At 40.3% G+C, this 144,179-nt stretch overlaps 4 protein-coding genes across 11 annotated transcripts; 3 read left to right on the forward strand and 1 right to left on the reverse strand.

Annotated features, from left to right (window-relative positions):
• Positions 1-2,899: 2,899 nt before the first annotated feature.
• On the forward strand, positions 2,900-20,064 carry Poli (DNA polymerase iota). 2 transcript variants are annotated; one of them, XM_041639256.1, is made up of 10 exons: positions 2,900-3,002; positions 4,306-4,431; positions 6,444-6,608; positions 8,333-8,485; positions 10,467-10,703; positions 12,872-13,050; positions 14,806-14,897; positions 17,018-17,145; positions 17,532-17,737; positions 18,846-20,064. In XM_041639256.1, the coding sequence occupies exons 1-10, from the start codon at positions 2,903-2,905 to the stop codon at positions 19,659-19,661; spliced, it is 2,202 nt and encodes a 733-aa protein (XP_041495190.1). In that variant the 5' UTR covers positions 2,900-2,902; the 3' UTR covers positions 19,662-20,064. The 2 variants fall into 2 exon arrangements, with proteins under 2 accessions (XP_041495190.1, XP_041495188.1); XM_041639254.1 differs by lacking the exon at positions 2,900-3,002 and adding an exon at positions 3,267-3,283.
• Positions 20,065-29,479: 9,415 nt separating this feature from the next.
• Stard6 (StAR related lipid transfer domain containing 6) lies at positions 29,480-48,255 on the reverse strand. 3 transcript variants are annotated; one of them, XM_041639337.1, is made up of 6 exons: positions 48,166-48,255; positions 47,919-47,968; positions 40,464-40,590; positions 36,161-36,278; positions 33,485-33,578; positions 29,480-29,686 (listed from the first exon to the last, which is right to left on the reverse strand). In XM_041639337.1, exons 1-6 carry the CDS (start codon positions 48,253-48,255, stop codon positions 29,485-29,487), a joined length of 681 nt encoding a protein of 226 aa, XP_041495271.1. In that variant the 3' UTR covers positions 29,480-29,484. The 3 variants fall into 3 exon arrangements, with proteins under 3 accessions (XP_041495271.1, XP_041495270.1, XP_041495272.1); XM_041639336.1 differs by having other exon boundaries at positions 47,919-48,001; XM_041639338.1 differs by lacking the exons at positions 40,464-40,590; positions 47,919-47,968.
• A 4,088-nt stretch (positions 48,256-52,343) lies between these two features.
• On the forward strand, positions 52,344-71,095 carry CUNH18orf54 (chromosome unknown C18orf54 homolog). 5 transcript variants are annotated; one of them, XM_041639115.1, is made up of 10 exons: positions 52,344-52,530; positions 52,703-52,989; positions 54,845-55,164; positions 56,271-56,500; positions 56,742-56,743; positions 57,315-57,482; positions 60,517-60,619; positions 66,344-66,475; positions 68,387-68,457; positions 69,696-71,095. In XM_041639115.1, exons 3-10 carry the CDS (start codon positions 54,882-54,884, stop codon positions 69,766-69,768), a joined length of 1,062 nt encoding a protein of 353 aa, XP_041495049.1. In that variant the 5' UTR covers positions 52,344-52,530; positions 52,703-52,989; positions 54,845-54,881; the 3' UTR covers positions 69,769-71,095. The 5 variants fall into 5 exon arrangements, with proteins under 5 accessions (XP_041495049.1, XP_041495045.1, XP_041495047.1 ...); XM_041639111.1 differs by having other exon boundaries at positions 56,271-57,059; positions 57,332-57,482; XM_041639113.1 differs by lacking the exon at positions 56,742-56,743 and having other exon boundaries at positions 56,271-56,576; positions 57,332-57,482.
• Positions 71,096-86,070: 14,975 nt separating this feature from the next.
• Positions 86,071-99,214, forward strand: LOC121438828. The gene is made up of 9 exons (XM_041639295.1): positions 86,071-86,197; positions 87,001-87,219; positions 88,334-88,540; positions 90,581-90,814; positions 92,116-92,269; positions 93,250-93,359; positions 94,464-94,577; positions 95,857-96,003; positions 96,712-99,214. The coding sequence occupies exons 1-9, from the start codon at positions 86,114-86,116 to the stop codon at positions 96,844-96,846; spliced, it is 1,404 nt and encodes a 467-aa protein (XP_041495229.1). The 5' UTR covers positions 86,071-86,113; the 3' UTR covers positions 96,847-99,214.
• Positions 99,215-144,179: the final 44,965 nt, after the last annotated feature.

Raw genomic sequence — 144,179 nt, forward strand, 5'->3', positions numbered from 1 at the left:
CTTGGGTAGTTGACTAGGTTTCCAATACCAGGTGTAATTTCTATTTTGTTGAGTGGGTCTTAAGTTCAATTAGAGAGCTGTTGGTTACAGCTCTGGTATGTGTGCTACCATACCCTTAGGGATATCATAAATGCTTGGGTATTGTTTTATTTTGAAGGCAGTATAGCTGGGTAATACTATTGTATAGTTCCTCCACTTGGAAACTTTCATGGAACATTATGCTTCTTAAGAAGGGATTTTGATCGTATGTAGATTTTTTGAGAATTGCTCCAGAGGTCTAAGAATTAAATATGCAAAGGTGATTTGGAAAGAAATGTATTGGAAGAAACACACACACACACACACACACACACACACACACACACACTGTGTTGTTTGCTACCCTGTATGGATACATCAGCACTTTTTAAATGGGTTTTTTTTCACGACCCTCACTTCATATTTGATGAGAAACAGAATCACAGATGAGCAAGGTGACCCATGCCTGTAATCTCAGAAGTTCTCAGGTTAAGGAAAGAGGATTGAGAGTTCAAGGTCAATCTGAGCTAGGTAATAGAGCAGAGAGGTGGGAGGAGAGTAGAAGGAACAAGAATCATATAAAAATACATGTTTACACATATATACTAATTATTCACATCACAACTTTGCTGTAAAAGAGACAAAATAACTTATTCTGAGCCAAATGTAAGTGACCACACATTGTGTTGAAATTTCCTTCAAGTTAGAACATTCTATCCCTGAGGCAGCTTGACAACTCTCTTGAGTCATCAACCCTGTTGGGGTGGAATACGGGTGATGTAGTTGTCTTTGAGCTTTCCGTGCTCCTGTAGGTAAGTCCTCAGCCACAGTTCTGAAAGAAAAACTCAATAAACTCATTAGCTCACCAAGGTGAACTTTGACGGTGTAGCGGCTTTGTTCGGTCAGTTTCCTGTCCAGGGTGAGTAGCCTTGTGTCCCCGTCTCCCCAGGAACTATTACACAACACTAAGAACATGGATTTTAAATTAGCCCAAATGACCCGTTGCAAAATAAAAGTGGTTGTTTGAACTTTTTTTAGCTGAAGGAAAGGGACAGTTATAACCAAGACAGTTAACAAAACACATTCATGTTAGTATCAGGTGACCAGGATAGTGAGTCCAGCAAATCTTTCCAGGAGTTTTCAGATTTTACAGCCTTGATAGAGGTTTAATGATTTGCTAAATTTAATATGTATTCAAGCTAAGACACAAAGACTAAAGGCAAATGGCTATTTAGGATCCCCAAACAGCCTGAGGTTCTTTTGTCTTTTGATGGTGCAGAGTAGGTTTTCACAAACTCTGGGAAGAAGGAACTTCCATCAGGCAAGTCCGTGTGTCATTCCCTTGATTAATGATTGATGTGGGAGGACCCATGGGGGGAGGCATGGAGGCAGTGCTGCCCCTGAGGAGGTGGTTCTGGGTGGTTTGAGAAAGCAGGCAGAGTGTAAGTCAGATAAACCCTTTCCTCCCTGTGTAGCTTTTGGTCATGGTGTTTATCAATGTAATAGGAAGCAAACTGTGGCATTTCCTTTCTACAATCAGTAGGTTCTACTGGACCAGAATAGGGAGAAATGTATTGGAAGATGCACACATACACAAATATCAACATACAGGCACATATGCGCCCCATGAGAAGGCACCACTGAGCTCCGAATGTGCCAGGAGCTTTAGAGACATCAGAGCATTAAACTGTGTTGCTTTATCTCCATTTATGGAATCGAGAGTGTGTTTACCCGTTTTGTTTTACAGTGCAGTTTCTAAGCAGTTACACGATATACTGTTACACTGTCAGCAAAATCAGACTCTGGAATGGTGACTTTAACCCAAAGCAAGTGTGTCAAAACCCTAGTCATACCTGTTCATACCCTGTTCATACATAAACCATTCAAGGGTTTAAATGCATCAGAGCCTCTTTAAATAAAACAAACAAACAAAAAAAACTCAACAAACATTCACATCCATCCTTGTTAATCATGTCCTTTACCTGGTTACTGTTAGGAATATTTCCTAACGCGAGCTCCCTGCCGACGCAAAAATTCCCAATCAAGCCAAATTAAGAAATATCCAGGTTTAATGGGAGTTCTGCGCTTTCGATGGCCCGGAAGAGGAAACCGGCAGGAAGGTAAAGGGACCCCGTGTTCCTCTTTTGGGAGATCACTTAAATACCCTGGGGAAAAGTGGTCCTGACCCCACCCCCAGGGAGGGGTCAGGTCCTAGGCTGCTGGGATTTGGAGTCCAGACCAGGCCTGGGGGCTGCGGTAGATGCTAGGGGTTGCGGCCTACGCTCCCAACTTGACAGTTATCTCGATCTTAATATAACTTATACCCTTTCCCCAATCCCATAAACACAAATCACTCAAGTTTAGGGGTTACCCGTTTGCCAACAAATCATCAGACAGAGAATATACTTTAAAAATTAAAAATTTTGGTATGAGCCCAACACTGAAGACTTCAGGGAGAACTGAATCAATAAAAGAAAAAGAATGGAGATAAAGAAATGTTTCGGAAGTGGGAATACTTGCTGCTCTTCCACAGAACCCAGGATCCCAGAAACAAGGGGCTCATAACCACCGGTTAACTCCAGTTCTAGGGGCTCCAACGCTCTTTTCCGGGCACTTGCCCTCACAAAACATATGGTCTCACATACGCGTTAATAAAAAAATTAAAAATCTTAGTGAGAAGAGGTGCGGAGAAAGGAAAAGAAAAGGTCGTTTGGGTTCTCCCTCGCCCACTTTAACCACCTCAACCGCGATGCAGCGCTCCGCCCTTTCTCCTGCTCTCTGCCACTCAGGCCGTTCCGCTCGAGTGCGCAGGCGTGAGGCCGGAGGCTGGGCCCTGGTTTCCTAGGAGACCTAGGAGCTGCTCTGCGGTTGGCCCCTGCTGAAGATGGGGGTGGAGGCCGAGGAGGAAGGCGGTCCCGCGGAGGAAGAGGACGCTGCTCGCGCCATGGAGCCCTTGGACGCGGGGGCGGCGGGCAGCTCGCGGGGTGTGCGCCTCCCCGGTGATGGCGGGAAAGGAAGGGAAGGCTGGAGGGGAAGGGCGGGCGCCCGGGGCGGTCGTTGGGGCGCGGCCTCCCGGTCCCGCTCGGGCCTGGCGAGTACGGGCACTCCGCGCCGGCTCCTGCACGCTTGGGCGACCCTGCATTCCTGCACACATGGGTGGGGTGCACCTGTTCTCCCGAGGGGACCCCTGATGCTTCCGGCGGCTCCAAGTCGGAGACTAGGAGGACCTTGTCCATTTAGGCGTAGAGACCTGGCCTCAGTCCAGGTAGGAAAGGCTGGCCCCTGATCTAGCAAAACGGTCTGGAGTCCCTTGGGGACCCACTTCCACCCCAGCCTGCGGTTCGGCCTTGTGGCGCCAAGTCCAGCGCTGGATTTCCGTTCTCTGACACCCCCATGCCCCCATCCCCAGAGAACAGAGAAGTTGTGGCGCACATGTTATATCTCTAATATCAATATCTCTAATATCTCCTTCGTACATTTATCAAAATGTCAAAATTAAAGTCAGTACACAACTAGTGCCCATTTACAGAAGGACACACTATATTCAGAATTTGTCAGTTTTCCTACAAAGGTGCTTTTCCTAGCCCCCGGTTGCATTTAGGCTGCTTTGTTCGTAACTGAAGAGAATCGCCCCTGTTGCCTCCTTTACTACCCATAACATAAACTACTATTTAGTCACTGGCCCTGGGGCTTCAGGTGCAGCCCTGACCCTAGATTTTTAAAATAAGATGCTTAGTTTTTCAACTCAGTGACTAATTATTTGTTGTCTGTTACGCCTCAGGCACTGTTCTAGGCACAGGGGACTTCAGAACAGGAAATCTTACTCTCATGGGAACTAAATTTAGTGTCCTGGAACCCACAGGTTATGTTGTGCCGGTTTGATTTTTTTTTTTAACACGCCTCTTTAAGTAATTCTCCAGTTGGTTGAAAATAACATTGCTACAATGTCTTTTCCTCTACTGCTTAAAACTTTCTAAAAAAAAACAAAAACTTAAAGATAGTTCTAGCCCCTCTTTATTGATCATGAATTTCCCCCTCCAAGTAACGACTCTGAGGGGGGAAAACTGTAGTACCTGGAGACATGATAGTTAAACAGGACTGAAGGACGTTTTGTTGATGGTGTTTCGTGTCTGTATGATTTATAGATAACAAAAGAATTGGCATTTGACCCATCATAAAATCCAAGGGTGAAAGAAACCACTGTACCTTCTTTCCCAGCTAAAACGTGTTAAGAATGTGTTAGTTGCGCACCCTGAATGTATTTGTTTCCCTCTGTGTATTGTGCAGCGGTTTTCGATCAAGGGGTGCCAACACGGATCTCCTCAGCCAGAGTCATAGTACACATGGATCTGGATTGCTTCTATGCCCAAGTAGAAATGATCTCCAATCCAGAATTAAAGGACAAACCTTTAGGTAATTCACATTGATCGTATCTTTGTTGAGTGATGATAAAATTAGCTCAAGTATGATTTATTTTTCTGATTTATTAACCATCTTAAGACAGTTCTTGGAGTCCATTTTTGCGAACTTTGTTGGCAGCCATATTGGCTTTGCTACCAAGAATGAATGTACCAAGTCTCGGCCCTTTAATAAGCCTGACATTAGCATAGGTAGCACATATTCTGGTTTCTACCAGAATCAGCTCTTAGTAGACGTAGTAGCTCACTTCTGTAGGCATGTACCTTAAGTAAGGAAACAGCATTCTCTCATGCATATAGGGAGGATATAAGCATAAAGGATATAAGCAAAAAGGAGCAAGCAGTTTCCTTGCTCCTTTCATCTTGTGCCTGGTTCAGTTTTTTTAAGTTACCATCCATCCCATGGATTCCCTGAAGAACAAAGGGATGACTGGGTTTTAGTTCTCTAAGACAAGGCTAAGTCTTTAAACTTTCCCAAGTCAAGGATTTAAGTTAGGGGATCAGTTCTTTTTTTTTTCCTTCTGTAATCATTTCTAGTGAGCACAAGATGCCTAGTAGTTCCTTTGTTCTAAGAGGTATTGTGATTAAGTTGTAGATACAGTGGAGGAGTGTCAGTACTCTGTCAGCTTTTATTTATAAATGGCCAAGACATGCTGTGGGGAGTCCTTTTAGCTAAGGAGTTCGCCAGTCCAGCCTCTTTCATATAGCTCACTGAGACTGTCAGGCATTGTCAGATAGATGAAAAACATATCTGCAAAACTAATTTTGATTTGTCTTAAAATGTCAGATTTAAAAATTGGAAGAAAGAATGGATATAGATTTATTTCTTTTCGATATGTTCATTCTACTTATTACAGATGGATATGACTTACAGCAGCATGAAACAATCAACTTGTGTAAAAAGAGAAAAGCAAATAATTTTAGCAATCTTAAATACCTGGCAGTTTTTAACAGTGTATTCTCTAGGTGGTCATACTGTCAATTTTAAAAGGAAACCTAAAGTAATTCCTCATGGCAAAACTACAAATTTTTAGGAGCTATCTATAGTTCATTGCTCAGGTACTTAATGGGACAAGATCTCTCATGATGGCTGTAGTTTGGCTCTCAGAATATTCCTTATATTCATTGGCAGTTTGCTCAGAAGATAAATGAGTTTTTCTAGCAGCAACCAGTATTTAATTGTTATTTGTTATTTTCATTGGGCTTATTGTTTGGTAAGCATACCCAAGAATATTATATGACACTATAAATCAATTGGGCTTTGAGTTGTCTGGAAAGAATCCTTGAATGATTTAATTTATGTGTTATTTCTGAAAATTCCTTAGAGTATATTGATGTAACAATAATTCAGATTTGAGAAACACAGCTTCCCTTTTGTGTATGAGTAACTGCCCACATTCCTAAATGTAATTTCTGCTACAGTTATTGTTTTCTTAATATAATTTCTTTCTTCTCCAATTAGAAAAAAACTAAAGATAAAAGTTAAGATATGTGAGAACAAGATTGGTATTTTATGATTTGTAAGTGAGAGATAGCTCTGTGTTACAGTCCTGGCTGTCCTTGAACTCACAGAGATTCACCTGCCTCTGCCTCCTGAGTACTGGGATTCAAGGCATGCGCACCACCACTACCCAGCGAGTTTGTTTTTCTTAGCTCATATGTCTTTTTGTTCTTGTCAAAACCCATCACGAGCCGGGCAGGGTGGTACAATTCTGTAACCCTAGCACTTGCAAAGGGAGGCAGAGGACGATTTCAAGTTAAAGGGCAGCTTGGGTTACATGGGGAGTTCAGGCCACTGTGGAGGTGGGGAAGTGGCAAAGCCCCAAAAGCTGGAACGTAGTGGTGGGTGGTGGAGTGCTTGACCAGCATGCATGTGTGCACAAGGCTGTGGCTTGAGCCTCATTGCTGCTGACCACTACAGCAGCAGACAGTTCCCACCTACACCGTCACAGCGCGGAACTAGGAAACCGTAGTTTAAAGACCTCGGGTGATGCTTGTTTTTCATAGGTGTTCAGCAGAAATACTTGGTGGTTACTTGCAACTATGAAGCCAGGAAACTTGGAGTTAAGAAGCTTATGAGTGTCAGAGATGCAAAAGAAAAGTGTCCCCAGCTGGTCCTCGTGAACGGAGAAGATTTGAGCCGCTACAGAGAGATGTCATATAAGGTCACAGGTACAAATTAGTCACTGAATATTTTAGCATGTAGGGTGATTATTCTTTATACAAATATTGCTAATAAAGTGGCCATATAGCTAGTTCCTTTTTTCCTAACGCTTTAAAAAGGCCTTTTTCACTGCAAAAATCAACTTTAGGCCTGTCAACTGGAGTTCCATCCCTGGCACCCACGTGGCAGAAGGAGAGACCTGATTTCGACAAGTTGCCCTCTGACCTCCACACATATTATAGCATGTGCCCCTCTGCCCCTGCCAAATGAATAAAAGTAATAAAAAATTGTAATTATATCAAAAGGTAGCTTCATGTGCCCTCAAGCAATTAAATTTAATACAAAACTTTAATTATGTAAGAAGGTGGCTTTCACTGTTATTGTTGTGGAGAAAATGAATAGTTGAGTATAATTTAAATTTGGTCATGAATACGATTTATGTAAGTAACAGAAATTATGTAAATGGAGTTTTAAAATCTAAAATGAAAATAAATACTGTGAAGAAAGATATTTTGTATATGTGAAGTTTATGTGTGTGTATGTGTGTGTACATGTACGTGTGAGTATGTGCCAAAGGTCAACATTAGTGTCTTCTGTTGTCCAAACTTTAAAAAATATATTTGGCATATATGTATGCCAAGGAACTACTGTACTTTTCACCATCTAGATAGAAAAAGTTGTAATTGCTGATTAGTTTTAAGTCTCATTTCAGAATTTATAGTCCTTTTGAATTCTGACCTTTGGGTCAGGTCAGTTTAAAAACATTTTAATGGCTAAATCTTTCCTTGATGCTCGGCATTTGAATCCTGGAAGGTTCTGCCACTTCAGCACCTTCATCCTGAGGATAGGATTCATCAAACTACTTCGTTGTAGTGTATTTTCAAAATAAGTTTCAAATGTTATTTTTTGCCTATTGCAAATGCTTGTGAAAAATATAGCTAAAATACCTGGTTATACTTTTCTAAGATTAAATTTATTCCTTGACATCCACTTAAAGATTTTAACTACCTCTGAGCATGGATATTTTTTTTTTTTTCGAGACAGGGTTTCTCTGTGGCTTTGGAGCCTGTCCTGGAACTAGCTCTGTAGACCAGGCTGGTCTCGAACTCACAGAGATCCGCCTGTCTCTGCCTCCTGAGTGCTGGGACTAAAGGCGTGCGCCACCATCGCCCGGCTGCATGGATTTTTTTTTTAAAGTATGCTACAGATTTAAAAAAAAGTTACAGATATGGAAGATTGAATTAGATGTATTACTGTGAGTATCTTGGGAATATTATTTCTGTTTTTTTTTTTCTTTGAATATTGCCTCTACCTAAAAGTCTGTTAACTGAGGATGTTGTCAAAGGCTGTGGAGCAGGACTGGTAAGATGGCTTAGCAGTTAAGAACACTGGATGCTTGTTCTAGAGGATTTGGGTTCAATTCTTGGCATCCAAATGGGGGCTCACAACCATCTATAACTCTAGTCCTACAAGATCCAATGCCAGCCTCTGGCCTCTGCAGGTACCAGGCATAAACATGGTACACAAATTTACATTTGGGCAAAACATACATATATATATAAAGTAAAAATTTAAGTAAAAAATTAAAAGGATGTAAAACTGTTTTACATATGTACCACACATATGGAATACACATTTTTATATGCTGTATTTGGTATTTTAATCTTTAATAGTGAATTCTATGCTAGTTGTAACTTAATTATATCTCTTCTCCAATATTATTTCAATTTAGAATTGTTGGAGGAATTTAGTCCAGTCGTTGAGAGACTTGGATTTGATGAAAATTTTGTGGATCTAACGGAAACGGTTGAGAAAAGACTCCAGCAGCTTCCAAGAGATGAGATTCCGTCCGTGACTGTGTCAGGCCATGTTTACAATAACCAGGGTAAGTGCTTCCCACTCGCGTCAGTGACCGGTGGTAAGTACACATATCCCATAGTCGGAGAGGTTGCTGATCGAGTGTGGCTTTTTTGGAGGCAGATGCATGCTTAGTGCGGTAGAGTCATGTTTAGTGTCTAAGGCGGCCAAAATGAGGTCTTGCTGGTCCTCGTTGAGGATTGAGGATCGTTCAGTGTTATGTAGGGATGTGCTGCAAGTAGCTTCTGTGTCTCTGAGGGAGTTATCGTCCCATTCTTTCCCATCTGTGTCTAAGAACCCTACCTCTGTAGGTCATCCTAAGTTACAGAAGTTGGCTTATTATCTTTTTGTTTTTTTAATCATTTTTAATTCTCCTGAATTTTGAGATAGGTTAAATGTGCTGTTGATGTATATTTTCCTTGATCCCTCCTGTTCCTCTGAGGCACCAAGAGTCCCCTGTTGGATCCTAGATGAATCTTGTCCTGGTTTTTCTCTAGTCACAGACCAATCTTGCCATGTGCGGGTGACTTCTCTAGGCTTCAGGTTAATCAGTTCCAGTGACCATTAGCAGCTGCTAGCAGGACCCATCTTCTCATTCCAAGGTGTGGAGGACCGATGCTTTTCCTGGGACACTCGCATCTGCAAATAAGTTGCAGTGATACCCGTGAACATCTGCCTGGGCTTCTGGACACCCATGGCCACGGGAGAATTCATGTGGCAGACAAGCTCTTCGTGTAAGAGTGGCCTGCCCTAGCTGGTCCTGCTTCTCAGCATACACCTTTGTTATGCCTGTGTGGAGCACCCGTACAGTCCCAGAGGAGAAATGGGTAGAAGCACTGTTTCGAGGAGACCAGAAGTTTCTCCTGTGTCTGTTGTACCTGTGTTCTTTGGTCAGTCACCAAGGTGGAAAGCAAGAAAGATTCCAGATAGATCTTTGTGCAGCCCCCCCACCCCCCTGGTTTCATTCAAAAGAATCAGGACATTTTTACTCAACAATGAAACAAAAACATTTCCAGAATATTTGATTTCAGTCAATATTTTAAAATCAAAATGGCTTTTTTTTTACAATTTGATTTTTTTAAAAACGATTTTGTTTTTATTTTACATACCATTTCCAGTCCCCTCTCTGTACAGCTTTTAAAGCTGACACAGACCTTATTGTTGAGAACAAATGCATCAGTGTGTAGAGAGCTAGATTTTATATTTCATATGAAAGGTGCCTAAGTCGTCGTGGCCTTTTCTTTTTCTATGTAAGTTCTTTATTGAAACGGATCTCACTATGTAGCCTGCTGGCCTGGAACTGCTTTGTTGACCAGGATAGCTCTGAACTCAGAGATCAGCTTGCCTCTGCCTCCCAAGTGCCTGGCTCTACATAGTTTTAAAACCAGTTTCTTTCAAACGAGTTTATCAGTTGGCAGAATCATAATGTGGGCAGTCTTGTCTGTCACAGAAAAGCCAGTTTTCATTGTGGCACGTTTATTTTATCTTGCCTCTGTGGACTCTGTGCTTGCTCTGAGCTAGGCTGACTGGTGAGCCATTTGGGAGTTGCAGGCTCTGTTACACTTCCTAAGGGTAAAGATGGGTCCATAAAACTCTATCATTCCACACCAAAGAAAATGTATTTCTTTATATTCTCCACAGTGCCCTAAGCAGATCTCCTAAGCTATGAGCCAGTCAGAAATGGTTTCATTAAGGTGTTTAGGTAGTGTATGAATACATTCTTATTTCTACTTATTTATTGGTAAATGTGAAGCTTTATGCATGCCACCTCAACTGGAACTTCTTAGGAGCTGTGTTTTCAGAGTCTGTTAGTGATTAAGCACTTCGAGCATGTGCTCATTATCATAGACCCTAGGTATTTGATCACTTTATAGAAAGCTATGAAGAACTAAAGAAACAGGTGGGAGTGTGGTGGGGGAGGGGTGGACACAAACAAAATCCTGGGCTCATTTAAAACTTTTTGTGGAAAAGAGAATGACCGTTTTATGGTAATAACATTGTCCTTATAGCTGTAAACCTGCATAACATCACCCACGTGAGACTGGCGGTGGGATCACAGATTGCGGCAGAGATGCGTGAAGCCATGTATAGCCAGCTGGAGCTCACTGGCTGCGCTGGAGTGGCTCCCAATAAGCTACTGGCCAAGTTAGTTTCCGGTGTGTTTAAACCAAATCAGCAAACAGTCTTATTGCCTGAAAGCTGTCAAGATCTCATTCACAGTTTGAACCACATAAAGGAAATACCCGGTAAGATGAAAGCACTTGAGGATTGTGTATCGGCGTTGCTATAATTTCTTTAAGTATGCATTTAGTTCCTAGAGGCACACACTTGACTTTTGGAGAAAACAAAACAAAGCAAAACAAAAACAAAAAACTGGGAAAATATGTGTGAAGATATATGCGAAAGTACTTTTCCACACACAGTTCTGAGTGGTACCCTGGAGCCATAGGGTTCTGCCTACACTTACAGTCTCTCTACACATTTCACAGGGAACGGAGTTTATTGTTTACAACGTCACTTTGTAGTAGGTCTTTCTCATCAGACTTTCTTTGGACCACCAGTCCCCAAATAATGACATGGAGACTTATTATTAATTATCAAAGCTCAGCCTTAGCTTAGGCTTGTTTCCAACCAGCTCTTATAACTTAGATTAACCTGTTTCTGTTAATGAACATTCTCTTGGTAATGGTTCTTTACCTCTCCATTCTGTACATCTGACTCCCCGGCATCTCCACAAGCCGAGATTCATCTCCAGTGCCTCTCTCTGCCCGGAAGTCCTGCCTATCTGCTGCCTAGCTATTGGCTGTTTAGCTTTTTATTAAACCAATCACAGTGACATATCGTCACACAGTATAAAAAAATATCCCACAATATCTCTTTGTGGACCTTGTTTAAAATATTAATGCCGCAGTGAATTTCCCAAAGCTTCTAGGCTAAGCTTTTCATTTAAACAGTATTTTGGTGTGTGCGTGTGTACCGAGAGGGGAACCTCGAGTATGTTTGCCATCACTTCATATTTTTGAGACAGTGTCTCTCACTGAACCTGAGCTTGTGGATTGGTGAGATCCTGCTGTCCACCTTCCAACTTCTGGGGTCGTGGGTCTGCACCAGAGCTCCTGACATTTTCTGTGGACGTTGTGGTGTGAACCGAGGTCCTAGTGTTTGAGCAGCAAGCGCTTTACTGACTGAACGGTCTTCCGGTCCCTGAGGTCCTCATTTAAAGACAAGTGACCTATGGTAGTCATGGACAGGTAGCCTACCAAATGTTATAAGGATGTTAAAGGTCATTCTTGTAGGGATTTAGAAATGTGGGAAAATGAGACGACAGAAAATGTCATCAATTAAATGGTGCAACTTCCCTTTTTAGACAAATGTTGGTGTGATTTAATTTGTTTTCTGTCTTGGCTTACTTTCTTCAGTACAGTATAACTGGAAGCTTTGAGTCTTTGTTTTGAAGAACTGTGTTAGATTGTAATCATTTGAGATCTCTATACTCAGATAAAACATTCTTGCTTGGATTGAGTTTTTAGTTAATGTATTGTGTAGCCTAGGCTGGCCTGGAACTTGCTGCAGCCGAGGTTGGAGGATGGCCTTGAATTACTGACCCTCCCACCCCACATCCTGAGTTCTACAACCAGCTTCAGGCAGTGCTGGAGATAAAACCCAGGCCTTCCTGGAAACTAGCTAAGCACTCTGCCAGCTGAGCCTCCTCCCCTGCCTCATGCGTGTTTTCCACAGTCTCTTACCTTTGTGTTGACTGTAACCGTCAGTCTTTAACTGCTGGAAAGTGAGCTGTCCCTCTGTTGTAACAATCCCCCCACATGCCTGCTTCCTGCAGCTTTCTGCTGTGACTGTGCAGGGAGGCCTGGTAACTGCAGGAGTATTATTTTCAGATGACGTGTAGAAAAAACATTTCATAGCTTAGTTCTCTTATGCATAAAATATGACTAATTTAATGGAGTTTGGTTAGCAGCAAAGGTTTTGCTTGGTTCTTTTCTCCTTTCAGTTTGTTCTGGATGGCAAATCCTACTAAGCATGATTGTGTGTTTGTGTGTGGTGTGCGTTTAGGAAGGTGCTTGGCACTTCTGATTGCTGCAGTGCAGGCTTCTTTGCATATGTGAATTATAACTTATTTTTGAGTTTTCCACACTATCACATCACAGGTTATCAAAAGTATGTTTTATCCAGACAGGACACACTGGCTGTCTCTTAGACAGTACTTGATATTAGAAGGGCTTCAAAGAAGTTTGTGGGACTCACGAGTCCTAGGTGGAAGAAAATCAATATATTTTGTAATGGGGTTTGATCTTAGTAAAGTAGTAAGAACTTATATGGTGGAAACATTTTTAGTGATTAGAGTAGCTTTCTTTTCAGAAGCAGCGCTGTTGTAACACGACACATTTCGGTTGTTCAGGTATTGGCTATAAAACTGCCAAACGTCTTGAAGTGCTGGGAATCAATAGTGTGCATGATCTCCAGACCTTTCCAATCAAAACGTTAGAGATGGAATTAGGAATCTCAGCTGCTCAGCGCATCCAGAAGCTCAGTTTTGGAGAGGACAGTTCCCCTGTCACACCCTCAGGACCCCCTCAGGTATGTGAGAGTGGGGACCTCAGGTATGTGAGCGTGGCTTTCATTATGGGGTACTGGCTGTGGTGCCATTTAAGATAAAGATGTCTGCAGGCTGCAGTATTCACTGCTCTCATTTGCGTTGCTGCTTGTGCGCGATCGCTTCCCCATAAGAAGGCGAATTATATAGCTTTGGAGCCTGTCCTGGAAATCACTCTGTAAACCAGGCTGGCCTCGAACTCATAGAGCTCCACCTGCTTCTGCCTTCCTAGTGCTGGGATTAAAGGTGTGCGCCACCACCACCTGGTGCCTGTTAGTAGTTTTAAATCAAGTTATCTATTTTCTTTTTACTAGTGTCCTCAAATCCAGACACGCACACACACACACACACACAAACATATGAAGAAACATTTTACTCTTTTAAACCATCTCTGTTTTCAGAACAGTCCAGTGATTTGGGAAATGGGGAAGGTTAAATTATTCAATTAGTGTGGGTTTTTTTTCTCTCATATGTGCCAGGTACTTTAGAACATGATCCCATTTTAAAAAATATATTTATTTATTTATTTATTATGTGTAGTGATAAGAGTGGCGGGGCTGCGTCCCGGCACCCGGCCGCCCACATGGCTAGCTTATGCCCCAAAATAACAACACACAAATTGTATTCATTTAAACACTGCTTGGCCCATTTCTATCTAGCCTCTTCTTGGCTAACTCTCACATATTAATTTAGCCCATTTCTAATCATCTGTGTTGCACCCCAAGGTGCGCTTACCGGGAAGATTCTAGCCTACATCCATCCTGGGTTGGAGCTGAATCGCGTCTGTCTGGCCTGGCGAGGGGAGCATGGCGTCTCTCCTGAGGCGTCTGCTCCCGAGAGGAGAGCTATCAAGTCTCTGAGCTCACTTCCTCTTCCTCCCAGCATTCTGTTCTGTTTACTCCACCCACCTATGTTCTAAGCTATGAGCCCAAGCAGTTTGTTTATTACTTAGCCAATAAAATCAACAGATTGATATATGACACTCCCACATCAATTATGTATACAATAGTCTGTTTGCATGTATGTCTGCAGGCCAGAAGAGGGCACCAGACCTCATTACAGATGGTTGTGAGCCACCATGTGGTTGCTGGGAATTGAACTCAGGACCTTTGGAAGAGCAGGCAATGCTCTTAACCACTAAGCCGTCTCTCCAGCCCCCATGCTCCACATATTTAGTGCATTTAATTTTCATCATAAACCTCAGAGATAGACTGCCATTTATTTATATCATCCTGCCTGCCTGCCTGCCTTGCTTTTTCTTTTCCTCCTTAAGGCCTCGGTACTGTACCTTCCAAAGGTTAAATAACTTACCCAGTATAGACTCAGATTAAAGTTTTAGGGCCATAGGAGCCTTGCCATAGACATATAAAGAGACTGGAGGGAGTTGGCCCTTGTACCTTTAAGTTTCCTGACTTGTGCACAATAACTGCACACACCAAGAGTTAATGAAGGGGGCTGGAGAGACGGCTCAGAGGTCCAGAGTTCAATTCCCCGCAACCATATGGTGGCTCACAACTTTCTGTAATGCAATCTGGCGCCCTCTTCTGACCTGTAGGCATACTTGCAGGAATAACTCTGTATACATCATAAATAAATAAATCTTTTAAAAGAGTTAATGGAAAAGAACCACATATTGAGCTATGCATTAAGATAAGGTGTTAAGGATGTGTTGAGTATTTATTTGGCACAAGCACTGTGTTTGAGTTTCTATTAATGTATACTCATTTGTCCTTTGGCAGTCCTTTAGTGAAGAAGATACATTTAAAAAGTGTTCCTCAGAAGCTGAAGCTAAAACCAAGATTGAAGAACTACTCTCCAGCCTTTTGAACAGGTATTTTTCATTTGGCCTGCCATCCTTTATATTCATCCTGTATGCTCCACATGGCAAAGTCTACTTCACCTTCTGTGTTAGGTTTTACAGGTAAACTGTGTTCGGGAAGGTGGTTTGTCATTAGCTTTCTCTCATCAGCTATTCGGAATTACAATTACCTACTTCCTTTAGTCTTCACTCAACAACATGAAGGTCATGTTGATCTTAAGCCAAAGTACTTACCTGAATGGTTTCTTAGGTGTTTCTAAATTCCTAGGTTTGCAGTCTTGAGGTGAGAAGGACATTTAAAACCTCCCTGTAACTATTCACAGCCTCTGCTCCTATCACTTGCTTTTCAGTTGAAAGAGAAAAATGCAGGAAAGAGTAATTCTGCCACAGCTCTAACTGTCCTTATGTAGGGATGGGCCTCAGGTTCATGATGGCTCAGAACAGGAAGACGCTGAATCGGCAGTGCTAGAGAAAGCAGAAGAAACCTCCCTCCCCCTGTCTCAGACTGCTGGACCGCTCGAGTCAAAGGAAGGGGTGGCTAAATGTGGGGGTGCCTGGAAGACTCAATCTTGATGTGTGTTCAGAGACTCTGGCCTGAGAGTTAACAGTAATGTGTCAACTGGGATCTAAGTATACAGGAAAAAAAAAGAAAAGAAAAAGAAAGGTAATGTAAGCTGAGGAAGAAATGTTTCCCGGCTCTTCTTGTTATCTTTGAAATGCACGCTTCTCTTTTCTCACAAGGGAGTATTAATCTCCCATTATATCATGTCGATAGAAGTCTCTAAAATTGGTTTAGAACATGTGTGCTTCTGGAATGATCCAACAAAAAGTAGTTGTATGCAGATGAAAGCAGGCGATCTGAAGTGGCCTTCCGATTTGCTGTCACACGCAGCTCGCCTCATGTCTGGAGCAGAGCCATGCAGCTCACTGTTGGCTGTGCATGACTCAGCTCCAGGGGTGTGACTCATTCTTTTCTGGGGAGAGTGCTGCCGAAACTGGGTCATCACTTCACCTCAGCTTACACGGACTCTGAAGTGTGTGGCTGTGCAGAACGGCCCTGCATAGAAAAACCACAGGAAGTATGTGCTGTATATCAATTCTCAGCCTTGCAAACTCAGTCATAAAGAGCGGGTACTCCAGACCTCTGAGACACCAGGTGTTTAGCATCTGTCCATGCCTCTGCTTGCCAGTGCCACCCAACACCACACTGCAGCACCTTGTTTTTTGTGATGGAGGTATAATAGAATTTAATTTATCTTAATTATAGCCATTCTCAGTGAGGTAAGATGAAATGGCAAAGGAGTTTTAATTTACTTTTCCCTTATTGCCAAGGCTATTGAAGCTTTTTTTTCTTAAGAAGAAATATTTAATTTTGCTTCTTGTCTTAAGGGAGGGAAACAGTCCTCCCAAGTGTGGAGACATGGAGACCGGAGTAGGAGGTGGCCCATTCTGTCGGTTGCAGTTAGGGAGCAGAGATGATATATCTATTAGTGAGGTTGTTTTCTTGATGTTTTGGTTTTTAAGTTCTTTATATATTTTGGTTATTTGTCCTCTATTGGATCTATAGCTGGCAAACATTCTTATTGATTTAATGTGTTTGTTTTAAACTAGTTTTGGTCTATAAAATAATAGTTCACTCCATTTCTGACAGCACTTAATTCTGAGTGACTCTCCCATTTTAAACGCTTTTCTGCGTTGACTTTGAGATACTTATTTGGGTGTTCTTGAACATCTATTGCTTATTATGTACCATTTCCTATGGTACTTACAGTTACTAAAGTTGCTGGTACTCAAGCCTGGTGTTCCTGGCTCACAGGGAGACACAGCTGATACCTGCTTGCCAGTGAACATAGTATCTCTGGGGCTTAAGGAAGCAGCTTGCATTTGCTTTGAAGAAAAGAAAGACAGTACTCCTCTCAAGGCATGCAGTGCACAGCTTAAACTTCCTTTCTCTTGAAGATTTTCTCCAGATTTCACAGAGAGGATTTCTTCTTGAATGTCTGCTGGAAGTTGCTTAAAGACTTCTCGGTCAACACCCAAGTGCGGCCCAACACTTCAATAAAGAAGAGTTCCATCATCTTAAAGACATGTTAATACATGCTATAATTCTGGTTTTCCATTTATATTTTTAGAGTGTGCCATGATGGAAGGAAGCCCCATACTATAAGATTAGTCATCCGTCGGTATTCTCCGAAACACTGTAACCGTGAGAGTCGTCAGTGCCCGATTCCATCCCATGTCATTCAGAAGCTGGGGACAGGTATGGGCTAGTTTTCTAAGACTGTGATTGGCATACTGACCGCTTCAAAAAGTAAGCTTTGAATTTGAAACACACTATATAAAAGTATTTTCATGTGATTTTCAAAAATTACTTTAATTTTACCAGGCATTAACTTTAAAAAACATTTTAATAGATAATAAAAGTAAATTCTCAGTTATTCACTCAGTAAATCCTTAACTAAAAATATATCCCAACTTCAAAGGGTACAAAACTAAACTGTGTAGAATACATTTAGTAAATATTGTCAAATTTCCAATGACCCCAATTTAGATTTTAGTTTCTTAATATAAGTCATGTAAATATTGTTATGATTTGAATTCATATTAGGAGGCAGTTGCTTATTATATCCTTCAACATCTACTTAGGAAATTATGATGCGGTGACTCCTCTGGTTGACATCCTTATGAAACTCTTCCGAAACATGGTGAACGTGAAGCTGCCGTTTCACCTGACTCTTCTCAGTGTGTGCTTCTGCAACCTGAAAGCACTGAGTGCCGCTAAGAAGGGGCCCATGGATTTCTATTTAACATCGTCCCTGTCAACCACGGCCCACTCCGGCAAGCGCAGTTTGGTGAGTATACTCTTACTTCACCGCTGGGGCTCAAAACGCCCTGCACATTTGTATTTAGTGCAATTGGGAGATTTTTTTGTGGTGTCACTGTTTGGACGATCTACCTGTTTGTAGTTCCTATTACAGGATGGCCGCTGGCCTGAAATATATCGTAATCTAAGAGGCAGGGTAAGCATCAGAATAAAAGAGACAAGCAGTCTGGCGCTTCTGTTCGGGAAGTGTCAACACATTTTCTAGAGGAATATAAGAATATTGTGAATTGTCTTATAGATATAAACATATCTGGAAATTAATTACTATTGCGTTAAGTTTGGGATAGTATAATAATTGTTCAGCTGTAATTGAGTGTGTGGACATTTTATGGTGCAAAATATTGGAAGGGAAATTCAAATGCAAAAAATGAGGGTTGGAGAGATAGCTCCGAGGTTTAAGCAGGGGCTGCTCCCCAGTTCAAGTCCCAGCCTACATAGTGACTCATAATCACCTGTAGCATGAGATTTGGTGCCCTCTTCTGGCCTGCAGGGATACATGCAGGCAGAAAATGTATGCATAATAAACAAAACCATTTGCACGCCACACACGCGTGTACACACACACACACACACACACCTCGGAGCTATCTCTCTAGCCTTCAAATATATTATTTTTTTAAGCATAACAGTACACTTATATAAAACTTAAATACTCTCAAGTTTGCACAATTTTTCTTAAAATTTTTGCATTTGAATTTCCCTTCCAGTTTTATGCATCATAAGATGTCCACACACTCAATTACAGCTGAACAATTATTATACTATCCCAGTATTAACGCAATAGTATCATTGTATCATTTAGTTTATAGAATTGGCTGTTGAACCACATGATTGTTGAGGTCCTTTCCTTATGCATATTTTGTCTCCTACTCAGTGCTAACTAGCAAGGAAAATATGAGTACCATGATAAATGACACAGTCGTGTAACTAACTGCTACCTGGCACTGGCAACAAAAGACTGAAGGTGTTGAGCAGGTTGAAATTGCTTGTGAGTTGCTAGCTGCAGGGATGCATCAGCATCAGTGATATTTCAGGTGTGTAGACTCCTAAATTCTGCTGTTCTCCTTGTGTTCCAGAAAGTTAAAGACACCCACAACGACGACGTTTACAAGGAAAAAGAAGCAAACTGGGAGCGTCTACCAAGTAGAAGAATTGAGAGTTCAAGAGCCGGGAAGTCTCCATCAGATGCTCCGTGTGTTTCTAAAGACAGAGACACGAGTGACTTTCCCCTCCCGGCACTTCCTGAGGGTGTTGACCATGAAGTCTTTAAGCAACTTCCAGCAGACATTCAAGAAGAAATCCTCTCTGTGAAATCTGGAGAAAATCTTCAAGAGAAAGGAAGTTTAAGCTGTGCACTGCATGCCTCGAGAGGAGTACTGTCTTTCTTTTCTTCAAAGCAAATGCAAGCTGCTTCCTTAAGCCCCAGAGATACTATGTTCACTGGCAAGCAGGTATCAGCTGTGTCTCCCTGTGAGCCAGGAACATCAGGCTTGAGTACCAGCACCTCCCACCCACCCTGTGGAAAGGATTGTTCCTATTATATAGATAATCGCTTAAAAGATGAACGCATGAGCCAAGGACCTAGAGAGTCTCAAGGATTCCACTTTTCCAATACAAATCCCACTGTTTCAGTTTTTCATTCATTTCCAAATTTGCAGAGTGAACAACTTTTCTCCAAACACTGCCCAGCAGACAGCCCCAGGCAGACAGTTGCCACCACCTCTCATCAAGGACTAGGAGAGAACAGAGAGCAAGATTCCGCTGATGACAGAATGTCTTTCCCGCCTGACATTGATCCTCAGGTTTTCTATGAGCTACCAGAAGAGGTCCAAAGGGAACTGATGGAGGAGTGGAAGACAGCAGGAGCCAATTTCCAATCTGTACACAAATAAGCGTGCTCAGGAAGAGGCCCAGGAAGCAAGGGAGGCATCGTTCTCAGATTAGCTTTCCATAAGCTCTTCTTAATTAAACACTAATGTTCGATGATGCAGAAATCCTAGTATAAGATGTTCCAGACAAAGCAGGAATGGGTGCAGGAAGTAAGTTCTAGTAGGGGAAAAATATCCATAATGTGATAAAAATGCTATCTTCCTGTTATTTCTACAGCTGTTTTATACCATTTTCAAATAAAAAGAATATCATGGTCAACAGTAGACTATTACCGTAGGTTGTGGGACAGATGCTTTACGCCTGCAAGCAAACTACACTCATCACAGCATCTCAATGCTATAGGAAAGAACAGGATTTAGTTTTTTGTTTTTTGTTTTTGTGTGTGTTAACTGTGCTGTGTCTCAAAGTCAGTCCATAACATCCAAATAGTAAATAATTGTGTCAGTTTCAAAAGGCAAATCTTTGGCCAGATTACTACATATAATTTAAAAGTTGGCTTGATTTTTGATTTTGAAATAATGTCCTACTGTATAACCCAGACCAGCCTCAATTTTGTAATCCTTCTGCCTCAGACCCTGGGTTTTTGAGACTACATCTGTGTGCACAAATCAACTTTTGAAGAATTTACTTTGTGTGTTCAGTGTGTGTGTATGTGTGTGTGTGTTTGTATGCATATGTGTTTGTGTGTGTGTCTGTGTGTGAGTTCATGAAAGCCAGAAAGGGGCATGTAATCCCTTTAGGTTGGAGTTGCATGTTTCTTTGTGAGCTACCAACTATTGGAACTGGAGTCTGAACGCTAGTCCTCTGATAGAGCTGTAGACACTCTTAACCACTAAGCCATCTCTCCATCCCCATCATTGGCTTTTAAAATAGCAATTACTGATTTTTCACAGTTAGAGCATACCACAGTGCATTTACTAAATACTGAATGAATGAACATTGTGGCCTGTTAACCTTAGGGATTGTAGGTGAGAGAGGATTATATGTTGTAGAGCAGTGGTTCTCAATTTACCTAATACTGTGACCTTTATTATGGTCCCTCATGCTGTGGTGACCCCAACCATAAAATTATTTTTGTTGCTACTTCATAACTAATTTTGCTAATTTATAAATTATATTGTAAATATCTGTGTTTTTCAGTGGTCTAGCTAACCCCTGTGAAAGTCTCTTAACACACAAAGGGGCTGCAATGGTCCACATGTTGAGAACATCTGTGTGGAGGATAGTGGAAAGGGGTAGCCATCCACATGTTGAGAGCCTCTGTGCGGAGGATAGGAAAGGGGTAGCCAGCCACATGTTGAGAGCCTTTGTGCGGAGGATAGGAAAGGGGTAGCCAGCCACATGTTGAGAGCCTTTGTGCGGAGGATAGGAAAGGGGTAGCCAGCCACATGTTGAGAGCCTCTGTGTGGAGGATAGTGGCAGAAGGAACATTATTTGCAATTATTAAGGTAAACATGGACATTAGGGATGCAAGGCGGTGGGCCTGTTAACACTATTAACAAAGTCTATTGTTGTTTTCATATCCTGTATATTTGGACATGATACTAGATACATCAAAAACAAAGAGATTATTACTAAGTTATGGGTATTCTTTTTCTCCCATGATTATTTTACTTATCTTTTTCCTGGCCAAATTAAAAACTAGATTTATGATTGAGGATCCTAAATTTTAAGGCTGTTTCTGGAATACCAAAGTGTCTGTCAGCACTGTTTTAGAGGAGTCCTTTTAAAGGTTATAATTTTTACAAATACAGTCTAGAACAGTGGTTCTCAGCCTGTGGGTCTCAGTCTCTACCTAATCTCTCTTCATCTCCTAAATTCAGGCAAGTACTAATTTGCCCGGTAGTCTGAGATTAGCTAAAACTATTTACCTATCTGTACTCAAGAATCCGAAGTTGTTCCCCAGCAACTATTCAGAACAAATACAGTCTTAGCTCATCGAAGGAGTAGCATTTCACTTTTTGCCAATTTATTTTTTATTTGTTGCTTTTTTTTTTTACTAGATTATTAAGTAGTATGTAGGTGTCTTTCGGCATGTATGTGTATGTACCATGTGCAAACCTCGGACCTGTGGGGTTCAGAATAGGGTGCCAGATCCTCTGGAGCTGGAGGTAAAGGTAGTCGGCTGCAAGAGCAACAAGAGTAGTTAGTGGCCCAGACATCGCTCCAGCCCACCATTTTATTTTGATTTGGTATGTGGGGTAGGTAGTTGACGAACATGCAAGGTCTAGAGGGATATGATTCCATACGATGGGGAGGTATGGAGATGGGGGCAGGAAGCTGAGAGACCTCATCTTCAAATGTAAACAGAATCACAAGTGAGGTGAGGCTATGAACTCTAAAAGCCTGTTTCCAGTGACATAATTCCAGCAGCAAGGCCTTGCCTCCTTAACATTCTCAAACAGTGGCACAAGCAGGTGTCTAAGTGTTCAAATGCCTGAGCCCATCAGAGGCATTTCTAACTCAAACCACCACAGTCGGGATCCCTGTGCACATCTTAACCCTAGCTTCTAACATCCTGCAGAGACAGGATGCTTGCTGCAGCTTGCTGCCTTCTTGCCTAGCTAAGAAGTTCAGAAGGTCAAGGAGAGACTCTGCCTCAAAGGAATGGGCAGAGAGTATTAGAAGCACCTGATGCCCTCTTGTGGCCTCCTTGCACAGATAACACACACCTTGAACACACATGCCCATGTATTCACAGACATGCACATAAAATCTTAAATGTATTGTGTGCCGGGCGGTGGTGGAGCACGCCTTTAATCCCAGCACTCGGGAGGCAGAGGCAGGCGGATCTCTGTGAGTTCGAGGCCAGCCTGGCCTACAAGAGCCGCCTCTGTCTCCTGAATCCTGGGATTAAAGGTGTGTGCCACCACTCCGTGGCTTGTATGGGGTCTGGAGAAATGTGAGCCAGCTACCCAAGAAGAGAGATGCTAGCAAGCCACTGACAGAACAGGATGCCAGAACACCTAAGGTAAACTCCTTGGCAATGTGGCAGTACACAAATTATTAAAAATGGGTTAATTTATAAGTGAGAACTAGCCACTAATAAGCGTAAGCCATCAGCCAAGCAATTATAACTAATATTAGCCTCTGAGTGATTATTTCATAAGCGACTGCAGGAACCGACAGGTGGGAAAGAAACCGGTCCAGCGAGACCAGGTGAGACAGAAAAAAAGACATTTGGTTACAGACCACAGTTGAGAACGAATAGTTTTTATTTTAAATTATGGGGGCTATTACTTGGTCATATCTCATGGGACAATTGTGTGAGTCCCATATCTGGGCATCTTGTTTTGTTAGCAGGTACAATTCGCTGCACAACTACACTCCAGACTGGCCGTTTGAGTAGGGCACATGGGCCATTAGTGGTTAGGCCTCAAATAATTATATAGGGCATAAGTTACTGTAGTTGGGTGCCAAGTAGACGTGGCCTGATTGATAGGGTAAGGAAAAGCTCTTCTATACCTTCCCCTTAGCCCTTTGTACTTTTAATGTCTTATAATTTTTTTTTTGAGACAGGGTCTCTACATAGCCCTCACTGTCCTGAAACTTTGTATATAGAGAAGACTGGCTTAGAACTCAAGAGATCTTCCTGCTGCTTCTTCCTGAGTGCTGGGATTACAGGTGTCCACCATCATGATCAGTTAATTTCTGTTATTTCCTTAATGTCAGCATACAAATTAAAGGCTTTCCTCTTGACATAATAGTCTGCCTTGTTTCCACTTGTTCCCTAACCCACTCTCTCCTTTGTGCTACCCCCAAGCTGACTCCCTTCTTCTCCTAGTGAGTTCACCCATTTTCTTACTGTGTGCGCTCCGTTACCCTCTTTATCTTCACACTCTCCCACGTTTATAAAGATTTCTCCCATCTCTTCCCCATTTGGCAACATATACGCAAATATGCACACAAACATATTTATATTTTTAAATGTAGTTTGGGTACACAAAGGAAATGTGATATTTGTCTGAACTTTGTTCATTTTGCTTAATGACTTCCAGGTACATCAATTTTCTTGTAAATGGCATGATTTTGTTGTTCTTTATGACTGTATAAAATTCTGTTGTGCATAGGTACCACATTGCTTTTTGTATTCATCCGTTGCTGGACATACAGGCTGGGGGTCCATTTCCTGGCTCTTGTGAGTGTAGAGCAGCAAGAAAGGGGGATGGACAGCTGTCTCTGTGGTCTGTTGACAGAGAGCTGTCCAGGATACACCTACAGGCAGTGTTGCTGGATTATACGGCAGTTTTATCTTTTGCTGTTTTGGAGAAGCTCCCTACTGATCTCCATAGTGGCTATAACCCTTTAATTCCCAACAGCAATGTGTAGGGCTCCGCTCCACCACACATGTGTCACGATACCTCCAACTTTGGTCTAAATTTTAGAAATGTTTTTTTTCTTTTAGGAATTATTAGCTACACGTTCATCATTTTTGCCTTTGTTGTGCTCAGGTATAGTCTATTCCATTCCTTCTGGGCTTTTTTTTTTTTTTAATGAAGTCTTGTTAAACTTTGTCAAATGACTTTTTAAAAAAATCAATTAAGATATGGATATGGTTTCTACCCTTAACTCAATTTATGTGCTAAATTGAATCTATGGATTTATATACAGTAAAGCAACATTCTTAGAACAAAACCATGATCCCATTACTGTGTTTTTGAATCCAGGTTGTGATGATTTTATTGAAAGTTGTTGTATTAATTTCACATTAGAAATTTATAGATCTGTAGTTTCTTTCTTTGTTGTGCCATCGTCCTGTTTAGGTATCAGGGTAGAGCTGGCTTCGTATTGACTTGCTGGTATTCCTTTCTTTTTTTGTCCTGTGAAACAGTTTGAGGAGCTTTTGTGTTAGATTTTTCAAAGATTTGATAGAATTCACCATTTGGTGCTGGCCCTTTCTTTGTTGGGAGAGTTTTTAATTATTGCTTCCATCACGTGTCCTTTATTTTAGATTTATTAAAAGGAAGAAAATTCAGCAAGTGCCTGATTTATCGAAACAAAACCCAGTAGTTTCATAATAGCAAAGACAACATACTTGAGATGTTCATTAGAACAGTCTGTCTGGTTGGTAGAATGTAGACGGCCAGCTTGCTTTTTGGGAGGAGTTATGCGGGGAATGGCGATGCTGGTGACTGAGCCGAGGGCTTCTTGCATGGCAAATACGCACTCTACCACTTAACGAGGTACAGCTCCAGGCCTCAGGTCATTTGATTTGATGATTACACTTTACCTTCGTAATGAAAAGAATTTGGAGGCACATACTTGCAGTATCCCTGTTTACTGAGATACGTGTTTTGGCCTTGGTGTTCGACTAAGTTCGGTATTTAGTTTTGGATGGTTGAGTGATCCTACTTCAGCATCGTTAGTGGTATCCTAGGAAACTGTGCGTGCAATTGTCATGTAATCACTGAAGCTTCCCACGATGTCTTCTCAATTATCCCAGCCTCATTGGCAAACGATGATGTCCATTCGGTACTTTAGTACATGTGATTAATATTTGGTGAGTATTTACTTCTCATTAGATTCCACTACATAGAAACAATTTTTTGTTGCAAAATATTGAAATGATGAATGTAAAATAATTTTATGTAAAAATAAGAGCTTTCAAAGAATTAGAATTGATAGGTAATATCAAAATATTCAGAAAATGCATTATATGGTTCATTTTATAACGGGAACAAAGTTTTTTTCATGGATATGTGAAAGTAATCGCACAAAGGTTGGTATCTAGAAATGCTGGGCTGCCCCAAGAAAATAAAGAAAATATATTTAGGCTTCTCAGTAACAAGGGTTTGAGGAAATTGTTAGTAAAAGTTGTAATAATGTTAAGGAAGCTGCTGGAAAACAGACCAAACCTTTGGTTTGGGCCTAAGCTATCTACAAGCAATATGTGAAGCCCGCCCCCTGGTGGTGTTTAACTGCATAGGATTAATGAATCAAATTTTTGTTTGCTTTTTTAAGATAGATGCTCCTTTCCCCAGCTTTATTGTTAGTGTCGGCTGTCGTCTTTGTCGTTCTCATAGTCGTCTTCTCCTTCTCCTCCTCCTTCTTTCACTTTTTTGTTGATTTTTTTTTCCATATGCTGTATTCTGGTTATAGCTTCCCTTCCCTTATCTCCTCCCAGATCTTCCCCACCCAACCTTAAACTGTGGCTTCCAGTCCACATGGAGTCACACGACTGACGTTGTGTGGGCATCACTAATTTGGCAATAGTGAAAGGCTTCTGAATGTGCAATCACCGAAAATCCCAGCTCAGACAGGAAAAGCATCCGAGGTGTCTCTGCCTGGGATGGCCTGTGAAGACTTCACCACGGCCTTGCTCTGAAGACAGCGCAGCAGAGTGTAATGCTCACATTGATTTCCTCATTCAGCTCTGTGCTGTTTCATCTGGACTCTCTGAAGGTTCTAGTTTTCTTGTGGTTTTGTTCCATTGGGCTCACACAGAACACAAGGAATTACTCACTTTTCATACAAGATTTGCTCTATGTAGACGTGTGTGTGTGTGTGTTTAGAGAGTTTCAGGAGCTGCATATTCTCAAGTATTTGTAGGAAATGCTTTGCAGATATCTTTAAGTTTACTTGGTCTATTATGGCATTTAATTCAGCGAATCCCCCATTTTGTGTGTCCTCAGAATAACAAAAGGATCCTGTATTTCATCCAGTATACTAGTATATATGCCTTTTGACTGCAGAATTGAGACCACTGAAGAGTTGTTGGAAAATGTGTATCATTGCCTCTGATTTTGGTGATGTTGTAGTATTTGGTGTTTCCTATTCCTCCCTTCTTTAACTATTATTGAAGAGTGGTTTGTTCATCCCCATTGGTATGTTTGTCTTCCTTTTCAGTCTGAAGATTTAGTCTGATGTACCTGGTTGGAGGCTGAGAGGTCCCAGTGGTGGCTTCTTCAGTGGACCAGCCTTGAGCTGACAAAGGGTGAGGGTGGTTTTGGGAACGAGAGCTCGTGGAATAGTGCACTCCCTTCTAACCATCTGAAGGGAGAAATGGAGACTGTGTGCTCAGGAAGGTCGAGCCCCATCACTGCCCAGGCCAGCATAGCAGGAAGACTCGGCCCTGCCTGCTGCTTCAATGAGGACAGCATTCCAGAGAGCCCTGTCAATCAGTCTAGTGAGCCCAGGATCCCACCGATGCTCCACATCCCTCATCTCCTGGAGCGTTAGAAATAACCTGGTACCCCTGGATAGTGCAAGTTTCTCTGGAAGACCAAGGGTGAGCAAAAAATATCAAATAATTCAAACATTCAATGATCTAACAGCAAGTGAACAAATCCCAAAACAAAAGCCCAAGTTACAAGAAAAACCAGCAAATGAATTTTAAATTTAAAAAAAAGAAAATAAATTCTTGGAAGAGTACTGAGTATCCAGACAGCTGGATGAAATAAGGGTGTTGGCCCTAATTGGACTTCAGGCCACTCTTATAAGAAGGATTTTGTACCTGGTAGTGTAAACTTAGTCAACCAACTGTGATTGGTGATATTATGGACCCAAGAAGAAAACTTACTGCTGCCAATTTCCTAAACGAATAGAATTTTCAACTACATTCAAAATAACTATAGTTATTTCTACAGACAAATGTAGCTCTTGATCCCCATCAAAGAAGCTTCTGTTTCAGTAGAGCGCAACTATGACAGATATTTATAGCTTGTCAAAGTGCAGAGAACTGGCTGTGGGATGCCCACCTCCAACTAAGACATCGAAACTCACACCTAAGCTTTAGGAAATTAGTCAGAAGAAGGGCTGGAAAGATTCTATGAATCAGAAGGCCTGCATGTGTTCTAGGAGCTAATGTCTCCCATTATGACAGAGAGCTGTAGTCACAAAATCTTAATAATATCATCACCTAAACAAGACCTCCACAATTAGTTAACATCCCATAGTTGTGGGGGAAATCTCACAAAAGATTTATATCATCACCTTTAGATGAAGAGTACTATGCAATTAATAGTTACTAAGAGATGGAGAATCAGTGTTCTCTAGAGACAGGCACCCTGATAGGTTATCCAACCCCATGTGGTCACCCCTAAACACATGTATGTATGAGCAACACCAAATGCTCTCACCAATTGTATTTACATATATATATATCATTATACATATATAATATACATAATCAACAATAGTAATTGAAAATAAAAGGCACTTGGGAGACATGGGAGGAATTGGAAGGGGAATGTGGAAATAGAAATTATGTTAATGTTGTACTTATGTTTGGAATTATCAAAAATAAATATTTTAAAAACTCAAAAAAAAAAAACAAAGAAATAAGGGTGTTGGCGTTTTCTGAATGTGTGCCAACACTTGATTCTATTGTTACTTTTAAGGTTTTCTGCCATGCTGGGAAGTGTGCTGACACCTCAGTTTTAATGTTACTTGAATTTACCTGGTGGCTAATGTTGTGGAATATATATTTTTTTGAGTTTTTTTTCAATCACATATCTTTCTCAGTGTTTTTAGCTGCTTTTAACTGAATTGCTTTTATAGTCCCTATTTGGAAAGCTTCCTGTCTATTTTAGGGGAGGGTTCTTTGTCAGATGGGCCCTTTAAGAAGGTAGCATTGCCAGGCAGTGGTGGCGCACACCTTTAATCCCAGCACTTGGGAGGCAGAGGCAGGCGGATCTCTGTGAGTTCGAGGCCAGCCTGGTCTACAAGAACTAGTTCCAGGACAGGCTCCAAAGCTACAGAGAAACCTTGTCTCGGAAAAACAAAAAGCAGCATCACTGTTATCTGTAATTAGCATAGGAGCCGGGTCAGTGAAGCTCTTTCTCTACCCTGACACTTGCTGATACATTCTTGGAAGTGGCCAATGATTCACGTATGTATGTCCCGTTTGCAGTGGGAGCGTGAGCTTGTCCCTCCAGGTAGCACAGATGACAGCACAGGACTAAGGACATGGAAATAGAATGGTTCTAGCTCTGTGGCTCTCAACCTTGTTGATCCCCCAGTAGAAACAGAGGCTCAGATAAGCATCACTAGTCATGTACTGGAACGAAACACTTCCTGTTTTCCGGTGCCAACGACGGAATCCAGGGGCAGCCAGGATCATTAAGTGTTAGGCAATTAATCTGCCCTTAAGATGCACTCTGAGCTCCCTAGTGGGCTTCTCTTCTATTCTTATGTTCAAACCTCCATAATTTTCAATTAAGCAGTAAGTGGAGGAAAAGTAATTTAAAATATAGCTTCCATTTATTTTTGAGATAAGGTCTTTCTGTGTAGCTCAGGCTGGTCTCATTGTGCTAGCCCATCTCAGTCTCTCCAGTGCCAGGGTTACAGGTGTTTGCCACCATTCCCAGATGAATACTTAATTTCTAATTAATGCTGGCTGCTGACTGTATTTGTTGGTTTTTTTTTTTTGCTTGGTTTTGTTTTTGTTATTCCAAGACAGGGTTTCTCTGTGTAAGAGTTCTGGCTGTCCTGGAACTCACTCTGTAGACCAGTAGACCAGGTTAACCTCCAACTCAGAGATCTGCCTGCCTCTGTCTCTTGAGTGTGGGATTAAAGGTGTGTGCCCCCATTGCCCAGCCTGTGTGTTTGTTTATGATCTGAATATGGAGTAGATTCAGGTGGGCAAAGTGTATTAATAGCACATTATTTAATGTCATGTGAGATGAAAAACTGTATTTAATGGGGTTTTCTTGTAAAATGAAGTTCTTATTTTGACAAAATGTTTCAAGAACTCTGTACAAAACTGGTGTCTAGAGACGTACAACAGATGCGTGCGTGTTGACTTACAAGCAACCTGCAGTAACAAACTACACATGCCAGCAGTTCATGCGGTGGGAAATCTCTTCGGTTTAATGGCAGATGGCTTTATTTACTGATGGGTGTAACTGATGGGTGCCCATTGTGATGTCCGCGTATGGATGGAACTTTATGTGCCTTTATCCCATCTTTTGCATTGAGGAAGAAGCTCACTAAGTTGGAGGGCATAGATTTTTCAATTATCGATGGAAGCAGTTTTCCTCTCATTTCTGTCTGGACAAAAATCACTAGCTTTGAATACGCTGGGTTTCTGTAAACAAACAGAGTTACAAAAGATAAAGCATTCATACTTGATCTTAGGAAGTGACAAGTTTAGAGAGAGCAGAAGTCTCAAGTTTATTCTCTTTGATTCTTTTTATCGTGCATATGACAAGACAGTTAACCCAAAGGGGGAAGGGACAGGGACCTGAGGTCACATCCTTATAAAATAAAAGTTCTATTGAAATATTAAGTAGTCAGAATGTATATTAAAACCTTAGCTGTAGTTACACTTTCTTTTGCTATTTATTCAATCCTCAAAATGCACGCCTTTTCTTTTCTCTGAACATCTGTTCTACTCCTGTTTATGTAGCATTTTTAAACTGTATGTAGCACTTTTATACATGTAAATTGTTTACTTAATAAGAAATACAATATCTGCCTCTATTAAAAATAAAAAACAGTGAAATGAAAATTATATACATTCGTTCCTGCATATATGTGTAGTTTTTCACTGAGATATATTTATATTTTCCCTTGTATTAAACATAGATTATTTTCTCATATAATATAATCTGAATACAGTTTCCCCTCCCTCTCCTCCTCCCAGTCATCCCTACTTTCCCTCCCCTCCAGATCTACTCCCTTTCTGTCTCTCATTAGGAAAGAACAGGTTTCTAGAAGATAACAACAGAACATAACAAAATAAAATATAACAAGATAAAATGAAAACCATCATATACAAGTTGGCCAAGCCAACATCATGTTTATAGTTATATAATTACTTTTATTAATTTCCCTGTTCTCTGGGACAGTTTGACCTTGCATCTCAGCCTGGCCTTGAACTCACCATGGCAATTCTCTCGCTTTCACTGCCCCAGTTCTAGGGCTACAGGCTTAAATGCCCACGCCCAGCTACAAACATGCAGTTTAATCCTTATATACTATGGTCACAGTAAACACATTTGAAAACTCTTAATTCATACTGTTTTATAAAAAAAAATAAGGTGATTTGAAAAATTCCAAGCTATACAACTATTCCATTAGCAAATTACCCTGTGAGAGGAAATATTCTAGATGCAAATTCAAGGGGAAAAGTGGTGCTCAAAAGGCGTTAACCAGCACAACAGGGAAGGCTTTATGATAAGAGCAGCGCGATGGTGGACTCAAGTGGTTAAGGAATATAGGTTCTATCGGATTAATTTATACAAGCTACAGATCTATGTAAATATAGCAATATTTAGGATATTTTAGAATGTTCACCTTTTATTTATGTAAAATTCTATGTCAACTTAAAAATATGGAGGCAGAATTTCACAGTACTATTTTAAGACCGCAGTCAGCGATCATAGGAGTTATCACCACATCTACATCCACATCTCTTTACGAAGAGTAGATGATTTCTGTTAGCCCGGAGCTCGACTGGAGTTTACCATGGGATCACACACATCTGCTGTTTGTGAGAGTGATTCAGAATGGACAGTGTTGGACAAGTGTTCTGCACAGCTTGATTCCAAATGCCCTATTTACAACATCAGACTGCATAGGAAGAAGAGACGAAGAACCACAGTTTCTTTCTCCGTTCTGTGAGAAGGCGACTAAGATTATCCCATGGGATGGGGGCCAAGTCTGACCCTACACGTTAGCTAGACTACCAGAGATCCTGCCAAATGTCAGTTCTTCTCACTGGGAGCAGCAGTTTATTAATTCTGTTCTGCTAGGAGCATAAGATATTGGTCACAAATTTAAAACTGACCAAGAAGTGGAAGGCCCCATGTTATTGTTCCTGTTCTGACTATGTGCGGTATTAACTCTGTCCACTTACATTTAAAATAGATTTTCAGTAGAAAAAGCATTGAGGAATACAGTACTAAAACTAAAAACACATTGCCTCTTATTATGAATTTATATTTTGTCATCAAATTTTTGTGTTCACTTTATATGTATATGTCAATATTGTGATTTATTAATAACAGAATAATTTAAAAATAATGGATTCGTGAGGTGGATTTGTACGCATGTATATACTCCAATTTAATGCAATGTGTGCTTTTATTAAATCTATTTTAGATTACCATTTTGTCCTTTGGTTGACCACCTGTCATCAGTACCTCATTCCTGATTTTGGCAGTTTTTATATGAATATTCCTGCTGGGTATTTCATTCTGTAGAAATATTTAAGCAGGTGATTCGTGTAAATAATTTACTCAAGGTAAAATATTTATGACTCATAAATGTATATTGTAATTTCATGGAATTTTATTTTTTAATTTAAATTTTAATGTTGTTTTAGAATTGTTCATGAAAATACAGTAGTACTGTAGCTACATCATTTCTACCTCTCCCTATCCAGCTCTTCCAATATCCTTCTCCCCACCCCTATCAAATTTGTGACCTCTTCCTCAATTATTGTTTTATCCTCACACACACACACACACACACACACGCACACACAGACTAAGTCTTCCTCAATTATTGTTTTATACACACACACACATACACATATGCACACACACAGACTAAGTCTTCCTCAATTATTGTTTTATACACACACACACACACACATACACATATGCACACACACAGACTAAGTCTTCCTCAATTATTGTTTTATACACACACACGCACACGCACACACACAGTGTTGTAATAATAGGAGTGGAGGGGCTGTGTCCCCAGCACTCCGGCCGCCTGGCTAGCTCATGCCCTGAAATAACAACACACAAATTGTATTCATTTAAACACTGCTTGGCCCATTTCTATCTAGCCTCTTCTAGGCTAATTCTCATATATTAATTTAGCCCATTTCTAATCATCTATGTAGCACCGGTCTTACCGGGAAGATTCTAGCCTATGTCCATCCTGGGTCGGAGCTTCATCGCGTGCATCTTCCCGCGAGCGGGGAGCATGGTGTCTCTGCTCCAGAGAGCAGCTGTCGAGTCTGAGCTCACTTCCTCTTCCTCCCAGCATTCTGTTCTGTTTACTCCACCCACCTATGTTTTAACCTATGAGGGCCAGCCAAGCAGTTTGTTTATTACTTAACCAATGAAATCAACAGATTGATATATGACACTCCCACATCAACACAGACTAAGTCTTCCTCAATTATTGTTTTATACACACACACAGACTAAGTCTTCCTCAATTATTGTTTTATACACACACACACAGACTAAGTCTTCCTCGATTATTGTTTTATATACACACACAGACTAAGTCTTCCTCGATTATTATTTTATATACACACACAGACTGTCTTCCTCAATTATTGTTTTATACATACACACACACACACACACACACACACACCCAACTAAGTCCACTTAGTGCTGCTCATATATTCATATCTTTAAAAGATTCCTTAGTTGATGCTGAAGAAATATAAACATCATGGAAGGTTAATCTGTGGGAAAATATTTGTGTATTTTGTTATGCCCAGAGACTGAAAATACATTTTATAGTAAATTACCTGTTCTTATGTTTAAGACAAAAATATAAAAAGTTATTTTTTAAAGATTTATTCATTTATTATGTACACAACATTCTGCCTCGATGTACGCCCGCACACCAGAGGAGGGTACCAGATCTCAGTACAGATGGTTGTGAGCCACCATGTGGTTGCTGGGAATTGAACTCAGGACCTCTGGAAGAGCAGTCAGTGCTCTTATCCTCTGAGCCATCTCTCCAGCCCTAAAAAGTTATTTTTAAAGTTGCTTTTAGGGGCAGTTTTTTTTCCCTCCCAACACCGTATGTTGGTACAAATTTCTATTGATGAGCTAGGAATCCTGAAGTAAATCCTAAGATGAAAAGAAAAGGCCTGCTAAAGTAAACACATATAAATAACACTTACTCTTTGAGAGGTGAACACACATAGCCAGAAGGATGATTATAACCACGGATATAATGCGGAGATGGAGGATATCCTGGGAAGTCCACACTGTTAGCTGTGATTAAAGAAACTGAAATGAGACCCAATTCACAGAGACAAAGTGTAATATTAAAAGTGTAATTTTAAAGTCTATGATAGCATTTGACTTCATTGCTAACACTAGTTTTATAGTGTCCATGTATTAGTAGTGCTGGTATCCCTAAAGATTCTGGTATGTTTTATACAAGAAAGCTCTTTAAAAGCATCATTTAGTTCCTTTCTGAGGTTTGAAACAAAAGAACAAAGCATAAAAGAGATGGTTTTATTGGGGCTCATTGATTTTTGTTAATACTTTTATTTTCCATGAAACATCTGAAGTACTCAGACACTTCAAATGCTTTCTTCTGTTAATCCCATGTACTAATTTCAAGTAATGAAAACTTAGTAGAATTTGCCTTAGTAATTAATTATACAGAGAATATGCGTGTTGTAGTGAAAAGAGGGAAGTGATTCAAAATAAATTTACGGTGATTACTTATTTTTAAATAGTTTAAAAACATATAACTTTTGCTACGGCCAGAGCACAGGAATTGTCCTGATTTGTTTTCACAAGTCTGCGCACAATGCAAAGCGCAGCTCAGGGCAGAGGAGTGGGTGCGTGGCCAATGAATTCCCATGTATGGATCTCTCTCTGAACAGAGCCCATTGTACTGGGATGACGGAATGCCAGAGGGACACAAAATATTTTCCACTTAAAACATGGAGCTATGCTTGTCGTTCTTCTCTTTTGTGAAATCTGCTATCGTTTTCCAAACAGTATGAGTCTTTGGTGAGGCAGGTACTGAGGTGAGCATTTATTTTGAAGACCTGAAAGACTAGAGCTGTAAGTTCAGGAGCTTATTATCCAGGTAAATCAATATTTTTTATGCTCAATATCTGGAAACTTGAGTTGTAACCTTAGTGAGACTCTGCAGACAAAATATGTAGCCCCAAGCAAGGGACAGAGAAAAGCCTTAAAGGACTACGAAGAAAGCTGGCCAGACACTGAACATGTATTCAGCGGAAATGTCTTGCGAAACGTGCGCTTTGCTGCGACACAAACTGAATGGATATTCCTAGTCACTAGTTTACACTCATACACTGCTTTGTCTATTATTTTTCAAAACAGGGTCTATGTGTAGTCTCTATATGGCTTCATATTCACTTTACACACAAGGGTAGCCTCAAATTCATACAGCTTCACCTGCCTCTGCCTCCTAAGTGCGGAGGTTAAAAGCATGCTCCACCATGCGTTTTTAAAATTATCTTCTTACTCTGCTATGCTGGGATGGAGCCTGGGGCCTCATGTGGCTATGACAGCACCATGACACTGAGCTAAAACTGTAGCTGTTATTTTACCTGCCCTCTAACTATTAATAGAGGCTAGAAACGACTTATTTTCAAGACATGGAAAATTACAGACCTAAGTCTAGAAAAGGCAAATTTTCATATAATAGGTAGGGAAAACATTTTATCTGCTAAACTTTGAAACCAATGATTAAACTATGTATACTTTGAGGACCTCCATCTTTAATGATCTGCTATAAGATCTGAAAAGCAGGCTTTGAGTCAGAGGGATGAGAAGTTTTGTTTGTGAAACAGACTACTGGAGTCATCCCATTTTAAGTGCTGGGAAGTGATAGCACAGATTCACTGTCTGTCTATTACTAAGGATCTTACAGGAGAGGAAACGTCCTTACAGAAATTACAGGATTAAATCAAATTCAAGAGGAAAACTGGGATCTTTGCTGCTACTCCGCCAAAGTTTGTTCTCTCTCTCTCTCTTCTCTCCCCTCTCTCTCCCTCCTCTCTCTCTCCTCTCTTTCTCTTCTCTCTCTTCTCTCTCCCTCCTCTCTCTCTCTCCCTACCATCCCCCCCTCTAAGTCAGGGTTTCTCTGTGTAGCTTTGGAACCTGTCCTGGAACTCACTCAGTAGAACAGGCTGGCTGTGAACTCACGGAGATCTGCCTGCCTTGGTCTCCTGAGTGCTGGGTTTAAAGGCATGTTCCACCACTGTCTGGCTAAGTAACTTTCATCATATATGATCTTAAGCTTGCAGAGTCCACACCCTTGTGTTGTGAAAAGGTTTTGTGCCAGTAACACAAGTTAGCAAATAATGATACATTTATATTTCATAGTCACATTATTGCAGAGCAGACTAGGGTTATGTTAAAACTTGCATCCCCTAGAAGAGACATAGGCACATTTAAGGAAAGACCCACCCAAAAATATTCAGTATTATCCTATTTTATACTCAGTAGTGTAACAATTATTATATATGCCCATTTTAAACAAGTATAAAATTATATATAAAAAAGCTAATTTTGTTTCATAGGATTAAAAATGCATACATTGAAATTTTAGCTACAGTCTCTGTCTGTATTGATTCCTCAGTTCACACTGCAAAAGCCCAGGAACAACTTATCTAAGCAGCACCTCTTGGGTTAGGTAAAATAGCTCACCTGTGTACACAACACAAGCGTTTTGGTTGCACCAAATAAATAAACAAACATAAAAAGATTGGAACTACAGTTTCTTTTAAACCATTAGTACCAACAAAGGCAAAACATTTTTAATGACACACAGTAATTCTAAAACATGGGCAAATGTTTCAACTTACTACTGATAATGTCGATATTCCCTTCATAGTGCTTGATGCAGACTACGTCGACAAAGTCTCTAGGGGAAATTGAGCCCATGGCAAAACTTTGTGTCATGGCATGGCATATAAATGTGTCCTGCAACAAATCAAACAATAAAGACGGCAAAAGTTGCTTAATGTTAGTGTAACGTTAGTGGTTTGTTGTTCCCCAAGAACTTCATCATGTATGTTTAGTCTGCCTTTAGGAAAAAAAAGGTTTAAGATGAAGTGTTAAGGCGGTCTCACCATATCAGCCTGCAATTTTACTGTTAGAGAACACTGAGTCAAGGGCTGGAGAGATGGCTCAGCCGTTAAAGGCTAGGCTCACAACCAAAAATATAAGAGAACACTGAGTCACAATTACATGTGCACAACATTCCACAAGGAATCCAAAGAACATTTGTTCTATTTGTAGATGAGAAGACATGGCCCAAAGATGAAATACTATGTATGGCTAGAAAGCTGTTCAGAATTAGAGCCAAGGTTTTTTGTTCTGATCTTTCTTTTCTTTGCTTTTCTTTCTTTCTTTCTTCCTTCCTTCCTTTCTTTCTTTCTTTCTTTCTCTTTCCTCCCTCCCTCCCTCCCTCCCTCCCTCTCTTCCTCGATCCCTCTCCTCTCCCTCCTTCCTTCCTTTTTCTTTTCCATCCCCCCCCCTTTTTTTTATTGAGACAGGGTTTCACTGTGGAGCTCTGGCTGTCCTGGAACTCACTAAGTAGACCAGTGGCCTCAAACTCACAGAGATTCACCTGCCTCTGCCTCCCAAGTGCTGGGATTAAAGGCATGCACCACTACTACCCGACTGGTCTTCTGATTTCTGTACAGCACTATTTTGTCCCTCTGTGGGGTTGGTAAATATTCTGAAACATACATTGATTTGGCACATTATGGAATAAGACCTAAAATTTATGATCAGTGTTTGAAACCACTGGTGAAACTGGATTTAGGATGGCTTAGCTGCAAATCCCTCCAACTCTTGGCCTGCATATGAGACCCCCCAAAGTCCTACAGCCAGCTCACTGAAAGGACCCACAGTCACTACTTATCCCCTCCAGTGATTTCAGCTCCCTGTTGGCCTGGATTGCTCATGCCAGGAAGGGAGTTCATGAGAGAGCAATGTAAAGATACACCAAAATCCAACTTGGCGAACCAATGAATTTTATTAGGGGTGCTTACAGGAATATGACTGGGAGTTACTTACTCAAAGACAGCTGCACTACAAAGCCCACCCTAGCATGGGGAACAGTGTGGCACAATTAATAAAAACCCAGAGACAGATATTGGGGTTCAACGTGAAGGTCAGAAAAGCAAAACAGCCAGCCACTGTCTCTTACCTCAGTCTGAAATGGTGATCCTGCCTGCTGGAAACATTAGAATGAGACTGCATCTGAGAGCTGTTTCCTCCCATCTTATCCTCTCTAGTGGTGGGATGAACGGCATGTACCACTACCACCCGGTTTCTATGGCAAACTAGTGTGGCTACTGGGATTAAAGGTGTGTGTCACCACTGCCTGGTCTGTAAGGCTGACCAGTGCGGCTGTTTTTCTCTGATCTTCAGGCAAGCTTTATTTATTAAAATACAAGTAAAATATCACTGTAGAACAGTTCAAAAAAGCCAGAAACCTGGAGCTCACTGCACTTCCTGCAGGCAGTTCAGGGTCTGAGAGTGTCCATTCCAGGCAGCTCAGACAGCCTGTTTCTTTTAGGCAGCTGGGCAGTTCTCTGCTTCTTTCTGGCTGCTTGGCTTCTCTGAGTGACTCTCAGCAGTCTACTACTCACATACTCATGAAGAGGAAGGAGCCTAGGAAACTTGGTCAGTTTCAGGGACTTCCTGAAGCTATTTTGAGTTGCTTACTTCCTGTCTTAACGAAGCTTCCTTTAAGGACGGAATGCTTCACTTGCCAGAAAGAAGCACTTTAAACATATAGTTCTATAGTTACTAAAACATGTTTAGTTCTCACATATGATAGAACTCATTTTGGTTCTTCCTCCTTCAGTACATCCTACTGACTCGATCTCTAGGCTGGGTCTTCTATCCTTTGTGTTTCCCTTGCTCCATATTGCTATTGCCCTAGCATAAAACACTGTAAAATCCTATTTAGATTGCTCTGATAGCTTCCTGACTGTTCTAATTTCGTCTTTCCCCCTCAGTTGTGATGGAAAGTTTTATTGGGCATCTTCATCTAATTTACCATCTGTGGTCTTTGATAACCTACTCTCTGGACTTTAATAATTCCACTGAAATGCCAGCTATTATCCTCACAGACCGACATTTGCGTGTGACTCAGTCTTTCTCACTGCTTTGAATACACTTTTTTTTCTGTGTTTTTAGTGCTTTAACTACAATACTACATGGAGTGTTTCTTTTTTGGATCTGTTTGGTGTTCCATAAGCCTCTTGTATCTGGATAGCCACGCTTTCCTTAGATTTAGAAATTTTTCTTCTATGATATCAATTGAAAATATTTTCTAGGTCTTTGGCATGGAATTCTTCTACTGTGCCCATAATTTGAAAGAGATTTTAAATGTCCCATTCACACTCAAATGTCATTTCTTAGCTGAATGATTCATTTTTTCCACCTTATCCTCAAGCTTTGTTATTCTATCTTCTGAAGGATAATTCTATTGGTTAGTTTTTTTTTTTTAGTGTTTTTAATTTGACTTGAGTTTTCATTTTCACTTCATAGCTTTATGGGTTTTCTTTAATGTTTCTATATCCTTATTGAAGTTTGTTTCCATTATCCTTAATCGACATTGTTATTTTATTAACCTGTTTGCTTTGTTTTCTTGGAATTCATTGGAGAGTTATTTCTTGTCTTCAAATTCATTCGGGCATTTGTGTCCTTATTTCTTTGAATGGTTTATATAATTTTAAAAATTTTGAAATTTTGTTTATGTTGTTCTCATTAGGGACTATTACTATAGTACTGATGATATTCAGACAAGATATTTTATTTTGTTTTTCACATTGCTTGCCTATTTACACTGGAATTTTAACAAATTTTAGAATATGGGACACTTCCTGAGTTTGTATGTCATGCTTGCACAGAAGCCATAGCAGTTTCTCTGTATGACTTTAATATAGGTGCTGCCATAAGATGTTCCTTCATTAGTTTATACTTTGTCTTGAGTCTTTCAGAAATGTGTTGATTTGCTTTTGTGGTGTGTGTGTGTGTGTGTGTGTGTGTAGGGTAGAAGACAACTTTAATTGAAGCAAGATGTCTTTGTTGTTTGCTACTGTATACAACAGGCTAGCTGGTCCATGAATTCTGAGAATTCTTCTGCTTTCACATCTCATCTCCCCGTGGGAGTGCAGGGGTTACAGTTGCTACTCTGACCTTTTTTTAAATTTATGTTTTTTAACATACGTTCTTCATGCTAACTCACCAGTCCTGGTCTTTGATTTTCAACAGTACCTACTGTTTTTTTTTATATCAGTCCCTAGGGTGAAGATCCACTTTATACCTGTTTTCTAGAGTCATATTCATAGATTAAATTCTGCCAAGACACTTGTAGTTGTATCACTGATGAAAGGAGAATCTCCAGTTCCAGGCCAGTATAGGCAGTGTAGGCATTGGAAACATGTGGGTTTCTTAAAAACCAAAACACTGCAACAAACCCCAAAAACTATGGCTGGAGAGATGGCTCAGAGGATAAGAGCACACCTTGTTCTTTTAGGGGACGAGGCTGTGGTGTCTAGTATCCACACGAGAGAGCTCACAGCCAGCAGTAACTGCAGCTCCATGGGACTCTAGGCCTCTGGCCTCTGAGCACCTGCACTCAGATGTATGTACCATGCTCTCTCCCCACCCTCATCAACAAGATATGTTTAAATTTGTTTCCTTATAATAGAAGGGAATAGCTAAGTTTAATTCCCTTATAACAAAAAGTACATATCAACAAGAGACTGGAAGATTGGAAATGTGATAGTTATTTACAAACAGTACAAAGCTAATTGGAATTAAAGTCCCGACTAATAAAAATAGCTATTTTAAGCCTTTTATAACACTCCAGCTAGGTGTAGTGGTTCATGCTTATAATTCTATCACTCGAAAACTAGAGGTGGAGAGCAGCCTGGGCAAGTAGGACAGATCTGATCTCAAAGTAGTGGAATATGTGTTCAGTGATGCCGTGTTTGCTTGGCATGCAAGTGGCCCTGGGTTCAGTCCCCCACACTGTAATTAAAAACAGCTAATTCAAATCTATAAGACATATATTTAATAATTCACACTAGTTAGAAATAAGGTAATAAAGTAGACATTATTCACTATTAAATAGTACATTACCGAATCAATCTTGTGTATCACATTGTATCCTTTCAATGATTTATCCCAAGTAATTCTGTTTTCAGGTTGGTAGAGGAAATTGGAGACCTTAGCTGTTGACTCTCGAATTACACCTTCAATACGATATCTATGTCATCAAAGTAAAGAAAAATTTAAGAAATTGACTTTAATTTGGAGATAGAGTGCAACTGGGATTAAAGAGCAAACCACAGTAAGGAAACTGTGAAACTGAGTATCTGCTGTCTAAAACACCCAGGACCAAAAACGCTTGTTATTTTGATTCCTTTTTAAATTTATTATATTTTCTATGTAATAGATAAATATAATTTATTAGTATTTATATTATTTTTGGGTATTTGCATATCTATAATGAGATATCTTGGGGATGAGCTCTGTCTCAGAACAAAATTCATTTGTACTTTAGCTTCTTTACATTATGTATTCTAAAGGGAACTTTATATAATAATTTAAATAATTTCATTTAATACAGTGTATTGAATGTGAATTAGCATAGTTTATTTAAATAAGCATTGCAGCCATTATTTCAATGTTTACTTTTCTAGCCTGGCCTGATGGCGCAGGCCTGTCATTTCAGCTACTTGGGAGGCTGAGCAGGCAGGAGGATCATAATGTATCATTTTTGTCTAGGAAACAAGGTGACTTCAAGATCAGACCGGGTAACTTAGTGAGACCCTATCTCAAAATGTACAAAGAGTTAGGGGATATGGCTCAGTGGTAGAGAACTTTCCCAGTGTGGGTTAGGATGCTGGATTCAAATCCACTGTAGCAGAAGGTTGCCAGCTGAAAGTACAATCAGAGTAATATGGCCACGCCCTTAACGCTTTTACTCATTTCTTTCAAAGAAGAAGAACAGATGTTTTAAGGTGAAACCTTTAAGTTTCTAAAGAATTAAAATTTATTCAGAGAGCGTGAAGAGAACGAAAATGTCATTACTAGAGAGGAGAGTAGTCACGTGTGTGGAAAATTGCTACCCTCAACTTTTGTTTTGTATTCACGGAGGCCTGGCCGAGCTACGGACCCTGGCTTTTATGGAGCTCAGAAAGTCTCGAAGTTAAGCTTCCCTCAGCCTCCCGAATGCCAAAGCTACAATTACAGGCATGTGCCACTGTATCTGGCTGGCTTCCACCATTTGCTCAGACAGGAATTCTTTAGATGACTTCCTTGTATACTTGACTTTTTCTTTAACAGCTTAGGTGTTTCCTAATTTCCTCTCTGAGGTATTCTGAAATTCCTTAATGTAAGGTTTACTTCCTCCATGTCAAAAATATTTATTTTTTATTGTTTATTTTATTTTATCTTATTTTTTGGTTTTTCGAGACAGGGTTTCTTTGCATAGCTCTGGCTGTCTGCTTTGTAGACCAGGCTGGCCTTGAACTCACAGAGATCTGCCTGTCTGTGCTTCCCAAGTGCTGGGATTAAAGATGTGCAAGACCACTGCCTGACCTTTCAATATTTTTTTTTAAGATTTATTTATCCATGTACTTTATGTATATGGGTGTTTTGTTTGCGTGTTCATATGCACACCAGGAACTGAACTCAGGACCTCTGGAAGAGCAGCCAGTGCTCTTAACCGGTGAGCCATCCCTCTAGAGGCTACTATTTGAGAGAAAGAGAGTGAGAGAGATTGAGGGGAAAGGGAGGGAGGGAGGGAGGGAGAGAGAGAGAGAGAGAGAGAGAGAGAGAGAGAGAGAAAGAGAAAGAGCACTCAGTTTTAAGCCCGGGAAAAATAACCCCAAAAAATCACCATGTAATGCAACAATGTCAGACACTAAACAGTTAAAATTTATGCACAAATTTTGTTCACACACGGCCACAGTTGTCCTTTACTTCACTAATGTCCCTCAGTAAACTCTAATGGTAGTGACAAGCTATACCTAACAATGTCCCTCAGTAAACTCTAATGATAGTGACAAGCTATACCTAACAATGTCCCTCAGTAAACTCTAATGATAGTGACAAGCTATACCTAACAACACCTAATTAGCCCTTTCATAAAGTAGTCCTTTACTGATGACTAACAGTAGCTGGTCACCAAGTGCAAACTGTTTAATTGCACTTCTGCGGATCTACTTTCTCCCCATCTGTACTGCATCTTGCTGGACAGCGAGACTTTTCATCCACGGTCCCACTGGAAAGCATGGTCAGTATGGACACACGAGAAAGCACAGGAATATGGAGAGTAGAGGGGAACACAGTGCCAAAGCTCTTTTTGGGAGACTTGGAAGTCTGTTTTACAATTATTTATGATAGTATTATTAGATGATATTGAACTGTTGTCATTACTGATTCTTTTTCTTATGATATATAGATAACAGAGTTTAAATGTTACTTTTCAAATTATCTTATTAATACTATGTTGAATGAATTTTTAGAATTTTTATAATGTGTGTGTGCCTGTATGAGTGTATGTACACCATATGTATGCAGATGCCCACGGAGGCAGAGAACATGAAATTCCTTGGAACTGAGTAAAAGGCATGTGTGAACTACCGATGTGGGTGCTCGAAACTGTGTGTTGATCCTCTGGTGTTCTTAATGACTGTGGCATCTCGCCCACAGTCATTTATTATGGTTTAGGAAATAAACCATAATAAACGCTATTCTAAATTTGGGCTTTTCATTTTGGTCACAGCAACTTTAGCCATTACTTTTGTTGTTATACCATTTTTATACTCGTTTAAATATGACTGATGTTAGTTATAAGATATATAAATAACTCGGGTGTCTTCCCCAGGGATTTAAGAAAGGATTAAATATATTGATAATAATCATCAGCATAGATGTATTGATAGTGATCATAGCATAGATGTATTGATAGCTATCATCAGCATAGATGTATTGATAGCGATCATAGCATAGATGTATTGATAGTGATCATAGCATAGATGTATTGATAGCGATCATCAGCATAGATGTATTGATAGCGATCATAGCATAGATGTATTGCTAGTGATCATCACTATAAGGTATTGATAGCGATCATCACTATAAGGTATTAATAGCAATAATCACCATAACAGTATGAAGTAACTGATAGGAGAAGAACACAGCATGTTCCCTTGGTAATGGTAAATACGCATTAATGTTAAAGCAGAAAAGGTAGACTCTAGTACATGCCTTCCCTGGATAATGTGCTCCAATTATTCCATACATGCATGGGAAAGATTTAGGTTCAGAAGGAATGATGATTAAGGTAATTACAGGCAACCTCTGAAGCTAAGTCCTGGTTTCTGAAAGTTCTCATTTCGCTGTTACAATGTAGGTGTCTTGGGGATAGTCATCTGGAGGCGGGAAATAATGGTGTTTATATTGTGGAATATGTGGGGAGTAAATTAAAATTATTTGGTGGAATGCCTACCATAACATTAGGGCATTAGAGGAATGTATAGTTGGGGACAGAAAGAGAAAGATGCACCTTCCTTCTGATGCATAAAACCAAGTGTTCAAAACTAATCACTAAAGGTTCTTTTGGGGGCAGTAAATTATTAACAAAAAGCAAAATGCTAATAAAATATATAGATTACCTCTATTTTTGTTTCATTTAGCTTCGTTTTTCAAGACAGGGTTTATCTGTGTAACAGTCCTGGGTGCCTAGAACTTATTTTGTAGACCAGGTTGGCCTTGAACTCACAGAGATCTGCCTGCCTCTGCTTCTTGAGTGATGGGATTAAAGACGTGCATAACCACCACTGGGCTAAATTACTTTAATAATGTGCTTATATTTAACTTTCTGTTTGGTAATCAATATAACTAAAGCACATATATTCACTAAATAAATATACCCTAAGTCTTTGTAACAGGCAGTGTCCTGGTATAGGGATACCACAAAAAATAAGGGTGACTTATTTCTAGGCACACTCTTATTCAAGTTCCTGTTCACACCACTTCATATTTTAATAAGACACACAGGATGAGGTAAAAAAAATAAATTCCATATAGTGCCACCTATGTAGGTTACAATAGCAGAATAATTAGTTAAAGAGGGACTGTGTACATGTAGGACATTTGGCCTAGTGGGCAGGAAGGTCGTTCTGAAGATGAGAACCAAGAACCTGCCAATCAAAGCTGACATTAGCTTTGGAGATAGATATATATATATATATATATATATATATATATATATATATATTGGTTTTTATATATATATCACCAATATATATATATATTGGTTTTTTTCGAGACAGGGTTTCTCTGTGGTTTTGGAGCCTGTCCTGGAACTAACTCTTGTAGACCAGGCTGGTCTCGAACTCACAGAGATCCGCCTGCCTCTGCCTCCCGAGTGCTGGGATTAAAGGCGTGTGCCACCACCGCAAGGGATCAAGAGGATGAAGTGACAGGAAGTGAGGGCCCGGGAGTGACTTGGAGGTCAGGACAAAATGTTTGGATCTTACTTTAGCCAGGAAATAAATCATTTAAAGGGTTTTAATAAAGGTGAGTCTCAAAATCCAAATTATATTTTAAGACCCGGCTTAAGCACTTGGTGGACAATGAGATATTCAAGAACAAGCCATTCACATACTCCACTGAGAGGTGGAGGTGGCAGCAGGGTAATCGCAAGAGCTAACAAAAGCCAACTAGCCAAGTCTCTGTGTGTTTGGATATACACAGGGCTTCGACATGGATCCAAACATGACACCAATGACCCTTCTCTCGCCCTTCTTTAGAACACCTTCTTATTGAAAACAGAACCAGTAAGCCAGCTTGTGTTTGTGACCACAGAGGAAAGCGCTGTAAGGAACCAGAATTCAGCAGCGCTGCAGCTGGCTGGGAAGCCAGAACAGGTGGACCTATCTCAGGGAAGAGGCAAAGGAGGGGCACGAATCTGTAACTGACAATCAATTCTCACCACCTTCCTCTCCTACTGCAGTCCATGGCAGACAGGGATCTGACCCAGGCACCATGGGAACACCAACTGCAGGAGACTAGAAAGTCACCAGCAAATGTGAATGGCTCAGCAATCCAGGGCCACTGCTCCAAAGAAAAACACAGAAAATTCAGCAGCTGAGTTGCTTGCTGGGAAAGAATAAAACTGACCAACTCTTAGCCAAATTGACCAAAGGAGTAATGCAATCCAAATTAATAAGATTAATCAAAGTGTCCACCTGAAAAAAAGACAGCCTTTTAAATAAATGGTGCTGGAGAAGCAGAATATTAGCCAGCAGACGGTGAAATTGGGTCTGTATCTTTCACCTTGCACAAAAATCAATTCAAATTAGATAAAGATTTTTTAAACCTTAATGGAAGGCCTGAAACTCTGAAAGCGGGAAAGGAAACATTTCAGGATGCAGGTCTAGGAAATAAACTTTAAAATAAAAGCCTGGCAGCACAGTAAGTAGCCATAGCATCGACACACCTTGAAACAGCTACCGCAACAATTAAACACCCAAACCTTCCCTATCAACAAGTGGGCCGACAAACTGAGCAGACATCTTTCCCGAGAAGAAACAACTGCAGTACGAAGGTGAGTTATGGAACAAAGCAGTGTTTGGGCACCATGCAGCCACCAGCTGCTCCCAACACTGTGAGAACAGAGCTAGTCTTCCACCAGTCCTCTGAAATCCTCCAACTCCTCCCACCCCTCCTTCCCTGCAAGGGTTATTTCTTAGGTGCAGTTCAGTAGTTCTACAAGCAGGACAATACTGCCACCTACTGTTCGAACTTTTCCTATCCCCTCCTTTTCCCCCTATTGGTTCCTTGTTCTTTTTCTGTACTCTTTATTATTGTTTCTTCTCCTGAAGTCCAGAGGCTGGCCTGGTTTATGGTATCTGGGTACATATTCCCTATGCCATTTTTCCTTTTCTGCAATCATTCCCACTCCTATGTGCGGTCCTCTCCCCAACTTCCCACCTAACAACCTAGAACCTATCTCTAGTCTCGGGATTAATGCCCACCCCCCCCCCCCTTTCTTTCTCTTTCCGTTTGTACTAAAACATTAGTATATGCAATACTACCAGGCTATCTTGACTCCTCAAATTAATCAGTATTTGGCAAGGGTTGTTTTGCTAGTCTATTTTCATAGTGAGTTAGCTACTAGCAGAAAATTCTGCAAATAGGAAAAGAGAAGGCTATCCAAACACAAGAGGCACACAGAACACCAAACAGACTAAACGAGAAAAGAAACTCCCTAAATCATTATCACTAAATTTACAAAATAAAAAAAAGTATATCAAAGCTGTGACAGAGAAAGGCCAAGTCACATACGAAGGCAGGCCATCAGAACAATCAGTCCAGACTAAGAAGAGATGGGGCTGATGTCTTTAAGACTCTAAAAGGTCTCGATTGCCAACCTAGTCTAATATACCCAGCCAAACTATCTGAGTCTATCATCGAATGACAAAAGCAGGCTAAAGGAATGGTGCTACCCACAGTAGTCTAGGTCTTCATATGAGAGTTAATCAAGGCAACCCCTGCCCCAGATATACCACAGACCAACCTGTTCTAGAAAATCCTTATTTAGAGTCTTTTCCTAAGGGATGCTATATTGTGTCAGGTTGACCTTTAATAAAATAGGTTTGACTTCCCTGATATGCCTAGGGTTGAGTACAATCCCCCTCCCCCATCCTCAGTTTATTTTTGAAAATTCTAAAAAAAAAAAAAGGAAAAAGAAAAAGAAAGAAAGAAAGGAAGGAAGGAAGGAAGTTTGTTCATTCTACTATTAAGGTCATCTGACGTGAATAAGAGAAATTCATGCCATCCTTATCTACTAATAAAAAATGGCATGCAGGAAGCTAAAGCAGGTAAAGCTGAGTTAGTGAGATCTATTCTTTAAAAACAAAAACCAGCAACGCCAACAACCTCACAAAAATCACACCGACAGCCAGAGTACAAGTATAGTTTTCAAAGAAATGTTTTCTAAAAATTTGGTCATGGTTTTCTCAATAACACAGTGATCTGAGGGAAGAGGTGTTATACCAAGAACTCTAAATGAACACCTAAAAAAAAAAAAGACATGACATTCCCTTTGAGTGCACTTGTGTTTGAAGCAGTCTGATAGCACTCTATAGAAAAACAATCTGCACTTAAGAATGAGAAAAAAATTGATGGTTTTTTTTTTCTTTTTGGGGGGGTTTGAGAGTAAAGTGAAGGATTCCAAATATCATAAAAATGCTTCTGCTGGCAAGAAATGTCAGTGCGCCTTTGCACGCCTTTTCCGTCCTAATGAATTAGGAGTTTCTGGCATCAGGGATGAATCTCAGGGCCTTGTTACGTGAGTGAAGGCCTCAACACTGACCAGCAAGGATTTGCTCTGTAACTGTGTTCATGTCAGAAAATTGTTGCACAACGCACGACTGCTCTATTTTATGAGAATCACATGACTTCATGCATCACTTCCCGGAGACCAGAAAGTAGTTTGTTCTAGTTAATGAGTGCTGTTGACTTTCAGATGTGGCAATGCCACTGAATTGAAAACTGCAAATTGGAAAATGTACTCACAGATTTCCGAGGAACTTTCTAGAGGTCTTGCTGGAAACAGTTACCTTTTTCTCAAAGGGGAATAAAATCCAGAAATAAATTAACTGTCACATACAGAAAACAAAACAAACCGAAAACAAAACAACCCAAAAACAAAACAAAAGTGAAACTATCTTTGTCTGGCTTACAAAAGAACATATTATTTTAAAATGTCTTTACAATAAACAATCATAAAAAAATAAACTCTTGAGAAATACTTTTCTCTTACTGAAGATTTAACCACTTTCCAGTCAGATATATCTTGATTGTAAGCTAAAACCTCTTCAGCAGAGTTTTGGGCAATTGCCTTAAAGTCCATCTACCTGTGAAAATTTAAAAACAAATGGTCGGTAAAATATAATCATATAAACAAGAAAAATGCTGTGGTGCAGAAATGTCTGAACTCATGGGATGAAGCTGCTCTTCTTCCCCTGTCTCTCAACTGCTCTGAAATGTCTGAACTCATGGAATGAAGCTTCTCTTCTTCCCCATCTCTCAACTGCTCTGCTCTTTTACTCTTTAATGTGATTTTTAAAACGGCATCTGTCTTTTAGCCATGCACAATAATTTCTTGATCACTTGCATCCACAAACCTTTCTTCAAATGAGAAAATATGTTAATGTGTAAAAAACCAGACTTTAGAATCAGGGACCCAGGTGAGATCTGCCTCTGTCCTCTGTGAAATATGATATATAATATTTCTAATTCCTCGTTTCCTTCTTGATGTAAAATTAATATATATATGTAACATCCTGTAGAGTCAATGCATTAAAGGAATAAATGCCCAGAGCATGGCATGGTATAGTCATTCAATGAACCATTATTTCCAAAAAGCTTCCTTTTGGGGCTGGAGAGAAGACTCAGAGGTTAAGAGCACTGGCTGCTCTTCCAGAGGTCCTGAGTTCAATTCCCAGCCACCACAACCATTTGTAATGAGATCTGGTACCCTCTTCTGGCCTGAAGGCACACATGCAGGCAGAACTCTGTATACATAATAAATAAACCTTAAAAAACAGCTTCCTTTTTTCCTTATGATGTTTTGCACTCTGCTCATCATGTGTTTGTGGTATTAACATTGGTAAAGTGAGTGGCAGGGACTATATATGATTTCTGCTTCAGGCATACACCAATCAGCTATCTTCTTGTCCGCTTACTTAGTCACCACCTCCAGGATATTCCTCAAATACAACCAAGAAACTTCCTTTCTCAAGGTCCTTGCATTTACTGTTCTCTCTCCTTGTGAAATTCATGAGAGATTATGCTTCATTGAACCCTTTGCTTAAATGTCAACTATTCAGACAAGATCATATTCAAAGCAATTCAGTTTAAACACATTTAATAAATCTCTCCTTGCTGGTAAGTACTGCAAATGACTGTTTTCATTCCACCACAGCCCCAGACTGAAATTGGGTAGTGATTAGGTCAGGAGAGCAGGGACTTAATAGATAAGATTAGTGTGTCTTTCTAAGTGACTTCAGACAGCTCATTTGTCCCCTCTGCCCTGAGGACACAGCCATGAAGTGGTAATCTGTATTCCAGAAGAGTGCTCTGACCAGAAACCAAACGTGAGGGCACTCTGCTCAGACAGAAAGCCTCCACGACTGTGAGAAACCAACATTTGCTATTCATAAAGTACTTGGTCTACGGTAATAGGTAGTAGTTTCCTTAAAGGGACTAAGTACAGCAGCAAGCACAGCCAAAACAATTATGGCACTGTGTCTGCCGTGACCATCTTTAGGCGGCTGGGATGTCATTGGTCCTTTAACCCATCAATCAGTTTTCAGTTGGGGAAGCCTGAGAGATGTTACCGAGAACACGGCAACATATCTGGATTGAAAGCCCAACTCTGACACAGAAGCTGGTAAAATATTTAGGCTCTGAATTTCAACTTCCTACATTTATAGAAAGGAGATACTAATACTCATGAGGCCCATAGGGATAAGAGAGTTATTTTATGCAGACTTGTTTGAAGCAGTGAGGAGTTTTGCTCACGGTGCTCAAATCAGGTTAGTTTCTTACAATGAATAGTTCCAGCCATCACTAAAACGTCCCTCAGATAACTGTCTCTCCAGCACATTGCTACACCTTCACACGCAAGTATCACAACATCTGCAAGATCCTTAGCTCTTGTCTAACACTTTGGGCTGGGTCACAGATCTGTGTTCTATTGCTTAGTTTCCTAGAAAGGCAGAATCACTAGGAGATATTTTTTTTTATATTAGAAAAACCATTTTATACTCTTGGTTTCCTTACCTTTCTGAACAATTCTAGTCCAGAACTTTAGTGCCCATTGAAATTATTCTCCAAGTCTTGGTGGAGAGCTCCATATTTGTTAGCCTGCAAGGGGATAAGGAGGAGGTAGAATTATTTTGATTCACGACTTAGGTCAACATATTTTATAAACTCTTCTGCATCTCCATAGAGTCCTTCATTAGCTCTTTATATCTTGATTAAAAACACAGTCCTCAGTGGAAGTGATAGTTCTTCCTTCTCTATCACTGCGAGCAAACACGCTGGCCAAGGTTACTTATAAGAGAAAGCGTTTAGCTTGGAGTTCATGGTCTCAGAGGGTCCGAGTACATCACGACAGAGCAAAGGCATGGTAGCGAGAACAGCTGAGAGCTCACATCTTTATTGTCAAGTGGGAGGCAGACACACACACACATGCTGAAAATGGCACAAGCCTTTTGAAGTCTCAAAATCCACTCCCCAGGGACACACCTCTTCCACCAAGGCCACACCTCCTAATATTTCCCAAATAGTTTACCAACTGGAGACCAAGAATTCAAACAGCTGAGCATATGGGCCATTCTAATCAAACCACTATCAAGTTGTTTGAAAAGCAATCTTTTTCTTTCCCCCTTCAGTGTGAAGATTGAACCTATCACCTTAAGAAAGTGTTCTGCCACCCAGCTTCATCCTGCAGGGGGAGCTCCTTCAGCCAATAGCCTTTAAGATACCAGCCCACTTGGGCGTGTTCTCCTGTACTACAAATGCAGATAAAAAGTTTGTGTAGTCACTTGCTGTCTCTTTCTGCTGCTGGATTCGGTTCCTGTCTCTGCTAGAGCGAGTGTTGATCTGTGAGTCTACCCCTAAATAAAGAACCCCTTATTATGGAGTGTGGGACTACTTTATTGTGTTCTTCTACAACATCCCAAAGACGAGAAACTCAAAGCAATAGCTAAAAAGAACTTTTGAAAAGGACAGGTTAAAAAGATACCTAGATGAAATTTAGGTTTTTAAAGAATCTAGTTTTACTAAGGCCATGCAAAAACATCGTTTGGCTGGTCTCAATATGGGCTTTCCTAGCATATAAAACACAGGTTTTTACTTCTCAGCGACTTATGTAATACTGGTCTAGACATTTCACAATTATTGGCATTTATCACTAGCTTTACGTTTTTCCATAGGCGGTATCATTATTTTAAAACCATTGCACATTTCCACAATAGATGTGTGTTTAATGGATCATTGAACTGTATTTTATGGCGTCTGAAAATTTCATTTGCTAAGAGAAACTGGAAGGTAAAGTTTAGAAGGTCAGAGATGGTACAAAGGTGCAGGACAAATTGTAGTTCTATTACCTGACGATGTAACACTGAATGAACTAGACCCTATTAGGATAGAAGTCAAGGAAGGATGTCTTCAGCCATAGGGTCAGTGGAAAACCACCTTAGACTAGTGTTGAGATAGCATCTTTTTTTTTTTGATAGAGCGAGCACTCGGTTGCAACTTGATTCTTCCCACCTCATATCCTGTCCCGGCCTGACAGACAGGTTCACACAAGTTAGTGATCTTTACGTTTGTATAGTTTCCCTCTTTCTGTAATGCCCGACCGGGTCCCTAATCCATTTTGGGTCACTGCCATTCTTCCTGAGAACCAAGTTCCCCAAAGAGTTTGTTAAATCCCATCACAGGTCCATCTGACTTCTTCCCTCAGTCCTAAAATCTAGATGGAAGCCCAGGTGGGTCAGAGTCCTGGAGCCCTGAGGAAGGACGAAGGACTTGGTGGGCTGACTCTGTACCTATGTTGGGAACGGGATTCTCTGAAGTCGCACAAAGCTCACTGGAAAGACTTGGGCTTTGAGGATCTGGGTCTCAGAAAAGGGACCCGCAACTTAGGGCACCTCCACATCTCCTACAGCCCAGATCCCTCCCACAGCCCAGGAAGAAGAGCAGTGGCCGGGATGTGGAGGGCATGGAACCTGGATGTTGTCTAGAACCTTCCCATCCAACTCGGAGAGAAGACAAAGGAGAAACCTCACCTCCCCGGAGGGACGCCGACCTAACGCCCCTCAACGCCCTTTGACCTCTGAACTCTCCGCGGGGCTCTCGAGCCCCCTCCCCCCCCCCCCCCCCCCCGCAACCTCCGCGAGCCCAGCGCGACGCAAGCGCCCGGCGGGCGGGCCGGCGCCATGTTGGGTCGGTTTGAACGCGAGCGCGGGCGTCGAGCCGGCCTGTGGCCGCCGAGGGGGATAGCGGTCCCGAGGAGGGCGGTGTCCGGCTCAGGGATGCTTTGTCGCGGCGGCGTCCGGTTTGCAGAAGGCCTGGACTTTCGACCGAGGGTCTGGAAGTCGCTTTAAAGAGCATCCTGGTGAGCTGACGCATCCTTCCTCGGCGGGACGGAGGGAAGCGGAGGAGCCGCCCCAGGAAGGGGCATCCCGGGGTGCGGGGTTCGCGGGTTCGGGGCGGGGGCCCGAGGTTTCGGCGGCTGCAGGGCGGCTGCAGGGCGAATGTGCTCACGGATGTGTCACCGCCATCCACAGGGTCGCTGCTGCCTTCCCGCCAACCCCGATGGGCCGTGGCCCGATCCATGGACGCTCCCTCTGCAGACTGAGCCGGCCTCTGCGTCCCGGCATCAGAAGTCTCGGCCGCTCCGGTCTTCCGGGCGTTGTTCTTAACTCCCAGAGCGATCGTCTCCCTTGCACCCTTTGGCACAGCCGTCTGTGTTTTGAATCAAGGGAGTTGACATTTCTTGCCCTGAGTTGGCCTCGTTCGACACGATGGGTTTCGTTTTGGAGAATTCAAACCGAAGCGCTCGCGAAGGGGAATGGTAAGATAGATGGGGTTTACTTAAAATATGCATGCTTCGAAACAGTCCCGTGGTTAAAATGGGAGGGACAGTATCATAAACAGTATGTTGATAATTGTTGGAAGCTCAGGGATTTCTTAAACTATTCTACCTTTTTCACAGACTTGAAAACTTTCCATAAGAATTGCTGGTTTCCTTTTGTGTCATGTAAATGGAGTTAACCCTTGGCCACTCAGGGAGAACTAAATCCAACAGCTTTTCCCTGTGAAGAGTTTGCTTGTTTTTTAAGGTTTTGTGTAGAATTGGCAGCCTGATTTGTATTCTGAAAAGACATAAACGGTACCTAAGCGGATTTAGTTGAGCTAATTTAAAGATTCGTAAGAAGATAAAGAAAGCATAAAATCGACCTTGCCTAGTACTACTTTAAAGAAAAACCTACAGCAGGCTGCTGAGCAACTAAGAATGTTGTTGCTAACCCATAATACCTCCTCCCGCAGCCCCTGAGTGCTAGGAATACAGGCAGGAGCTACTGCAGCCCTCTGGTTTTTATTTAATTAGAAAAGTTGCAGATCTCTGTGAGTTCGAGGCCAACCTGGTCTACAAGAGCGAGTTCCAGGACAGGCTCCAAAGCTACAGAGAAACCCTGTCTCAAAAAAAAAAAAAAAAAAAAAAAAAAAAACCCAACAAACAAAAATAAAGAAAAAAGAAAAAAAAAGTTGTTATATTTTAAAGTCGAATTTGTCATTGATAGTATTACACTAAACAAAATATTTCCAAAAATTTCGCCAGAATTAAATTATTGACCTTACAGCATCATAGCACGTGTCCTGTGTGTAAATTCTTAGTATAGAGAACACTTCAGCTCTCAGTGACTATTGTACTCTGAGTTAATACCTGTCTGGTCTGTTCTTGTTTAAAGAGTTCTCTCAATTTTACTGGAAAAACAAAGCTGAATACATTAAGTGAATTTCAAAATCAGTTAAACTTGCTTAAGAAAGGGGAATTGAATCTACTTAAGAATTGAAAATACAGGAGGTGGAGAAACGCACTGGTTAAGAGCACTGGCTACTCTTCCCCACGACCTAGGTTCAATTCCTGGCACCCACATGCAGACTCATAGATATCTGTGACTGTAGTTCCAGAGGATCTGCAGCCCTTTCTGGCTTTCCTGAGCAACAGGCAAACATGTGCACAGACATACACGTAGGCAGAAAACCTGTACACAAAATAAGATTTAAAAGAATTAAAAGTACTGGGGATATGAAGGTCAAGAGGCGATTCTTATTTTTAAAAAGGCTTATAGCTAGCTCATTCTGAAATAAGATTTGTCAATTAAATTTGTTAATTTAAGTATTTTGTTCTCTATAGCTACTTTTTGGGGGAGAGAGTTAGCTAAAGTTTTATATTGTTGCTTGTCTTTCCTGTTCCTTGTTTCTAATGCTTTATCCGATGGCTTAAAAATTGACTACCTTCTGCCTGTAATGGAGGCAGTAGGCTTATAAGTTTTAACAAAATACTGTCTCTTGGCTAATGATAGGAATTGTGATGTCATAGAACGTATGACCAAATGAAAAAAGGATTGTTCATTAGCAGCTTTTAGGACTTTTAAAAAGTGAGTATCTTTTCCTTGGTATTCTGAGTTTATGCTGAAATAGTTTTTGTATATATATTTCCAAGCCCATAGTAGGTATTCAGTTTTTTTCTAAATCATTCATGAAATGGCTAATAGTAAAGGTAATGGGAAACATTCAGAGCTTAAATAAGAACATTTATTGTTGACAACTAATTTTATTAATGAAAAAATTAATGTTTACTTATTTAATAGTTTTTATGGCTTATAATCTTGGCACTGTAAGAGTTTGTTTTTGTATTGCAGTATTTAATGGAAACAAAGAACTTATTTTGAGAAAACCATGGCAAAATCAACCCCAAAACACAGACTTTGTTCTCAGGAGTCTTCAGTTTCCTCTCTCCTGGCCAGCTGCAGCCTGAGTGGCGGTAGTTCCTCCAACTCTGGTGGCTCTTTTCAGTATAAGGACAAATTGTACAGCTCGGCTTCTGAGGCGTTACAGGCCTACATTGATGATTTTGATCTACGCAGAGAATATCCTGGAGCGAACCCTGGTGGAGTAAAGACTGGTGGAGCGTCTCGTAACATGCTGCGGTTTTCCAGCTATGTGCATAAACCGACCAACGGTATGCTGTATTCTTAGGCTTTCTTGCATTCGTTTATATCCGGTGATTAGCATATTTGAGTAATGTGTCTTATAAAGTTGGATTTCTTTTTGTTATTTTGGAATAAAAATAACTTTTATTTTGCCTAAGTCTTTATACTTTCTGAAACACATTGTATACTTGTCATGATTCCAGGAGTTTTTCCCTAAGATCTTTTGACCTTGGAGAGGACAATAGTAAATATAATTACCAATAGTAAGTGACTGATCTTAAACTCTTAAGCCACTTTTCTGTGGCATGATGGAAAGAATATTGCTATTGCCTTAACAAGCTAATGCCTAAATAATCCCAATCATTCTGAGTTTATATTTGCTCAGTTTTAGCTGGTCAGATAGGAATATTATTTTTTATTGTCTATATTCTGTGGATCAATAGTCACAGTATACTCAATAAAGCTTTCATGAAGACAAGTTGGAAAAATGAGATGTTGATAAGAACTGTACTGAACACTTCCAGAAATGCACAGAGTGGGAAGGATGTGGGTGATGTATTCCTGAAGAGACCTAGAACGGTATTCTCTGTGTGGCCATGCCATTGCAAGGTGCCTATGTGGTAGCCAGTTTTCGGTAATCAGCCTTAGTGATGTGTTAATTAAAAGGAATGTCCTCATTGAGAAAGTTGAAGAAATAGTAACTTAGAGAACACACACAAATTCGGGTGATTGGTGATACACATAGGAATTAAATACTGAACAGGTCTGAAAAAGCACATTTTATAATTACCAGGTTATATATTTATGTTTAATATTTCTATTCAAAACTAGTAATAAAGGGAAAACACCAAAAAGATTCCTAATTTTTTAATTCTCATTTCCTGTTAAGTGTTGCATATGATAAAGAAAATAAGTAGGGCTGGAGAGATGGCTTAGCGGTTAAGAGCATTGCCTGCTCTTCCAGAGGTCCTGAGTTCAATACCCAGCAACCACATGGTGGCTCACAACCATCTGTAATGAGATCTTATGCCCTCTCTGGCTTGCAGGCAGACACACAGACAAAATACTGTATACATAACATATAAATAAATATTTTAAAAAGAGAAAATAAGTAGAATTATCCTTTATTTTTCAGCTTTTGAAAACCTTGATCACAAACAGCACTTAAACTCCTTGGCCTATAGAAGGGAGACAATTGCTGATATGGACACCATCAGCCTGACAACTGATGATTTGTTAAGACTGCCAGCGGACGGCTCTTTTTCCTTCACTTGTGTTGCCCCTGGTCATCGGCCAAGCAAGAGAAACAAGAAATACATTGGTAGACCGGATTCGTCGGACGTTAAAAAGAAGCCAAGTTTTTATGTAGCCTCTACTCCCAAGAGCAAGGATAATGTACTTACTCCTGATATACATACAGATGTAAATGGAAAGAAATGTGGTAGGCCCAGAACCCCCAAACCTATGACTAGAAATAATAAATGTGTTTTGGAGTCACCTTTTTCCTTTCCTAAGGAATCGTCTTTCAAGGACAGTTCAAAGTACGGTCCTGAAAAGAACTATCCAAGATGGCTCACAAGCCAGAAATCTGATCTTAATGTCTCAGGGGTAACTAGTATTCCTGATTTTAAGTATCCAATTTGGCTCCACAGTCAAGACTTGCTACCTGATGGAAATAGTCAGAGGGTTTCTAAGTTACTTAATGAAGATGCATATTCCCCCAGGCATAGTCACCAGACACAAAGAACTCCTCCGCCTACAGATAAAGTAGATGGCTTTGAATATTCTTTTCTACCTCCAAACTTTACAAATTCCTTCAGTGAGAATAAAGGATTAGTTAATGAATATAAATATGATCCCGAAAATAGCCAGTGTCAGTGTGAGAATCCACTTCTCCCAGGACAATCCCCAAAGCCGTTCTGTGGTAATATTTTGTTTTTAGTCTTTTATTTTAAAACAAATGGCATGTTAAAATTTAATGTATTCTGTAGAAGCTTTATGTTGTAATAGCGTATTTTTATGATGTGAATGATTAGCACTTTAAAGCTATAGATGGTCTCTGTTTTCTTTGTTTAAAGTATCCCACTTTGTCCTAATTTGCTGTCGTAGTAGTGCACATTCCAAATATTCTACTTCCTGTTCAGTATTTTTTGAGACTTCAATTTTTTTTTTCTTAAAGAGTGTTTTTAAAATTAGGTGACAAAATCGAATTGCTTATCCTGAAGGCTAAGAAGACTCTCAGGCAGCCTCCTGACGACTTACCAAAGCCTGTGGCGAAGGATGACAGCCCTTGCTCCTTAGATAAACTTGAAGCAGAACGATCATGGGAAAATGTCCCTGTTACTTTGTAAGTGACGTTGTTAGTGTACCAAATGGAAAAGTGCTATGGCAACATCAGATTTGCTTTCCATATAACTTAATAATTAACGGTGGAATGATCTAACTTTTGTATTGCTTAAGTTGTAGTTGTCATTTGTTAGCATAAGATGGTGTAATGTTTTGTATACTTAGGTAAAATACATGCTATATATGTTCATTTCATTTTGGTGTCGATTTTATATATATATATAAAACATGTAACTAATATATATATATAACATATATATGTGTTCATAACTGTGTGCCTACATATAATGGAACTTGACAAAATTTATTTTGCATTTGGAGTAGCGTTATTGAATTCTTATCGCTTTTACGTCTTCCTGACACCTGTTACTCATTTCTTGTTTACATTTTGATTTTCTCTTTTAAGTCATTGCTTTCCTGAGATGACAGTACATTTTTAGAGATGGTCTGTTGTAGTTCATAGGGTTCTTTTCATTTGTATTCTCTGCTTTCCTATGATACTCTTTTGGAATAACTCGAAAAGCGCCTGCACACCTAAGATGAGCATGGTGTTGTTCAGCGCTTCCTTCTGTAAGGATGTTTATTCCTTAGTGTATTTACTCCATCTGAACTCAAAGAAACACAGTTTTGCTAAGCTGTATCTGTTCTGATTTTTAGGCTCTAATAGTTGATTGTCTTGCAGAATCCCCTGGATCCTTTTTCCTTTTTGGAGACAGTGTCATGCTCTGTAGCCTAAACTGGCCTTCAAGTCTCAGTCCTCCCCTGTCAGCCCGCCAAGTGGGTTCTCCTCCATTGTTTCTGAGTTGAATACTTCACTTTGGGATGCCAATGCTGACTCTCATCCTTCTCATCTCTTACTTTTCTTCTTTGATACCAGTGTAAGCTCTTTAAATTTTGAAGATGGAGAAATGATAGTTACGTAGGGTTGTGGAGAGATTCAGTTGATTTGAAAATGGAAGTACTGAGGCTAGTTTCTGACCAAGGGTGTTGCTCATAAAGCTACTTTCTCCTTCTAGTTTTATTTCTCAAGTAATTTCAGCATTATCTTTTAAAAAGGGAATTGATGACTAGCTTATGTAATGTTAACTTCTTTTTTTTTTATTGCCTAGTCAGTCTTTGTGTTAGTAAAGAATAGATATAATAAATACTAGAGCTAATTAAGAGCAGAATTTTCGAATGCATTTACTATATATGTTTTGCATTTAGATTCTAAAACTTGTATTTTGTACAAGTAATATCAATGATTTGACCCAATAACTTGCACCTAGCATGTCATATTTGGAGAGTTAGCCTACAAGTACACTTATAGAAAAAGAAAAGATATATTGCTGGGAAGAATAAATAGATCTCAGTTGAAGACTGGTAAAGTATTCCAGGATGAAAGAGAATGGAATGGGAAGCAATACAGTTAGTGTTCTAAAAGCAGAAAATAGATGCCGGAGAGATGGTCAGTTGGTAAAGTGCTTGCGCAGGACCTCGGGGTGGCTCTTCAGCACCTGTGTAAGAAGCTGGGTGTGCTGGTGTGCACTTGGAATCCCAGGGCCTGGGGCAGGCAAGACGATCTCTGGCTGACCTGGAAAACCGTGGTTGAAAATAAGATAGTAATAGCAGAAGGCATAGAGATTGATCTGGCCCAGTCTGTCCACACATGCACACCATGTACACCATGCACACCATGCACACCATGCACACACACCCACAGCCTCCCCAACACAAAATAAAAGGTAGAGTATAGTCAAAATCAGCTAATTATACTTTAAACAATTTGTTGTAAAAATTTTAAATATAAAAATAGGATGTGTAGTGGGCCACTCTGTGGTCTGTATCTTCAAAGGATATATGAAACTACACTGTGGAGTGGCGAGCGAAGACCACTTGGACTGAGAAAAAGCGTATAGCAAAGTGTAAGTGAGATATGTCAACAAAAAGTGCTTCCTACTAAGGAAATGATTATTAGCATGCAATGTTCAAATTTTATAAGAAGATTACTGGATATTGTATTTTTAAGTTAGAAATTTAACTTTATAATGATATATAAAAAGTGGGATAATTTCAGAATTTAAAATTGGGAACATTCTTACTTTTGCCATGAGTACTCCTTTACTACTCAGAACATGAAGAAGTGGCTACTAAATATCTGAGGCACATGGAGAATTAGTTCTTTTACAGTACCTCTGTGGAATAAGGACAATAAATCTAGGTACTCAGGATTAAACAGGCAAATTACCGAAAGTCATAGGAGGTGGGACTGGGATTGGAATTTTCAGTTTGGGATTTAGATTTTAAAATTAAGCTTTTTCTCAGTTTTCCCTGTGTGGTTAGCAGTTCTGGAGGGTGGGTTTGTCTTGTCTGGAAGTAGGAGGACATAAAACTGCCACTGACGTAGAGACTGCACATCTTTGAGTTTTCTGGTTATCATTAGATAAATAACTTTTTGTATGGATGGATGGCATGGGGATTAAACCCAGACTCTCCCTCAGTATTTACTTGGCAAAAGGTACTTGTCAAACAGACGAATTTCTGAAGCTGTTTGTAGCCTGGAGAGTCCATGGGAAGCTGTTCCGTAGCCGGGAGAGTCAGTTGAGGAATAGTGGTTTACTGTATGTGTGTATTGTCTGTAATGCTGGAAAGTGAAGCAAGGGGATACAGGAGGGCTGAATTCTGGTACTGGTTTAAGGACAAGATGGAGGAATTATTGCATAACTATAATATGAATCATATCCATGACATTTATTTTTTTGGTCACAACAGTTTGAACAAATTGTTAAGTGTGTGTGTTCATGTATGCGATTATAGTGTTGTAGAAGCTGGAAGAGGGTGTTAAATCTCCTGGAGCTGGAGTGCCAAGTGGTTGTGAGCCACAAGATGTGGGTGCTGGGAAAATGGGGTCCTCTGCAGCCATAGCAAATGCTGTTAGGTACTGGGCTGTTTCTGCAACCTCTCTTGTTTTTAAGTGAAAAATTTAAATGATAGAAGGCCTGCTTTTTAAACCTGGGGAACTTAACTACTGCTTGTATCCTTTAAATCCTGTTTAGCAAGTCTCCTGTCCCCGTGAAAGCTGATGACAGTCCTCAGCAAAGTTCCAGGACACAGTGTATTAGTGAGATTCTTGAGGACGACTTAAGTGATGGGAAGCAGGTGAGTAAAGTTAATGCTTATAGTGGAAGAAAGTCTTTGGTTAATTTGTGCATACTCATTTTTGTGCATACTCCTCATTCTGTGCATCCTCCTCATTTCTGTGCATCCTCATTTCTGTTTTTTAGTATTTTAAAACAATAGCAAAAAGTTCCCAAATTCATTTCTCCCCAACATACCCACAAACCATGACCACTTTCATGATTTTTAATATTCTAAAGTACAAGAAACTAGAGTCAAATTTTACATGCAGTTTGAATTGTCATTACATTGTCTCCCCTTTCCACCCCAAAACATAAAGGAGACCGTTCTAGAGGAAATGATCTTTCTTTGTAAACCAGTTCTCTTATAGTATGCCTACCATAATAATTTAAATTATTGCGTTATTTTCAAAGTCACTTTATATGATTTACAAATACAAATTTACACGTATGCATTTAAGAAATGATACAGAATTTGACTTAAAAGTATAAGTTTGACCAACATGCTCAAGGATTATCAGTATGAGTCAGTGTAGCTCCAACAAACGAAATAATGGTTAAGAAGTGGCTACATGGCCAGGAGATTTATGAAGTAGAAAATGCAGTGAGATTCTAGAGAAGGAGTAGAGCGCTCACGCGGAGATCATAACAATCTGCAGTATAGTAGTGAGTTGTTAGAGTGAGCCAGCAATTGCTAGATTTGAGATGTGTCTTGAAGGAATTCAGATAGTTTACACCAACTGCTAGGGTGATGGCATTACTTAGTAAAGGATGGCTGGTGGAAACAAGTGTTCGGGGAATGGGTAAGGTTAGGGCAGGTCTAGACGTGTCCTTCTAGCCACACTCTGGTCTCTTCGATTGGTATCTGTTTTTCCACAGCTGTGACCTTTTTTTCTCCTTCTAATTCTGGGTCTCATGAATTTCCTTAGCCTTCCTGGAGGAAATGCTTCAGTTTCCAGGAAGTTCCCCATCCCTTAGCAGTAGCTCTAAGTAGTGAGGAGACACCACTATAGCACCAACAATAGTAACCCATCAACGATAGAGAAATACAGGTTAAGTTGACTAAAGCCCATATTATGTCACTGATAACCAGCCTACATAGGGTGTGCTATTACTTAGAGTAGTTGTGGAGGCAGAAAATGAGGGAAGGGAAAAGGGAGAAGCAAGGCGAAATAAAGGACAGGAAAAGTAAATAGAGGAGTAGGGAAGAGTGTTTTGGAAGCAGAGAGAAAGGACCAAGAAATTAATGAAAATAAATTTCCAGTAATGAAGAATTTCATAACTAACATTAGACAAATGTAATGGTAGAATAACAACAATAAAAATATTAAACGCTTTTCTTAAAAAAAAAGATAAAGTCAAAATAGTACTAAATACATAAAGGGGAAACAAGGCAAAAACTGTCTCTGAAAAAATACATAAATAAGATTAGATTAGTATATTAAGGAGAGTAAAAAATAGAAACAAAGTAAAAGTAATAGCTAATGAATCTGCAAAGAGAAAGGGAAACAGCGAAAGAGGAAAGGAAAGAAGAAAAGGGAAAATAAGGTTGCACTTGGAATGGCTTTCTGGTGGTCAGATGTTGGAGACTCTCAGCTCTGTATGTGGATAGAGTCAGCTGAACTTCTGGGCTCTTAGCGTCTTTCCTGTGATCGGTGCTGGTGCTGAGCTATGTGGTTCAAGGGTGGGTTGTCTACTAGAGATATCTTGTAACTTCCTTGTGTTGGACCTCTGCTGCCTGTACTTAGATCTGCCGTCTATGTGTTAGATTTGCCCACCTTTCAGCTACTCCCAGTTCTTCTTCAAAGTGAAGCTTGCAGGAACCTAGCAAATATTTTTGGAGTATAGACAGAAGGCAGCTTCTACACTGAGTTTGTGTAGGCCGATGCCTTAAACTCTTAAACATAACCATTCTGTTAGTGGTATAAGACTGGGTATTAGTTTGCTGGAGCTTCAGAGTTCATGGACTCTACAGTGAATTTCATTGCTTCAGACCTCAGATTCTGAACTATCAGACTCCATTGTTTTTCTCAGTTGATAAAACTACAAAGGGTGAGTCTCCTTCTCCCTGTACCATTTATTACCTGAGCTGAACCAACTGATGTCTGCATTTTATTTATCTGTCTATCATCTATCTATCTATCTATCTATCTATCTATCTATCTATCTATCTATCTATCTATCTACATACCTACCTTAGCTGTCTATCTATCATCTATATATCTGTTTGTCTGTCTGTCTGTCTATTTACCTACCTACCTACCTACCTACCTACTTACCTATCTGTGTGGTTTATCAGCATCAGGGCCTCTTATTGTCAATAAAATTCTCCCTACATCTATTTCAGCACCAAATTGAATTTAGATTCCCAGTTCTCAGGCGTTAGGGTATCTTAATTTAAACAAATAGGTACTGTGGTAGTTTGAATGCTAATGTCTCCTATATTTTTATATCTTTGAATACTTGGTCCTCAGTTGGTAGAACTGTTTGGGAAGGAATAGAAGGTGTGGACTTGTTGAGGAAGTATGGCATTTCCACTCTTGGGACTTGGGTTTTGAGGTTTCGAGAGGCTTCTGCCATTTCCAGTGTGTTTCCTCTCTTCCTCCGACTTGTAAATCAAGATGTGAGTTCTCAGCATAGGTTCTAACTCTCTGAAACTGTAAACCCAGACAATTGTTTTCTTTCATAAATTGCCTTGGTCATGGTGTTCTATCACAGTGCAAAAATAAGTGAGACTAATGCCCTGCCGAGATGCCAGTGTAGCAGTGTAGCAGGGCTCTCCGTTGCTAGTGTCCTGCTGGAGAAGTCACAACAGAAGGTAACAAAAGCTTCAGCCATTTCTGAAGCGTGAGAGAGCTGTGATCTTATCTTGTGGCTGAGACTGCTTGTCCATGCTCACTAGACTGCCTCACTCCCCTGCTGCTAAGGCTTCTGTTTCCCACTCTTTACAGAGAGCTCTTAGGTTTGGCTTGCTTCTTTCCACCGAGTTGGGTTCTCCTTCTGTTTCTTTGCACTGCTTAGCTGTCCTGTCTTATTTTCACAATTTCCGTAGACCAGTCTTTGTTCTTTTTGGGACAGAGTCTATTTTTTTTTTTTTTTTTTGTTTTGTTTTGTTTTGTTTTCTTATTCTGGTACTGCTCTGTAACCAGCTCACTGGGAGGCTGTTTTCAGTCTGTTACTTAGAAGATGTTTACATAGTTTTATGAATGTATGAAACATTACTGAATCAGAGGAACAACAATGATGTCCTCAGAGACATTCTCTATTAGACTTCAGTGGTAAGTCTCAGATTATTGAATGATAAGTACTGATTTTCAGCCTAACTGAATCCTTACACTGCTTTGTAGTAAAGCATAATTGAATTAAAATTGGCTATGATAATTAACTTTTAAGTATATAGTTCAATGACGCTTTAGATACTTGATATTATTACAGCCTTCACCAACAACTGTGTCCAGAACCTTTTCGTCTTCCCAAACTGAATCTCATTACCATTTAAGCACTAACTTCTTATTCTTCTCCCCCACCTCCTGATAGAAGGAATATATCTTGTTTTCTCTGTGAAGTAGCCACTTTAGGAAGCTCCTAAGAAATGTCATGAGCCAGCAACACTCAGAAGGTAAAAGTAGGGTTGTGAGTGTAAGGTATAAATTCCCAAATAGATGGGTAAATTAAATATCCTTCCAGGCTGTCTTCAAAGAATCAACCACCCTGTATAGTTAAGTACTGAATACAATGAAAGTTAGTACATTTGATTATTAGGTTGTAAAGAGGTAAAAAGTCAGCATCTCTACATGAAAACCTACACACATGCATGCACACACATGTACACTCACATATGTAATTGAAAATTTGTTTTAAATCTCATGTCTATGTAAGAGGAAAGGTAGTGTTTCTGAATTTATCTTGTTTTATTTTACATGATTTCCAGTTTTATTCATTTTCTAGCAAATGTAATTTTCTGTTTCGTTATGCCTGCATAGATTTCCGTTGTGTTTATGTACCACAATTTCTCTATACATCAGCTGTTGCTGGACATCAAGCTTGGCTCCATTTCCTGGCCATTATGAGTAGTGCAGAAGGTTTCTCGGGCATGTTGATGTAGTTCTTTGGGTACCTAACCAAGAGTAGTAGCCAGCTTATATGGTAGTTCTTTTCTTAGTTATTGAGGACCAATTATTCCATTTACATAGTGACTGCAAAAATTGTACATTTTCACAAGCCAGTGAGTAAGGCTTTCTTTTTCCCTTATCCTGACCAGTGAAAACATACTTGAAAGTGTGTGGAGGAACTGTTATTTGAAATCTAGGCCTCACTCAGTTGATAACTAATTATTTTTAGGCATTTGAAAAGAACATTTTGCCTTGCCTGGATCCTGAAGACATTTTTGTTTAAAAGCTATGGTTTTAAGAAGTTAAATAAATGTGTGATACTAATTTGAAAGTATCAAGGATGAGGAGGAGTATGCAAACCTGCTTACTGCTATTTCTAAGTGATTTCCCCTGGAGACCAGGTGTGGAGAGGGGTGAGTTAGTAGCACTGATTTGTAAAAACATTTTCTTTGATCAGTCTTTTCCAGTGGAGTGACTCTGGGTATGTCAATGACATTCCAATCTCTCTCTCTCTCTCTCTCTCTCTCTCTCTCTCACACACACACACACGCACACGCACACGCACACACAGACTTTTTTCTTTGAGAATATATATACACACACACACACACATATATATATATATATATATATATATATATATATTAAAATGATCTTCTCTGTCCCCATTTTCACCCTCTAAGTTTTCCCACGTGCCTCCAACATGCCCCTCTCTCAGCTTCGTGTCTTGTTTTCTTTTGCTGTTACTGTTTTTTTTAAAAAATAAGACTAAATTAGTTAGTGTTGCTCATATGTGATGCGGTGTGGCATCATCCACAGAAGCAAAGAAACCTGCCAATGGCCACATCCTCAAAAAAGAAAGATTCTTCCTCTCCCAGCAGCTCTCAATCACTAGTCATGCCTCAGAAAAGGATGGGACTTGGAGATAATTTGTCATCAACCTGGGATGTTGGCTGGTTTGTCTTCTGTAGCTCTTGTCCATGTAACCAGAGCTCTTGTGAGTTCCAGAGGACCACCACAGCAGTCCTCCCTGCCCTTCAGCTCTTTCTTTTTCCTCTTCTGTGGCGTTTCCTTAGCCATGTGCCACTAATATAGATGACTGAATTATGGCTGAGAATTCACTCTTGTGTTCTCCTCACTTGAAGTGGTTTTGCATCTCTTCATTGACTGCTGTCTACTACAACAAGAAGCCGCCCTGACCAAGACCGAGAGCAGCTCACATCTATGGTTATAAATATAAATGTTTAGAAAGTAGTTGAAATAGCTTGATCATTATAACATTAGTAAAGTTCTGCCTTCGACCTGTGAACTCATGTAGCTATGGACTGCTGATGAGACATCGTAGTATTCCTTCTGTGAAGCAGCAGTTTTCCAGTCCAGTCAGACAGCACTACCCTGCAGCAGTCACGCGCTGTTACACCAACAGGCACATCTCTTCTGGAAGGTTGGCATTGCGACACGCAGTGTCCAGTGCTAGGCAAGACCACAGGTGTAACAGATTTGATTTTTTAAAACTCCAGTTTTAGTACATTGTCTGTATTTTTGCTTTAATTCTTTGCTGGGTAATATTATACAATGTACCTTTTTCCTTCTATACTTGAATAGTTTAATTTTATCATCTTCTTTAAATTTAGAGCTCTACCCTATCTGGAGGCAAACATCATGGTCCTGTTGAAGCCTTGAAACAAATGTTATTTAACCTTCAAGCAGTACAAGAAAGTTTTAATCAGAATAAAAATATGGAGCCAAAAGAAGAGATTGAACAAGTAAGCATGAACTTATGAATTGAGATGCATGATTTTATTTAAAATAGTATTAGTTAATTTCTTCTATCAAGTGTCAGGATACATGACATAAACATGATTTATTTTGACTTGTAGTTTCAGAGCTTTCAGTTTGTAATCTTTGACTTCACTGATTCTGGACCCATGATGAGACAGAACATCAAGGCAGCAATAGCGGTGGTGTCAGGGAGTAGGCTGGGGAATGGCTGTGCATCTCATGATCCTCCTAAGGGATAAAGTGAGGAAGGGACTGGAGACTAAGTGTAACCTTTGAAGGCAGGCCCCCGTGAGCAACTTCCTTCAGTTAAGTCCAGGCTCTTAGTTTCTACAACCTCCCCCAAATAGTGCTACCAGTTGAGGGTCAACACTTGAGCTGTAGGAGCATTTTGTATTCACATTTAAAGCAGATTTCACCGGGTTGTTTTAGGTCTACCTCTAGTTCTGTGTAACACAGTCTATTCTGGAGAACTCTGTTAGAATTATGCAGTTTTTAGAAACTGTTTTACCCACAACTAATATTATTAGACTTCTAAAGTGGTCTTCTCTTTTTTTTGCTTCTGAGCTATTTTTTCTGCTTATTTTATTACAAATCCAGCATCTTATTTAGAGATACTGCTGCTACAGTTATTGTATGAAAGGCATCGATGCCATCTCTAAAACCATGCAGAATTAATCTGACTTCTTCCAAACACAAAAACTTCTTTCAGGGCTGTGAAGCCTAAAAAACGTTTTCAGTGTTAGACTTCTTCACCTTCGTACTTCAGAAAAGCAAATTTATTTTTGTTGCTATGTGTTCATTCACACTTCCGAGTACAACACTTTTTTAATTTGTGTATTTCCTAGAAACTTTGAAAAATTTGTTTCTGCTTCATACGATTCTGTAGGGGATGAATTTTCAAAATACAGGACCATAGACGTTATATTCTCCCATATCTACCGGCAGTGAATTCTGACTGCCACTTACTAGCAAGTGGGACATGAATATAAACCAATTAACTGCTTTACTTTACGTTTTATGTTCTTTTTTGTGACAAACAAAATTTTGATATTTCTGATGCCATATATATTAAGTAGGTATGGATTATAGAAGAGCTGAATCAAGCCGATTGGTGCATATCACCTTCTATAGGTATTTTTTTATGGTAAGAGCATTTAAAATCTCTTTGAAAATTTCAAGCCCATTAATCATTATTGACTATGGCCACCATAATTATATAGTAGCTATCTTGCACTCACCCCTCCAGAGTGTAATTTTATATACTTACCAGCATCTCATTTGTTATTGCTCAGCCGGCCTCTAATTTACTGTGTGATCCAGTGGCTGGAAAAATTGCTCATTGACTGAGAAGGCTTGCTCTTCCAGAAGGCCCACATCTGGTTTCTGGCACCCATGTTGGATGACTCACAACTGTCTGTACCATTAACCCCAGTCCTTTAACAGGTGTACCTTTTAGATCCATATGTGAGTGAGATTACGCATTGCTTGATTCTCCTGTGCCTGGCTTGTTCTCCTGGTCAGTCTTATTGCCGTTCATTACCGTCACTGAGCATGACAAGTGAGTCCGCTCAGTATCCCAGTTTGTTTGTTTAAATTACAGTATTCATTTTTTCCTCCTGACACCCTAATTACAGCGTTAAAGTACAGGGTAACCCGTCCTTCACTTACTCTCTTAAACATCATTGACACATAACCTTTTATGTGAAGATGCAATTTCAAGCAAAAGTAAGGTTCTTTAATGGACATATGTTTAGAAGCATATTTTAGAAGAATTGGACAATAAGTAGTTGTAGCTTTAGCATGAAGGAAAAATGAAAGTATTAATTGCTTTCCAAAAATCGTTTGGTATAACTAATTATTCCATATATTTTCAATATCTTGTTTTTTAATAATAGGTATCAGAGGATGATTTCTCTAAACTACAATTGAAGGAAAATATGCTTCCGATTACTAGATCTCTTCAAAAGTAAGTATTCTTTACTAAGATGGACACAAATCCATTTTAGTCACCTATGTGACAAGAATCAGGGTGGAATTCAGTTGCACGGTAGGCATGTCTAAACTTCTTGTAGCACATACATTTTTTTAAATTTATTTTAAAATGTGATTTCTGTGTGTGTGTAGGCCAGAGGTCAACACTGAGTGTCTTCTTCCTTATTCATAGAATCCACTTTATTTTATTACTTTTTTTTGGAACACTGCTTTCTCTTTAATCTGTGTGTCGCTTTCTATTTAAATAATCCAAAGGACTAAAAAGACACTCATTTAAAATATAACGCACATGCGTTATTCTTTTTTCTTTTTCTTTCTTTCTTTCTTTCTTTCTTTCTTTTTTCTTTTGAGACAGGGTTTCTCTGAAGCTTTGGAGCCTGTCATGGAACTAGCTCTTGTTCCAGGCTGGCCTCGAACTCACAGAGATCCACCTGCCTCTGCCTCCCGAGAGCTGGGATTAAAGGTGTGCTCCCGGCTTCAGATTCTCTTTTCATCCTAAAATAAAAGCAGCAATTTGAGATGTGCAGTACTGTTGTGGATACACTGTAATGATAATTTGTTATGAAATGAGTTATCTAATCATAATTGTTTTGTGAAGGGTAAGAGATAAAGATTGATGTCCATTCTTCTACATGTAGCTTTTGAGTTTGACCAGTACTGTTTGCTGAGGATGCAGTCTTTTAATGTGTATTTTAAAAAAATCTAGGTTGTTAGTGTGTGCATTATTCAGCTGTACTGGAGAAGTTGCTGGTATTCCTTCTTAGCAAAAAATGAGTGATATTTTTAAAATTAAAGCTATCGTTATGATAAATATTAAATGAATTATATGCCTTGTCTCCCAGATGATGTCTCCATGATATAGCATGGCAGAAGAAAAAACATTATTACGGAGTTGTTGGAAAAATTATATGAAAAATGTTTTATTAAATAGGATACATGTGATACTGTTTTTATTAGGTCCTGGCAGATTTGCTAAAATTTGAATATCAGATATTTCAAGAAAATGTTTATAGAACATTAAATTATTTTCGTTCTCACTTGTTCAGATGTCAGAGTTTATAAGAAACAGTTATTAAAGTTTTGTTTTTCTGTAACTTCATTTCTTACAGTAGTTCTGAAGTCAATAAATATATAATCACTTTCTTGCTTTCTACATTGGCTAGTCAGTTCTCACTATTGGTTTATAATGTATTTTTTGTTTTTCTAATAAAGGGCCTTACAACACTTATCACGCCTGAGAGACCTGGTCGATGACACCAGTGGGAAACAATCACCAAAAATGTGAAGCGGGAAATAAAGCTTTAACCACAGTAAACAGTCATCATACAACTCAATATGTACTTTTACTTACATTAGCAAAGTAAATATAAGCCATATATTTTTCTATGGCTACATCAAGTGTATTTCTAAAAATCTAAACTTGGAAATATTTATAGGCCTAATTTCATACAGAACTTGAAAAAACACTAAGGTATGTCCTGAAGTGATAACTTGGGTCTTCTGACCAGAAAATATTTAATACTCAAAAGTGGACAATTTCCTTTCCTGCCATTCATCTGGACCCAGCTCTTATTGACATTCTCATCATTTGTCATTTAGCCCTTTGTTTGATGTTAAGGAGCTCTTTAACCTCTACCCTAATATTATATTTGTGTGTATACTAAATATATTTAGCAGTTTAAGGAATACCTTAAATTGTTGTATCATATGGGTTTTTTTCACTTCTAAACTTTCATAAATTTAATATTTAAGATGTTATATTTGTAAGTGACATTGATTTCTAATAGCTGGTGACTCCATGCTAATGGAATGTTTTTTGATTGTGATACCACAGTAACTTCCTATTTAAGTAATTCTTCTGATTCTTTGTAGATAATCTTGATAATACTTAACAGTTCACACATCATTTTAGGGTATATTTGAGAATTTAATATTTGTTATGTGATTATTGTCTAGCTTTTAGTTTTGGATTAATTCCAATCTATTAAAAGCTGTAATTTTATGACAAATGTAAAACTAAACAAGAAATGAGTGTGGAAAATCCAGAAATGATTGTAATGGAAAGCTCTTTTCTAGAGTTGTCCAAATTTGTCTCTAGATGGAACTGAACAGAGCTGTGTTTTTCAGTTTCTACTAGTGAGTATTAATGTTTATAAGTAGGAAACAACAGCATCAATGAGGCATAACTAATGCATTTAAAGTGATAAAATTAAAGAATGCGTATGTATATGGTCAAGTACTACAAGTTAACATTTACCAAACGACTGTCTCTTTAATAAATAAATTTATTGTTATATAGAATTTTTAAGCGCATATGGCTAAAGCTAGTAAGGCACCATTTAACATCAGATGCTATAGAGTAGACCCTGTCTTTTGTGTTCCCTAGCCAAGGAAGTTTCCCACCTATTTATCTGATTGACTAGTTTGAGAAACTTTTACCAGTAGAGTTGTTAGCACTAAGAAGATCACTTTGCTGCAGACATTATATTTTGTTACAAATTCTACTGCTTAGAAAATGGCTGATGTAACCAACTATACAATTACTTTGTAGATTAAGTTATGCCTGAGTTCCTTGCTCGTGCTCTCTCTCCTTCTGCTCCTGATTTCTTGTTACTAATATCTTTTATTTATTTATTTATCTATTAAAGATTTCTGTCTCCCCGTTACTGCCTCCCATTTCCCTCCCCCTCCCCCAATCAACTCCCCCTCTCTCATCAGCCTGAAGAGCAGTCAGGGTTCCCTGCCCTGTGGGGAGCCCAAGGACCTCCCACCTCCTTCCAGGTCTAGTAAGGTGGACATTGAGCCTATAATTCGTGATCCTAGAGAAGCTAAATAAGAAGGTGAACCCAAAGAAAAACATATAGGCATCCTCCTGGATATTAACCTTCATCAGGCAATGAAAGGAGACAGAGACAGAGACCCACATTGGAGCACCGGACTGAAACCCCAAGGTCCAAATCAGGAGCAGAAGGAGAGAGAGCACGAGCAAGGAACTCAGGACCACGAGGGGTGCACCCACACACTGAGACAATGGGGACGTTCTATCGGGAACTCACCCTGGCCAGCTGGACTGGGTCTGTATGCCTGGCTTTTAAAATGAAGATTGTAACAGGGTTATGTCAGGAAGGCCTGGGAGAGTCATTTCACTGTAGACAGTTTCTAAAGAGAGATCCAAGGTATAAGTTACAATTACGTATTAATTGATCTCCGATGGCCCCTGCACACATACGGCATTCACTCATGCTGTCAGACACAATGAAAAATACCCATCTTCCTCATGACAGTTATTTTTCCTGTGCTTTCAATATAATTTAATTTTATTTCTATTCCACCCTTCACAGTATATTACAAAACCTATTTGGTGGAACAAGTGCTGCCAAGCACAGGGTTGACACTTGGGGTTTTAAATTCTCAGTTTGGACAATCACATGTTATGGAGCCACCATTACCCTAAGTATCATGGGATTTCCCCCTTCAAAGTCTTCTGTACATCCTATTATCACCTCCACCCTTGCAAAGCCATCTTAAAGTGAGGTAGATCATGCCCACTTCAGCCTTATTTCCTTTTAATATTCCTACTGATCTTTAAATAGAATCAGAAGTTTTCTAACTATTATAGCTAGACATAGCAATTCTGCTTGCTTGAGCTCTAAACACTTGGGGGATTTAAAGGTTTTTGATATTTTGCATTTTACTCGATAAGCAACCCATTTTTCAAATGTAGAACTAAAGGAAAGTCTATTTTTCATATCTGGCTGTCTTAGTTGCTCTGTCCAGCTGTGATAGGGTGTCCAAGGCTGGGTAATTCCTCAAGTCCTTTTCTAGTTCTGGAGGGTGAAAGGTCATCAAAATGCCATCATCTCTAGCTGTCTTTCTGTTGAGGGCTGCTTTGCTGCCAAGATGGTGCCTGGCCACATTCTCCAGAGAAGAGGAATGCTGTGTCTGCATGTAGCAAATGATAGAGCCCAAAAGGAACCAAGTTGCTTATGTCAAGCAAGCCCTGTGATAAGGATGTTCGTCTATCCATTCATGAAGGCAAGTCCTTGGGACTTAAATACATTTTGTAAGGCCCTGTCTGCTAATACTGTTGAGTTGGAAGTTTGTAGTTCATGGACATGGGGGGACTCAAACAGAACAAAACACTGCTTTGAGCCTGGCTTGGTGACAACTATCAGTTTGGGTCTATATAATATAAAAATAAATTTGTATATGGGGATTTTAATAATTTCTAAAGTTTTAAATGAAAGATATGCAGGAACTCTCACTTGGTAAGCTAGAGCTGAAGAGAGACAAACTCAGAAAAAGACAGGCACAAGCCAATTAAGACTGTACTGAAGTGCCTGGAGTCCACTAGGTGGCAGATGGAGGTTACTGTCTTGGCGACATCAGATCTCTTCTTCTGTCACTAGGCAATAGCCAGTCTCCAGGGTGCAGAACAGTTGTTGATGTGTCTTCGTTTGCTTTTCTGTGGCTGTAATAAATAGTTTGATGAAGGAAGGTTTGTATCAGCTCAGAGTTAGTGATGGCATTCCATCACCGACAGTCAAGGCAGTAGGAAGTTGTAGCAGCTGGTCACATTGCGTCCCAGGATCAGAAGTTGAGAGCCATGAATGTATGCCGCCGCTGCTGAGCTGTCTTATTTCATTCAGTCTAGCATTCTCTGCTTAAAGTGGCGATGAGTCTTTGTGAATAAATTAAGGTAATCTCCCCCAGGCATGCTCAGAGATCCATTTCTCGGATTCTCCATCCTGTTGAGTTGACCATACCGACCACCACCGTGAGTGGGCATTCAGAGAACCACAGAGAGTGAGCTGGAGCTGGCTAGAGTTGGGGTGAGACTTGTAGCCTGGCACTGGAAGTCATTCAGACAGCCTGTTCTGGGGTAGAGACTGGAACAGAGTGCTATCCCATGTCTTTTTTTTTTTTTTTTAAGATGAAAAGGTCCAAATCAGGAGCAGGAGAGAGAGCACGAGCAAGGAACTCAGGACCGCAAGGGGTGCACCCACACACTGAGACAATGGAGATGTTCTATCGGGAACTCACCAAGGCCAGCTGGCCTGGGTCTGAAAAAGCATGGGATAAAACCGGACTCGCTGAACATAGCGGACAATGAGGACTACTGAGAACTCAAGAACAATGGCAATGGGTTTCTGATCCTACTGCATGTACTGGCTTTGTGGGAGCCTAGGCAGTTTGGATGCTCAATTTACTAGACCTGGATGGAGGTGGGGGTTCCTTGGACTTCCCACAGGGCGGGGAACCCTGATTGCTCTTCGGGCTGAGGAGGTGGGGGAAATGGGAGGCGGTGGCGGGGAAGAGACAGAAATCTTTAATAAATAAATAAATTTAAAAAAAAAGAAAAAAAAAGAAAGTATCCCATGTCTTAATACAACACTTCCTCTACTGATAGTGTAGTTGCCAGAAATCATTAGGAAAAGCCCCTTCAGGATAAAGGCTCAGAAGGCCTTTAAAATGTTCACTAGGATACTTATTGCTCAGGTTCTAGTGGGGCATTGCTGGGAGGAAACAAAATGTCTTAGCTTTCCACTCCTTTCTCCCTTGGTTTGCAACATAATACCCAAGAATAAGTACCAAGAATAAAATTCTCATGCTACCTTAGAAGAATTAAAGAACCGTGAGGAGTTTGCACTAGTGTTTTTAACACTCAAGAATCCAATAACTTTATAAAAGAAAGTAATTTATGACATAGAAATCTGGACCAGTGCAAGAATTGGAGTTTTTGGTGTTTCCATGTTCTTGTCTTCTTATTCAAGTAATTGAAAATACGGTTCATGCAGTTTTGCAAATGGAGCAAGATAATTTGATTTGGAGATAATGATAGTGCAGATTAAAGGAGGACGTGCCCAAGGATTGGTAACAAGCCACGTGAGTGAATACTCGAGAGCCCTTGTTACCATTTACGGCTGCTTTTATGGACTCGAGGAAGAGATGCTTAATAAGGGACATAGTTTGGGTGGTTCTCTGTTTCGATTAGGTTATGTAGTTATTTCTGCACTATGTATGTCCCTTATAATGCGTCTGATTTTCATCATATGCATGCCCAGTTATGCGTAGGCATATGGTGGTAAACAGAGGATCTTCCTTAAAAGGTTACTGATGGAAACAGTTTTTCTTTTTACTGCTCATGTACTGGCAAACAGCTGAAGTTGAATTGACCCTTCTGATCTACACATACCTGGATACCTGAGGAGTACACTTGAATGCTCTAAATCGGATTATTTCCAGAAGTGGCAAAACTACCCTTGTTCAAAGATGGCCGTGTGTGTAGCCTGATAAAGATCAGAGGTTGAGAGGGTTCCAAAGTTGCTAAGTGCATTGCAAGGGAAGGAACTAGGCTTCTAAGTGTATACAAGAGTAGGGTTGTGCATAACCCAAAATCAAATGGGAGTCCCAAGTACAAAATTATCTCTCCTGCTTGTGTATCTCAGAGTTACTTGAGTGTTTTCCTTAAAACATCAGGTCCAAAGACAGAGCCTCCCTTCTATTTAGGTGGCCATTTAACTTTTCTGTAAATATTTCTAGAAATAGAAAATTATCTGTTATTGGAATTCTTTGTTTCGTTTTCTTCAGTTAAGCGATGATTTGCTTTTCTATGCCGTCTATAGATCATTTCCAATTTTACCTTTCAAGATGAATCTCATATATATATTTCAGTCTTTCTAATACAAGTAATGTTCAGGTTAAGCATTTAGTATCTAAATTTTTTCATGGACTGAAGTTTTGTTATTTTTTTTTCAGAAAGCTGCCTGTCTTTTCAGTGTTGTGGGTTTTGTTTGAAATGCGACACCAGAAAGCTAAGATGAGGTGAAATGACTCTGCATTTGATTCTTGAATAGTTTGTTACTCTGCCAGACGGGGGATTTCTGGGGAGCGAGGGAAGGAGAGGGTGAGAGGGGGCAACAAATAAGAAGGCATGTGAGATCCCAGCTAACTTGGCCACATAGCTAGACCCTGTCTTTAAAAGGGAAAGATGATGTAAGATCAAACAGTTAAGTCACCTGGGAAAACAGTCATCCAGAATGAGAGGCATGAGTTTATCCAGGAAACAAAACTTGGGTTTTCCATAAAGGAATTGGGTAAAAGTACACATCATAAAAAGACCTGGACAACATCCAATACAAATACAGTGGTTTTTAAAAAGGGTATGGTCTGAGCTTTATGGGAAGGAGTCTTGACTTCACAATCAGGCAGATTTCTGTTGTGGCTATGTTATTTACAAGCCCTTAGTTGTATATGAGTGAACTTGATCTTTCTTTTGGTGATGTGGCATGAACCCAGTACCTTATTAGTGCTAGGCAGATTCTGGGCTCCTGAGCGATTCCCTGGCTCTCCCACTCCTTGTAGTTTTAAGAGTTAAATGAGAGACAGTATGGCTGACACCTGTGTTCTCAGTAAATACTAGCTGCTATGCTGTGATTTAATTAAGGGAAGCACTAGTAAGTCAAGGCTACTTCTGCCTTGTGTTTCCCTGATGTATTCTACCAAGAACACATAACATAACAAAGATCAGATGCTCTTGCATCTCTTCTCCATTTTTAATATTTCCTATCATAGTGAAAGACAGGTTTCTAACGCGGAAACCCCTCTGTGACATGGCAACAGTATTTCCTCATCTCTGCAAACCAGAGCATTTTCTCGCACTCCTTTGCTCTGTGAGCCAGACTTAGTCCTACTCTTTTTGCAGATTGCAGATACGCTCTCCTCCAGACCTTCGTTCTATTCTCTTGAACTTACTCTGAGTTTGCTGCCGCTAGGTATCTGCTCAGGGCCCACCCTGACCAAATAACCTTTTTGCGGTTGTCATTTGTCCTTTATTCTTTTATTTTTCTTATTTTGATATTGATGACAGAGACTTGATCTCATTCATTGATCTGTCTCCACCAGGTAGAATAGTGCTTAACAGTAAAATGCCCCCATGAATATTTATTTACTGAATAGCAGAGGCAGAAAAGGTGGCTTGAGGGTCTAGTTGAGACCTCTGTGTATTCTGTCCATGTTGTATTGTGCAGGTCAAGAAAGATTGGAATTTTTGGTGTATATTACTATGAGTGTTGACTTTTTGTTAGTCACTGTGCTAACTTGTGCTTGTAGTAAGTACATTTTCTTTCAGTCTACGAGCTGGTTTCTTATAAATGATAACCATGGCAGTTAATTTTCTCTCAATAGTTGGATGTTTGCAATCCTTTTATTTTTTTTAGGGACAAAACAGACCTTTTGGTGGGCTTTAAGTAGCCCATCAGAAAAGAGTAGTTTTTATTAATGATTTATTTTTAGTGTCCAAGGCAGGGTTTATTCTGTGTAGCCCTGTCTGTCCTGGATCTTTCTCTGTAGACCAGCTAGCCTTGAATTCAGAGGTCTGCCTGCCTCTGCCTCCCAAATGCTGGGATTCAAAATGTGTGCCACCATGCCCAGTTAAATAATCTTTTTCAAATGATTGAGTAAAGTAGGAAACGGAAACAATCTGAATTGTTCAGCCAATGACTGGATAATGAAAATATGGTACATGTGCACAGTAGGAATATTATTCTGTGATGAAGAAAAGACAGTGGCATGATTGACAGGTAAGTAGATGGAGCTAGGAAAAGTTGAATGAGGTAACCCAGACCCGGAAAGGTAAATGCTGACTGAATCTTCTCATCTCAGCTCCACATCTTCAGATGTGAGTTTATTCCATGGAGTAACTGCAGCAACCAGGAAAGTAAAAAGGGATAGAGACGTGAGAGGAATAGCAGGATACAGAGCTTGGAAGGGGCTGGAGGTAGAAAAGGGAAGGAGGAAAATGGTATGATTACATTTTAACTAAGCAGGAAACAACTCCAAGTGGGGTGTTGGGGAATGAGGTCAATACAAAAGGGAAAGGAGGGAGGGGGACAAATAACAGCAAGATCATTAAAGTCTTAGGAAGTCATTTATTTACCAAAAATTATATGCAATGCATATAAGTATGTGTGTGTGTGTGTGTGTGTGTGTGTGTGTGTGTGTGTGTGCGTGTATTATAGGAAACTGTTTGCCACTTGGGCTGTCAATGCTCCCACAAGAACCATAATTAGTCTAACAAAAATTCCAGTACAGATATGGGACACCTCCATTTGAGTTAGTGGTCAGGGGAGTCCAAGAGACTACCAAAACAATGTAGGCCCTCGATTGCCTCCCAAAGGCTGATGGCGAGTTCCTTTTGCTCAAGAGCCTACATGCTTAGGACACAGGACTCGGATGGTTCAAGCTGGGTCTAACCCGAAAGCCTCCTCCTTGTAGCCTAATTCAGTAGTACCAGAAAGTGCCGCGCAAGCTGCCAAGGAGGGAAGCGAACAATAGTCCTCTTTAGCCATGATGCTTACAAACCACAAAATGGACCAGTATGACAAAATATCCCCCAAATACAATAGTGAAACTCATGTCAGTGACCAACAGCTTTTCTGTTATACTTAAGGCCCACTCAATAGATGGGAAAGCTTGCCTTGTACTAGAAGCCCAGCCCACATTCCAGGCCTAGGGAGACCATGGATTTTAGAAAAGAATCTACCACTGCCTCTTCCTTATAGATTAATGCCAATTCATAATTTATGTCTAATATTTTTATCCTTATACCACAGATAACTTTAGGTCTTACCCCTCATCAAAGAAGCCTCTTTACAGCAAGCAGAGACCATGACAGAAAAACCACAATTAGACATGATACAGAAATCAATGGGTCATGGGTAATTCAACCCAAAGTAGTACCCCCACAACACAGCTCCAGCACCTATATACAGTTCAGGGAACTCTGTGCAAGAAGGGGCAGAGAGATTGTGAGAGCCAGAAGTGTGCTGTAAGACTGTCTCTCAGAAACAGCTGCCTCATCAATTCCTGAGCAATGACACTAGCAAAAGACATCTAGAGAGGATCCCATGAGAATTTCCCCTTCCACATTAGCATTAGTCTCTTTAGGCAACAAATGGTAATTGAGAGATGGAGAGTTCTCGCCCAGAAATAATCCCCTTAATTGGCTACCTACAACATACACATAACAAACAGACTCAGTTAGTTGTTAAACACACACATGCACACAACATATATGTGCATGTATATAATAAAAAGGCCACGGATTTCACATCTGTCTTCTGTGATGATTGAGCACTGCCTTTCCAACCCCACATAGTTGCAACAGAAACCGTGTATTATCCTGTGGTCATGTGTTGCGCTGAACACTGCAGATGGTGGCTGTGGCTAACTCCAGTCTTAATAAACCTCAAGTTCTCTTTCTTCCCTGTTGTATGCGATCACTCAGATAATGCGTCCTTATGGGGGTAGAGGTAGAACATCTGTTCTCTCTAGGGCTTCTCAGTTCACTCACTGTTCTCTTCCTCATGCTTATTGTGCTCACAGAAAAATATGTAATTTAGATTTGTCATTAATAATAGCTACTCTTCTATTTGTTTTAATGCAGCATGCATTGTGTTTTATGTTAGTGCTGTGGGTAACGATGTTTGGCATGTTTTTTCTTGAGTAACGTTTTGAATGTATGGTCATTAATAGGTTCAGTTTATTCCATTTAACTTCAAGGTAAGTAATAGAGTCCAGATTGTCAGAAGCTGGCTATGGGAGCTATGGAAGGAAGAGGGGAGATATGTATGAACCAGTAATTTGTTCACTTAGGCCTACTGAGTGCCATTGCCGTGGTGTCTGCTCTGTGTAATCAGACCTGACAATTATACAAAACAAAAAAAAAATCAAAAACCAAAAAACAAAACATGACGCATTGTCAACCGAAATAAGCACTTAAGGTGAAACAGGCAAAGAGTTCCAAGAATGAACTTCAGGAGCACTTAGTCTAACCCAGGGTAATAGATCAGTAGTGTAGGTGTTTGGAAAGATGGAAGCAGGAAACTGGCATTTGGAACATTTGACAGGGAGGTGGGAAAGAAGAGGAATCCTCCTGGAGAAAGGCCTTACAATATTGGGGGGAACAAGGGTTCCCAGAAGACATTTAGGTACAGTTGTTGGTAGAGTGCCTGCCTAGCATACACCGAACCCTGGGTTTCATCCCTAATGAATCCTGGCGTGGTGGTACCTGCTGGTAATCTTACCACTTGGGAGGCTGAAGCAGTAGGATCGGAAATTTGGCATCTTCATTGACAGCATAGCAGGAAATATGAGGTAAGTTACATATGGGTTACATATGACCTTCTCTCTCAATATTTTCCTCCCTCCCTTCCTTCCCTTTCTCCCCCCACTTAACACACACAAACACTTGAAAAAAAATAGAAAAAATGGAAAAAAACCAAAATTAAACAATTTTTCTTCTGAAAGTCTGTGTAGAACATATATAAGAAGGTTTGTCTAAAAATCTTCAACTTACAGATGGAAGGAATTGAATCTATGAGAGCTTAACACTTGAAAGGATCCAAAGTCGGTTAGGTCGGTGAAGCTTCGTGTAGAAACACTGAAGTGTGAGAAACCTAAGTGGGTTGTTTTCCCGCCAAAGGGAAGGAAACAAGATTAATTTGACATAATCCAGTGGGAATCTTGAAAGAACGGGAATGTCGAGAAGGTAGCAGTTTGGTATTTTTCAAAGCATTGTCCTTAACCCCAGTTGTAGAGCTGTGTCTATTATATTCCGTGTTGTTTTGCAGTAACAAAACAACAGTCTGGAAAATTTATAAAGAAGGCAAGTTTACACGGATTGTGATTCTGGTGACTGGAGAGGCCAGGCAGCATAGCAGGAAAGTGGCAAGGGACTCACTTCATGTGCAGAAGGGGCTCAGTGAAAAACAAAGAGCTAAGGCAGCTGGACTTTTTTTTTTTTGGTTTTTCGAGACAGGGTTTCTCTGTGGCTTTGGAGCTCGTCCTGGAACTAGCTCTGTAGACCAGGCTGGTCTCGAACTCACAGAGATCCGCCTGCCTCTGCCTCCCGAGTGCTGGGATTAAAGGCGTGCGCCACCATCGCCCGGCTGGACTTGGTTTTTGACAATTCATACTCAGCAGAAGAAATTCACTCAGGGAGAGCTGACACAGTGCTCTCGACACTAATCCGTTCTTCAGGGTTAGAGACCCTCTGACCTAGTTACTTTTCAATAAGCATCACATCTTAGGTGGGGACCACCACAGCATCCCCACACTGGAAGACACATGCCCACCTCATGAACGCTTGCTGGATAATCCATATTCACACACGGTAAGCCATTTATTCTAGCTTTAATAATTCATACACACGAGGAAACTGACTTAGCAAGTGTGTAGAGGGTAGAGCTGAATCAGTGAACTATTTTTATATTAGCTTCAAAAGGCTGCCCTGACATTCTTCCATTGAATTCACGAGTTGGTTCTCATCCAATGCTTGCTAGTCCCTCATAAGAGCAAGGGCATTTCTCAAAGGAGTATTGGTGGGTGTGAGAATATGCATTGATCTCTTTCTCACAATAAGGTAAATCCAATGTATGTCATTGACTTTCTTTGTGGCCAGTAAGGTGCCTATTCTGTCTTGGTATGAGACATACTTTAAAATGTTCACTTTCCCTTGTGCATTTGTTAGCCAGAGTGAATCATTGCCTTGCCATATATTTGAGGTACATGTCTGTGTCCCTTCATGACCTCGTAACTGTTAACATTGTCAGGACATGATGTCCATTTATGCCTCCGACAGCTTCTCGTCCTCTTAGAGCCAAGCCACACATAAGAAAGATTTGCATAGTGAGAGCGTTAATGAATCTTGTTACTGGTAGACATTTCACGCCTAACATTTCCTCGTCAGCCTCGTCACAGTTACCCAGCTACTGTGACTAATTGCTCCAGAGTTCATATTCTCCACCGCTCCAGTATAAACTTGGCAGGCTAAGGCAGTACAATTAAGGACTTCTGATTGGTCCGTGTCTGTACCCTTCAGGTTGTTAAATATTAGGGGGAAAAATCAGGTTATGAGTAAATAAAGTATTTCCTGTTGGGTTTAGTAAGGCTGATAACAGAAGTGGGAATGACTTATTACTAGGCTTTAGAAGCATAGCTCTTTCTTTTCTGTCAGGATGGCATATGGAAGGATCTATGCGGCCCAGTTTTTCAAAGGAAAAGATTATTCTCTTGTTACTTGATAAGGGAAATATACAGAAATCTTGTAAACACATCCCACCCAGCCCATGATCTCTCCCTATCAAGATCTACACATGCACACTCAAAACCCATGTAATGAGTGTATATATATATATATCATATATATATATCATATATATATATATATTGCATTTATTGTGAGTATTGCCTACTCCTTGAAATGCAGTCCGTAGCAAATCCCAGTGGGATCTAAGCGGTAGGATGGTTGTAAATATGTTTTTGGTCGATGATAAAATGGACTGGCCAAGCATGTAACAGACAGTACAAAGCTTCTCCTCTCACAGATGCAGGAATTGGAGATGGATGTTTTTCACTGACTGATGTATTTACACAGATTCAGATTCATCCACCTAGGCTTCTGCCGCAGATGCCTCTCCAGGCATCTCTGCATCCATCTGCTAAAAGAGTAAGGTAGCTCCCTGGGGAATTTCCTCATTAAAAATAGAGTCTTGCACAAAGTGTGACACAAGAAATTGAGACAGGACCGCTCTCCTCCCCTATGTTGAGGACGGTCCTCGTTGGTTTGGAGGTCCTGCTGCATCTTTTTGACATTATGAAGAGGTTCTTCTCTGATTTTGTTTGAAAAGATTTATATATACAGTATATATAATATATTTATATTATACAATTACATTATATATTACTATATAGTATATAATCATATAAAATGGTATAATATAAAATAATAAAATATAATATATTCTATGTAATTATATATTATATAACAGAATATATAAATTATGTATAAAATTTTTCACATAACATTTTTATTGATTTTTCTGGAGTTTTGCATCATGTACACTGATCACAATCCCTTTCCATATTTTTCAGGTCTGCTGGCCCTTGTGACTGCCAACCCCCCCCCCCCCACCACCACCAGGCAAAAGAAGTAAAAGATTAAAAAACAAAAAAGGAAAAAAGTCCATTTTATGTTATCTGGAGCATCGTCAAATTCTTAGTGGCCTGCCCCTTGAGACAGAGCTGAGTCTTTCCTCCCCACAGCTCCGCCAGAAGCCTTCAGTGGTAGAGAGCTACTCTTCGGCATCTGTCTCACTTTTGAAGGATTTTCTTTGGTGGCTTCCTGTCTTGGCTGTTACTTTTGTGGCGGACTGGTTGGGATGGGGATTCTCACAAGGGCCTTCCAAGTCTCCCTTTCTCAACTGCATCTGTACTCATCAATATCATGGCAAAGTAGTCTCCTTGCTCTTTGAAATTAGCCAGAACACACATCATGGGCTACCACTTGGTTTCTGTCCTTCTGGTGCAGCCTCCAGAGGCTGCCCAGACAACGGGTGGCAACATGGCCTTAGGTGGCAGTGCAGGCCACACACATCAATGGCCCCCAGGGGCATCACAGCCTATGGATAGCGAAGTGGCTTCAGGCTGCAGCTCAGACTACAGATAACTATCTGCATGGCCTTTGGTGATAACACAGGCCACAGACATCAACACAGACCCCAGCTGCAGCAGGTCCATGAACGCAGACATGGCCCTGGGTGGATATATCTCTATCTCTGTATCTATCTCTATATCTACATATATATGTATACACACACACACACACACACACACACACACACACACACACACACTGTTTTTTAGCTTTGCAGATATCCATCACTGACTTTATGAGTTTCTTAGGCTCTTCCTCGCTTGCTTTCTGGGAAATAGTAACTTTTCTTATCCCCGTACTTCTCCTTTAGTGGGCCACGTGGTAATATTGTGCAGTCCATCACCTGACTTAAGAGTCCCATTTTATGTTTTTAATTGACATAGGACAATTTGATACATTTACGAGAGATGTTGCTTGCATTGTGTTTCATGTAAACAATGTGTAGTGGTTGATTAAGACGATTGGCATAGGCCATCACCCTGTGACATCATTTCCTTGTTCTGAGAAAAATAAAATAAATCCTATTACTTAGAGTGTCCAGTTCTTTGTTGTCGGTCATGGATATCTTGTGCCATAGAACATTGTAAGTTATCTTCTCTAACCACACCCCTCTTCCCGTCAACTGCATTCTCCCTGCCTTCTCAGGCTCTAGGAAGCACCACCGAAATGGAAACTCTTACATTATCAGCCTTTAGCCCCTACTTATAGGTGTGAACATGCAGCATTTTTTAATTATGCTTGCATCGAGTGGGTTTTCTATCTGACAGTGTAAGTGAATTCAGCAAATTTGTTTGGTTATTGTACTTATACTTGGAGATACAACGACTTCAACAACTAATAGAAATATTTATCAACAATTTTTTCTCAGTTTGAGTTCCTGTTTGTCTTTGGCTATAACACGTATACGCATGGTTGTTACACCTGACATTAGGTACCTTCAAAGAAATAGAAATGGATTCACAAGTTTTCTATTTATACTGCTTGGTGATATGGCTTTATTAGAGAGTCTGCTTAATTTGTAGTGTTGCCTCATTTCTTCCCAGCCTGCTAACCATTTCTAGTTTAACAAAAGCAGCTACACCTCTGGAGGGGAATGTGAATGGTTGGCACCCACACTTCCATAGTGGAGTCTCTAGTCTGCACCATAGAATTATGTTCACCTGCCTCACAGCGATGTCAACAGTATTTCTGACTTCAGATGCCCTTCTTCAATTTATCTTGAATTGTTGTTGTTTTTTGAGATGAGGTGTCACGCTATGTATCCCTATCTGGCCTGCAACTTGCCATGTGTAGACGTGTAGGAGGCCAGTCGTGACCTTGCAATGATTCAACTGCTTCTGTGGGACTCCTGTGTCCCTATTGGATCCAGGCTGTCATCAGTTGTTTAATGTATGCAAAATAATGATGCCCTCCTGTAAACACAAGTTCTGGGGAGCAATGGCAAGAAGGCTGCCTGGCAGTGGGCTACCTGGCTTGTTTTTGCTCTGCCAGTGACCAACTCTGTTAGCTTGGAAAAAATAACTTGGCCTCTTTGAACCTTCATTTTTTTAAAAAAAAATTGTAAAGATCAAAGGGACCTTATCTAGCTATGGTGGTTGGTTGAGTTTATCAGTAAGTTCTAGTATAGCCTGGTTGATAATTTGCTTGTCCTGCTGTTTAGATAAATGGAAAAAAAAACCCACAGACTCTAAATAATGCTGGTGTCGGAGAGCAATGTCTTCTCATAGTCAAGAGAGAAGAAGAACACACAAATCATGTAAAATTTGCTCTGATGATATGAATATTACCATTGTCTGTTAAACAGTAATACAATTGTGTAAACTATTTTTCAGTGATTCTAAAAGTTTACTTAAACACCTCCTTTTACAGAGATGTCAAATTTGTAAATCACACTCCTTGGGTTTGAAAATTCAAGTAGGTAAGTTTCAAAGTTGACTCTTCATCAATTAAGTATAGAAGTATAAGCAGCCTGATTGAGGCTTATATAGGTCCATATAGGGTTTGCATTCTTATTACCTGGTCTATTGTAGAGCTGTTTGGAGACAAGCTAGAACTGTGGGATCTACTGTAACTGACTGAGCGTGTCTCTCAGCCGTCTATGCTGGGACTTGAGAGCTCAGCTCCAAACAACATTTTACTGGGCACATGCCTCAGGCACCCATTCTTTCTTATATCTCCAAGGACTCTGCACAGACTTCTAATACTCAGAGCACAAAGCTTGACACGTTCTGTTGTAAATATTTTCTTTTTCTATGCTGTGTTTAAAGCTACTGAGGATTCCCTCTGCCCTCAACTTCTTAATGTTATATAGCCTAGAATAAAACATTTGGTCCTATTTACAGAAAGAATAAAGGCAGGAAGATGGGTAGAAAACAGGATCTGGTGATGCTTTCTTGGATTACAGTTTCTGATTTTGGAGTTAGTCATGTATTACTCATAACCAATAAAAGTGATTCAAAGTGAATTTTAGAAAATTTAACTTAAGTATATTGTATATATGCAAATATCACAGTGAAATCCATTATTTATATAATTAATATTTGCTAATAAAACTACAAAAAACTTGTTACAAGATTATTTCATAAACATTAGAAGAACATTTCACATGATTTAGACACACAGCTGATTTGCATAAGAAAATACTTTACTGTATTACATGTCTATCATCAAATCCCAGGAGAAGTGATATCATGGGAGAATCCTAGGTGCTTAGCCCTAGCACTGAAACTGGCTCTTACTTTTGGTAGTTTCTGCATCTCTCTGTGGCTTGATTTCCCATTTTAAAAAATGAGACCTAGAGACACTGACACTATTACTGTAAAAATGAACTCAGACACTATTAAATACCCAGCATCTGACGCAGGCGCTAGGAGGAAGTAAAGCCCGTCTGTGATTGTCGTTATCAGCATGTGTCATCAGTTGTCAAGGAACTGGGAACACTGCAAGTAGTTTTGCATCTCTTCCAAGAGCATTTTTTTCTTTAAAGCAATACTATAATTTGGGAGACTGCTTCCTTATTTCTCTTAGCTATCAGCTCTATATAAGTATTTCCTTCCTTAAGACTTCTCATTCCTCCTTCTTTGGGATATCCATTTTCTTCCTTTCCTTTTCAGTGAATTGCTTGCTCCTTTAAATGGACAACTTAGCATTTGAAATGCAAGAAGATGGAACACAGAAGGCTTCATCCACAGGAAAGATCAGTACTCCTACCAAAGCGGTAAGGTGGGGGTTTGCATGCCGGGGTTATGTGCCCTGACTTGTGAGAAGCTCAGAGAGAATCCTTCTTTAGACCAGTGCTCCCAATAGACCCCTTCCTCATTGCTGCTCTGTCTTTCCTTATAAACCCCTAACTGCTGCTTCTTTAATGGCCAATTCTCTTTGAATTATTGCTCATAATATCAACAAATGCTCTTGACTTGTTGGGTTTTATCACTAGGTTAAAATAAATTTGCCTCTTAACTGGGGCTTCCCACAGGCAATATTTTCATACATGCTGATCAAGGAGCTTAAAACAAATCAAAGGGAAGATTTTTTTTTTGTTGGGTTGATTATTCATTGGTTTTTATATTGCCCCTTTTCTCTGCTAATCTAAGAGTCAGTTTAGACACCTGTTCTGCTTTCTATTTAAAAGGACCAAGCAAACTGCAGGCTGCATCCACATCTACTAGTCATGGCAAGTAGGAATAGTATTTTAAAACTAGTAGAACAGCAAATATTATTTAAGAAAACTTTGTTTGAATGATGATGGTGATGTGTGTGTGTGTGTGTTTTCTAAGACTTAAGTGTCTTACACTAGATAAGTTTAGGAATATATTTCTTAATGTGGATGTGGTTAAAAAAAGGTCAAGCAGGACTAAATGTTTCGTGTCTGATCATTTCCTGACTCAGCATCAATGGGTGAGACATAAACTTCAGAGTACACTGTTGAGGTTAGCAGAAATTAAAAATCCAAGTCCAAGAAGGAGACAATGCCTCTGTTTTGTCACATGTGGAGGATGATGGCTTCAAACTTTCTCCTAGGAGAAGAGGCAGCAGTGGTCACTGCTGAGTGTTTTCCTGCTATGCCTTCTGGCCTGTTTCATCACCACAGCAACAGGAGTGCTTACTCTCTCCCTGGTTTACGTCCACGCCAAACCTCGCTTTGAACAGGACGCCTCACCTTCACACACAGTGGTTCCCCAAGTACAGAAGGCTATCGATCCAAAATTTCAATTTCTTAATCATTTACCCAAATCCAAGGTAAGAATAACGCAGATCAGAAAACTCTTCTCCAAATGATGATTTTAAAACCATGCCTGCACTTCGTGGTATTAAACTGTCCTCCAAGGGAAGGGTCAGTGGGTTGAAGGGAGGTGGGGACGAGAGGAGTGGAAAGTCGGGTTGATGTTAGCAGCAGGCAGAAAATTTCAGTAGATCATTCCTTGTTCTAATTAGAAAAGAGAAGTGCCAAGTTGTAGATGGAAAGGAAGGCTCTATGTATGTGTGTGTGATGTGTGTGTGTGTGACATGTGTATCTGTGTGGTGTGTGAATTTGTGTGTTGTGTATGTGTGTGGTGTGTGTGTATGATGCGTGTGTGGTCTGTGTATGGTGTATGTCTGTTGTGTGTGTTAGTGTGTGTGTGGTGTGTGTGTATGATGTATGTGTGGTGTCTTTGTGGTATGTGTCTGCGTAGTGTGTGTCTGTGTGTTGTGCATGTGTGTGTGTGGTGTATGTGTGATGTATAACTGTGTGGTGTGTGTATGTGTGCTGCGTCTGTGGCATGTGTCGGTGGTGTGTGTATGATGTGTGTGTGTGGTGTGTGTGTGGCCTGTGTATCTTTGTTCTGTGTGTGGTGTGTGTATAATGTGTGGTGTCTGTGTGGTTGTGTGCATGTATATGTGTGTTGTGTGTGTGATATGTGTGTGGTATGTATTTGTGGTGTGTGTGTGATGTGTGTGTAGTGTGTGTATGATGTGTGAGGTGTGTGTGTGGTTTCTGTGGTGTGTGTGTGATGAGTATGTTGTGTGTGTAATATGCATGTGGCATGTGTCTGTGGTGTGTGTGTGTGTGTGTGATATGTGAAGTGTGTGTGGTGTCTGTGGTGTGTGTGTGGTTTCTGTGTGGTGTGTGTATGTATATGTGTGTTGTGTGTGTGTGCGTGGCAGGATTCGGCTGATGGTATAAACAACTGTTAATAACTCCTAGACTTTTATAGCAGTGCTGTTCCTTTTGGGAACCCTAAAACTCACCCGACCTCATGTTTTCATTTTGATCCCTACTTACTCTGTCAATAAAAGTGGGCTCACATTCTTTGTGGACAGAGACGTGTACTATAGGCCCAAAGCTGATGTTTGTTTGCTTATGATTTTTTAGGTATTTGAGTTCCCTGGTGGTGCCATCCAGTGGGCAAGGTACAGGAACAACATTAAAGACTATCTCAGTGTTGAAGAAGAGGCATTTGGCACCAGCTTGAACAGCCTGAGATCACAGATGACACTGGGGACACTAAGAATAAAGAGCCAGGGCCTCCGGGCTCCTCATTGGCACTTCAATGCCAACGAGCATGGCTATCTCGTGCAGGTAGAAGAAGTTCACCCTCTTCTGCTCTTAAGTTTAATACCAAATGCCCTCTCCCACCAATCACTAGCTAGGACAATGCTAGCATTTTCTCAGTTGAGCTTCCCTCCTTTCAGAGAATTCCAGCTTGTGTTAAATTGACCCAGAACTAACCAGGACAGAAGATTAGACGTTCATCTATGAAGCTATTTATATTTTTCATGGAAAGCATGGTGAGATAGAAACTTTTCTAGAAAGAAACACTTTCTAGTGTTTACAGGGTTGAACTAAGTCTAGGGTTTTTGAGTTCTGTTTTTCCAAACATATCAAACAATAAGGGAAGTACTTCCAAATGATCATTTTTTTTTCTGCTGTTGGCTAGACTATAGCAGCAGGAAAAAGAAAAGTCATCTGGGTAGACTTCCTGGAAGGGTTCCTCAAACAGACTCCACTAAAGAAGTAGGTCTGTGGCATCAGCAGTGAATAGGCCCTGAGACCCACCTGGCCTGAGGAAGCTATTTCAGAAGCCAAGGGGTAATTTAGAATTTGATTTCTGAGTGTGTACTACATAGACTTGGGTATTCTCTAGATCCTGGGCAGCTGTGAGATTCCTGACTCCTATCACTAGGGCAAAGAGAATGAGAAGGTAATTACAGCCCCACAAGTCTGCGGAGATTGTGTCTGCCTGCCTCGGAGCAACTTGCTGAAGGCCTTAGCACCATCTTTCAGGGTAGCCTGGTAGATGAGGAGGCTGGTGAGCCTGGCCCAACAGTGACCATCCTGTTGACTCGTCTGCTGCTGTTGCTCTTCCTCTACAGTGGCTCATGTCCTGATAGAATAAATGGATATCTATGCTGTAGCCTGCACCTGGATGAGGGCAGAACTCTTTAGAGCAGTGATTCTCAACCTGTGGGTCCCGACCCCAGTAGGGGTTGCATAGCAGATATTCTGTATATCAGCATGCAATCATAACACTAGCAAAATTACAGTTATGAAGTAGCAATGAAAATAATTTTATGGTTGGGGGCCACCACAACATGAACTATGTTAAAGGGTCACAACATTAGTAAGGTTGAAGACCACTTCTTTAGACTAGGTTTATCTTTCTTTAACTCCCATTTGTATTCAAGATTCATATTGCCTGTCCAGATTGAACAAAGACTTCTTTTGATAGAACAAACACTTCTGTTTTTATCTATCCTTTGTTTCACTATGTGACCATCAGTGTCTGATAAAATATAAACAAACAATGGCAATAATATAAACAAACATTGAAGAAGAGTGTAGAAAATGAAAGCAAACATGATTTGTCCCCAGGGTAGTATGTTAGCTGTCACAAAATAAACGAAACTAAATGGTACTCCCACATCCAGGGTTTGATTAGATTCAGTTACATTACTTAGTAATACCTTCACTCATTAGCTTACTTTAATTTTGGAGTAGACTTCAAGTGGGACATAGTATGGACAAAAAAATGTGACTTTGGAGTTTGCTTTCTCAGGTCCATATCCAATATTTGCCACTGACTAACTAAAGTAACTTCAAGAAAATATATTTGCTTAAACGAGTTCAGTTTTCTCACCTACAAAATAAGAATAATAGAAATAATTGAATTCAATCAAGTGAAGTGCTTTGATAGGTACCTGATATAATGAAAATATTAAGTGTATGCTATTATATCTATTATTACAATTATATACAGAATTTTCCTTATTTTCAGTACTCATGTATCTGTGCGTACAAAGTGCATATACAAACATATGTGCTTGTGCAATCACCTGTGACCAGAGCAGATCCTTCATGCTTTGCTTCTGTCTTTTAAACATGTTCTAAAATATGGAATCTCAGTGGGAGCCGCGTTTCCCTCAAAGAGTAAAAATGGATTCTTGGTGGGGGCAAAAGATGCTACACACACACACACACCCACGACATGAAATAACTATTGTATTAAATTTTTATAAGGTAATAGGAGAAAAAGTGTTTGAAAACTATGCTTATAAAACGGGTGATAAGAGAAGATTGAGAAACATTAGTCTAAATGAAACTAAGGTTTTTCTGTTTTAGGGGACAGCATGGATCGGGGTGGTTGATGATGGTGGTGAGGTCGCTACCACATACAATGTCACAGCTGGCCAAGTGATCTTCTTTCCTAAAAACACACTACACTGGATAAAGAACGTGGGTCAGGAAGACTGCTTCTTCTTGCTCTTCTTTTCCACACATGATGAACTGCAGACGTTAGATGTTGATGATGTGTTTTTCTCTACACCTGAAGACATTGCTTCCAGGTCACTTAAGGTATGTGATGTTTGTAAAATGATGAAGATATGTACTACACAGGCATAGCGTATGACTATCAGTGTTTCTACAACCTAGCAATCTTCATAGATCCACAAGTTCGCTAACAGTGACAACAGCGATTGAATAACACACTCAAAAGTATGTTTTGTGTTTCTACTAAGGACCAAAGTTGATATTGCATTTCTTTTGGTTTTCCTGTATGAATTTCTTACACATGAAATCAGAGTGTACTGATAAAAAGACTATGATATAATTAATGGAAAAATTCTCCCACTTACTGTCCTGAAGATTCAAAAGATGACTTGTCTTTTCTGTGGGGAGAAGTTTGGTACATATGGTAGAATTATGTGTTCTTTTCTTCTTTTGTTTTTTTGAGACAGGGTTTCTCTGTGTATCCTGGGCTGTCCTGGAACTTACTCTGTAGACCAGGTTGTCATTGGACTCAGAGATTCACCTGTCTCTGCCCCCCTAGTGCTGAGATTAGAGACACATGCTGTCACCACCCAGCTGGCATTGTGTTTTCTTAACTTCCAGCAGAGAATCTGTCGTTTCCCAAATAATTGGCACTTCGAAATAAATCTTTCAGAGTTTTAACTGTTAATGAGGTACCAAGGTGTTTCAGTGAATGTATACACGACGTGATATTAATCAGGCTAAACATGTCCCTCTCCTTAAACATGCAGCCGTTACAGTGGGAACTCATTCCTTCTAATCCCCCAAAGCACACAATATATTATTTCCCCCGCTGTCACTCTATGGTACAATAGCAGAGCATAGCCTTTTGCTCCTGCAAACTAGTCCTACAATCACTAATGACCTCTCCAGGCATTTATATACATTACCACAGGGGAATAACCAATGTTGTTGGTTACAGAAGGTCAGGCATCGATGCTCAGGGCTAATGGGGGAGAACTAGTGATGGGCTGTGGGTAGCAGCTGGAGAAGGCTCAGTAACAAGCATAGGAATCTGCATAGTAAACTTGTGAGATTGCCTTTCAATGGAGTTCAGGCTTCTAGTGTTCTCGAGAGAGGTGGAAGACATGAATGGCTGCCTAGGGAGTATACTGGTAAGCACTGGAAACAATGTATGCTGTTGTAGCAGTTTGCATTGGCCACTCCAATCCAAACATTTTAAACCAAAATGCATTGGAAACTTTCACAAATATCAGAAGTTGTTCTGCCCGAGCCAATGAAAACCATCCTTGCTCATGCGACTGCACCCTCTGCCACTTACTTTTTTTGTTATCAAAATTTGTTGTGTTTCATAACCATCCATGTGATTTATGATTGTGTTTCAGCCTGAAGGTGGAATTAATTTCATTAGAAAATTCCAGAAGCAAACAGAGGATCAGGGGGTCAATCTTCCTCCCAACTTGGCAGAGCTGGTTATGAATGCTAGTTATGTACAGTCTCCGGACAGCATTGTGTGGAGATATTTTTTTGACCTTAAAGGTATGGTATGTTTCATGAAGGTTTTTTCATTAAGATTTGTATATATAGTTATATATTTTTGGCTTGTAATGTATTTTGGTGGTGGGCTATTGCTAAGAGAAATATATATATATATATATATATATATATATATATATATATATATATATATGCGCCATGGTTTTCAGCAGAGTAAGTAGTGTAGAGAAAGTCCTGCAGTTCAAAGTGAGTGTTACAAAGGATCTCAAAGTGGGATGAGTATGTTTGCGATCTGGGAAATGCTGCCAGATCAGAGACTGGTGGCAGAAGACATTCCCAACCATGTAAGGTTTAAAAGTTATACTAAGGAGTTTGTATGGCTTCTTAACTGAAAAATAGATAGACTGCGGATTTTAAATAAGTGTGAAACCATGAATCTTGTTCTGTGAAGTGAAGATATATCTGGCTGGATTGTAGAGAATGATTAGAATGGTCCAGTTGGGGAGAAAAGAGATGAGTAGAGGGACTTTCGTGGTCCTTCAAATAAGGGATGCTATAGTCCTACACTGTGGCCAATGTATGGTCCTTCAGATAAGGATTGGTATAGACCTACAGTGTGGCTGTTGTCATAGTCCTTCACATAAGGGCCAGTATAGAACTGCACTGTGGCTATTGTGAAACAGAGTGAACAATTTAAAGAGATAGGATAGAAAGGACTTGATAGTTGACTACTTCCAGGGTGACACACAGAGTTTCCTTAGGGATAACTTCCAAGTTTTCTAGCCAGGTCCCCTAAGTTGAATGAAGAGTACTTACTAAGATTCTCTGAATTAGAAATTTCAGGACAGTTTGGGAGGTAGGACAGAATATAACTGTGCCCAGTAGGAGCCCGTATGTCCTGGGGTCAGCAATTCACATTATGTAAGTTACCTGTGAGTAGAAGAGCTTTGTGTCTTACTGGGTGTCTATTGAAGCACAATTTGAAGTATTTGTTATTCTGTTTCAAATTTCATCTGATTCAGGATCAAAAGAATATAAGTTTCCAGGGGGAGCCATCCAGCTAGCTCAGTACTGGAAGGAAGCAAATGCACTAAGCAGCAACGAGAAAATTTTCAATGAATTTCTACATCAGGTAATTGAGGAAAAAATTTTTCTTTGTTACCATAAAACAACATTTAAAGATTTTTCATATATGTTAATTTATTTCCTTTTTCTTTTTTCTTGAAATCAAAGAATAATTATATTGTTTTCTTCTTTCCCTTTCCTTCCACTAACCCTTCCTATGCATACCCACCTTGTTTTCTCTCAAGTTCATGGCCTCTATTTTTAAATTATTGTTATACAAGCAAATATATATATATATATATATATGTACATATAAATACACATACAGATATACATATGTAATCTTAAATATATAAATAAAACTCGTTCAGTGCATATATCACTTTCTGTTAGCTACTTAATAACTTACTACTAGTTAGTCAGTTTGGGAGCTTTCCCTGGGGAAGACTGTTTCTCCATCTCTCAGCATCCCTAGTTTCCTGTGATTCTTTGCTAAGGGTTGAGGCTCCCGAGACCTCCCCTCTCTTGTGTGTTTTGTCCTTGTTCAGGTCTTGTTCAGGCAGCTATGTTGGTGAGGCTTCATGGGTATAACTTTCTTGACATTTCTAGAAGAGCAAATGTCCTGTTCCTGTGGCTCTTACAATCTTTACACAGGGAAAACCTTCTGATGAATGTCCAGGCAGCTAAACTATCAGATTTAGATCGAATTCACATTTCTTCCTACTGGAAGAAGGGAACCCTGAACTAAGCCAGCATGGGCTGATTCCATTCATGTGAGCTTCTAATTGAGGTTTCCAAGGGCCATGAAACTTCCCCAATGAAAGCAGTTTCATCAGTGAAGAGAGTGGAGCATTGTGAGAGTTTCAATTTATGTGTTTAAGAAAATCTGGTGATGCAGCGGAGTCCTCGTGTTCATGTTCTAGCTCTGCCACGTCTTTGCTGTGTGGCTCTAGGCAACTGACGCAGATTTTTCACTCATCACCTGTGAAGTGGGGGGAACGATGCAGCTTTGCAAGACTGTTGTAAGCAGTAAGTGATAAAATACCTATAAGGAACATGGAAGATATTTGCAGAGATGCAGCAATATTGGGTGTTTTATGAATTTATGTACTTGAGTTGCTGAGCAGTATGTTGGTTAAATAACTGTCTTTTTTTCCTTTTCTTTGGAAAGCATCAAAATGTCCTCGCATTGAGTACACTCAGGATTTATAACAATGGATTGAGACAGCCCCATTTTCATCTCAATGCAAATGAAATGGGATATGTGGTGAGCGGATGTGGAAAGGTAATTCCCCAATAAACCTTTCTTTTTTAAAGCATTTTTTTTTGATGCAGAAAGAAACAAATAGGAGGTATTTCACATGTCCACCTAGTCATCAGGAACAAAAGGCATCTGTCCTAATGATTTGGTGGACACTATAGAGAGTACTACACAGATCTCATTACATGCTTGTTATATTTGATGAAACAGAAAGATTCAAGAGATTCTGCATTTCTGAGATGGGCAAAGGTATTTCTGAAGTGAAGACTTATTTCTTATGATAGAGGCTGGAAGAACAAGTTAGGTTTTCAGTTCTGCAACACCACCTAACGCAAAGTGCTTTGCCAGGCAGGCGCAGAAATAACCTTTTCTTTTAGTGTAAGGTAAATGACAGAACATGGAAAGGCTGGGGCCATCAGCATGATGGTTATGTGGCCCAGCTCATCTCAGATGCTCCTCAGTATGCTTGTTGTCTGGCTGAGCTATCCACAACCCCTTTCCCTCCTCAGAGAGTAGTTTGCTTTGGACGATCATTATGTGGTCAAGCTGTGTAGTATGTTGCTATAGGGATCTTACATTAGTAACTATAGATTGTCATAAAATCCAGAGACAGACAAGGTTTTGTTTGGAAAGGAGTCTCTAGGGGGTGAAAGGGCACAAGAGAATGGGCAGGATGATAGGAGAAAAGAAAGAGGGGAAAGTGAATCAACAAAAATAAATTGTATTTGAAACTGCCACAGTAATTTTGTAAAATAGTTTTAATAAAACACTTGGATGGTTTGTATTTCTCTCAACCTTGGAGGAAAGAACAAAAATGATATGAAGTTCACTTAGACCAAAAGTCTAGCATGTTTACGTGGATGAAAGGCTTTGAAAATTGAAGAAAGGCATTGTGGTCCTCCGTGATTTGCGTTTCAGTAATCTGAATGTTTCTTGCGGGATAGAGTCCTTTTGTGTATATGTTTAGTCTCTAAGTCGCAAAAGGAAGACTCTTCATATGGTATGATGCAAGATGACATAAATGAAGGCATCTAGGTGGGCACACACTGAATATAAATCCTCTCTGATAAATATGGGGCTTCATTGTGACCTTAACTAGAACATGATGGCTGATGCCTTTTATGGATACTGTTATGGCTATTTATGTCAGTGTTGCATTTTTTGGCTTCTGTGGGGGCTCTGTCACATCCTTGTTAAGAAACCTCCATATAGCTACAAGCTACATTGTATGTCCATTCTTCACATTTAATACTTATCCAAATGAGTGTGTGACTTTGTGTTCTAAAACATCACTTCCCCTCAGGTGGGCATCATTGACACTCAGAGAACCATAGAGTTTAATATCCACATTGGAGATGTGGTGTTTTTCCCCATTGGAACCCAGCATTACATCAAGAACACATGTGATGAGGATTTGCTCTTTGTTCTTGCCCTCAGCACCGGAGATCAGGTAAGAGTACGAGTCATCAGGAATCTGCTAAGCCACATGTTCAGACAAAGGAGGCCTTCATAAATATATGTTCAGTGAAGAGGTGGATGAGTTATCTAGATGAAAAAAAGTGTATGAAAAGAAGGATAATCAAGACATTTTCTATTTCATTGTTTCTTAAGTCTTTGAACTTTGTACCAAAGGATCAGTATGTTTATGAAATCATTTCTATCATAGTATAGCAGATATTAGAAGATGCAACCAATATTTATTGGTAAAGATGCTTCCTAATATTGATCCCCAGGAATGGAAAGGCATTCTCATATTGAAGCAGAGGTTATCATCCTGTTGGGAGAAGCCAGTGTGGCCGTAGAACACCAGGGGCATTTACCTGGCTGCAGGGCTTGCCTCGTCATATGGCTGCAGGTGCAGAGCGATGGGAAGTCTTTACTAGTTCTTGCTCCCAGAAGGGTAGATACATTTCTTAGTAGGACTGATTCCTTCGAAGGAAGGCTTGAGGTATCTTAGATCATTCTTCCATTAGATTTTCCTTCTCAGAACTGTAGAGGTTATTTTCCCATGACCAGGGGAGACTGGCACTCACTGTCACCTGTATGAAGTTAGATGGCTAAGTACCAGGCCATACTGCCAATGCCTTGGCCATCCTTAGGCCTCTGCAGAACTTGGAGCAGGGTTGCACTGACACCATTTTTGCTTTATCTCATTCAGGTCCAAACTCTTGACATGGACGATTATCTCCAGGCCACCTCAGACCATATTTTGGCCCAACTTTTTTTCAGGAAGCAAAGCGAGTTTAAGAAGATTCCCAGATTCACAGAGGACCAGGCCATCAACCTGCCTTAAATTCCTAATGAGTTCATACTGTTCCTTGTCAGTTGTTGAGAAAGAAAGGCCACTGGCTGAGAAACTTGGGCTTGTTACAAAATGAGATGAGACAACAGAGGCAGAGCAGCCCTAGGATTGCCCATGGGGCATCTGAGTATAGAAAGTCTTGCTGATCAAACATTTCACATTTGGGTGTCTGAGGTATCTGATAAATTGGCATTTTAATGCATTTTAGTATACAGATACACACACACACACACACACACATATATATATATATACACAAGTATATATACATATATGTCTTGTTACTTCAAATGTATTGTTTAAGCATTTGCTCTTATACATATAAGCAACATTTAACTACACAATTGTTATTCATTATTTATCAGTGTGGTAGGCAAAAAAGAGACTGATTTATATATGCACGTTCTGAGGCACTCTAATCCATGTGCATTAGACTGGGTCTGAGGAGTTTAGTACCATGCCTTAAGCTGGAGATTCCCAATCCTTTTTGGCATGAGATAGTTCTGATGATGTCAACATTTTAAGGAATTCAGTCATATCAGTAGTTGTGTATTTATTTTATATTACCATAGAAGATATTTAATGACAAAATGAATATGAACTAAGTGCCATCTTTGAATGTATTTGAATTTTGTTGGTAACCTCATCATCTGTCTACATTTGAAAACGTTCTTCCCATGTTTAAAATGCATCTGAGAGTCTGTTGCTAGTGTTGGCTATGTCTGAAGATTCATGGGCCCCTTATCATCTTCATGAAGCTGCTTGAGGCTGGTGCTCTCTTAAGTTATTATACAAAAAAATAGTGTATTTCTGATCTGTACTTTAATTTTGATTCCAATTTATTTTAACAGGCATTTGGTATACTGACAGTGTGCTAATCGCCACCATCATTTTTAAGCTATTTTATATAAAATTTTTAAGGTGATAGAGCTGACATTAATGCCTTCTTTTTTGTTATTACCCTAATGCCTAATCTGATTGTTTTTAAAGACTCAGACTGTTTATTTTTCTAAGATACAAAAGAATCTGTCCTTTCTCTCCCCACATCCCACTCTGCCTCTGTCTTCATTTGAATGTTTAGATCTACTGGTTACTAGTAGAAGAATATAGTTAGAACTTCACTCAGGGGTGGGTCACCACCTACAACAAAAGGCTTTAGGAACATGATGTCAGCTTCCCTCTACTCTCAGTTATTTGTTAGTTCATTCATCTAGAAGCTTAGCACTGCGTTAGATGTAGTGAGATGTAGTTAAATTATCTCTGTCTCACCAGTCACTGTGATAAGTGATAAATGTGTGCACACAAAGTATACATGGATACACACATTCATGCCTAAGTAAAACATGAAGCCCAGCTCTGGGATTCATACGGAGGGTGTTAAGACTTCCTGGAGTAGATCTGAGTGAAGATGAACCATTTGCCTCAACATTAAGAGGAAGATGAAATCTATGAGCAGGCAAACTTCTAGATTGAAGGCTGAAGGTAGTGCCTTTATATGTAGTGTCAAACATGGAAATATGAGAAACAGTTCTCTATGGGCGGACAAGAGGGCCAATAACAAGGGATGAGGCTAGAACAGGGAGGGTCCAGACAGGGAAGACACCAGCATCCTTTAGAGCATGTCTCTGTGCTTTTCCTCATTGCCTTTCCCCAGCAGAGCTACCTGAGATTGGAGCTTGGCTACATGCAGAGGCTTAATGGTGTTTGGCAGGGGAAGTAATGTTGAAAGGATTTAGGGACGAGCACAAAGGAAACGGAACATGGAAGGGAATATCCAGATAGATAGATGTGTTGTTTTCATCATCAGTAATGACTAGACTACCCTGTGAGGTTGCTTCTCTCCCATAAAAATCTCTGAATCGTTATCAGTGGATCTTTTTACTGATGAACTCTGAGGATCATAAAGGCAGAAAACAATGTGTGGACATAGCTTTTATCTGCAAATTTTACCGTGGAATATAAAAACATTATATACTATAAGCTTGTTTACATGTATGTACTAGCTTGTTTACATGTATGTACTAGCTTGTTTACATGTATGTACTACCTTTTATGTACATTGCAGGACTGCATCAGATTGCTTTGTGGTCATTAAATAAAAATTTTGTCTATCTTTTTATATCATTTTGCCTTTTGATTTTGAATATAACCAATTCATATAGTTTTATGTATTTGAAGTATTATTATCTTTTCTTTATTATTTTGTCTTAATTTGAAATATGATTTTTTTTATCTCCTAAGAAATGTACATCATGTTAAAACAGTTTAGGTTTTCTGATAACAATATTCTTGACATTTGCCTTAGGAATCTCTCAACTGTCAAGTTTTAAAAGAAAAACCATAAAATCCAAATTATCTAATAAAGAATTCTATTGACATATCATTGCCATATTGTCTTATCATGGGATGTGTTCTTAAATTTTAAGATTCTTCTAATATTGACTTGTTTTTTCATATCTTTGAGGTATTTTGTTGGTATTTGAGGTATTATCTTGTTTTTCTGTTGGATCTTGAATCCAGAGCCTTGCACATGCTAGGCAAGCACTGTACCCCTGAGATGCAGCCCCAACCTGAAGAAGTTAGCATTGATTGTTCCTCCAAGACAACTCATTCTCCCCTGTTATTTCATCCACTAATCCTAAATTGCTGGGGCTAGTTCGAGCTCCATTAGTAAAGTGTCTGTATTGCAATCATGAGGACAACATTTTGATCTGCACTACCCTTCTAAGGGAAGGTAGGCATGGTGGTGTAGGATGGTGATACCTTGGAAGTGCTAGAGAGGCTAATAAAGGCGTATCTCTGGGCCTTCTGGCAAGTCCAGAGAGACTACTGGAGAGTTCTAGGCAAGGGAGAGATCCTGTTACACACAAAAAAAGAAAAAGTGAATGACTTCTGAGGAATGACATTGTCCTCTGGCCTTCACAAACAGGAGTATACATTCACACATGCACAAGCATACAGACAGACAAAGAGACAGACGCATGGGTATGGGAGAATCTTTCACAAAGCAGAACTCTATACTAGGAAATGTACCATCTCTGAGGGGTGGGGGAAGGCTTCTATCACCTTAAAACTAGGCCAGTCCACACTAACACCACAACCTTTCAGGGTAGGTAACATTCTGAGATGCTGGAGCAGCTAACTGTTAAATAAAGATAGTTATAGCCTCTTTGAACTGTTCCTCTTTGTTCACTGTTCCTAGCTAGTCAAGCTCTCAATGCTTATTTAAATTTAAAGGTCATTGTTGGCTTTTAAAAATGTAATAAAATAGAGCAAAAATTTGCCATTTTAGTTATACACTTTGGTGACATTAAAAACGTTCATGATTTGGTGCAACAATCACCAAATCCATTTCCAAAACCTCCTGCCTCCCACAAGACAGAAACTACAACCATTAAACAACAACTCTCTGATCTCCCTCCTGCTAGCCCTGGTCTACTTTGTACTCATTCTGTCTCGTTAATCGACCCATTCTGAGTACCTCCTATAAATGGAATCCCACGATACAAGCAACTACTTCATTTCATTATTTGCTTGTTCTAAAAGCTTTGTCTTGGCTGCCTCCTTAGAATTGTTCACGTAGGGTTATATAAAACACATAGATGTGGCACCAGAGAAATTATTCTTTAAAGGGCTTATATACTGAAATAGACTCTATTTCTCTTCTTTCCCTACCCTTGTCCTTCATGAACTTAGCTCTTTTTATATCATGAGTATTCAAAAATGTTTGTCTATTCATATTTTATTGATTAAAAACAAATATTTTAAAAATGACACAAACGGACCCACACTAAGCGTTGGCATTTTAGTGATGTCTGTGTCAGTATCTATGGTTATTTAGTGCTCAACTTTTCCATAAAGCTTGGAACGTTACTTTGCCCTCACATGCTGTCGTGGGGAAATTTGTTCTAGTACCTGACATTTGAACATGAAGATTAGGTTGTTTGAATTCTGCTCTTTTTTTTTCTTCCTGTCACTAACAAGAAACCCCTAAGAACTTAAACAGGTGTCTTTTATATCTCTTATCTTAATGGTGTACTTCCCAACTTGATCCTACTCGGCAATAACTCTAACGTTTTTGCAGCATATCCTTGTATGTTCTGTTTAGTTCTGGGCTCGGGATGTAGAACGACTCATATCAATGGGAGGAAATTTTTAAGGCCAGGGGACAGGATTATCGTTTTGTATTGCTTCTTTGAGACATTGCTTTACCTATTGACAGTGAACCTGATGACCCAGCACACTTCCAAAGGTCCCACTTTTCATGCCATGCCAATGGAGAAACGTAACATTTTAAAGCATTCACTCAATGCTTTCAAGGCAACTTCCCACTTTCTTTTCTATCAGGTTTAGTGCATCTGGTTTGGTGTTGTGGTCTTTGATTCCCTAGACTTGAGTTTTGTTCAAGGTGATAGATATGGATCCATTTGCATTTTTTTCTGCATACTGACATCCAGTTGGACTAGCACAATTTGTTGAAAATGCTTTCTTTATTCCATGGGTATTTCTAGCTTCTTTATCAAAAATCAGGTTCCATAGGTATGTGGATTTATGTCTTGGTCTTTGACTCAATTCCACTCACCAACCTGTCTGCTTTTATGCAAATACCATACAGTTTTTATTGCTATGGCTTTATAGTATAGCTTGAAACGAAGGATGGTGACACCTGGTTGTTCTTTTATTGTATGAATTTCTTTAGCTATCCTCTTTCACTTATTTTGTTTTGTTTTTCCATATGAAGTTGAGTATTCTCCTTTCAAACACTGTGAAAAAAATTTTTGTGGGAACATGCGATCAAAGACTGTGCTTTACAGACTTGTGCCGTCGAAGAAATAGGTTTTTCTTCTCATTAAAATCCATCTATCACCAATGAGTACCCACAGGGCTCCAGAAAAACTTTATAACTGTTTCATTTTTACTGTATTTATACTGTTTTACTTGTAACGAGCCCAGATTCTCATTGTAAAAGCAAAACAGAACAGAAAAATTCACTCAAAATATAAAGCAATAATTAGTAATCTTTCTTTTTTCAGTTTTGCAGGAAAATGGGGATGTATAGTGAGGGAGTTTTTTTATTTTATTTTATTTTTTTATTGAAAATTTCCACCTCCTCCCCTCCTCCTACTTCCCTCCCTTCGCCCCATTCCCCTCCCCCTCCCTCTCCAGTCCAGGAGCAGTCAGGGTTCCCTACCCTATGGGAAGTCCAAGGTCCTTCTTCCCTGCTCCCCCCAGGTCCAGGAAGGTGAGCATCCAAACAGACTAGGCTCAGGAGTTTTGTTTTTACCTTGGTGTTAAGCACTCACATTCTCATTGTGCTGTTGTGTATAATTATTTACAAGATAAAATAGGAAAGCTGCTGGTCACGGTGGACTCCAATGATTCATGCAAAACCTTATCATGCCTCTTGTCTCTAGAGAGCATTATCCCAGAATCAGTGCATCTCAGATGACTATTATTCCTTGAGACAGCCCCATCTCTGTTTATCAGGTATGAAAGAGTAAAATCAGAAGAGAAAAACAAGCCCTTCTTGCCTGTTAGGCTAAATTGCTTTTCCAGTACACCTTAGCTTGTAAAAATAATCAAGTGGAGATAGTTTTGCAGGTGTACAGTACTGTGCTCCCACCTGGCTCCCACCTGTGAGGAGTTCAGAAATGTGAAGACAGCTGCAAGATATCAGAGGGGAAAACTACAGAGTTTAACATTGTTTAAAGTATCACCATTTGACCAAAGATTGGTGCAGTATTCTTAGACTGTCTCCCCAAGATTTAGACTTGTCTATTTTCTTAGTGAAGCATTTTCATTCATAAAGTAATACATACCCTAATCAGGTGGAATTTACTTCAGATGATATGACAGCTGCTGACCCAAGCCTTTGAATGTTCATGGGTAAAAGCACACATGTCATGAGCGTATTACTTGATAGGTCTCTGCACACTGAACGTGTCTGTCTGAAGAGCATCCTGGCCACATCATGTCTAAGTCTCTGGTGCCTGCTTGTACTTGTTTGTGTGACTACATAAAGCCCATTTTTTCTTGTTGATTATCATGTTTATGAAACTCACTATTCTCCATTTCATTCCTTCTTTCTTAATTGTTGCTTCTTATCTTACCCGCTTATAATCAGTTTAAGTCTGTCATCACCTTCATTAAGTCAATGGTGACTGATATCCAGGACACAGACATAGATAGAGTGTCTCTACATCAGGTCCTCAAGGTGGCCTGGACAGCTGAGGCTGTGGCTTTTGTTCTTTCTCTTCCACACACTTCTCTGAGAACATATCCAAGAGAACAGGCAGTGAAAAGAAAAGGCCAGCTATTTCTTGCTTGGTAGCACTCTCCTCATCGCCTCCAGTGATGTTGTGAGCTGTTTGGGTCATGTTACTCATCACAGCAAATGACAGAGGAGTGACACACAGATGCTCCTGAAACACCATGGTGACTTCAAAGAGGAAGTCAAGTTGGTGGGGATGGAGGAGAGAGCGGTAAATCTTTTTGCATAATCCTTTCTTAGGATTCTTGGCACTGGCTCCCTATTCGGAACTCCATCTTAGAAACAGCATACTGGCATCATCCTCCCCTTGAAACATGAGAATTGTCTTGACTTATAACGTGAAATCTTGACAATTTTCAACACCTGGGTACTAAAAATCTCCAAAGCCCCCAAATAAAGCTATATGGAATAAGATACTCAATTTCTGAGACCCTAAAAGTGGAATATAGGTAGGAGATCTGAATTTAAGTATTTTGGGATACTGTTTTAGGCAGCTTAATCGGAATGGTGAACTTTAGGCAGAGGCGCATATTCCAACACTAACTATATGTCTATATGAATTGGAATGGATAGTTTTCACCCACAGACATCTTTGTTTAAAGGAGAACAAACACTTGGTGTTACATCTAGATTACGTTGTCACCTGTGTTTTATTATGGAGCTTAGTCTCTTCAACCTCTTTGCATATACCTCATATATACAAGCTCTCCATCCTTCTTCGATCTTCTTTTGCCCTCCCTGCACAGATAGCTGTGGTGTGTTGCTGCCTGCGGATTGCCTCTTCATTTGCTCTTTAGCTTTCTTCTTTCTTCTGCAGTTTGATCATCTCTGCAGTAAGCCATTCTACTGGTGTCTCCTTTTTTTTTTTTTCACAACTGTCTCATTTGAAGCCTCCTGTACAGCTCTTTAGATTTTCTCCTATTCACTTTCAATATTTGTTAAGGGTTGTTTAATGATTTCCCTCATCTTTTTTTTTCCCAGCCATTCTCTTATACTCTCTTCATATACCCAGGCTCCTTAGTTGTTTATGATTTGTCTTGCCTGGCATGCATCTCTTAAGTTTCAGTTGAATGGCCTTAAGTTTGTGATCTGACCCTAAGTCAGCACCGGGAAATGGTCGGCTGTTTCAAATGCTAGATTAGAGCTTCCTGCTGATAAGGGAGTCAATTGGGCTGTATGTGCGTTTGTCCGGGGATTTCCACATCCAGCATATTGATGGTTTGGCCTGCTTGAATTTTGTGGTGGATATGTCCAAATCATTTGCATAGCAGAGGTCAAGCAGTCGTTCTCCTCTGTCATTCCTTTGTCTGAATCCATATGTTCCCATGACACTATAGCCTGTTCTTTCTCCAGATCCCACTCTTGTACTGAAGTCACCCGTAACAATTAGTATATCATTTTTATATGCCCTGCTGACTTTGAGGCAACTGGCAGAAAAATACAAAGAATTTGGAAAAGATTTATATGTCTCTTACATCGACTTCAGGAAGGCATTCAATAGCATTTGGAGGAAAGGACTTTGGGAAATAATGAGGTTCTACAGGTACCCAGAGAAAATCATAAGAAAACTAGATAATGCCTCTAAAGATACTTTTGAATCAGTCAGATTTAGTGGAGAACTAAGTTTAAGACAATCATAGGAGTGTTGTAGGGATGCTTCCTCTCACCACTACTCTTTAATATATTCCTGGAATTAATAATAGCAACAGCCCTGGTGGATGAGGAGGTAGGTGTGCAAATCAATAACTTGTGTTTCGCTAAGGATACAGCACTACTTGCTGAACCCCAGGCCACGGTAAATAGAGTGGTGGAAGTCAGTGAAAATCTTGGTATGAAAGCAAATACCAAGAAGACTGAGATACAACACATGGGAAGGGCACACAGGGATTTTAACATTGAAATAAAGAATCAGAACCTCAAACAGTCAACTTAGCCTATCTGGGAGGAAACCTCAGTTCAAAGGAAGAAATTATTTCAGATGTCAAGAGGCAGATAGGGATAGCAAGGGCTGCATTCCAGCCACTAGGAAAGGTTTGGTCAGCAAGGAACATAACAACAACAACAACAAAATTACAAGTATATGAGACACTGCCTGTAGTAATAAGAGCGGCGGGGCTGCGTCCCCAGCACCCCGGCCGCCTGGCTAGCTTATGCCCCGAAATAACAACACACAAATTGTATTCATTTAAACACTGCTTGGCCCATTAACTCTAGCCCTTACAGGCTAATTCTCATATCCCGATCAACCCATCTCTAATAATCTGTGTAGCATCAGTCTTACTGGGAAAGATTCTAGCCTATGTCCATCCTGGATCTGAGCTTCATGTGTCTGCCTCAGAGAGCAGAGCTATTGTGTCTTCCTAGGAGAGGCGAGCATGGCGTCTCTGCTCCAGAGAGCAGAGCTGTCGAGTCTGAGCTCACTTCTTCTTCCTCCCAGCATTCTGTTCTGTTTACTCCTCCCACCTATGTTTTAACCTATCAGGGCTAAACAGTTTCTTTATTGCTTAACCAATGAAATCAACAGATTGATATATGACACTGCCACATCACTTCCCCTTTTTCTGTTTAAACAAAAAAAGGAAGGCTTTAACTTTAACATAGCAAAATTACATATAACAAAACAGTTATCAAGCAAGAATTACAGTTACAATATTTATATCTATTTTTTCTTTTATCATAACAATGGAAAACTAGAACTATAACTATCTATCTATTCTTCAACTCCATCAAAGACTCCAGAAGAATACAATATTACCTAAGTAAACAAAAAGTAAGCAGTTTTCAAAACTCTAGAGATGACAGAGACATCTTGCTGCCTGTACAGTTACCCAAAGTTCCTCTGTACCATTGGGGCATCAATCTTCAGCCTTCAGGCCCATAGTAACCAGCAGACATTTCCATGAAGCAGGAAAATTCAAAGTCAGTTCAGTCACTATCTGTTGTGTCCTGCAGAATGTCTTGCAGACTCCTTTATGAATCAGGAACCCCGAAAGATCATCTCACCTTTAGGCAAGTTCAGTAGTCTTCTCTCTGTGGGTTCTCTGTGTCCAGTTTATGCAATAATCCAGGCAAGAGCAGTTTCTTGCCCAAATGGCTATCAAACTCCATAAGGATCCTCTTCGATGCCCATTTTCTTCTTGAAGTAGCTTGGTGCTGCCAGGAGCAGAGTGTCTCATTGTCATGAAAAGTCCTAAGTTATTAAAACATTTAAAATGCCATATTCTATAATCTTCAAAAAATATGAAGAATGCCTATCTAAAATATATCTATGTACATTTAGAAAATCTTAACTAACATGACTACAAACTTGACTATTATGATTATTTATTAACAACCTATATACATTACATTTTTACATAAACTACACAATCACAATACCTTAATCAAGAGCAGAAATACATATACATATAACAATATTGACCTTAAATTTATATCACTAAAGCAAAATCCATATCTATGCAAATTATTCATACCTATATCATATCCCCCTTTAAATGTAAAAGGACGTTTATAAACCATATTTGAGAACATGGGCGCAGTTTTTTTCTCTCCAAACTGCTTCCTGCTGAATGGGGGCGTCGTTAATTAGGTCTTTCATAGTATAACCTGTGTGCTAGTTTCATCTCAGTTGGCAGTTGAATTGCTTAACCAATGAAATCAACAGATTGATATATGACACTGCCACATCAACTGCCTTCTTTACAACTCTGAAACCTGGACAATGAAATGCTTTTCAGAAGAGCGGCTGAATGTGTTTGAGATGGCATGTTTCAGGAGAAGTCTAGCTCAATGGTGACATTAAGAAACATCTCCATCTACAGAAGGAAGTAAACTGCAGGATACAGCAACAGCGCTTAAGATTCTTTGGCCGTGTTATGAGAATGAATGATGGCAGATACCTAAGGATAGCACTGCTTGGAGGAAGACCCCCAAAACGCTGGATAGACAGCGTAAAGGAAGACTGTGGAAGCTTGGGTATGACAATAACTCAAGCATCTAGGACTGCCCAGGATAGGAACAAGTGGAGAGTCACTGTAAACAGGACGCCCATGCAGGCTTAAGCACTGCTGGGGCATAAATGATGATGATGAGCTGATAAGGAAAATTAGAGATCAAGTTTGTTATAGATAGTAAAGAAAAGCATGGAGCCTGGGTAGAATGCTCAGTAACTTCCTATGGAACTCCACAACATCCTCGGGAAAGTATTTATCTCAGGCAGACAAGTGTTATTTCTTTATTATCACTCCATTATTACTTAGCTCTAGTTTTGTGTTGGTCTGGCAAAGGTCATTTCATCTGCGTGTCTGCATCTAGATGAAACCAGCACCTACATAAGGCTGTGTCTTACTAGTTAGCAAACTTGGGGACATTTCCATCATATTTCTAAATCTCAATTTTATTCTAGAATTTCTGAAAAATAATAACAATCCTTTCATGAGATTTTTTTGAAGGCTAGATAATGTATGTATAAAGGCACACCGAAGGAACTCTGAAAATATGAACATAAATAGGAAAACAGGAAGAACAGGTGTGGTGGGAAGGTGGGCAGGTAGTGAGCATCCTTCCCATTGTCTGTGCACTCTTTAAGTGGGGTACGCTTGAGACAATAGGAGTCACCAGGTGAAGAAAACATCTTTTTAGTAAGACACACACACACACACATACAAAAGAAAGAGAGGGCAGGAGGATTGGTATGAAATTATTTGGGAATGGATTTTCTATTTTGTATACAACTTTCATGTAAATTTTTCTGGTGTCCTGAATTATTCTAGTCATGTTTAACAGGTACTTGCTGGGCATCAGTGGTGGATACCACAGGCATGGATCAGTTAATCTAGTATGGACACAATGAATTATGGACTGTAACTCTCTAGGGAGGAGGGCAGAACATTGAGAACAACCTGCATTCATGGCCACGAATCCTGCTAAAGGAAATCTGTCACCATCAGTAGTGATCTGTGATGGGTAGTTTGGAGACCTGTATACTATGAAAAGGGAAATGGTGGAAGCTGAGATGTGGGTATTTGATTTTTAAATGGATAACGTTAAGTAAAAGGAAGGTCAGGGATACAAGCAAAAGATGGAGTGGAAAATATTTATGAATGAACAGAAAAGTTGGTGTAAGGCTACAAAAGAGAGATTCCAGAGTCCTAAGGGGGGGGGTCTATTGTACTGGAGCTTGGATTGTGAACAGTTGGTAAAAGACGAATACACACAAGGCACAGATATCTGGCCTGGGATTTAAGGACTGTGAAAACTACATCTTGAGTAACTTTCACTTTAAGACTACAGTACAGGGTTTGCTGCTCTGATTTTGGCCCTTTTGTTCCTCGGGTAATTTGAAAGGCTGTATGTTTTCCTCCTACCATCATATTTATCATTTAAAAATTTTAAGTCATAAGTTTATGTAATCGCAAATGATACACTAACCAGAGTGCTGCATAGTGTATCTACCGTGTGTTTGCACTTCAAACATCATTTTGAAACTTCCGAGCTATTGCTTGGCAGAACTCACCAAACCACCTTGTGATTAATTAATTAGCAAAACCATCCTTCAATGTCAACCCAATCAGTTAAATCAGGTTCTATTTTAGTGTTTTGAAGAATCATGGCATTCTTTATCTTTGTCAGGTCCATTCAGACGTGCTTCTGAGGTGGTCATTCACTTGCAAGTTCTCACCAAAAGAGCAGTGACAGAAACAGAGAGGTTGTGCTTCCCCACACACCAGGGGAGGAGCAAGGAATTCCTTTCTCACCAGCTCCACCTCACTTGCCTTGGCCTTCTTAGGACTCCATCAAGGGGCAGTATTTTCTTGTATTTGTCATGACTTTGGTGACTGGGAGGTTTTCTAGCCTAAGTTAATGGCTAGAAATAGAAGCTGAGGGGAAGGCTCTGCAAATACTGCCTGACGAGCTGGAGTAGAGATGACGTGAGAGACACAGAATATATAGAGAATCGGAGATGTGCGTTGAACAAACTTGGGACATTAGTAGAAAATAAAATCCCTGTAAGAAAAGATACGGAAATAAGCGTTACATAAGGTTTTAAGAAGTTGTGACAGATATTATGTATTACATTTTACTAAAAATTTCACAGAAGCCAAGGGACAGCTGGGTACTTCGATGCCATTTTGTGGCCCCATGAATTCTTTTGGAAGGTTAGCTAACATATGTATAAAAGCACATGGAAGGACTTCTGAATAGATAAACATAAACAGGAAGAACAGGAAGAGCAGGTGTGAAGGTGGGCAGGCAATGAGCTGTCTGCCATCTTCTGTGCACTCTGCCGAGGGCTGAGACTGAAGCCATTCTGCCTCTGGGCATCAGGTGGCGCTCGCACACTGCCAGAGAAGCCCCGCAACCCCTTTCAGCTTCAGTTTCTGTTTCAGATGGGCATAACCGTGGCCTTAAGTGAAATCTGGAACAAACTGATTCCATGCAGACTTTTGGTCTGTAGCTCTGTTCTCCCAGGGTAGTTTAACACACACAAGTGAAACTTCATTTTATAACACATAAAACTCAGGCTACATGGTCTTTGTGCGATGTAGATAGCTTTCTTACAGGAGGGAAGGCCACAGGGAGAGGCGGCAACAGATAGCTAAAGAGACCACATGGTATTAAGAGCACAGGATCTATACTGATCTACAAAAAAGTCCACCCAGAGTGGTGGCCCAGGACATCGGGAACTGTGAACAACTCACTTGGATTGTTGTTTATTTACTTATTTTTGAGACATGATTTTGCAGCACAACTCTGGATAGCTTGAAACTCATTATGCAGACCAAGACGGTTTGTATTTGCAGAAATCCCCCTGCTTCTGCTGCTGGAGTGTTGGGTTTACAGGTGTTTGTCATCGGGCCTAAACTCCTTACATTCATTCCACAAAGCTATCACGACATTTTGTTGTTGTTGTTTTCTGGTCTTTGGGGAAGTGAGTTTATACGATGTACTGTCAACTCCCATCTTCTTTCTCTGTAAGAATATTCTGGAAAAACCCTCTTGTCTTTCTCAAACGTGTAGGAAATGAAGGTGAGGAGGATGCTCCAGATGGAGCAGGCTAGAAAATAGCACAGGAACATTTACCAAAAGGCCTTTGATTTTTATTGTTCTTAAATGGCAAATGCAATTGTTTTTGTGTGTGCCGGTGTGTGCCTGTGTGTGCCGGTGTGTGCCTGTGTGTGCCTGTGTGTGCCTGTGTATGCTGGTGTGTGCCTGTGTGTGCCGGTGTGTGCCTGTGTGTGCATGTGTGTGCCGGTGTGTGCTGGTGTGTGCCTGTGTGTGCATGTGTGTGCCTGTGTGTGCATGTGTGTGCCGGTGTGTGCCTCTGTGTGCCTGTGTGTGCCTGTGTATGCCGGTGTGTGCCGGTGTGTGCCGGTGTGTGCCTGTGTGTGCCGGTGTGTGCCGGTGTGTGCCGGTGTGTGCCTGTGTGTGCTGGTGTGTGCCGGTGTGTGCCTGCGTGTGCCTGCGTGTGCCGGTGTGTGCCGGTGTGTGCCGGTGTGTGCCTGTGTGTGCCGGTGTGTGCCGGTGTGTGCCTGTGTGTGCCTGTGTGTGCCTGTGTATGCTGGTGTGTGTCTGTGTGTGCCGGTGTGTGCCTGTGTGTGCATGTGTGTGTCGGTGTGTGCCTGTGTGTGCCGGTGTGTGCCGGTGTGTGCCTGTGTGTGCCGGTGTGTGCCGGTGTGTGTCTGTGTGTGCCGGTGTGTGCCTGTGTGTGTAGTACATGCATGTGTGTCATATGTGCAGGCATGCACGCAGAGGTTAGAGACAGGTATAATGCTATTTCAAAGTAACTAAATAGCTGAAGTCAAGTCATGTAGTTCTCCAAAAAGTGGGGCTAGACATCAAACTCTGATTATTTTTAATTTACCCCAATTTTTGAAATTTCAGTTCTTGGAATGAAAGTTTCATCTTTATGTGTAGGGAAGCTCTACATTATCTGTAAGTGTTCTCAAGGAAGATTCAGTATAAATGTCTGACAGAAAGCCAGTGTCTCATCTGGCTGTGATAAACCCCATGAACAAAAGACACTAGGGGAGGAGAGGGTTTACTCAGCTTTCTTCATGGGCTCCATGAGAAAGGGAAGTCAGGGTAGGAAATTCAAGCAAGAACCCCTGCAGAGGCTGTGGAGGAGTGCTGCTTTCCTATTTGCCCTGACAGTTGTTTGTTCAGCCGGCTTTATTATACAACCTAGAGCCACTAGGTATGGGAACTACCCAAAGTGGGTTAGGCCCACCCACATCCAACATCAGTCTGATGGAGTCTTTTTCTCAATTGAGGTTTTTCTTTCCAAACAACTCCACTTTGTGTCAAGTCTACAAAAACAAAACAAAACACCACAAACAAACAAACACATAACAAAAGACCCAACCAGGACACCCAGTGTAATCTTGTGGAGAATAAACTCTTTAAAGGCAATACTGTATTAATTCAAGTGGAATTATTCATAACACCTGTACTTCACCTGAAACATTCTGGACATGTTCACAGTTGCCTGTGGCTGCTACTTCGAAAGGCTGGTTCTTATATGAGTTGCTATTCAGAATTATCTAGAGTTTTTTAGAGGATGCTGTGGCCACATCACAAACTCCATGTTGGAATAAGAAGCCAGTCTCTATTACACATGATTATCTGCATCCCCCTCCTTTCTTCCCTTCCCTTCTCTCTGTCTCCCCCCCCCCCCCAACTGTTGGTAGAAGGTAAGTTTCAGAAACATGTATCACCAGGGAGAGACTGGGCTAATGTCCTCTTTCAGCCTCAGTTTACCTGTAAGGTGGTATTTAATGACACAGACTTGGAAATTCTCATGGGTAGCTCATATGTTGGTGGACTAAATAGTTACTAAGAAAGTGCTTGAACAACATGGATTAAAAAGACTTCTGGCCTGTAATCTCTCCCATAGGAATCCAGAACCTGAGAGCATCACCTGTGTGATATGCTCCTCCACCCACCCATCCATCCATCCATCCATCCATCCATCCATCCATCCGCTCATCCACACTTCCATCCATCCATCCATCCACCCACTCATCCATCCATCTATCCATCCTTCCATCACCCATCCGCAAAGCACTACTGGAGCCCACTCTAGCACAGATGCCGCTCCAGGCTCTGGAGCAACCGCATGAATAATGGTTTCTACGGCAGACATCCGTGTGTGTTACTTAATGCTTTCATTACTTACCATTTACAAATCAGGAAGTGAGGTCCAGGAAGATTAGGTTAGACATCTGATGTCCTGCCCAGGAGGCCGTGGTTGGTAGCTTGGTTCCAGAACCTGAGTCTCATCAATGGCAATTGTCTTGCCTTTGAAAACCCACAGTGTGCTAGGAAAGAAAGAAATGGGGAACAAGAGAGCTCCAGTCTGGCAAATCTCTGCTGATGGAGAACAACCAAGGACGACTTCCAAACCTAGAGCTGCGAGGAACTGGGTAGAGGTTCGTAAAACAGACATTCTACTAGATCGTACCTTAGCCACAGTCCAGCAATCACTTCTTGTGTCTTTTATTTGCCCACTTTTTTTTTTTTTTTGCTATTAATAGTACCTTGCTCCTGGAATTAGTTGAGTAATTCAAACTTTGATTGTTAGTGATCTTTGGGTTGGTAGATGTGCCAGGGATACTGTGGAGAAGGTATCGTCCATTGTCCTTTTGTTCCCTCCTTCAGCATTGTTTGTTCTCTGGGATGATTGTGTGGATTCATCCAGAGTGGAGATCTTAAGACACAACTCAGTCTCATGGAAGCATATCTACCTAGACGTGTGTGTGTGTGTGTGTGTGTGTGTGTGTGTGTGTGCGTATGGAGACTGGGTAGATAAATTCAGCCAGACCAGAGAAAGTGTTAGGTTTTGCCTGTTGATTTTGTTGGTTCACTGTCATTTAGAGTCCTGCTGCTCTTTCCTGCTTCCCAGAGCACAGGATCGTTGTTGTTTGCCTACCTTTAGTCCCAAATGACCCAACTTCTGGTCTACGTATTTGAGGAAGCTTTCCCAAGCTCTTGATTGATCTCCCTTTCTCTTTTCAAACTCTATCATGCTTGTAATAATAACGCAAATGGTATCTTTTAATCCCTGCATTTACATCACTATTAAACATGTTGTTTTGAACAGTTGATCTTAATAACATATTATGGTATCGTACTTTATGCTTCACAGCTCTTCATGCTCCTATTTAGTTACCCGCTTTGTCCCAAACTGAAGTTTCCAGTTAATTCCACATCTACAATACCATCTCTGTTGAAAGCAAATTAAACATTGCCTTGTGCCTTGTAGGTTTCTCCCCTTTCATTGTTAGAAAAGTCAACGATGTTTCCTAGTCCCATTTTGCTTCAAAGTCAGTTTTTCTCATGATCAATTCTACTACTAACACTTCACAGAGATTTTAATTGCATTTATTATTAAAATTACTAAATTGGTTTCAGAAACGTGTAGGTGTCAGCCTAACAGTTGTCATTTTTGAGATCTCTGCATCGTTTTATGTATTTTTTTAACATTTTTAAATTTCATAGTGATCATAACATGTAATTCACCATCGTCACCATCTACATATTCATCTTAAAATCTTTTATCACCGAGACAAATAACTGGAGCACTTTATTATTATATTTCTAATATTTTCTATAGCACAGCACTGCATATAATTTATGAGCTATATCCCATCAGAGCATTGTTACCTCCTCTTTGCTAATTTTTCAATAAAAGGGAAACGCATTATAAGTAGATACATCAGAAAAATATTTACATAATGATTTCACTACACTTTAATTTTAAATTCATAATTAATTTTAGAACATGAAAGTCTAATTGGTGAGTTCCCATTTACAGGCATCTAAGGTCTTCTCACCATGTTTTCTTTATTTCTATTCATTTAGTTTTCAACTGTTATTCAGACTCACAGAAGAGGTTGACATATTTTTTTTTGATGCTATATTGAATACTGTGATTTAAGATCAAAATAATACTAATAATCTGAATGGTACTGCTAATGGCTGACACTTGTCAAGTACTTATTCTACTGCTGGGAGCCATTGCAAATGTTTTACACAGATTGACTTCTGCACTGAAAACATTGATTACAGTCATGCTTTCTACAAAGCTAGGCTTACCATGGGTGCAGATGTCTCCTCACTGGGTTGGCTTCTTGAATATGAAGCACAAGCATAGTAGCTCTCATGGGCTGAATGGTGTCCACTCAAAATTCTTGTGCTAAAGTTTTGACTACTAGTACTTCATGTGTGATCTTATTTGGGAAGAGACCAGGTGCAGGAATCATTAGTCAAAATGAGGCCATGCAGTGGGGTGGGGGTGGGAGCAGCTAACCCAGTGAGACTGGTGTCTTTGCAGAAAGGGAGCATTTAGAAATAGATAAACACACAGAGACAATGTCATATGAGCATGGAGGAAGAGACTGGGTGCTGTAGGAATTCCTTTACCTACATACCTAATACCCGCCCACTTGGGCGTGGCCTCTTATACTATAAATACCCATAAAGCACAGGTCTTGCCTCTCTTCCAGCTGCAGGATTTGGTTGCTGTTCCCCAGTTCGAGCAAAGGACTGTAATCTGTGAGACTACCGTAAATAAATAACTCTCTGTTATACTCAATTCTGAGCTAGTGTGGGATTTCTTTTAAGTGTCCTTCTTTAAATGGGTTGAAGAATACTATGGCTCTCAGCAAATCACCAGAAGCTGAAGACTGGCAGAGAACACCCAAAAAGATCTCACCTCATAACACTTCAGTCTTTGATGTCTCCCGATTTCATGCCACCCAGTTGATTTGTTCTAGCAAACTAACAGAATATTTCACCAATGCCATGAGCAGCAAACTATACTAAGTTGGCAACCTTTTGAATTATTTAGTTTTGATGTCCCAAGTCTTATTCAGCACATAACAACTTGAGAAAAAAATTAATAATTCTTGATGATAGTCAACACAATATAGCATCACCCTGGGCTTTGAAATGGCAAGGGAAACAGATGAACAGGGGGTGGAGCTTGCAGTTAAAACTCACCTGCTGTTGGGAAGGGGACTATTCTTGTTAAGGCAAAATTTAAAGTACATCATATTGGCTTTACCCGTGATTGCAAATGTCAAAATTCCATTAATTTGATTTTTAAAGTTTAAGGTATTCTGCCATTTGGTGACTCAGTATATGAATAGAATGACATTTATTCAACGTGGCTTTCTGGAAGACACACATGCACATTTGTTCGAAGTGTATCATTTGTCTCTTTAATGAGTATTTTGGGAGCACAACAGGATGTGCGTTCTGAAGGACAGGAACACGTTCTGAAGTGTGGGGGCACTAATGGAAGACAAATGAGTCAAAAACAGTGTGGGATTGAGTTGCAGTAAGTGATACAGACGAGACAAGATGACCGTAAAATCCAGAGAAGGGAGACAATGACCTGTTGAGGAATATGAGTGAGGGAGGACGGATGGTTCTCTAGAAATAACTGCAATAATTCAGTCCAAATTAGGACTGGATAGAATCTTTATCTTGAGGAAAAGCAATGCTTCCCCCCCCCCTTTGTCTGAGCAGGGAATTTTTTGAAGGCTATTTACTGAGGACCTGCAATGTGCCAGGCATCATGCCAAATCACAAGGTATGTCATTAAACTAAATACACACAATTTCCCTATGAAGTGGCTGTTAATAACTCTATTTCCTGGTGAGAAAATGCCACATAGGGGCGGTTAAGTTACTTAACAAAGGTCATGGAGCTACTAGGTGGTAAAGACTGTCTACTTCCCCCTCACAAATGTCTACATACCAACTCATCTGTTCTCATCCTAGCCTGTCTAAATTTAGATATAATCCACACATTAATATGGATTTAGGACTTACCTTTCTTTCGCTTATTTATGAGAAGTTGGGTTTATCTTTATCTTACCCAAACTATCTTTCTGTATGACCATTCTTACCATTTGTGTCTCTCTGGTTCTGGACATCTGGTTGTTTCATGATGACCACTTCCTAGATCGTATGACCATTGTACTAATGATATAGTGTTGTTATCATGATGTTGGCTTTGTCAGAATGGTGAGGTGGTTTCATTCTTTTGCACCATCAGAAATCATGACTGAATAAGTAAACTAGAAGTCATAGTTTTTAGGTTTAGCTGAGAGAGAGACTCATTGACAATGACTAAATTATAAGACTATTCCTCTCACCAAAATATCTCTGAAATGCTACAGTGGCCCTTTTTACCGACCAAGTCTGAGGGTCTTGACTTGTAGTAATAAGGGCGGCGGGGCTCCGTCCCCAGCACCCCAGCTGCCCGCACGGCTAGCTTATGCCTGAAATAACAACACACAAACTGTATTCATTTAAACACTGCTTGGCCCATTCTCTTCTAGGCTAATTCTCACATATTAATTTAGCTCATTTCTAATCATCTGTGTGTAGCACCCCAAGGTGCGCTTACCGGGAAGATTCTAGCCTATGTCCATCCTGGGTCGGAGCTTCATCCTGGGAGCAGGGCATGGCATCTCTCTCAGGCGTCTGCTCCAGAGAGGAGAGCTGTCGAGACTGATCTCACTTCCTCTTCCTCCCAGCGTTCTGTTCTGTTTACTCCTCCCACCTATCTTCTAACCAATAAAATGGGCCAAGGCAGTTTCTTTATTAGCCAATGACCTTCCTCCATCATTGACTTCTAACTCATTCCTCTACCATTGCAAGACAATTGTATGTGAAGACTGAGAGATCTGCTTTACGTCTGTATCCTAACAGTCCTAGAGAACATGTTATATCTATTGCACATGTTGTTTTCACAATCGTCCTGTTAGAACTTAGTTATGTAGCCCCATCCATTTTCCTGGGAGAAATAGGAATAGTGTCTGTACTTGGAATAGCCAAGAAACCAGCTAAAATTCAAGGACTCTATTTGTATAGAAGGAAGATAGTGAGTGCTAAGGGATAGTTAGCAATTTCTGCAGTAGAAGGAGTGATGGAAACAGAGAACGCTGCAATGAATATGATACATACAGCTGTTCTCAGAATTCAATAAGAAGATCCATTTATTAAGTTCCATTTTGAAGGGCTTCTGTCACATAAAGGGTATTGTTCAGTAGTAATCACAAAATTTATGTCTTTTTTTCAGGTGCACTTTCTTTTAGAAACAGGTATATAGAAGAAAGGGGAGAGAGAGAGAGAGAGAGAGAGAGAGAGAGAGAGAGGATAGCTTGATGTAATTTCCACTCTCCCAGGTAGCTGTGTTCATCCTGCTTTTGGACCTTTACCAGAAATGTCCTTAGAGAGCATAGCATATGACCCTAGATTTGTGTGAATTATTTATTTAGGCTAGTCTATAAGAGATAGGCCTGGAACAATCCAGTCTTCAAACTTGGTCGACAAAAAGTTTGGTCATTCCCTGTCTTTATTTTCTGTTGCTGTAATAAACACCATGACCAAAGCAATTTGGGGGAGGAAAGAGTTTATGAGACTTACACTTCCACATCACAGTCCATCACTCAAGGGAGTCTGGGCAGGAACTCACTCGGGAACTTGGAGGCAGGAACTGAAGCAGAGGACATGGGGGAACATTATTTACTGGCTTGCTCCTCATGGCTTGTTCTGCTTGCTATTTTATACAGCACAGGAGTACCTGCCCAGAGGTGTCACTGCTCATAGTGGGCTGATCCCTCCTCATCAATCATTAATCAATAAACTACCCTATAGATGTGTTCACAGGCTTCTAATGGAGATATTTTCTCATCTGAGGTTCTCTCTTCCCAGAAGACTCTAGCTTTTCAAGTCCACAAAAGACTAACTGCCACGCTTCTCTAGCGCACAGTTGAGGCAGTTGCCATATGTGTGCACTCGCGTATATAGATGCTCACTCATCCCTCACTTAGAGGAACAAAACTGTTGAATACAAGTCTAAATTAAACAAGAGAAATACTTTCTAGTGACATTGTTTGCACAGACACCTAGCTCACAGTGCTGAATGTTTTTGTACCCATGAAAGGAAGTCCAGCATTTTTGCTCAAGGATACACTACTTAGGGTCATCTCCTATGAAGAGTGACTCCTCAGGTATTTAGAGAATATTTGAAATTACATACGATTCTTTTGCATTATTATGAGTGAAAGGCCTAAATTAGGCTCTGCTCTCACCACACTAATCTATGAATCATAACTAAGCAAAACCCAACCATAAATTTGCTCCTTTTAGGAAGCGATTGCATGAGTCTTGTTGTTAGATTGTATTTGTATTACATTTTTTTTTCTCTTATGCTTTTAGGTTTCTCTCAGTTGAGTCTTGAGGTTTTTTTTTTTTTTCTGGTTAGGTGTAGACTTTTGTGGAGGCTCTTGTAATTAGTTCCATCTGACTTTTTCACAGTTGATTCTCAGGTTTACTCTAACTGGGGACGGTTTACACATGTATTGAATATTTACCTTTAGCTGAGACTTTCAGTTGTCTCATCTTGACAGCTCCATCCTTTAACAGTTCTCTAAAATCAGGCAGGAAAGTTTAAAAAACACTGCCTAGAAATACAGAATTAACACCAACTAAGGTAAACAGCTATTGTTTCCACTTCTGCTTTTCTTTTCACATCTTCTTTTTAAGAAAATGAAACACCAATGATATTCTCAGAACTTATGCATAGTTGATCTATCTAAATGAGAATTTTGTTGTTAAAACACTAAGTGGAATGGACATAATAGAAGAACTCCAAATGTAGTCAAAAGGGTTTTCTTCACATCATAAGTTATCTGATTTCCAGAAACATCACTGAGGTCTCCTCGCTACCCACAATGATTTTAGTTATACAGGCGCAACTGTAGTCTAAAACATAAAATACAAAATGTCCCAAATAAAAAATTCATAGCTCTCAATGTACATTCTGTTCAATGTGAATTCTGCTGCCCCCTCAGGGGGGTCAATCATCTCTAGCTTATCCACTTTGTATGCTTCTCACTGGTGAGTCATTCATGAGTGTTTCTGGTGATTAGACCTACTGTGGGTTACTGCTCCATCAGTGTTTAAGAAACCGTATTTTACATAATTATGCTCTGAAGTACAGAAGTAGTATGCAATTTGGAAATGAAGAGAATCCATTACATAGATCATTTAAGTGAAAAAAAAACCCCTGAGTTCTTAATAAAGAAATAAAAACATTTGTATGTAAAATCTACAACAAATAGTTGTTTTTATCTTGTGCTTATCAATTAAACTGTCATACACATATAGATAGATGAAAAAATGCTATATTCAGGGTATATACAGTATATGTATATATAGTCTGTCATTCTGTCAATACAGGCACAACAGAGGAACTTGGAACAGCAACCTGTGTGGATAAGGAGGAAAACCACGGAAATAAGCGTCAGTCCTGCCTGGATGGGTTTGCAGCAGACCCTCCTCCTCTGCAAGGTGCTTCTCACCCAGCTGTACGTCAGACTCCCTAAGGGAAAGCTGCGAAGCTTTTAATGCTGACGGTAGGCAAGCACTCTTAGGGTTTCCAGGTTAATTGCTTGATGGAGGAAGGTCATTGGGGTTCCTGATTCATGAAAGAGTCTGCAAGACATTCTTCAGGACAAGCAGATAGTGACTGCCTTTGAAATTTCCTGCTTCATGGAAATGTCTGCTGGAAACTATGGGCCTGTAGGCTGAAGATGGATGCCCCAATGGTACAGAGAAACTTTGGGTGACTGTCCAGGCAGCGAGATGTCTCTGTCATTACTAGAGTTTGAAAGTTGCTTATTTCTTGTTTGCTTAGGTAATATTGTATCCTTCTGGAGTCTTTGATGGAGTTGAAGAATAGTTAGTTATAGTTATAGTTTTCCTTAGTTATGATAAAGATAAAATAGATGTAAATATTGTAATTTTTACTTGATAACGGTTTTGTTATATGTAATTTTGCTATGTTAAAGTTAAAGCCTTTCCTTTTTGTTTAAACAGAAAAAGGGGAAATGATGGAGGAAGGTCATTGGTTAAGTAATAAAGAAACTGCTTGGCCTCATAGGTTAAAACATAGGTGGGAGGAGTAAACAGAACAGAATGCAGGGAGGAAGAGGAAGTGAGCTCAGATGCCATGCTCCCCTCTCCCGGGCAGACACAATGAACCAAACTGCCAGGTCAGACATGCTGAATCTTTCCCGGTAAGACTGATGCTACACAGATTATTAGAGATGAGTTGATCGGGATATGAGAATTAGCCTGTAAGGGCTAGAGTTAATGGGCCAAACAGTGTTTAAAAGAATACAGTTTGTGTGTTGTTATTTCGGGTAAAGCTAGCCGGTGGCGGGAGCTGGGTGGCAGAATGCAGCCCCGCAGCTCCTACTACAATTGCTCTTGAATCGATCTTAGACTCCAGGATTAGCACGGGGTTTTGCGCACGCCCATTGTTGGATATATGCCTGACCTTTTCATAGAAGTCTTCCTGGGAGGACACGGTTCTGGGTTAGTGACCTTTAAAATTCATGTTCTGAAAGTGCTCATGTATGGGGTGGCAGAGAAAATAAATTGGTGAGAAGCACCAAGGACTGGTCAGAATCAGAATGAAAAAATGGGATTAACGTTCTCTAAATCCCAAAGAAAAGGAAGTCAAAATGACGAGAGGTCCATGTGCTATGTATGCAAAAACAAGATGCCTGAATTATACTGCAGGACACAGGTGCAAAAGAAAGAGGCTAAACGGTGAGATGCCCTCCCTTTAAGTTAACAATACTGCCCATGACGGATTAAATGAGGTGGAGGCAAGGCTTAGTCATTCAGAGCATTTGCTGCTAAATCCCGAGAACGTAACTTCAGAACCCATCACCCACATCATCTCACAAACACCTCTAACCCCAGCTCCAAGGAGTCGAATGCCTTCTTCTCTGTGGAGGCACACACACACACACACACACACACACACACACACACACACACACGTGTATAAGACCACATAGACACATAGGCAGAAGCATGAACACACATAAGTAAAAATATTTAGATTTTCTATGTGCTCTGGAAAAGCCTGTTGGAAAGGAAGGGTCCCAGGAGGGGAGTAGAAATAGAGCTTTGCTCTCCAAGCTTCCATTCTCCAGAGCTGCTTGGCCAGACAAATGTCTAGGAAGGGCTGGGATGAGGCAGCATGGACCCGCCCTTCTCCCTCAGATCCTCTTCTCTGTGGTTGCCAATTGTATACCACCTTGGAAAGCTTCTACTAGGCTGTAGGTGGTGGCGTCGAGAGTCAGAAGCACTGCCAGGATGTATCTTAGACTTGACCTGGACTTAAATATTTTCATATTTCATATTTTCCTAAGTAACTTTTTATTTTTTTTTATTGAGAAAAAAAAATTTCTGCCTCCTCCCAGCCTCCCCCTCCTCCCCCTCCCCCCACTCCTCTCCCCGTCCCCCCACTCCTCTCCCTCTCCCTCTCAAGTCTGAAGAGCAGTCAGGGTTCCCTGCCCTGTGGAAAGTCCAAAGTCCTCCCCCCTCCATCCTGGTCTAGGAAGGTGAACATCCAACCTGGCTAGGCTCCCACAAAGCCAGAACATGAAGTAGGATCAAAACCCAGTGCCATTGTCCTTGGCTTCTCAGCAGCCCTCATTGTCCGCCATATTCAGAGAGTCCGGTTTTATCCCCTGCTTTTTCAGTCACAGTCCAGCTGGCCTTGGTGAGCTCCCAATAGATCAGCCCCACTGTCTCAGTGGGTGGGTGCACTCCTCATGGTCCTGACTTCCTTGCTCATCTTCTCCCTCCTTCTGTTCCTCATTGGGACTTTGGGAGCTCAGTCCAGTGCTCCAGTGTGGGTCTCTGTCTCTATCTCCATCCATCGCCAGATGAAGGTTCTATGGTGATATACAAAATATTCATCAGTATGGCTATAGGATAGGATCATTTCAGGTTCCCTATCTTCAGCTGCCCCAGGAACTAACTGGGGACCTCACCTTGGGTACCTGGAAGCCCCTCTAGGTCCAAGTCTCTTCCCAACCCTAAGATGGCTCCCTTAATTAAGATATGTGCTTCCCTGCTCCCCTATCCAACCTTCCTTTATCCCAGTCATCCCGTTGCCCCAAGTTCTCCCCATCCTACCCTTCTCACTTTTCTCTCCCCATCTCCCCTTACCCCCCTCCCACCCCACCCTTAAGATCCCGATTTTTTGCCTGGCAATCTTGTCTACTTCCCCTACCCAGGAGGACAGCTATATGTTTTTCTTTGGGTTCACCTTCTTATTTAGCTTCTTTAGGATATCAAATTATAGACTCACTGACCTTTATTTATGGCTAGAAACCAATTATGAGTGAGTACATCCCATGTTCATCTTTTTGGGTCTGGGTTACCTCACTCAAGATAGTATTTTCTATTTCCACAATGGAAGAAAGAAAGCACCTTCAACAAATGGTGCTGGCACAACTGGATGTCAACCTGTAGAAGAATGAAAATTGACCCATATCTATCACCATGCACAAAACTCAAGTCCAAACGGATCAAAGACCTCAATATCAGTCCGAGCACACTGAACCTGATAGAAGAGAAATTGGGAGGTACCCTACAACAGATGGGCACAGGCGATCGCTTCCTAGGTATAACCCCAGCAGCACAGACATTAAGGGCAACATTGAATAAATGGGACCTACTAAAACTGAGAAGCTTCTGTAAAGCAAAGGACACTGTCACTAAGACAAAAAGGCAACCCACTGACTGGGAGAAGATCTTCACCAACCCCGCAACAGACAAAGGTCTGATCTCCAAAATATATAAAGAACTCAAGAAACTAGACTTTAAAATGCTAATTAACCCAATTAAAAAATGGGGCACTGATCTGAACAGAGAATTCTCAACAGAAGAAGTTCAAATGGCTAAAAGACACTTAAGGTCATGCTCAACCTCCTTAGCAATCAGGGAAATGCAAATCAAAACAACTTTGAGATATCATCTTACACCTATCAGATTGGCTAAAATCAAAAACACCAATGATAGCCTCTGCTGGAGAGGCTGTGGAGGAAGGGGTACACTCATCCATTGCTGGTGGGAATGCAAACTTGTGCAACCACTTTGGAAATCAGTATTTCGGTTTCTCAGGAAATTCTGGATCAACCTACCCCTGGACCCAGCAATACCACTCTTGGGAATATACCCAAGAGATGCCCGATCATATGACAAGGGCATTTGTTCAACTATGTTCATAGCAGCATTATTTGTAATAGCCAGAACCTGGAAACAACCTAGATGTCCTTCAATGGAAGAATGGATGAAGAAAGTGTGGAATATATACACATTAGAGTACTACTCAGCGGTAAAAAACAATGACTTCTAAGTAACTTTTTAAAGCCTCACTCTTGGATTTAGTTCTTTTGGGCCATCTAGGTGCTTTACGTGGGAGCCTAATAATAGATCAGATAGAAAAACGGGGGGGGAAGGAGAAGTAATTCCTGTTAACTCCTATTTAAATTTGGAAGCTCAGGGCCAGCTGGTGGGCCGTCTACAGCATTGCTTCAGTTACTCCCTAAAGGTGGCTGTGCCCTTTGTTGGCATTTGTTTGGTGTTTTCTTCCTTTTCTTTTTTCATCAACCTGCCCTTCAGTAATTAGGACGATCAGAAGCACACCCAGATGGAATGACATTAAAGGACTGTGTTTTGGCTCACATTGCGTTTCTGCCTTAGAGTGGTTTGTTTTAACAGGCCACTCACTTTTTAAATTTAAGTGTAGTGTAAACACTGAGTGTGGCCCTTTCTCCGGTCTTTTCTGTCAACAGCCAGGAACGCTGGTGTATAAAATTTGCATGTGGCTTAGAGACTTGGAGCTAAAGGACTCCAATCATTTTCTTTGACCATTTCGTGAGATCACCAAGTGTCAGTTTGTCTTTTGTAAAATGAATAATTTTAATCTTTATTTTATAGTGGTTTCTCCTTGCGACGATGATGGGCAGGTGTGTCTTTGAGTGTGTATCTTCATGTCTATGTGTGTGTGTATATGTGTATAGGGTGCACGCACCCACAGATGTATATCTGGAGGCCTGAGCTCAACATCAGGTTTCTTTCTCAACTGCTTCTCCCCAGTCCTAGTGTAGTTTCTGTTCCTGGGAAAAAGACCATGACCGAAAGCAGGGTGTGGTCCAACATCACAGGAGAAAGTTGGAGGCAGGAAGTGAAGGAAAGATGGTGGAGTAATGTTGCTTACTGGCTTTCTTTTCATGGTTTGCTTTCTTCTGTACCCAGGAACAACTGACCTGGGGTGACATCACTCCCATGGGCTAGGACTTTCTACCTTGATCATTAATAAAGAAAATGTCCCACAGATTTGCCTACAGACAGCCTGATGGAGACAAGCCTTCAATGAAAGTTCCCTCTTCCAAGACGATTCTAGGTTTGCACCAAGTTGACAAAAGCAACTAGTACATGAACGTGTGTTTATGTGTATATGTGTATATACATGTGTATGTATGTACATGTACATATGTATTTTTAAGACTGGGTTTCATATGTATGATTATTTTTGAACTTGAACCTCTTATTGAACCTGGTGCCTGTCATTTCAGCTGGACTGACTGTCTATCCCCCTTCTCAGTGCTGGGGTTGTAGACACTACCTTCCACACTGGGCTTTTAAGTGGGGGTGAGGATCTCAACTCGGGTCCTTATGCTTGAGCCCCAAGACATTTTATCTCTTGAGCCATTTATCTAGATCTTGCACTTTAATTTCTGTTTTAAACATTATAAATATTTTAAAGCTATTTTATAGTACATTAACAACCTGGGTAACAAGGTAAATAGAGTAATATTATATCACAATTCAAAGTAGAAAATAAATAGCTATATTAATAGAAATGAATGATCAAATACTCAGTAAGTGAGAGGAGGAGAACAAACAGGTCTGAGCAGAAAAATTGCAAAGCAACCTAAAATCGCATCCAATTTCTTTGCTTTTTCCTTTCAGTGCCAGGTCAAACTCAAGTGATGAAACCTAAAGAATGTAAGCATTCGATGCAAGGAACCCAGGGCATCCCAGAGAAGTCTTAGCATTTTGTTTCCATGGTTTCACTATTGGAGAAGTTTTGGAGGCTGGAGAGGGACATTCAGTTTTTAAGGCACTATTAAACAGTATCTGTCACTTTCTGTCTGCTCCTGGAGTTCTTTCATCTCTGCATCAAGTGCCTTGAGGTTTGGGATCCTCTTGTGATATGACAAAGCTCAGAGAACCCTTTTATTCTGGGTCCTATCTGGAAACTGATGCTGGAGTAGCTGGTGTCTGGGAGACATTTGATGCTCCCTGTATCCCACCATCTTTATTCATCTTCTTCCAACAATATTATATAATGGGCATTAGGAAACTTTTCCTTTAGCTAAGGGCTAAAGAAACATATTTCTAGACTGTGGCGAGCATGGCTTTTGTAGGTGTAGCGCACCATGCCTATCTGCTATGTGCTACCATACAGTTGGTGAGCCGGGCAAGGGGCTTGAGATTGAAACACACAAAGACACACAGCCAGAGACACAGGTCATCCTTGAAACAGGAATGCCCCCTTTATTGTGTCCAGGGGCAGCTTATACAGGGATCCTTAACTGATAGCCATGCCCTAGCCAAACGCACCAGAAACCACTGCCCTGCCATCAGGAACTCCTGAGGGTCTCGTGCTCAGAGCAGCTGCAGGCATTACAAGTTGTTTACCAGAAATTCAGGACCTGGGGGTTCACAGCTCCCAACAGGTAGGCTTTGCCTTTCTCCCCCTTTCCCTCTGCCTTGCTCAAAACTGTTAGGTTGCACCCCTAAAGCTAGCCACTAAGGTCTGTTCCCTTCTTTGAACACTCTCCTATGCCAGACTCATTCCTGAGAATGAGTACCAAAGTTCAGCAATTAAAAGCCTCCTTTAGTTCACTTAATTAACATCCCCAGTCAAAATACACCCCCTGATGCTAGCCCATCCTAACACAGACCTCTCGTTTTCTTAAAAATTACCTCCCATTTCAGCTGATTTTCTGCCTGAGTCAGAACAGCCACTTTAACTTTCCGCCCCTGTTTAATAAAGGATTTTTTTTTTTTTTTTTTTTTTTGTAAAAACAGGTGCTTGCACCAAGGCCAGCTGGACTGTGACTGAAAAAGCATGGGATAAAACCGGACTCTCTGAACATGGCGAACAATGAGGGCTGATGAGAAGCCAAGGACAATGGCACGGGGTTTTGATCCTACTTCATGTTCTGGCTTTGTGGGAGCCTAGCCAGTTTGGATGTTCATTTTCCTAGACATGGACGGAGAGGGGAGGACCTTGGACTTTCCACAGGGCAGGGAACCCTGACTGCTTTTGAACTGGAGAGGGATGGGGAGAGGAGTGGTGGGAGGGAGAAAAGGGTGGGAGGAGGGAGAGGGAAATGGGAGGCTCGGAAGAAGGCGGAAACATTTTTTCCTTTTCTCAATAAAAAACAAAACAAACAAACAAACAAACAAAAAAACAAAAAAAGGTGCTTGGGTGTGGTTTGTGCCTAACCCAGGATCTGGGGAGGGAAAGTCCACTGTTTGGAGGAAGGTCTCCATCAATGTGTGTTCAACATAATGTGCCCTCTGTTGTACTTAACTTCATATTCTTTTTTTTTTTAAATTTATTTATTTATTAAAGATTTCTGTCTCTTCCCAGCCACCGCCTCCCATTTCCCTCCTCCTCCCCTAATTAAGTCCCCCCCCCTCAGCCCGAAAAGCAATCAGGGTTCCCTGTCCTGTGGGAAGTCCAAGGAACCCCCCACCTCCATCCAGGTCTAGTAAGTTGAGCATCCAAACTGCCTAGGCTCCCACAAAGCCAGTACGTGCAGTAGGATCAGAAACCCAGTGCCATTGTTCTTGAGTTCTCAGTAGTCCTCACTGTCCGTTATGTTCAGAGAGTCCGGTTTTATCCCAGGCTTTTCCAGACCCAGGCCAGCTGGTCTTGGTGAGTTCCCAGTAGAACATCCCCATTGTCTCAGTGTGTGGGTGCACCCCTCATGGTCCTGAGTTCCTTGCTCGTGCTCTCTCTCCTTCTGCTCCTGATTTAAAAGGCTAACCAACCCAATTATAAAATGGGGCATTGAGCTGAACAGAGAATTCTCAACAGAAGAACTTCAAATGGCCAAAAGACACTTAAGGTCATGCTCAACTTCCTTAGCGATCAGGGAAACGCAAATCAAGACAACTTTAAGATACCATCTTACACCTGTCAGAATGGCGAAAATCAAAAACACCAATGATAGCCTTTGTTGGAGAGGTTGTGGAGAAAGGGGTACACTCATCCATTGCTGGTGGGAATGCAAACTTGTTAACTTCATATTCTTTAGGATCCATTCTTTTTAACTTTTGTTTCGTGAGAAATAGTTTAGGATCAGCCTATTGCATGCCGCGAGAATACCAGACCAAAAATAACAAGCTAGGATGAATTAGCAAATCATTAACAGTTCCTTTCTGTGCTATCTCTCGTCTACACTCGAGAAGAGAGCTTTCTTTGCTCTGCCTTCATGGCTCAGCGACTTGTGGAGGCACCAGCCCCCTCTATGACTTGTGGAAGCAGATTGTTGTTTGTTCCCATCTCATTCCCTTGTTTCCTTTTAGACTTGAATATTATAAGGTAATTAGAGTGTCCTATCAAGGAAAAAAGCCAATAAGGCTTTAAGGTCTGGAAAATTCTAGAAACATTTTCTCCAAAGCAACAAAATGAACAATTGGGAATTGCATGGGAATAGGAACAAATGCACTATGCTTGGTCAATAGCTGGGCAGATGACAAAGGGCATTGCTAGCCCAGATCTAGAAAAGTCCCTGATTGCTCTCTAGGGCAAAGGCCAGAGTTCAGATCTTCCTGGGTTTGAAGAATCAAATTGTTGACCAGAAGCACGACTCATCTTTTCATTTTGTGCATGATCATTGATTTTGCTATGACCCAGGAATAGAAGGTATGCTGACAATTACTGCACGATGATGCAGGCTTAGTGCCGTGTTAAGTTGATTAAAAAGCAATAAAACAGCAATGTTTGTTGAACACCTGCTCTTGTGAACTGAGACTCCTATCTGCTACACTAGAATTAATTCATGGCTAATTGATTTGAAGGGAAAATATTGATCTTCCACAGCAAAGGCAAACTTTTGAGTAAGTTGAAACAACAATAAAAATTGTGCATAATGTATCGAGGGATGAGAAGTAAACTGTATGAATATTTTTATTTCTATACAAACCAAGGAACTTTACCAAGTTATTGTTTTAAAGAACGTATACATTTAAAAACTGAATGCTTTCAAATCTCTTTGGTCATGGCTTTGGGCTTGAGCAAAGGGGAAGTTAGTATGTTAAATGATCCATTGACTTTTTTTTTCTGTCTCAGTACAGTTTTTGTTTTTTTCCCATCATGAATAGAAGAGTCAGGGCCTTGGATTCCGAATCACTGTACTCTAAATGAATAAAGCGAGGTGTGGTGTACCTGGGGGTCCATCAATTTTGAAGGCTGAAGGGAGAGGTACTGCTGACGGGAAGTGAATGGTGGGAAGAAGACTGGGTTTCCCTTGACGATCTGGGTGGTTCTTCTTCATCTTCCTCCTCCTCCTCTTTTTTTCTTCTTTAGCTCACTTACTAGTTTATCTGGTCTTTGGCAAATTATTTAATTTCTCTCAATTCCAATTTCTTATACTGAAAAGCCAATGTCCTGTCTCATGAGTATCTAATGCAAATAGTTGTTTCCAAGGTACAACTTTAAGGTTTATTAAGATGAATCAACAAAGATTTAAAAAGCAATTTTACTTTTTAGTTATTTTTATATGTTTATGCTTGTGTGGGGGTTTGTGCCCATGAGTAGTGCTGAAGAGGCCAGGAGAGGGCATATGATCCCCTGGAGCTGGAGTAAAAGGAAGCTTTGAGCCGCATGATGTGGGTGCCAGGAAGGAAAACCAAGCCCCCTTGAAGAGCAGCAAGCTATATTAAGCACTGATTGATTTCTCCATCCCCAAACATACTTTCTTTTTAGTTTGCTGTTGTTTGGGGATTAGATTTCATAGCCCTTGATTATCTGGAACTTTCTGTGTATCTGCCTCTACTTTCCAAGTGCTAGGATTAAAGGCATAAGCCATGACACTACAACAAAGATTTTGATGGTCTGAAATATAGTGCTTAGATTTGGAGGAACAAAGAGCAGAGCCTAAGTTATGGCTGAAAATCTCAGTGAAACTGCAGTTGTCCAGAGGAAAAATTGGAGCAAAGTAAAAATTTCAAGAAATGTTTTATTGGAATAGGACATGGAGAGTTGGGGTCAAAACAACTATGAACTGTTATTAGATATAGATATAAACCAATTATCGGCAATGCTTTCTAAAATCGGACAAAATAACTAATTCCCACTTAAATATAACAATAACAAAGAGTTCTGATTGAAATACACAAATGCAGGTGAGCTTTCCTTGATGGGATTCTCCACATCTGCCAGATCCTTGACCAGGGCAGAATTTTGTTGCTTGGATTTCTTGTAACTGATATGCCTATCAGTAGTGTGTCTTAGGAAGAAATGAGAGTAAACATCATATACCATCCTGCTTTACAGAGCTCATTTAGTGCTTACAAGGATCTTGTGATTATGCTATTACCGTCACCAGTGTCTGTATTTTATAGAGTGGAAAGCGAGACCAGAAAGTTTAAGTACAGCAGCTGATCCTGGACGTTGCAATGCTGGGTCTTGTCTTTAACCATTGTTCCCCTGTGCTGCTACACAAGCAGGATTGTTATTATATTCTTGACAACCTCAAAAGTTTTAGTATTCAACGTAGAACACCCAGAGATCTTCAGGTCAAAATACCGAAGTATTATTTTATTGAATTTAAAAGGGAACCACTTACAGCAATCTGTCTGTTGTTTCTGGCAATCAGTGAAGATTATAACCTGTGAAAACTGTCTATTTATTTTTGGCTATTTATTTCAGAGTGACACTGAAGCTTTACCTTAGCAGCTGATTAGAACGGACAAAGAAAAAAAGAACAAGGAGACAACAGAACCAGGTCTTGCAAAGACGGAGCAAAAAAACAACATATGTCCAATTTATTTTCACACCACTCCTTGAGTTCAGTGCAGATTGCGAACAGTTTTTCCCTGAGAGATTTGTATTTTCAGATTTTTTTTCTAATTAGCATACCCCTTTTGCTTCTTTAAAAATTTAGTTAGGTATTTACATTACTACCCACTCATCTTTAGGGCAAAAATAATTACCTCTATACTTAATAATAAGCTGCCTGTACAGCTAACAGGTAGAATAAAAATTTTAATTTATTGGTTTAGGAATTGCAGTAACTCCTGCTCACTAAACACAGTTACAAGTGGTTGTTCAACAGTGATTACTGACACAACCTTTTTTTTCCTTTTATCCCTTCATCCCTACCACCTGCCTTCCTTCCCTGCTTCCTTCCCATTTCTTCCCGTTTCTCCTTTCCTTCTTGTCTTCCTCAACCTTTTGTTCATTTCTTCCTTTCCTCTATCCTTTTTTTCTCACTTTTCTTAATTTTTTATTAAAATGTCATTGTCATTGGTTGCAAAGATTGAACGGACACAGCTTGAGTTTTTAGTATATGTACATGTAGAAGTCAGGGAGAATTCGGATCTTGTTGGCTTTTGGAGACACGTCTCAAATAGACTAAGCTGACCTTGAACTCACAATGTAGCCTGTGTTGATCTTGAATTCCTGATCCTCCCATTTCTGCCTCCAAATGCAAAGACTACAAGTGTGTGCCACCATGCCTAGCTCAGTTCTTTCTTTAGCACATGCTCACTAGATAACCATTGCCTACCTGTGACCATAACAAAATGTATAACTTTGTCACAGACCCAAAGCAAAAAGGCCAGGAGTTGATGGACTGAACCTTGGTAATCATGAGCAAACTAAATCAATCCTTTTCTCTTTCTGCCCTGATTATCTTAGGTATTTTCTTATGGTAGTGGAAAGCTGTTAAAGCAGCCATATTAATCAAGTTTAAGCACTAATAACATTATAGTACAAAAATAAAACACTGTGAAAATATTTTGCTTGATACTTCTTATTGGATGTTGTTACATTTCACTTAAAAAGTACTTAGACTGTAAACATTTGAAACTGACATTTCATGTTATAGGCTATTATAAAATTATAAATTTCAAAACTTGTTGAACACACACACACACACACACACATACACACACACACACACACACACACACAGTACTCAGACCAAAAAGAAATACGCCGAGAAGATCACTGATCTCAGAGAATAAAAACAGAAAACTCCCAATAAAATTCTAAGGCAAATCAAAGTTGCTTTGAGGCAGTGACACAATTGCATGCCAGATAATCACGCTTCCCACTTGGAAGATTGTGTTTTTGCAAGTGTTTAAGTGACCATCGATACATTCAGCTCACAAAACAGAGGCAGAATAATGGTCTGTCATAGAGAGTTTTTAGCCGTACCAGTGGATTTTTGAATATTAGGTATTGTGTGTGTGTGTGTGTGTGTGTGTGTGTGATTAGCATCAGCAAAAACCACAAAACAGAAACATGTTAGAAAGTTTATCTAAAACCTGACTGCCTCCTAGTATGTACTAAATGCCCCTGCTCTCCCCTGCCCTCCTCCCTCCCCTCCCCTTCTCTCTCTCTTCCTTTTTCTCTTTCTTTTGACCTTTATTTTATTTCTGCACTAAGCCAGATTCTCTAGAGTCAAATTTGCAGGTCATGTCATCTTTTACTTTATCTTGAGTTTCCAAATGTCTTTCTGTATTAACAGTTAATATGTATGATACTGTCTTTCTTTTCATGTTAAAGAAGGCAGATAAAAATATTCACTTGCAGAATGAGTCAGAATAGCCACAAAACTGTTGTCAAAGGTATTTTCTTTTATTTTCATTCACGAGCATTGGCATTTATTCATCTTAAAAGATAGTAGCTAATGAGAGCTTGTACTTCATCTTTTTATAGCTCGTATGCCATGTCCTGTTGATATCCCTAGAAGGCCTATTCTTTTCTGAAAGAAAATGGAGGAAGAGTGGATCTTCAGCGGAGTGGATGGTGTGGGGGACCTGGGAGGAGTGGAAGGAGGCAAAACTGTGGTGAGTATGTAATATATGGCAGAGGCTAACACAAGACCAAACGAAACCAGACAAAAGATGGTAGTCTGTCCTTCAAGCCCAAGACCTACCACAAATTTTGAGTTAGTTTCAATAAAACAAAAATAAAAGTAGAATCTCACTTTTATCTACTTTATTTAAAATTTTCTCTCTGTATACAAAATTAATTCCAGGATGCTCCATGGACTTTAAGTCTTTGTATGATATTGATTCACAGTGTGTGTGTAATCTATGAGTATGTGCCCATAAGTTTGTATTTTATTTTGTTTTGCTGGGAATTGTGTTCATGCTAGACAAGAGCATTTCCACTCAGTCCCGTTCTCAGGCCCGCCCTTGTGGTTTGAATCATTTATAGATTACTTAATTACCCAATGCACTCTGAATGCTCTGAGCAGTTGTCACACTCTGTGGCTCAGGGCTCAATGGCAAGAAAAAGTCTGTGGATATTTGAAGCCTACGCAACCAAGGCAGGCCTGACTACGTAGCAGGTATTGCAGCAATTTACATTTTCGTCTGAGATTGGGGGTGACTTTACTAGACAAAAATTCACAGCTGAAGGAGGCCTTACCCTCTCTGAGGAGTGGATGGGGTGTGGTACAGAGAAGATGGGGTCAGCGGGAGGAGGGGAGGGAGGGGGAGCTGGGATTGGTATGTAAAATAGAAAAGATTGTTTTAAAAAAATAAAAAATAAAAACAATTCACAGCTGAACTTAGTACTTACTTTATAAAAGAAATTTCCTTATTTGAGATACTTCACATACTTGCTACACATTTCCCAAATTAAGCAAACTTTATTTAATTTATATAAATTTTATCAATCTGTCATTCTTCAGTTAGTTTTTGGAAAATGAAAAGATAAAAGCCTGAAATAAAATAATAATGAGAAATAGTAGTCATAAGTTCACAGTATCAAGGAGACCTTGTAGACAGACTACCCGAGATAAAATACAAAATGTTTGTCTATTAAAATTTGGCATGGGTGGCAACAAGCTGTAGCATTTGCTTATCATTCTAGATTTTTAAATTTAAAATGTAAAGGGAGAAATAGCCTGAGCAACTGGTTTATATGCCATGTGTAAAACACCAGAAAATCCAGTGTTTGTAAAATTCAGATTTTTACTTTCTGGGGCACCTGCTTTAGGTGGCTCACAACGGCCTTTGACTCGAGCTCGGAGAAATCTGCCACTCTCTTCTGGCCTCCAAGTCACCTGCGCGCGCGCACACACACACACACACATACACACACACACACACACACACACACACACACACACACCATAAACTATTTTAGAAACAGCTTTCCAATTTCTGAAGCGTACTCTGAGAGAAGCAAACTTTCTACTGCTGCACACATTTCTGGGTGCTGCGCCCGTCAGCATGGGCACACACACACACACACACACACACACACACACACACACCATAAACTATTTTAGAAACAGCTTTCCAATTTCTGAAGCGTACTCTGAGAGAAGCAAACTTTCTACTGCTGCACACATTTCTGGGTGCTGCGCCCGTCAGCATGGGCAGGCAGATTGCTGTAGGCTGGTCCACACGGGGAGGCTCTGACATGGTTGCTTGCTGATCTTGCTTCCGCTGCTCCCACTGTGGGTGCTGTGGGAGACTGCCCTAAGTCTCACCCCTTATTGCTAACATTTTAGAAAAGCAATAAGTTCTGCAATCCACAGTCACAAGAATTCATGGCGATAAACGTAGTCAGTCTAAGACAAGAGCCTCCTGTCCATGAACTGTTCCCTAATTGTTAACTTTCAAAAATACCAGCAAAGTCAGTTATGTCCCTGCGCAATGCCAGAGTTTTGAAGAACATGAGCCCTTGAAGGACTGTTGACACCTGAGTGGAACAAACAAAATGGCACTAGTTACAAAGCAACCTGACAGGGCTTTCTGAAGTGATGCTGCCTCCACTGACCCTTCTCTTTCGTGAGGTCAGAAGGGACGGGAGAGACTCCATCTGCTTCCTCATACAAAGAGCTGGTAAACATTAGTTTCGGCTTAGGTCAAACATCAAAAGCAACTTACCAAAAGCCACTGCACATTATTGACAAATAGCCACATTTTACTATTTAATAATCATCAAGGCGCACTTAATGCAGATTTTAGCCATGGGGTGTTTCCTGTACCACCCTGTAGAACTCCCGTGGAAGCTTAATTTCCACCATAACACTATTAGATGACTGAACCTTTTAGAGGTGATTATACCAAGGGCACTGCCCTCATAAACGGATTAATGCCATTACGGCAGAAGTGGGTCACTTATTGAGAGAGTTATTTTTGTTTCTACCTTCCATTCTCCGCTGCCCTGCTGCCCTGCTGTGGCACTGTAAGCAGAACTTCAACAGATGCCCGTGCGATGTTCTTGAATTTTCCAGCCCCTGGAACCAGGAGGCCAACAAACTCCTGTGGCCATATTTTTTTCCCGTCCTAGTTGCTCCCCCATAGCAGCAGAACTAAGACACAGTCACAGATGGTTTTGTGTACTTTAGCTCGAAGTCTGCCCTTAGTACGCTGCACAAATTCCTTCTGATGACCTTAGAAATGTGTTGAGAGTCCAGATTTCCCTGGAACATGCAAACCGAATCTGAAAACTGTACTCACTGCAGGAGACTGGATGCAGCTTCAGATGGAGAACTCCAGCAAGGCCACCGTGCAACTGCCCCTTTAACTTTAGAGATCCTGGGGCCTTGACTCAGTATTTTGCTATATAAAATAAGCTGATAATATGATTTTCAATCTTCATTTAGCTATTATCTTTGAAATTTCTTTCTTTCTTTCTTTCTTTCTTTCTTTCTTTCTTTTTTTTTTTTTTGGAGCCAAAACCAGGAAGAGATTTATTATGGGCATTTGGCTGGCCTGATTATGGAGGCTACAGAGTCCTGGATCTGCCATCTACAAACAGGAGACCCAAGAGAGGGGGCACTGTGGTTCCATCCATGTTTAAGTTCAGCAGACGTTGCAATTTCTTATACACCAATCAAAAACTCAATAGAGACTTGGGTTAGGTATTGCTTTGGGCTCTTTAATCTTGTTTTTCTAAGACAAAAATAAGACCTTGTTCTAAAGCAGCACAGAGAAATGCTGTCTTGAAAAAGAAAACAAAACAACAACAAAAATAAAATCTCATACATTAACTGGTCTCTACGAACAGAGTAAAATTGTGTTTATGACCCATGGTCATACTACCCGGGAAAGATGTTTTCCCACAGTGTGGCTACCAAGTCTGGAAACAGTGTGCTCTGGTCTGTATAGACGTCAAGCGCTGACTCAAAGAATGTAACTCAAACTGCGTCCAGAGTACCGTCCGCTGTGGAAGCAGCTTTGCGGCCTTGTGGTCGCTCCCTGCCTTGCATGGCATTTTCTTGATAAAGCAGAAGGGAGGGATGAAGTCCTCTGGGATCCTGCCCCATTCCCTCCTGACTGTATGACTGACCGGTCAAAAGTCACTTTACCTCTCAGTGCTTCACAAGATGTGGAAGAGCTCTTGTCTCTGTTGTCCATCTCTGTCACCTGCTCAGAGAGAATGAACAGAGCTCAGCTCAGCAGCAAGATTTACTCACTGTTGACTGCCTGTGACCTGTCTGAGCACAGGAATCTTCTTTTCTTATGATGGCTATACTGGGTACTCAACACCTTTTGTTGAAGAGAGGACTGAAGGGATTTTCTTTTTCTTCCTTTTTTAGGATTTCAGGAGGTATCTTATATAGGGTTCCTAGAACCTTTTCCTCTTGTCACCCCAGGCAAATCCACCTCCAAAGACTGGAGTTATGATTTTGCCTCTTTACTTGTGGAATAAGGCCTACTTTATAGCTCTTTTATAAATATCTCAAGAGACTGAAAATCCAGAATTCAGAAACTGCTTATTCATGAGCTCTGTACATTAAACCAAAGTGCCAATTTCCACCCAGTTATTGGGGATTATGGAGTACACACACTTGGGCGGAGGCTCTGTGGCTGGGAGAACTGGTTTATTTCATCGTGACTGATGAGTCTCAGGCTGAGACGAAGTGGTTGTCAACAATGTAGAGGAGCTGCATAGATTTTCACCAATTTCCTGCCCCATTACTATATTCTAGACAAGAATTATGTCTGAGCAGACAGTGAAAAGCCCTGTTCAGAACTGCTGGGCAGTTTATTTCATTTTGTCCAATCAACTCAATATTTCAGCTGAATATGATTTTCTATCCAAATTATGTAGCTGATTGCTTCATTTTTTGACTTCCTTCCGCATGTCTAGACACATCATTAGGACTTATAAAGAGGACGAAATGATGTAAGTGACAGGCTCATCTCCATAGGGCTTCGTGAGGATAATCACCCCAGGAACTTACTCTCTTTGAAAATGAATTCATATAAAATAAGACATACAGCTTAGCAGCCTGAGGAAATATGTTAGGCTCACCACTGAGTTGACAAGGTGCAGATAGGACAAAATACAGCGATGGTCATAGTGTTTTATGGATTAGAAAATTTTGTCTTCTTAAGGATAAAGACCTGAAGATGCTTTGTGATGTGACTGCAGAGGCCCACAGTGGGTGGTGTGCCTTCACCACTGTCCTCAGAAGAGTCCTTTTTTCCCCCGTTCTTCTTGTTTCATCAAGTATTCTCTTAGTCTTAAATATATTACTCTCAGCTATATATCTTTAAGAGCCAAAGAAAGGATAGAGATTAAACAAAGAACACAAAACAAACAAATCAAGTTCCTGGTGAGTTGCATTCTTTTGTGCACAGACTTCGTAAGAATGTAAAATATAGGTTGCTGCTGAAACTTCAGAGAGCCCTGTGGTTTGCCACAAATCCTTACTTTGGTTTTGACGTAGCTGGTTCTACTGGTCTATTCTCATGTGTAATGTGTGGTGTGTACTTACTTGTCCTTTTTTGTTTCCAATTGTGAAATTAAACTGACAAGATTAAGTACCTACGGGCTAGAAACCTGATATATTGTTGCTGGCATAGTCAGAGTTTAAATTAAGATAGGTTGTAGAGGCACAGCCTACAGCTTGAGCACTTGGGAAGCTGATCTGGGCTCCACGGCAAGATCTCCTCACACATACACAAATAACCAAAACAATCAAGAAAACAACAAAACCCCTAAACTCCCCAAGTCCCCAGATTATAGTTAAATTATATGCAATTAATATTACTTGACTTACTCTGCCACTGTAACAGATAGCTGAGATAATCATTTTACAAAGAGACAGGCTTGTTTTGACTCACAGTTCTGCGTTTTTAGTCCATGGTCTGTTGGCTCAGTTGTTTGGGCCTGGGATGAGAGAGCACATCAGAGTGGGGGACTGCATCCCAGGGGAACCCACTCACTGGACTGCCAGGAAGTGACTGGAAGAGGAATGGACTGGAGGACCCCAAGTTTCCCTCCCAGTCGGTGATTCTAATGATGCAGATACTTCCCAGTAGGCAATACCTCGTAACTTCTACCACCTCCTGTCCTGGTGACCACGCCTTTCACACATGGCCTCTGGGAGCCAGTCAAAATTAACACTGTAGCTCATTTCATTTATAGAGAGAAACCATACGCTATAAAATGCAAAATCTACCAAGATCACCTTTTACACACTATACCAGTTAGTGATAACAATTTTGGTCTAACTTTAAAAACACTGCTTGCTAAACAAAATTCCTAGAGGAGAAATTTGGGAACCTTGACTCTAAGTCCACTGTGATACTCAGTGTTTCTCAGTAGAATTGATTATTTCTTTCGTAAACATTCACTGGGCACCTTCTATTTTCTGCGGCACCTGTGCTGTGGATTTGATAATGAATAGTTTTTCCATGAACAATGTTCTTTGATGTTCAGAAACTGATCAAAAGATGACCATTAGATGGTGTATTGCTGTCTACACCCTTCTGTTCCATTTTCTATTATTACGTTGATATTTTCTGCATTGTAATATTTGACTTTAAAGAAAACATAAGTTGGAATGACAACAGTCTCAAAATATCCAGGCAGCAAGCAAAGCCTGTGTTCTTAGCTCACGGCAGCTTGTAGTACCGGGGTCCAGGCAGCTTTTCAAGCGTTAGTCATCCACAGAAGTCAGATGAGGATAGCCGATGACAAAGTAATAACTGTACCAGAGGAAGACACCTGGAACCAGACCTAGACATCTTATTTGAAGATGAACTTGGTTATAAAATTGTGGGCGGGATTGTGGTGGTAAAGACGTGTGAGAGGGTTTGCAGAGTTCACAACCAGAAGAAAATATCATACAGCAAAAGTGAAAGAAAGGACATATGTTTGGTTATAAATAGGGTGGAGCTGTCTGGGTTTTTTTCTTTAATTAGGTGCTGCCCCTGTGTGCCCTGTATGTGAGTCACCAGGGTGAGAAAGACGATCTGAGGACTGCAATAGCAGATTCCATACCTGGGTGAGAAACATGATCTGAGGACTGCAATAGCAGATTCCATACCTGGGTGAGAAACATGATCTGAGGACTGCAATAGCAGATTCCATACAGCATTTTAATTGTATCCTCCCTAAGTTGCTGAAGTCATTCACCCTCTTCTGAAGAGTGCAGTTGAAGCTACTGACTTCTGATTTTCTGCTTTTGGTGAATCATCAGAACCTTGAAAATACTTCCTCTTCCACTCCCTCATTCTCTTCCTTTCTTTCTCGCATAAGAAGCAGATCAGAGATAGGAGAGGAAATGAGAAGTAAAGGTGGTACACAATTTGAAAATATTTAGAAGATGTTAATTGTGAAACGTGTCAGAGAACATAAAATACGTGCTGGATGGCTGTCAGCCAGATAATTAAAGTGACTAGCTTTCTGCCTCCGTACTATTTCTGGGGCCACAAGTCAATATACATTTTTACTTAGAAATAAAGGCTTGAAAAAAATTCAGTCTTAAAATCATTTAAAATGAAAAAGATTAAAAATACATACCTCATTTAGTCTTGGAGGAGAAGGGTTGAATATGATCAAAATACATTTTATGAGGTTTTTAAAGAATTAGTAAAACATTTTAAAAGGAAAAAAAAAGTCAGGGAAGAATTGAGAAGACCAATATGACAACTTAATGCAACAGGTTATCCTGAAATTGATCTTGAAAAAAAAGCAACCTCGGTGAAGAAATTAGTATACACCAATGTCTAGAGCATGCATTAACAGCAATAATAATATACAACCTGGCTTCTTAGATTGGACAAATGTACCGTAGTTAGATGAGATGGTAGTGTCAAGAAAAATTGACATACGGTAATGGGTGTAAGGAAGACTATGAACTCTTTGAAATCTTCTGTGTGGTTAAAATTAGTGAAAGCCAGAAGTTCATTTTCAAATGTACGAGTCTTAGGAATTTGTGCATTTTTTAAAACATATTTCCACGCTCTGTTTTCCTTTAGACAGTGAACCATAGGCTAGAGTCAGCTCAAGGTTATTGGCAGCAGAAAGCTATTGGGGCTAATCAACGGCGAAGTGTTTGAGAAGGGGTTTCAAAGGTCTGACTAATTAAGGACAATTTAGCCCACAGCCAGAAGCAGAGTTCACCCTACTGCAGTTATTCAGAGCCAGGCAAAATCAGAGAGATTATGAACATGTCAGAATGGAAATAAATGACAGAGACTGCATGCCGTTGCTAGGAACATCCTTGGCATGTGTGCAGTGACACTTTAACTAGTAAGGCTGTCACTTAAGCTTCTTGACCCAAGGGGTCAGAAGGTGCTGATAGTTAATCTAGGGGAAGACCTCCAGCTGCCACTGGGTTTCAGCCAGCTCTATAGGATTTTCGCCTTCCAGATGAGCAAACCATGTGCATAGGGCTACATACCAAGGAGAGTCACTGATTAAAGAGGTCTTGATTTTAACCTTTACTTATTAATTTAGAAATCCTCTCTGGTTTGTGTAGAAGAAATTTCTTACCATCTTTTAAGTGTTTAACCTTGCAGATTTCCCTTAAACAGGGCCCAAACCACAAATTATTGCTATGTTCCAGGTTAGCGTACTTGATGTACTGCTGGCAAGGACTTCGCTGAGTTGCTTAGTTGTTCCATGAGAACTGCAGGAAGGAGACATGAGCATCCTTAGGAGAGGCACCTTAGCTATTTATACAGAACCCACCTTCCTTCGGGTGCCTCTCTGGCCATTGCTAAATCTGACAAGGCAGGGTTACGATTCCTTTGTAGAAGTTGTTAATACTACTCTAAGAGGAAAGCCTAGCACTTAAAAATCTTGTATTTATTGAAATGTTCCTTGACAGCTTTATATGGTCAGATGACAAAGTTAATTTTCATACGACAAGCTGGAGTCAGCAGTTTCCCTGTTCTTCATAAATGAACGTTTTTGTTCATTTAGAAATTAGGGTTTTCAAATGTATTCAGGCCATCAAAAATATTTCCTCTGAAAATTCTAGTTCTTTTCAGGACTTAGTTAATTTAAGCATAGTCTAAATCCTACAGTGTTAGCCCATGCAAACTTTTCCCTTCTCCTGGCTTTAGGAAACATTAGTTATATATAACCCAATTATATTGTTTATGTTTTAGGTCATTTGTTTACACAAATTTAAGGTACACTGGTAGTCATTGTTTACAGGCTCATTTCAGAAAATAAAACAGAAGAAAAAAACCCAAAATGAAACAGTGTAGGCTACATTCCTGATGACAGATATCAATAGCAAGGGCAATTGTCATCTAGATAAAAGAGTGCAGACTCCATGGAGATTAGTCCCGAGAAACCTAATAGGAAAACAAGAAGAAAAAGAGGAGAGGGGGAACAAGAGGAGGTGGAGAAGCAGGAGGAAGTGGAGGTGGAACAGGAGGAAAAGGCACAGGAAGGAGAGCAGGAGGAAGAGAGAAGAAGAACAAGAATCACATAAACAGAGACTAAAAGGAGAAGGGTCTTAGAAATGGTGTGTGTTAGGAATAAATCAGTAGATTGACTGTCACGTGGTCGATGACTTATCTCTGTGGGGGTTGCGTTTAAAAATTGTTACAAGGAGAAAGAGAAAAGAGAAAAAGAAGTGATGGTGGAATGCAAGAATGCCTGTGGACAATGGTTCCTTCCTCGGTCACCCAGGGCAAAGAGCCACATTCTTGTTTGTCACTTGTGGTCTCTGACCCCTGAACATCAGGAACTTATGATAAAGAAAGAACTAGACCCTTTTAAAATCTGTGTGAAGTGGTTTTCAGTGGAAGAGAAAGTCCTTGGTCTTTTGAGTGTGCATTGCACAGGAGCAGGGAAGTTACTCACGGAGCCAATAAACTAAGAGGGGAAGAGTAATAGTGTGATATTTATGTTATTGAAGAGATACTTCAACCCCCAAAGCTTATTTTCCAAAGGAAATAATAAAAATATCAACATTAGCTCATGAGAAAGGAATGAATGCAGACACTGGACACGAGTCATTAAAGAGAATATAAAGCTAATAGTTTTCCAGTTTTAACTTTGCCCTGGATTTCTCAGTTTTGGTGATGGATCAGTACATAGAAATGTGTTTGATGTTGAAAGTGTGAAATCCAGTTTGAAGTTCCAGAGCTTAAGAATGATTATTCTAACTGTAAAGTAGTTCACTGAGATGTAAAATGTTTGTCCACTTAATTTTATTGCATTATTTTATTTGAAAAATCTTTATAATGCAATGTTAAAACTTAAAACAATCAAGGGATATAAAATTATAAAGACCAAGCAGCATCTGATGTGTGCTCAAACTTTGTATGAAACCTCATCATCCTGTTAGATTTTACAAATAAATGCTATTTTTTTCTAGGGCGGGAGGGATGCCATGTCTCTATGTTTCAGAGCCCTGGTTCCAGAGGACCTTGGATGGATTTTCGAAATCCAACCAGGCTCACAACTGTCTGTAACTTCAGAATTTTATCTTCTCTTCTGGAGTCTGTGGGCACTGCATGTACAGACATAAATGTAGGGAATACACCCATGCACATAAAAGAAAAACAAAACAAAACTGAGTCTTCTTATGTCTGCCGCTTAAAGTATAGCTTTCTCCAACCTTCTAGGAATGCAGAATTCCTTTTCATGTTTGATGCTTGTGCAATTTTTGACAAATTAAAAAGTGTTTATTTTACAGACATTTTCTCCTAGTTCTTCCTTCGTACTTGCCTTCTTTCCTCCCTTTCTCTCTTCCTTCTCTTTTCATTCCCTCCATCCTTCCAATTCCCCTCTCTCCCTTTCTCCCTCCCTTCATCTCCCTTCCGCCCCTTCTTTCTTTCCATACTAGAGACTGAACCCACTACCTGGTTCATCTCAGGCAGATAGATGCTCTGCCACTGCACTGCATTCCCAGACACCCCTTCCCATTTTACTTTTTGCTTCAAGACAGGGTTTTGCTAGGTTTCCCAGGCTCCCTTTGACTTACTTTGTGTCAAGAGGCCTGCGATTATGCCTTCTCTTCAAACCGATTGATTCACTGTAGCGTTTATGACCGAAGCCCAATTAGAGTGTTAGTAAGAGCATACACACGACATTTTGAACTAACTTTTAACAGAACCTATTCAACTTCTTATGAAGAGAAATTAATGTTGAAGATGGTTATAGGCTCTAGATCTCTGATACCTAACGTACATTTTACCAAACACTCAGTTTGAATATTTGAGAATTCTTAGTCAAAGAAAATGCATGCCAATAAGACTATATTAAGTGAAACAACCATTGAAAAAATATAAACATAAAATATAAGTGGATATATTTTTCCAAGATTAAAAAAAAAACTTTAGTTCACTGGGCGGGTGGGGAGGGGTGGTGGTGCACACCTTTAATCCCAGCACGCAGGAGGCAGAGGCAGGCCTCTGTGAGTTTGAGGCCAGCCTGGTCTACTGAGCTAGTTCTAGGACAGGCTCCAAAAGCTACAGAGAAACCCTGTCTTGAAAAACAAAAATAATAATAATAATAACAATAATAATAGTAATAACTTTAGTATAATCTTAGCAGGTGCTCAGGGGAAGGTATGAGGAACACTCCAGGTGTTGAGTGATCTGAAATTTAGCCAAAAATGACAACCATTTCAGGTTTAATGCAATCAAATCTTGGCACAGTCTTGGGATAAAGATGAGAACTATTAATAAACATGAATTTAGGAACATTTAAACCACCGTGGAGTGATCCACAGTTGTTTTATTTAAAGGCAACTTTTGTTTCTTCCCTTTATCTCTTGCTGAAGTAGTACCAGCAGGCACTGATGGGCACTCACCGAGGCTGCCAGAGAAGGAAGGAAGCAACTGTAAAGAATCTGGGGGAGGAGGAATGTCTGATAGTGACTGTCAAAGACTATTGGGGAACATGTACTGTTTAGGCTGCCAAGCATTTGCCGAAGTTCAATTAAATAGCGTCATAAAAGTTTTCTCTTGGACGTAGTTGGCATTCACATCTTACAAGAATTAGAACATGCTCCCATTGCACACTTTCATCCCTAGTGCATTTTTCCTTTGTAGTGTTTACTGCAGCTTATTAAATATTTATTTGTGCATGATTTCCCAAAGTCTAAGTTCTCTGAGGAAAAAACCCCAGTCTCTGGTGTTTTACTTTTTTTTTTCTTCTAAAAATCAGCGTGATGGTTAGCACCTTGGAATTTACAGCACATGGTCACCATATCCATGAACCATGCTAATACAGGGCAAAATTCAAGGGGGATATTTGATTAGAAAAGACTAATCAAAGGTTTTGTGGCAGAGAATGATGAGTGAAATAACCAGAAGCTCTTTATTTTTAGCCTGCAAGGGCGATGGCTACCCTCGTGTTTGTCAACTTGGAGAAGGCAGGCGACCTGGGCAGCTTCCTAGGGCCATCACCACACAGGTAGGCTTTGATTGCAGCTGTCACAGTGTGAAACGATGAGGCAACGTAGAAGGAAGTCCTATGGAGCCTGTGTGAGGAGTAGGTTTGGCTTCCTCTGGGTGGTCTTGAGTTTGGAGGGAGGGCAAGAATGGCATCTGTAAGCTGGCAGCAATTGGCCAAGACCTGATCCTTCGATGTCAATGACTGAAGAGGTTGCGTGGTTCTGTGTCTCTGGTGGGTCAGACTTCTGCTGACAGGTACAGTCTGCCCATTCTCATTCTTATAT

Source organism: Microtus oregoni, unplaced genomic scaffold (genome assembly GCF_018167655.1).
Source record: "Microtus oregoni isolate MIOR12 unplaced genomic scaffold, Mior012 000057F_ref0000458, whole genome shotgun sequence".
Taxonomy (NCBI): Eukaryota; Metazoa; Chordata; class Mammalia; order Rodentia; family Cricetidae; genus Microtus; species Microtus oregoni.

Coding starts and splice junctions, on each gene's coding strand:
- CUNH18orf54 (XM_041639111.1), top strand. CDS start 54,882: ATGGCAAAATCAACCCCAAAACACAGACTTTGTTCTCAGGAGTCTTCA. Junction 55,165..56,270: donor TGTGCATAAACCGACCAACG/GTATGCTGTATT, acceptor TTTATTTTTCAG/CTTTTGAAAACCTTGATCAC. Junction 57,483..60,516: donor GAAAATGTCCCTGTTACTTT/GTAAGTGACGTT, acceptor AATCCTGTTTAG/CAAGTCTCCTGTCCCCGTGA.
- LOC121438828 (XM_041639295.1), top strand. CDS start 86,114: ATGGACAACTTAGCATTTGAAATGCAAGAAGATGGAACACAGAAGGCT. Junction 92,270..93,249: donor ATATTTTTTTGACCTTAAAG/GTATGGTATGTT, acceptor CATCTGATTCAG/GATCAAAAGAATATAAGTTT. Junction 96,004..96,711: donor CCCTCAGCACCGGAGATCAG/GTAAGAGTACGA, acceptor TATCTCATTCAG/GTCCAAACTCTTGACATGGA.
- Poli (XM_041639256.1), top strand. CDS start 2,903: ATGGGGGTGGAGGCCGAGGAGGAAGGCGGTCCCGCGGAGGAAGAGGAC. Junction 8,486..10,466: donor CCATGTTTACAATAACCAGG/GTAAGTGCTTCC, acceptor TTGTCCTTATAG/CTGTAAACCTGCATAACATC. Junction 13,051..14,805: donor CACCCTCAGGACCCCCTCAG/GTATGTGAGAGT, acceptor GTCCTTTGGCAG/TCCTTTAGTGAAGAAGATAC.
- Stard6 (XM_041639336.1), bottom strand. CDS start 48,255: ATGGACTTTAAGGCAATTGCCCAAAACTCTGCTGAAGAGGTTTTAGCT. Junction 33,579..36,160: donor GAATATCGACATTATCAGTA/GTAAGTTGAAAC, acceptor CTTTAATCACAG/CTAACAGTGTGGACTTCCCA. Junction 29,687..33,484: donor GTGTGTTCACCTCTCAAAGA/GTAAGTGTTATT, acceptor GTTTGTTTACAG/AAACCCAGCGTATTCAAAGC.